Source organism: Crocodylus siamensis, chromosome 5 (genome assembly GCF_052110815.1).
Source record: "Crocodylus siamensis isolate JL-2025a chromosome 5, ASM5211081v1, whole genome shotgun sequence".
Lineage (NCBI taxonomy): Eukaryota > Metazoa > Chordata > Crocodylia > Crocodylidae > Crocodylus > Crocodylus siamensis.
Genome location: NC_143399.1, coordinates 135,237,576 through 135,359,471, shown reverse-complemented (window position 1 = coordinate 135,359,471; position 121,896 = coordinate 135,237,576). Strand labels below are relative to the sequence as shown.

The 121,896-nt window shown below is 43.1% G+C and overlaps 1 protein-coding gene across 1 annotated transcript; it reads left to right on the top strand.

The window, feature by feature from the left end:
- The first annotated feature begins 8,619 nt into the window (after window positions 1-8,619).
- On the top strand, window positions 8,620-104,911 carry LOC149864634 (collagen alpha-6(VI) chain-like). Its single transcript, XM_090049797.1, has 39 exons — window positions 8,620-8,699; window positions 24,094-24,179; window positions 26,866-27,453; window positions 30,320-30,916; window positions 32,551-33,171; window positions 37,171-37,722; window positions 38,687-39,244; window positions 39,694-40,287; window positions 42,962-43,537; window positions 48,354-48,703; window positions 52,925-53,003; window positions 56,405-56,550; window positions 56,643-56,735; window positions 61,629-61,682; window positions 63,845-63,916; window positions 64,837-64,863; window positions 68,297-68,341; window positions 68,442-68,495; window positions 68,770-68,832; window positions 70,690-70,755; window positions 72,099-72,152; window positions 73,121-73,156; window positions 81,863-81,925; window positions 82,653-82,715; window positions 83,509-83,571; window positions 83,941-84,003; window positions 84,763-84,813; window positions 87,767-87,802; window positions 87,940-88,002; window positions 88,366-88,428; window positions 89,684-89,719; window positions 90,792-90,828; window positions 92,856-92,867; window positions 92,964-93,457; window positions 98,989-99,079; window positions 99,731-100,396; window positions 100,684-100,777; window positions 101,356-101,624; window positions 104,385-104,911. The coding sequence occupies exons 1-39, from the start codon at window positions 8,620-8,622 to the stop codon at window positions 104,555-104,557; spliced, it is 7,728 nt and encodes a 2,575-aa protein (XP_089905923.1). The 3' UTR covers window positions 104,558-104,911.
- Window positions 104,912-121,896: the final 16,985 nt, after the last annotated feature.

The window sequence follows — 121,896 nt, the reverse complement described above, 5'->3', positions numbered from 1 at the left end:
TCAATGGAGTGGGCTGACTGCTGGGAAAGGTTAGACCTATTCCTATAGAATTTTATACCAACACTAAATGATTCTCTCATTGGGCACAACCTTGACAGAGAAGCATAGGCCAAGCTGAACAGATTGAGACCTGGATATGACTGCTTCAAAACAACACTTTACAAGATGAACATTTTGGACAGCCTCCTGTGTGAATTCAGTGTCCGTTAAATAGCTCAGCACTTGACTGAAAGCTGCAGTCTCTACAAATGCCTAGACAGGGCAGATGGAATCCGCACATTGAGTGATAATACCAGTCAGTGGCTCATAGATTTCAAAGTTGATTTCTGATGCCATACAAAAGAGAAGGAGAGCTAAGAGCAACCTTCTGCAAGTACCATCAGCGTGCTGAGTGTACTTGGCAAAAGCATGTGGATCATTCCCAGTAGTAGCCCCTCGTCTCTGGAACTCTGTCCCCATTGTTGGTCACCAAATCCCGGAGTGCTGCAAGCCCTTTTTACATGGGCAGACATTTAGCAAGCAGGGTTAAGTAGCGATATTTTCTGAGGAACTTATGTGATCTAAGTGTAGGTCTCATTTAGTATTTCATGTGCTTTGATAAGTTATTTTGTTTCTGCTCCCCCTCCCCCTCCCCCTCCCCCTCCCCCTGGGGTAAGCCCTGAGCCTTTTTTGGGGAAGGGCAACCTATTAATCTAATGAATGAATGAATAAATAAAAACCTCTCAATGCTTGGTATGCACCACCTGGAAACAGAAGCTGTAATGGAGTAGATTTGCCAATTAAATAATTATATGAGTGAATTCAAAATAATTTGAACACCAGTAAGAATCTTCCCGAAATTAACTATCATATCATATTTGATATGCTAAATGTAGTAATGAATACTTCCACATATTACAATAAGTAAATAGAGTACCTGAATGAAAACAATAAGAACATCAAAATAAACATATGTGCATACATAACATGTCCCCAATTTATCTGGGTTAGAAAATCCATTCACATCATTCATTGCGTGTACAGTATAATAGCCCTTACTAAATCCATATTACAAATCACTGTTACCCCTTTTAATATTTTCTGCAACTGTTTATTAACCATAGATCTTGCACCTTGCCTGAATATATGTACTGACTTTTACGGGTCAGACCATAGGTTCATCCTGCCCAGTAACATGTCACACAGTGGCAGATACTAGATGCTGAAAGAGAGAGTGAACAGGGTATAACTAGGATTTTTTCCATTGTTTCTCTCTGTAACAGAGAGCCAGAGGGTCTTGTTACTTTAAGAGTAAAGGAGCAGCAGGGAGAGCCCTGGGGGTAGAGGGGGTGCTGCCCATTATGAGCAGCCAGGGAATGAGTACCTGGGGATTTACCTATTGCCAGCCATTATTACAGCAGAGGCCAGAAGCAGTAAGTTTCCCCAGAGGTTAACCTAGCAAGCTAAATCAGGAAACACCTGTAGCAGCTCAGGGAGTCACATGACCAAATGGGGGTGTGGCTTCTAGTCATATAAACCCAGGACTTGAGCCAGGGGAGACAGTTTGGTTTTGGGAGTTGCTGAAGAAAGAGCTGCAGGGTAAGAGTGGTACAAAGGAGCTCCTGGCTAGTACCTGGACTATTCTGGGGAGTAATGCAAGGAGAGTGCTGCTGACTTGTGGGTGGCTAGGACTCAGTGGAGGGGGAGCTGAGTGATGAAGCCAAGGAGCTGGGATTTGGGCTTAGGGCTAGTTGTGGGGTTGTATAGCTTTTTGAATTAATTTCCCACTGGTTGTTTGTGTGGGACTAGAAAGTGATAGTTTGGAGGTCCCATTAATGCCTGAGGGGCATGTGACTGCCTTGAGCCTTACCAGGGGTCAGGCTTAAAATATAGACAGGGGCCTGGGAGCCGAGCATTGCCTGGTTAAGGGTGGAGATAACCCAGGGGAGGGCAGAGCCTGGGGCTAGAGGGTCTGGAGCCTGCGAAGGGCAGGGAGTTGAATAGCTGGCCCATTAGCCTCACACAGGCCCTCATGTTGTATCAAGCTGTGTTTCTAGGAGGCAGGGGGCAAATGGAGTGAGTAAGCACAAGGATGCTATAGTGGCAGTGGTAGCCTTGGAAGCTAAGTCTTACTTTCATTTCTCCCTGTCCACCCCTTTGTGGTCTACAGTGGCCAGCATACTGCTGTGACCTCCTCCTGGGCTCTCGGTGAGCTCCCTATACTTGTGGTGACCTAGCAAGCCAAAGAAGCCAGCAAAATTTGGAATTCACACTCGTTCCACCTTTGAATTGTCCTGATATGTCTACTATTGTCACACCTATGGTAGGCAGCTCATTCTAAATCACTCTTTAGCAGGATACATGCTAATGATTCTCTTGCTCCAAGACTCCTTAAGATCAATGTGTACTAAGCTAACTGTGGGTTGTGTTGGTCTTGATTTTTTTTTTTTTCCCCCCCCTCATTTTTGTAGTTAATGTCACAAAGGGTTAAATGCCTATCAGTATCTCCCTCAGTGTATAGTTTTGAATAGTTTTTTCCAGGTGACACCTTGATTTTAATACTTAGTGCATGAACTGCTTTTCAGCTACTGAATATTCCTCCAAGAACAAAATTCACACCTGTCAGTTCTCTTGGGCAAATTTGGCTCTGATTAGAAGATGCCTCCATGAATGAGATGTTTGTGCTTATTCTACTTACCTTCTAAATACATCAGTGAAGAGATGTGATGCTTGAATAAGCATAGTTAGCATTATTAACCTTTAGGGTGCTAGAAGTTTTCTACTTTTGTACAGGCAGTCCTCCAATTTGTGACAGAATTGGTTCCTGAAAATTGCATCTTAAGTTGAAATGTTGTCAAAACATTGTAACTTTGTTTCCTCTGGGGGGGGGGGGGAGATGTTTATAAATGAGGGACTGGTTCCTGAACCAAGGCCCAATACCCTGTTTTTTACCAAAAAATAACCCAGAATTTTTTACTCAATTAATTACAGATGAGTAATATAGCTACATTAACATATTCATATTGTAAACAGCAATCACATTGACTTGGAAGGACTTCTTTGAGGTAACCTTGCTGGACTTTTTGAAAAGCTCTTAACTGGCTGCTTCTTGGTCTTGGCTGCAGGTTTTTCTGGAGTCTTGGCTGCTTTCTTAAAGAAAGTGTCCAAGGAAGTTTCCCCAGGTGAGATGAGTGACACAGTAACTTTTTTGCTGGCATGGCATCACATCAGATCAAGCATTGTGAAGTCAAAACTGGCATTAAAGTTGAAACGGGGTCAACTTAGAAGCATTGTAAGTTGAGGACTGCCTGTAGTCTGTGAACACGCCATATAGCTATTATGGCTGTTCTGGGGGGACAGATAACCTTTTTCAATACCTTATGAATGGCTTTAGTTTCCTAATATACTATGATTACTTACTGAATTCCTGTGCATTCCTCTCTATAAATAAATACTAGAGGCCTGATGCTTGATGGCACCATTACAGTTCAAGCTGATTCCAAAGCCTTAGTGACAGATAGTAAAGGGGGGCAGAAAAGAAAAGCAGAAACAACATACTACATCTTGCTACTTAAAGGTATACAGTATCTTTGCAGCAAACCAAGCAACTTGCTTCAGCCATGTGGAAGAACAGAAGTTCTGCACTTGAAGTTTGTTGTAAACCAAGTAGTGTGCAAGCAAGGTGACTGGCTTCTCCAGTTCTGTCCCAGACACCTATCTCACCTGGCTTGGAAAAAGTTAGGGACTTGCCATAGTTACCACCTCATAGCCTTGATCCATATGCTTCTTAGGGAGGTGTGTATTCCTTCATTAACTGTTGATCTTTGCAAGTTCCACAATTAATCCCCAAACCTTAAAAGGCATACCCTTCTTTAGCAGGTACAGCAGGAAAAAAATTGAATACAAAGCCTAAGATGTTATGGAGAGATTGACCCATCAGAATGTCATGGATATGACCGTGAATTGTGTCTGACTGGAGGGCCTGATGGCAATGTGGTGGGGCTACTCCTGGTGGGGTAGCTCCTATAAAATACCACCATGTTGCAGCCTCCAGAATAAAGTGGGTATAGGGCACCTCAAAACCCTAACCCCCACTGCCTTGCAGCTATTCCTTAGCTGGAGAATGTGCTTCTGTCAGTATAGTGCCCCTTCGCCTGTCTCTCTGAGGCATTAGGCAGGCAGCAGCAGTTTTTATCTGTTGTTCTTTAGCAGAAGCTACAACCATTGAGGCACTGAACACTTGGATTCTTTCTCCATGGTTTAAAGAGGGGATGGTAGGTCTTGGGCAGCCTCCACTCCTTCATATTCCTGCCTAGGCATCGCACCAAGACTTTTGACACATATGGTTGCAGGACTCTGTACAAGCAGATTAATCAGGCACCTAACTAGACTTCTTTTGCATATGCCACAATCCAAAGGATCCCTGGTTGCCCATCTATCACTTTAAAATGATAAAATACGTGGCCTCCTCCTGCTCTACTTGGCCTTCGTGAGACCACAGCTGGAGTACTGTGTCCAGTTCTGGATGCCACATTTCAGGAAGGGTGTGGAGAAGCTCGAGAGAGTCCAAAGGAGGGTCACGCACATGATTAGGGGCCTAGAGACCAGGTCATACAAGAGCTAAGGGACTTGCGACTGTTTAGCCTGAAGAACAGAAGACTCAGAGGGGACTTGGTGGCAGCCTATAAGTATATCAGTGGAGTACATTTGGGTATGGGGGAGCAACTATTTACTAAGGCCCCCTAGGGGAGGACTAGAAATAATGGGTACAAGTTGACTGAAGATTGCTTCAGACTAGACATAAGAAAAAACTTCTTTACAAGTTGTGTACCAAGGGGTTGGAACAGACTCCCCCTAGAGGCGGTACAATCACCACTCTGGCAATCTTTAAAAAACATCTTGACACCCATTTTGCTGGGGTCATCTGAGTTTTAGTTAAACCACCCCTGCTGCCATTTTTCAGTGCATGGACACTGATACATGAGATGGAGTCTGCTGGAGCATGGTAATTACTATGCCCCACCAGACTCGATTAGTCAAGTCTGTTCTGATGGGCTATAACTATAGTCAGAGCAGCCTTGCTGCTCGTATATAGGTGTCCAAAGATAAAACAGTTCTATTGAGCATTGAACTTGTAGCCCATGTGCTGTTCTCTACCAGCTGGTCTAATCAGATGGCTGGTTGTGATTAGAGAGATTCTAGTTATACTTATTGTGCCATTTCTTTAAGATTAATAGCACTGCATGCAGCAATCCAGGGACAAAGTGGAGCCAGGTGGTGTTGGGACCCAGAAGGCCCAGCCACTTAAACCTGCAACAAGAGAATAGACACTTTTGATCAGCTCTAGTTTTAAGGTGGTGGACCACATTGAATTAAACAGGATTTTTGGCAGATAATTATGAAATTCATAGAAAATTTCTATATATGGACAAGAGGGAAATGTGTTTCCTGACTCCCTAATGACAGTGTTGGCATTAGGGATGACAAGAAATGGATCATCTGAAGAGGATACGTGGCAGGATCTGGCTAGAAAAGGAGGAAGCTTCTAATCTCATCTCCCATTTTGCTGGTCTCGCCACATACAGCCAGAGCCTCCCACCCTGTTGAGAAGACCTGATGAAAAGTGATCTCTGGAACATCTGGCTCAGAACACATTCATCACTTCTAGGCAATTAAGTAAGTTGTTATCTGTCCTCTGCTTGTTTTTCCCAATTCCTGTATGCCTGATTTAGCGTATATTCATTTATCAGAAAACTGTGCTTTCCTTATCTCCAGCAGGATAGCACTTTCTCAGCAAGACCTATTTTAATGCTTTAATAATGATGATGCTCCTGTGAAAATAACGAAAGCAATTTTTCAAGCATCATCTGTCCATGCAGATAAGGAGACTTCTCATGATCAAAGTTGTCCTTATCTACATGAGGAGCTGATGCTTAGAAAATCACTTTCATTAGCTTTGTCTGTGAATTGTTATCTTTAGCATTAAAATGCATCACTGAAAATGAGGGGAGGAGGGAATAGCAAGGAGGAGCCTTCTACTGGTTTTCTTACTTTTAAGCAAGATAGTTGCAGTACAGAAATCCATACTTTTTAATTTGCTTTAGGAGGAGGAAAGAAAAGAGAACTGATGTAAAAGACTGGAGATGTGGACTGAAGCTTTTCACTTATACTCTAGGGCTGGCATTCTTCCAAAGTACTTCCTAAGAATGAAGGTGATACGGGAAAGCTAAAGAGACCAAACTGAAGTCCTTCACTAGGTAGGTGAAAGCTATTTTATCATATTTGTTAAGCACAAGCATGAACATACTCTGCATATACAAATTAGAGGCAGGAAATATTCACAGTAATTGCAGGGAAATGTCAGGGAGTTGTTGACTGACTGGTTCTGTGCCTGCAGCTTGGCTCTAAGCTGTAGAGAAAGTAGTAGTAACTCCATAAACTTGACTTTATGTAATGGTGTGGAAAAAAAAAAAGGACAAGATTACAATAAGACTTGATTGTGTGTTGGTTTCTGGCAGTAAATATATTTCCTTTTTCATACGCATAAAACGATGCAGCAGGTGGAAGTAAAGTTAGTTAATTCCTCAATAAAAAGTGCAATAAATGATAACAGTAAGGATTCCTTGATGTGATGCATTTAGATACAATTTTACAGAATTCAGAAATGCTACTGATCTCTTTCTTTGTCTGAGATTTATTCTGTATATAGGAAAGTGTCTGGCAGCAGTGAAGAATATTAAAGGGAGAAAAGTCAGTTGTAGAGCATGCACTGTTATGCCGCTTTTTAAGTTTTTTATCATTTGACTAGTGCAATCAAACCTAAAATAGTTCCTAAATGAAGCACCTAAATGTGGGAGAAAACAAATGTATTTCACCATAGCTTCTTATGGACCTTGTTAAATACACATCAAAGGATTAATTTGAAAGAGGACTTGTGAAAGGACCTGGTGAAATTCATTTAGGATTCATTTTTGGGTTGATTCCAAACGATAAGCTGTTTTTTGCTTTTTACTTCAACCTGAACTAATTTTTTTTCACTTAATCACCGAATATAAACTCAAATATTCACATGTCTCTTCTTTGAATTGTATACATTTCTACAAAGAGGTCCAGGAGTATTCATGTCTTCCTCATATTGTTTCTAATGTACAAAACAGGTTATTTCCCATGCATTATAAACAAGGATGTAGTATATTAGCAGGGCTCAAATTATACTTTCACTTTTGGGGGATCTGAAAAAAAACTGGGCTGCCTGTCGCAATACCCTAATGAAATCAGACAAACCTCCCCCCCCAGTCTATGATTTTCAAATTTTACAAGACGGGCTCTTGTCTTTTATGAGAAGGCTGAGTCCACTAGAACTCCCCCATAATTTGAACCCTGTGTATTAGGCAATCTTGCATTCCAGTTGCAAGAGAATTTATATACATTTATCCTTTATATAAAACACTTCCCACAGTAAAAGTTATACTGTCTTATGCTGTTTATAAACCAACTTTTAAAAACTTCATGAGAAGGTCAGCTATAGACTTAGAGCCAGACAAACATTCCTGTGTGGTCCACAGTCTTTCATGTACACCAATAAATTACTGACTCTAGTTAGCTTTCTAATAAAGATGATTTAACATTGCTGGACAGATGCTTGTTTTCTAATAGTGCTCTTCTGAGCAGAAACAACCTTGGCCATGTTAACCAGGAAAATGAGCTAAAGCTCTACAGCAGCCGTTCCCAAACTAATGGGGTCGCAACATGACGGGCTGTGGGTTAGGAGTGAGGGGCTATGCTGAGGAAATGGGGCCATAATTGAGGTCATGCAGAGGAAAGTTTTCAGGAAGCTGTCCTACAGGGTCTATCTGAAGACAATAATTAGGGTATGTCTACACTGCAGTCTGTGCCAGTTTAATTGAGTTAGTTTTGGTAACAAGGTAAATTATACTAGGCTGGACTGTTTGTCGTACTTGAGCCAGCTGTAAATTGGTCTCCCTATGCTGCATGGCAGGTTACACTGGGTGCATCTACATGTGAAATTAGGATGAAACAAACTGGATGCAGTTTGTGCCAGAGTTTATTGGTCCCAGGTATAGTGGTTATATAAGCACCTGGGACTGCAGCGTATTGAGCAGGGCTGGTGTGGCTGCAGTTGGCAGGGGGCTTGTGGGGAGGGTGGTCAGTCTCCTAGCCTGGAGCTGTTCCTGCTCAGTGTGCTGCAGAAGGGCTGGGGCATGTTTTAGCATGGGGCTATCCAGCAGGCAGCCTCTGCATTATAGCACCCTCATGCCCCAGCCAGCTCTGGTCACTATCTACACCTGATTTGCAGCAGAGTAAGTAACTGCGGTAGGACACTACTTGTATTGGTCAGTATTATCCTACAGCAGAGTTAATTAGTTTACTTTGGTTTTGTTGACTTGACATGCACCAGATCAATACTTGGGATTCTGGTTACACTGTTAGACAGGATGGCGTGATGCACACTTGCACACGCTTCTGTGGCTGTGTGAGAGCACTGGGGGCATCTGGGGTAACTTGGTGCTTGGAGTTACTTGATGCTGAGGTGCCTTTGGGGTTACTTTGGGTCACTTGGGGTTGGGGTTACTCTGCTTCACTGGGGCTTGAGGTTAATTGAGGCTCCAGGCAGAGGCGATGGAGAAAGCTGGGGCTGCAGCAAGGAAAAGCAGCAGAGCTGAGACAGGAGAACCTGGCAGTGAAGCCAGTGGAGCAAGGTAACCTGGAATCCAGGTCAGGGAGGTTGCAGGTGTTGGGGGCCAGATTGGGGAACCAGCCAGGGGTTGGGAGGTTGCAGAGAGGCTGTGGGTGGAGCTGGGGAAGCCAGGAATGGCCAGGGAAGTCTGGGGCTGGGAAAAGTGGCAGGAGTGGGAGACTGGGCAGGGAGGCTGCAGGGAGTGCCTAGGGGGAGCTGCAGATGCTGGGGAGAGGTGGCTGGGGCTGGGAAAACTGGCAGGAGTGGGAGATGTGGCTGGGAGGAGCTGCAGATACTAGGAGGGAGGTGCGGGTGCTGGGGAGAGGCGGCCCCACCAGGAAAAAGTGGGAGATGGGGCTGGGAGGCTGCTCTCTGTGGGCACCACATGCATCAGGAGCGGGAGACAGGGCCAGGAGGCTGCAGGGAATGCCAAGGGGGAGCCGGGAGTTAGGAGGGAGAAGCAATGGAGGTGTTGGGGCAGACACAAAGCCAGGAACAGAGCAGAGTCACAGAGAAGGTTGGGACAGAAAGTGGAAGGTCAGGCCAGAGATGGGAAAGCTGGGGAATGGAGGGAGGTCTGGGAGGTACTGAGGAGGCAGAGGAGAGAAAGATGGGGTTTAGAGGAGAGCAGAGCCAGGGTTTTGTAAGTGGCAGAGAGGAAGCCAAGATAGTTTCATAGTAGCTAGAGTCGGAAGGGACCTAGGTAGATCATCTAGTCCGACCCCCTGCCTTGGCAGGAAAGAGCACCGGGGTCAGATGACCCCGGCAAGGTGCTCATCTAACTTCCTTTTAAAAATCCCCAGGCTAGGAGCCTGCACCACTTCCCCTGGAAGCCGGTTCCAGGCCCTAGCCGCCCTGACTGTGAAGTAGCGCCTCCTAATATCTAATCTAAACTTACCCTCCGCCAGCTTGTGACCGTTATTCCTGGTCACTCCTGGCAGCGCACGGGGGAACAGGGACTCCCCCAATACCTGCTGATCCCCCCTGACCAGTTTGTAGCAGGCCACAAGGTCCCCCCTTAACCTTCTCTTGTGGAGGCTAAACAGGTTCAGGTCCCGTAGCCTCTCCTCATAAGGCCTGCCCTGCTAACCCTTGATCATACGAGTGGCCCTCCTCTGAACTCTTTCCATATCGTCCACGTCCCTCTTAAAGTGTGGCGCCCAGAACTGGACGCAGTACTCCAGCTGCAGCCTGACCAGTGCCGCATAGAGGGGGAGGATCACCTCCCTGGACCTGCTCGAGATGCATCTGTGGATGCATGACAGGGTACGGTTGGCCTTCTTGACTGCCTCCCCACACTGCCGGCCCATGTTCATCGTGGAGTCAATGACGACTCCAAGATCCTTTTCCGTCTCCGTGCTGGCAAGAGGGGAGTTGGCCAACCTGTAAGTGTGGTGCCGGTTCTTCCTCCCCATGTGCAACACCTTGCACTTATCAGTGTTAAACCCCATCCTATTCTCATCCGCCCACCGTTGCAACCTGTCAAGGTCAGCTTGTAGCCTATTGCACCCTTCTAGTGCACCCACATCCCCCCACATCTTAGTGTCATCAGCAAACTTGAACAGGGTGCTTTCTACCCCCTCATCCAAGTCACTGATGAAGATGTTGAACAGTGCGGGCCCGAGGACCGAGCCCTGCGGAACCCCACTGCCCACGTCCTTCCAGGTCGAGAAGAACCCATCCACTACCACCCTCTGGGTGCGGCCCTCCAACCAGTTGGCGACCCATTTGACCGTGTGGGCATCGACACCACAGTCTCCCAGCTTTTTGATGAGGACAGGGTGAGAGACAGTGAGATGACACAGAGAGAGAGACCAAACGAAGGTCAGAGGCCTTTGCTTGGTGGGGAAAAAAGTGGGTGATATTTACCTATCCTGGGCCGTGAGCTGATCCTCGATGGCCAGTCAGGGTGTGCTCCAGCAAGGTGTTGTCCAGAGGGGGTTGCCGGCAGGGCCTCTGGGTAGAGAGGTGGGTGTGACGCAGTGCTGGTCCAGATGGAGGGGGTGTCCCAAAGAGATCGCACACTACCACCCCTTTTTTAGGGGAGGGCTACCTGCGTCTCCTATGGGAGTGACATGTCCAGGCAAGGACAGTTCTGCTTAGATACCTATGTGCAGATCCAGGTGTCCTCATTGTCTAGTAGGACACAATGGTGGGGTTGCTGGCTTCTGTAGGGTCTTTGTCTTCCAAATGTTGGGTTTCTGTTCTGTTCCTCAGGTGAGGTCCATGGTTCTTGGGTGAGTCAATGCAAGTCAATGATCCGGTCATTGAGTTGATCATTCAGTAGAGGCCTCCTACCATTGTACCTCAAGCACCCTCATTCATTCCGGAACCAGTTTACGTGAGACTGGTTAGACATGAGTCACAGTTACAACATAGGTTACACCCGGGGAGAGAACACGAGATGGAGGCTTGACAGACAAAATGGAAACTTGACATTACTTTACAGACATAGGCCTAAATTATATAAATTCAATATAAAACAGTAAAAATCAATACACATATAATAGGAACTATTTACAACATAAAAGAGGCTTGTTATAATAATAGTATACAAGAATGTAGCTTAGCTTACCTAGTACTACTTGTAATCACTTATAAGGGGTAGACAGGGCAGAGAGAAAGTCAGAAATGGTTGGGGAAGGGGAGGGAATACATTTTTAAGTCTATATAAAAGAAAAACCTGGGGGTTTGGCTACAGTTTAATAGCTCTGTAAGTGTAGACAGTTATGTTTTACTGAACAGCTAATTAGGCAACTGCAGTAAGTGGTCTCATACAGATGCCCTCACTGTGAACATACCTTAAGTCAGTGGTTCTCAACCAGGGTGCTGTGACACCCTGGGGTGCTTCCAGATCCTTTCAAGGGTGCCATGAATGTTAGTATTGTTAGGTATAGAAATATGATTCACAAGATAAACTCACAAATTTCAAACAGGAATCCATAGTGTTTAAAAACCTTTCTGACTTGCTGAGGTTTTTCTCAGTACTTTGCAACAGAAGAATTGCTCTATTTTTCTGAAGAATTGCTCTAATTTTTCTGTGGTCAAAAATCAAGCAAACATGAAGAGCTGACATTTTCCAAGGGGTGCCTGGAGTCTAGTGAGAGGTGCCTTGGGTTTAAAAAGATTGAGAATCACTGCCCTAAGTCAACCTTTTGGGACAGTTTGCGGGTTCTGTAGAAGGCAGGGATGTGTGCAGTGTTTATGTTGGAGCTACACTGGCTTTGTAATGTAAAGGTGGGAATAGTCCTGATCCCACCAGCCAGGACCATTGCAGTGAGAAGAACACTAGCAGCCTGTATTAAATGCACAGAACAAGGAGCTGTTTTCCCCAGAGTGCCCAGCAAGGCTCCTGCCTGTCAAAGATATGATGCATCTCAGCATTGTCACTCAAGCTATACACCACTCCTGCCCTAGCATAAATCATCCTAGTGCTTTTTATACATTTTTTATCCAATGCACTAGTTCTTAACTGTTGCACAAATAATTGTGCACTTGAAGAGCTGGGTTTCTGACAATACGTGGGACTTCTTACCTTGGCGTTGGCATAGCAAGCTCTTTCCGTGCCTGTGGCAGAGGTGGGAGCAGGATTATGCCAGACACTGGGTACAGGGGAGAGGGAAGGAGGGGAGGGGAGTCTTACTTGCTCCACTTGTTCACAGACCTCAGCTCTTGCTGTAGCACTGTGGATGTGGGCTGCTGCAGCTGAGACAGACTGACCACACTGACTGTAGCAGCCTTGGTACAAGCTCCCTAGGGGCTGATCTATTCTCTCCCCTTCCTTCTCAGATACACTACTGGGCATGTGATTGCACTTTCCATGGCAAAGACTCCCCAGAGGGGTACCATTACATTTACCTTGCTTCCCCCTGCCCCCAGTTACGCTTTGGAGTTGCACCTTGGAACACTTTGGTCTGCTGTAATTTGAAGCTTAGCAATAACAGAAGAAGCTGGATTGTTTCTTTCCTTTAGATAGATAATATGCACTTCACAGGATATAAACTCCAGTGCTTATCTTGCCAGAGTTCATTGCTTCCAGGTGCTGCTTCTACCTGGGACCAAAGCGTGTGGGGCTGGGTCGGAGCAGCCCTGGCTGGTAGGGAGCCCTGGGAGTCAGCCTACCAGCTCTGATCTGGCTCAACAGGCTGTGGAGGGGCTGGTTGGGGCTTGTATTTACAAGTACTACCCCACTTCAGAGTTAATTAGTTTACTTCAGCCTAATAGCCCTGCATGTGTAGATTGGGAGATGTTTACTGCAGAGCTAATTGGTCTGCTCAACAGTAAACCTCTTATATAGATGCACCCACAGTGTTTTAAATTTGTTCTGGTACTGAGCCAAGACAATACGTCCTCCAGGAACTCTTTTGCCCTTACTTTTTCCTTGTTGGAGAAAATCCAAGCAGGCTGTCGGGCAGCTCTGTTCCACTTGCCTTGCTTCCCCCACTCCCAGTTATGCCTTGGAACTGCACCTTGGAACAGTTTGGTTTGCCATGATTTGAAGCTTAGCAGAAGGAACTTAAATAATATGCTCTTCACAGTGTTTTAAATATGTTCCAGTATTGAGGCAAGCCAATTTTTCCTCCAGGAACTTTTCCCCTCTTGCTTTCTCTTTGTTTGGGAGAATCGAAGAAGGTTGTCAGACAGCTCTGTCCCCAGTGATCTGCTGGGTGGGGCTGACATGAATCCCATTTTAGAATTCAGCTATTCTGTTGGGATTATTTCCTGACTTCCAGCATCCCATTGGGATGCTGGCTGCTACTAAAGAAGAGCAATCTTTTACCTTTGAGAATGACTTGGCACTAAATGCTATTTAATCTGAAAAGGAAAAATTCTCAGGATACCCCTTCTCTCTGACATGATTTTTCCCTTCAAGTGAGCTGTTACCTGTCAGCTGTGTGTTCCTGGGGAACCCTGGCACAGTACCCAGCCTGTCTGACTCACAAAGGACTCTTTCCTCCCCACCCACCCCAACTTTTGAACCAGAACTGATCAGAAGAAAGACTTGCAAAAGACAATGAAGATGCAGTGAGAGATGCACCTAGACCCTTTCCTATAAGGGTGACAGGATTAAGACACATTTAAATCAGAGATGGGAAAGGGAGGCACCTTTCCCATCATTTAGCATTCAGAATGGAGAACGGAGATCCCAAGGCAGGGACCACACTGAACTCTGGGACCAGAGAAGCAGGGGAGCACTGCATGATGGGGGATCCCTGCTCCAAATGCTAATCGGCCAATATCTGCACACACCCCGCTCAGTGTTTATCAGACCAATTCTAGCAATGGCTCCTTTACTGGTACCCAACACACTGAATCTGTCTGTCTGCACTGTGAGCTCCCTCAGAGTAATGCCACCCATAGCCAGGAGTGATCAGTTCCTATTATCCAGCATATGAGCCATCATTTACCCATAAACAAAGCTAGTGTGCCATTGTTATTTCCCTACAAAACCCCCTACGCAAGCTTGTCCTGGTGTTTGCATCCAAAGGCTGCAACAGTTCCACTCGTTTTCTGCCTGGAATAGCTTCAATGCCTATGCTGGGGGCTCTGCCTCTCAACAAACACCTGGGAACTTGGAGTGGTGAGACACCAGCTTTCTCTATCCCCTTTTGTTTAAGCCCACTTTCTAAACCTCTGTCTTGGTTCAATCCCTCTCTCTCCTTCTCTCTTTCTTACTCCAGGCACAGCTTTCTAAACCTGACTCTTGCTAATCAAACTTCAGCAAGCTGACTTTCTAAACCTTAGAATTGGCTTAATCTCTCGCTCTTGCTCCCTTTAGGCACAGCTTTCTAAACCTGACTTTTGCTAATCAACCTTGAGCTAGAGTTCCCCAAATACCTCATTGAAACTGTGTAATATTGTAACTGTGTTTCCTTGTATGGCTATTATTACTAGTATCATCATAAATTTCATATACCTGGGAATAAAATAATTTTTATAGTCAAGCTGGTTGCTATACTCTCTCTGATCCTCATGTACTCTTCCTTCTTTTCTACTTCCTCACCTGTTCTGTAGCAACACTGTACATGCTGACTGACCTAGCTGGGTCAGACGTACTGTATTCCTCTGCTGAGGTTGGGGTGCATGTCTAGAAATGTAGAGTGACCTGGCCTGACTCGGATGTGCTCTGTTAACTTGTATGAGTTCGATTGATTTGGTAGCTGGAGGAACCCAGCCCCATTGAAACTCAAGCCTGCAAGGTAGCTCTGCTGGGGGTGAGGACTTTCAGAAGGGAGAGGTATAACTCTATATAGAAACACAAGTGACACAAGCAGCACATTGATAGAATTACAGTGACCCCAGAAATGTAAATCTAATAAATGTGTACCCCAAAGGGAGGGGCAAATCTGGTAACAGACCAGATGTCCCAGTGTGTTATATCCCTCTCCAAGAACAGCTTTTGGGACCATGAAATAACCTTTGTTTTTGTATGGTAGCATGCAAAATGTCTGCGCATTTATAAATATGCGGTGCATGTTCCAGATGTATTGCTTTCTGTGTTAGAATTTAATCTCTGTTTATTGCAGACAAATAGTGGAATGAAACAAGCATTCAATGCAATGAACAGAGATTAGAGTAAAAAGACAGATCAAGATAGATGCATGCAAACCTCCAAGCACTTGTTTGTTCATTTTCAGGGTGAAAGTATAAACATTTTTAGCACAATGAAAATTAATCATATCTGTTACTTTGGCAACTGTTCTGAGACAGTGTTCTTCACAGAAGGCACCCCCTCCCAACAGATTATTAAATTCCTCATAATACAAATCTCAGAAGTACACACACTTGGTACTAGTGTGAATTTTGATTTTTTTTCCCCAGACCATAATGGGAAATATTGCTAATGCTCTTTTAAAATGCTGACGGCTCATTATTGACTTGCTCAGCAGGTTAGCATATTCCTTGACTTGCCAAAGACTTTTGTGTAGGAACAAATGATTCAGGATGCTTGCTGTTCTTCCTCCATCAGAGGAGCTACCATGCAAGAGCACTGTCACAGAAACGAGGGGGGCAGTAACCCTAAATAAATCTTGTAATGGATACCATGAAAACATTTAGGTTTAAGTATACAGATAAAATTGTTTCAGTTTTTTGAAAATACTGGAATTTTCCTTTAAGGCTGACCCTCTCTAGGCTGTTGGTGCATCCCCACAATATAATGCCTGAAGCTCTGTCCCACATTTCAAGCTTATTTTCTTTTATTTTTTGGTTTTGTTTATAATAATGCATTCCCCATTAAAATACATCCATAGCTTCCCTTCATAGTTTCATAGTAGCTAGAGTCGGAAGGGACCTAGGTAGATCATCTAGTCCGACCCCCTGCCTTGGCAGGAAAGAGCACCGGGGTCAGATGACCCCGGCAAGGTGCTCATCTAACTTCCTTTTAAAAATCCCCAGGCTAGGAGCCTGCACCACTTCCCCTGGAAGCCGGTTCCAGGCCCTAGCCGCCCTGACTGTGAAGTAGCGCCTCCTAATATCTAATCTAAACTTACCCTCCGCCAGCTTGTGACCGTTATTCCTGGTCACTCCTGGCAGCGCACGGGGGAACAGGGACTCCCCCAATACCTGCTGATCCCCCCTGACCAGTTTGTAGCAGGCCACAAGGTCCCCCCTTAACCTTCTCTTGTGGAGGCTAAACAGGTTCAGGTCCCGTAGCCTCTCCTCATAAGGCCTGCCCTGCTGACCCCGATCATACGAGTGGCCCTCCTCTGAACTCTTTCCATATCGTCCACATCCCTCTTGAAGTGTGGCGCCCAGAACTGGACGCAGTACTCCAGTTGCGGCCTGACCAGTGCCGCATAGAGGGGGAGGATCACCTCCCTGGACCTGCTCGAGATGCATCTGTGGATGCATGACAGGGTACGGTTGGCCTTCTTGACTGCCTCCCCACACTGCCGGCCCATGTTCATCGTGGAGTCAATGACGACTCCAAGATCCTTTTCCGTCTCCGTGCTGGCAAGAGGGGAGTTGGCCAACCTGTAAGTGTGGTGCCGGTTCTTCCTCCCCATGTGCAACACCTTGCACTTATCAGTGTTAAACCCCATCCTATTCTCATCCGCCCACCGTTGCAACCTGTCAAGGTCAGCTTGTAGCCTATTGCACCCTTCTAGTGCACCCACATCCCCCCACATCTTAGTGTCATCAGCAAACTTGAACAGGGTGCTTTCTACCCCCTCATCCAAGTCACTGATGAAGATGTTGAACAGTGCGGGCCCAAGGACCGAGCCCTGCGGAACCCCACTGCCCACGTCCTTCCAGGTCGAGAAGAACCCATCCACTACCATCCTCTGGGTGCGGCCCTCCAACCAGTTGGTGACCCATTTGACTGTGTGGGCATCGACACCACAGTCTCCCAGCTTTTTGATGAGGACAGGGTGAGAGACAGTGTCGAAAGCCTTCCGGAAGTCCAGAAAGACTACATCCACAGCAACCCCTGCGTCTAATGATATGGTGACCTGATCGTAAAAGGCCACCAGGTTGGTCTGACAAGACCTGCCACTGATGAACCCATGTTGGTTGCCCCTGAGCATGCATTCCCCCGCAAGGCCCTCCTGGATGTGTGCCAGGATAATTTTTTCAAAGAGCTTACCCGGGATTGAGGTAAGACTAACTGGCCTGTAATTTCCCGGGTCCTCTTTTTTTCCCTTTTTGAAGATAGGGACCACATTGGCCCTCTTCCAGTCCTCCGGCACCTCACCAGAGCACCACGAGTGCTCATAGAGCCGCGCCAGGGGTCCCGCAATGACCTCAGCCAGTACCTGTAGAACCCTAGGGTGAAGATCGTCCGGACCAGCAGACTTGAACACGTCCAGCCTCTCCAGAAGTACCCTAACTAACTCCTCGCTAACCCCTGGCCCAGGCGTGTCTCTCCCGGGGCCCGAGGGGGGCCCAGCAGGGAGGTGGCTGAACTGGTCCCTACTTAGGAAGACGGAGGCAAAGAAATCGTTAAATATGTTAGCTTTGTCGTCAGGCGTGACGACTAAGTTGCCCATCGTGTCCTGCAGGGGCTCCACATTACCCGGGACCCTCTTTTTACCCCCTATGTATTTGAAGAAGGACTTCTTATTGTCCTTAATCCGGGAAGCTAGTCCTATCTCCATCTCTGCCTTGGCCTTCCTGACTGCCCCCCTACATCCTCGGGCGACTGTAACATAGTCCTTCTTGGTGATGACCCCATCCCTCCATTGGGTGTATGCCTCCCTTTTAGCAAGGAGACATTCCCGGATGCTCCTACCCTTAGTATTCATTTTCATTTTTGAGTTCTTTCTGGAGACAGGAGTGTCTCACTCTGCATCTGGAAAGAGGTGATAGATTTTTGGATGCTTTCTTTATATAAATAATCAAATTATTCCCGTAATTTAAAGAGGAAATAGGTCTTTTTCAGTTCATCTTCTCCCTGGCAATCATGGAGTCGTCTTTCCAACAGCCACTTGGTAATCACAATTTAAATAATATAAAGTAGTGCTTGAAACCACACATGGCTTATTTTGTCATAATAAAAAACTAATAGAGGTTAAAACCAAGCCAGCTGTAATGCAACACAATGGTGAGAACATACAGACTGGAAGATCAGATCTTTCCTTAAGGAATGCCCTACAGAGGTTCAGTGAAACCTGAATGTATAGCAGGTTATCACAGTCTAAGGTGCTAGGTGCTTTTGGAATCAGGAATGTATCAAAGTGCCTCTGAGGCTCTTGGCAGAATTGGTATGGAGCTGAAATAAAACTAGATTTGTGTGTGACTTTAAAAAACAAAACAACTTTTCTCAATAGTTCTCTATTAAAACCTTGCTAGCTCTTCGTCTGTATCTGGGAATTAAGGTCATGAGTCATGTTTTGTTTTAGAAATATGAAAAAGCCAATATGCATTGGATTAAAGTTTTATAGTAAATAGCTGCCCAAGGTTCTTGTGCTCTGCAGTGCCAGTCCTATGAGGCAACAGTTTGAATCCTTAGGGGAACGATTTTCATATTATCATTATCTGTTACCGGATTCTGCTCAGATTCCGCTTAGTTCCTTGTGAGAAGCATGCTGGTGGATGCCACGGAGTTTGGGAAATCTTCCAAATGCTGCAAGACAGAGGCCAGCTCATGGCTGCTGTTTGACAGCCTCTGTGTAACTTTACATCTGTTTCCTTGTCTGATGTTAATAACTACGGGCAATATTCTTGAATATGTTATTCTTCTGGGTTAAACTGTCAGAGGTATATGAAAGGAAAATTTGAGTTTTTCACAGCTTTACATGTATTTCTTGCAGTATCATATCAGAGATATAGAACCTTTAAGAGATAAGGAGGTCACATCCATAGGTCTGATAGAGTTGCTCTTGGTGTGGTATATAAGGTTGGAGAAAAGTCTGCTTTAACGTACCATTTTATTTTCCCATTCTATTGTCAACGAAGAGCTGATTCAGTCCCCTGCATGACACAGACCAGCTTGTAGAGCAACACACATTACTACCAATCTAGCAGTATCTTTGAGACCATTCTGGGTATCATGAGGTGGTAGAATATAAGTTTCTTTGGTCCTATCCTTTCCAGGCCAACACATCTCTTACGCAAGCTGTGTACCATACAGCAATTCTTCTCTATCTGGGGAACCCCCAGATGCCCAATAGGCCAGCAAGCAGAATAAGACGGACCAAATGTCTCCAAGGGTCTGGCCTGTACACAAGACCCTTGCCAGTACCTGGTTCTGGCTTCAATATTCCTATGACTCTGGAAAATTATTGTGGGGTTTCTCAGAACAGAAATAAAAGTCAATTGACTTGGAGTCGGTTACAAAGGATGTAACACATGGTGAAGGCTTTGTGGCAATATAAAAACCTGGCTGCTTTGCACATTCATTCCACCGACGTCAAACCTTGGTAGCTGCTGTAGATGGATAATCGGAGTAAACTGTTTATCTTTCTAAAGAAATGTAGCTGAATAAGTGTACTATAAATAGTGTTGACTTGTCAACTAGACTGTATTCATCACCATCATTGCAGTTCTGACTGTTATATGCTAAAAATTGTCTCTTCACCAGCTGGCCTACCAAATGAACACTTCATACTGACAGCAATATGTTCAATTATGGTGAAAACTTTATATATCGTTTCCTGCCTTTATCTGTGAGTCATGCCATACTTTCTACTCTGCTGGTCTCAATTCTCCAGATGGACATTCTTTTCTGTTTTGCTTTATACAGAACTGCTGTGCAATTTAAGCATCATGTGCAATGAAAATCTTTTTGAACACTTTTTTTGGTTACAATTTGTAAGTCCTTTGACTGAAAGTTTTGCTTGCTTGCTGGCCTGTTACGGATAATCTCATAGTTCATGCCCCAGCTCCTAGTCAAACATTTTTAGTCTTGATCTTCAAAGACATAATTCCATGTTAAACAGGTTTTATTGATACCTTATCATAAGGTACTCTGTATAATGGAAGCTCTTTACTGACAGTAAAAGCCTTGCCACTTGGGACACTTAGCATGTGCTTTATCTGAGATCATAGTAAGCATTATTATAATAAGTTAAAAATTAGAATGTGTTTTGAGTAGTCCCACTGTCATACTTGCTACAATCAAGATTCAGGCCACATATATCACACCAGTCTTGTTGTGGAGCTGGGAATGACGAACAGGAGATTTTTGGTCCCAGCCCAGGAGCCAATCTGAGACTTCAATGGAGTCCCGTAGCTGGGGTCAACAATCAGCTGATTTTTGGTCTTACCTCAGGTCCTACCAGAGCTGGTTCCAGTCTTGCATGCAGTTCTGTGGTTGGGACCCACAATCATCTGTTGATTGTATTATCTCCATGAAAAAGTCCCATGTTAACTCATATTGTATAACAGGATCTGGAGGTTCTGTTCACTCAAAGCTTTGCTATGATACTATATGCGAACAGTCATGTTTGAATACATGGGCACTGGCATTTTAAGAGCATTTCACACATGCAAAGTGTTCCATGCAACATGGCCCTAAGAAGCCTGATCTAACTTTAGTTCACCTAGGATGTGAACCATGGCGAATCCACACCTGATCTAACCCAAATGTGGGTACATATTCAGAGGAAAGCCCCGCTGCTTGCCCCAGTCTCAGGGCCTCGCTTTTTCTACCCCTGCTTTTCCCTCCCCCACCATGACCAGGTTATCTTTAGCCCTCTGACCTCCCCCAGATGCCAGAGAGAAAATTTTCCCCATGGGCCTACACCTTCCCTCCCCCCACCACAATGCCATAATTACATGTCTGACTCATTAACCTGAGGTCACTCAAATTCATCAAAGGGTTTTCCATCTTTTGGATACTCGTGTAAAGCCTGTGTAACTCCAAAGTTTCACTTTATTTGGGATAATTCCTAAAATTTACTTACGACAGGTGTATGGCTTGCCTTCTCATCCTACTTCAGTTGCAAGCTATTTAAAACGTTAATAGCTTTAGGTCCTATAATACTCAAGAAAATGGCTATTTCTTTTAGGTTGTCCTTCTCACTGAGACCAATGCTTGCTTGCAGATGGTAAAGGTTTCTTATGAATGAGATATTAAGCAGGACAAGAAGCAGAATAGGTTTACTAGTACCCAGACTTGCAACCTCATGTGTGGAGACTATGGGCAGAATTCTCTTTCACCAAGTGGTTGACCAAAGTGTAGCATGCAGTAAACTCTGAATTGCATGACAAAAGTGTAGAATTGATTCTGTTTTCATGTGTGCTCTCATGTGCACTTTCTTTCTTTGACCCAAACCAGATCTCCTTGGTTAGCTAATTGTTTAACTCTTAACTGCATATATTTCTTACTAACAACAAGACCATGGCACTTGGCTTTCCTTACTATCTTATGCTCCTGTCCTTCTGTATCCATTTGCCGTTCACCTACAAACCACTTCTCAACTACAAGCCACCTACACTTTCTTGCTGTGACCTTAATCCTGGAATTCTTTGTACCCAGAAAGGATGTTGGGATGTGGCAAGAAATTGAAGGTAATTTGGTGGTCCTAAGGTAGACAAAAAGTTAAGAATATTGGAGTTTATGGTATGATGATACAATTTTTAATAAGCAGTAAAGAGATGCATCTGTCAGAAAAGAAGGCACAGTACTCTGATTAATTGCTTGAGCATTCAGCTCAGCTCAGACTGTCTGCCCAGGTTTCTAGTCTAGCTAGTGTGCACTTGTACATGTTCAGTGGCGCAGCCATACATTAATGCAGAGGAAAATTATATCTCCAGGATGCTGGCAGACTATATATATATATTTGCTATTGTATTATAGTATCAATGAATTTTTTTTTCTTTAGGGTTTTGTACTTCAGTTTTTGTCTAATGCATGTGGTAGATATACTGACATTTTATGATTTGTCTTGACAAATATATGTTTGTAGTGGAAGGTTTATCTTTTAAAAAAATTCGGTTAAACCGCAATGTGAAAATAACAACAAAACGCTGCAAACAAGGTTCTTTGGGTGAATCTGATATCTTTTATTAGACCAACTTAAATAGTCGGGAAAACAATTATTAAGCAAGCTTTCGGGTTCAAAAACCCTTCATCAGGCTAAGGAATGTCAGCAGTTGGTGTGTGTTCTTCCTGGATGGAATGAAAAGTAAAGAAGCCAGAGCCTGGGCTGGTCTGCATACAAGACAGGTAGTCAGTGAAATGTAGATGGAGGAGTCAATGGGTGAGGGACAGGCAGGGGTGGGGGGAAGAGAGAAGGGGGATGAATAGTGAACACGGCTACAACCTACACCCCAATAAAATGCTGCTACCTCTTACCAAGGATTGCAGAAAAGGCTTGAGCCATATTCTGTCCTTCTACAGAAAACCCCTGGGGAGAGAGAGAGAGAGAGAGTTCAGAAACTTTCATGCTGTTCTTAGGGGAATTTCTTCCTTGCTACTCTGTTTGAGGTGGAAGGGCATGGTGGAGTGGAGAAGCTGGGACCATGGCACCCACCCTGAGGAGCTTAGGTATTAGTGGGAAACTCGTCTCCCATCTTTGCCTGTTCTTTTGCATTTTGCAGGGATGGTTGGTCTCCTTCCTCCTAAATCTCATTTCATTTTGAGGCATCTGCTATTGGGAAGCCTATATAAGCACATTAGCAGCCATGAGAAATTGGATTTAAACTAGTTGCAAAGCCAGGAGGGGATCAAAGCATGGGAGATTCCAGGTTCTTCACCTTTTACTATAGACACCCTCTTCCATGATATGCTGAATCCTCCCAGCCCCATAAGTCTGGTGGGAGGAAGAGCTTTGGCAGGCTTGGATGGAGCAGACAATCATGCTACAAAGGTCAAAGACTTATGAGAATGTGGAGGCCAGATGAGACCACTGTATCATATAGTTTTGTATAATACAGGCCATAGAATTAAGAGCCTCTGCACCTTATTTCACCTTCTTTTCTTGATGAAACCTGCCACTCTAACTCCCCTCTGCTCATATTACTCTAAAGAAAAACCCAGGCTTCTTATTTTGTGTTTACCAGGTATACTTTCTTCCATATTCCATCTGTGCTGTACTGCTCAGTTTTGGTCCAGGACAGACCTTAAGGGTAGAATTAGAGAACAGGCAGCTGGAACCAGTCAGCAAGGACAGAGGAAGATGCTGTTCTTCAGAGACTTCACAGAAAAATCAACATAAGAAATATTTCAGAACGATCTACTTTTGCAAGATTAGCCTTCTGGATAGTGGCTCAATATTTCTTTTTTGTTTCTTTAACTATTCATTTACTACACTGCATAAACTCTAAAGGTTTTTAAAAAACTATTTTTTTTTCCTGTTCCAAACTACTTATTTTCAGTGTCTTTGCTCAATATGTGGCTGTAATTTCTTTGTGAGAGATGGGTTATTTGCTAGTACTGCATTGCAAAATATTTCACTTACAGCATTTATGCATATACATCAAGGGAAAAGTCTGTGCCATTAGCAGTTGTTCGCTCCACTGGCATATCCCGCTTCTAAACTTGACCCTGTTTTATAATATCCATTTAAACCACAAGCCACCAAGTACAATTAACCAAATAAGGCAGCTAAATGCATTGATTACAAAGGAGATTTTAGAGTCTAAAGTGAAGGAGGAAAATCTGAAGTTAAATAACTGTTTGTAGCAATCAGAATTTAAACATGACAAAGAAAGAAGAATGGGGATACTCTGAGCCAGCACTGATTTGTACCTGAATTTTCTTCAACACAGAAATGTTTGAATTTGCCCATTCTTGTTCCAATTAGTTTATTATTATTGAATCAAATATTGATCAATCTGCATTTGAAAGTAGTTGTTTGTTTGGTGGGTAGGAGCTTTTTAAAGAGCAAGGCATGGGGAAAATAGACTGCAGAGCTTATGTCCTTAAATTCATTAAGAAGTTGTAAGCTGTCTTTTTCATGATTAAAAATTCCTTGAGGCATCTTGATATATTCTGTGTTTCTTATGGGTTTTTTTTTTTTCCCTAGGGAAGCTCTCAGAATGGATAACTGCAAACTACTTCTTATTCTTCTCTTTGCAGCTGCCTTCTGTTCCACTGATGCACAGACAACTGGTAATACATTATACATCTGTTCCTGTTTCCACTGAGGTCAATAATAAACCTTCCTCTGCCCTTCCTGGAAAATAGGATTTGGCTCTGCGCTGCTTATTAACTCAGTATCTGTGAAAGAGCTGGTGCCATTTAATTTTTTGGAGTACTACAGACGTGTGTGTGTGTGTGTGTATGTGAGATACAGTATGTTTATACACACACACACACACTTTATTTTTTTTATATTTCACTTATATATATATATATATAACATACCCTATTTACCCAAATGTAAGATGAGGCCTTTTCCCCATCAGCATGAGAGAAAAGCCCCTCATATTACATTTGTTTACAGGAAAACACATTAAATACAAACCACTGCCAGAAACAATACTGTACAGTCATGGAAACCATCTGTGAAGATAATTGAATGCAGCCCACACTGAACATGCGCATACAACACCTGGCCTATCTTGGGCAAACATACTGATGGAAACCCACCACACGGCTAGGTTAGTACAACCCATTTGAATAAGATATAAGGCACATTGCACTCAGTCCCCCTCAGCATTGATTCTTTTTCAACTCATAATGAACCACTACATCAAATATATGTTGACTTCCACTTCATTCCCACAGCTAAGCAGTGCTTTTCTTTCCTGTTTCTTCACCAGCCTTAGACATCTAGTGATGTTTGGCAGATACATATGTAAATGAGAGCTCTGTTGCCCACTCTCTCAGGCCATTGCATGGGACTGATGTAGCCCCACCCACTGGGGTGGAGCCAGACCAAGTGGCCATGCACCTCATCTGCATATATATTTTTGGAGGGTCCTAGGACTTGTGACAAGAACACCCGGCTCCAGTCTTGAGTGGGGAACTGGCACCTGCATCCTTTGTTGGGGAGCACACATACTGATCAGTGCTGGGCTGTGGGGTCCCTATGGCTTGAAATGCTGTTGACTCTGTTAGAGCCCAGCCCACTGAACTATATGACCTATCACAAGCCTTTTGGTTCTGGGCTAATATCATGCACAGTTTGTACTATGCATAAGTAGGTATAAAAATACTGCTCCAAAGTGTGTTTATGGAGTACTTGTGTGGAAACTTATAGCAGTTCACAATAAGTTAAAATGATCATTTCTGTGTAGATACCCATGGTAATTTCAATGACTGTTTTTTTTGTCTCTTGTGTTTCAAATTTAACAGGGCTTTCTGTATAAAGTGGAGGGGGTGGGCAGGTGTAGACAGCTAACTGCGTCAGACCAACAGCAGTTTCCTGTTCCCACTCTGCTTGAACCTCTGCAGCTTCTGCCCTGCTCCTCCCCTTTTCTCCCCTTACTGTCATGTGCAGCTCAGAGCCAGAGTAGGATTTGACAGCCCTCTTATAATTGAATTCTATACCTGGAAAATTATAAAAAAATTTATGCATTTTCCAGATATAGAAGCTAATTAGTAGGGGGTCATTATAAATTCAGGGTCACCTTGTATTTGAGTAAATACAGTAATATAATATATATGTTTTACCAAAAATGATGGTCCAATAGCTTTTGGTTTATTTATGGTGATGTTCATTGCTTTCAAAAACCAAGGAACAATTTTGCTTTGTACAAATTTGCAATTGCAGCAGTTGACAAAATATTTGGGGAATAAAACATTGCCAGCTTTACTTGTTGTTCTATTAAAAAGCAATGCTGTGCAAATCAAGTACAGGTTTCCCTCGCTGTATGCAGGTTCGGTATGTGCATGTTTGCTCTTATGCAACGACCCTTTTTATACCAAAAATTCATTATATGCGAGGTAAATTCACTCTTATGTGACGGGTGTGTTGGAAGCCCACAGTTAGCTGCTTTGTGTGGTGCATTGTGGGAGTGATGCACACTAAAATATAGTTCCCTGTGTGGATCTGTGCTTCTCGCTCGTTGTCTATGATATGTATTTTTGTCGTTGCCATCCCCGTTATGGTAACATTCACCACCGCCCTGTGCTTGTGTTTACTGTCTACTGTTGGTGAGTACCAAAATTGTCTTGTAAAAGTAGTAGAAGTGGGTCTGGGTGTCAGTATGGTCAAAGTCTTGGAAAGTATCCCTATTTGTTACATTGTAAAGTGGGTTCCCTTTATGCAAATTCAAGTTATGTGCCTTTTGCAGGAATGCATATACAGCATCAAGTGAGGGAAACCTGTACTGTTTTTTGGTTTTTTTTTTATAAATGCAAGACTCTCAAATTAATCTACCCTTAGGTATGTTACAGCACTCCCAACACTTTGCTTTTTGTTTTTGGTCTTTAGCCCTGTGTGATGGTCTTGTATATGGAAAGAACATCTTCAACAACTGGTAGGAGGGTTATGCAACCATTTGGGTTTCATAAAAACCTTTGGACCCAATACATTTGTATTCATGGATGAAGTATTGACAACTATAAAATGTGGCCAGACCAAGATTTTCAACTGTCTTCCTTATTCCTTTTGTTGTCTAGCTTTTAACATGCACTCTCTTCCCACAGCATATTCCTATAAGTTTCTGTTTATAGTATAAAAACATCCAGAAGAGTGTTCTGGCATGGTTGCATCAAAACTAATCAGCTTGATAACCATTTAAATTGTTTGTAGGAAGGAAAGTCAAATTTTCCTTGCGTATGAAAATAGCTATGAAATCACTGAAAAGCAACTTAACTATTCTAACCTTTTATCACTTTTCTTGTGTAGCTTGCAAAAAAGCCACCTTGGCGGATATTGTATTTTTAGTGGAAACTTCATCAAGAATTGGCCAGGAAAACTTTCAGAAGATGAAGGACTTCCTCTACACTTTGGTTTCAAGCCTTGATGTTGGTAACGATCAGGTCAGAGTTGGATTGGCACAGTACAGCCATGAGCCATACAAAGTGTTCTTGCTGAATCAATATTCTTTGAAAAGTGATATTTTAGAACAGATAAAGAATTTGCCTAATAGAAGTGGAGGAACGTACACAGGAACAGCTCTGGATTTCATTAGGACAGAATATTTCACTAGAGCTGCTGGTAGCAGAGCTGAGGAAAATGTTCCTCAGGTGGTCATACTGGTTTCTGTTGGGGAATCTAATGATGAGGTCAGAACACAAGCCAAGGAGCTGAAAGTCAGAGGCATCTCTTTGTATGTGATTGGAATAAATGGCCAGGATCCTACTGAGCTTAAGAAAATTTCCAGCAAGCCTTTCAAGAAGTTTCTGTTTCATGCTGATAGTTTTGATGGACTTCAAGATCTCTCCACTAGCCTTTTGCAAACAATGTGCTTTGCAATTGAAAGCGAGATTCAAGGTAAGTAAATTATCTTTCCAGTGGTAGCATTTCAGAAATTTTTCTGATGTACTTATGCAAGTAAAAGGTGAAAAATATATCCTGATTTTATTTTAATCAGACTTGCACCAATTTTACTGTATGTTACTTTTCTGAAACCAGATGAGTTAATGTTCATTTAGGTGCCCATTCCAAAAAGCATTTCTTTAGCTTGTATTATTTCCATTATAGTAGACACGCATTAACTGTATGTTTTAAAGTCAATTTCAGCCTTAAGTGCTTTCTATAAGTTGTATTTTAGAATACTATAAGTGTAATCAAATTCAAAACCACTGTAAAATATAGGAAATTTCATCAAACTGGAGCTGGCTGAAAATTTTCTAGCAACATGTTCTTGTCAGTAAATGGTCTCACTGAAAACTTTTTCTCTTTGGTCAAATAAAGATTTTTGAGGAAAATCTTGTACTTTTCCAGATGGTTAGGCACTGCCCTTTGGCTCTGCCACAGACTTCCTGTATGACCTTGAAGAAGATATTTAGTGTCTCAGGTTCCTGGCAAGTGTTGTATGTACGGCACAATTTACATGTTAATTGTAACATGCCACACACTCAACCAAATTATCATGTAATAAAATGGCAAACCAGCCACAGAGATGTTGCACATTCAATGTAGGATGACTTTGTGGCTGGTTTGTATTATGCTTTAACTTGAATGTGTAGCATATTAAAGCCTTGCCATGCAGCTTTATTAGGAGTTCTGCAGAATGTGACTGTGGCAACCTTGATCAAACTATGGACCACAAAACATCACTGTCCCCTATACTAATTTGACGGTGATATTGCAGAGATGCATTCCTTTTCCACAAGAGTATTAAACTGGTTAACTAACTCTTAAAATGGACTTACAATTGTTGCTCCAAGTCAGCCATATGAAAGAAGAGCCATGCAACCATATGGTGGGGCTTTAAAAGTGTCAGTGCATGGGAGTCTGGGATTGAGATTCTGAGCTTCCCATGCATTGGGACCTTTGAAGATGCACTGTTCAGCTCCACATTTGGGATTGGGTGTGGCACTGGTGCACAGTGAAATCTGAGAAATTTTATCCCAGATGCTAAAAATCTTGAATATTTGGCATAGCAGGATGTGTGATTGTCGGGATCCAGGCTACAATTCCTATGGTCTGATTTCCAGGTTTAAACTAATGTTTAAACTGTCTGCCAGAGGCCTCAGTGCCTCAGTTCTTCACATGTTCAGAGGGCATGATGGCTGCTTCCCTAACTAACTGGACTGTTGTGAAGATGAACATATTGGAGACTGAAGTGCTTAGGTAAGCATCTTAGGGGAATAATGCCATTAAATGGAAAAAAGTTCTCATAAGTAGGGCCTGGTTTAAATTGTGGGCATAGCTTGTGTTGCAGTGGCTCCTTTAATCTTGGAATTCCCCCCCATGTATCCGCTCTCTCTTGCCACTGATTGGCAGATGGGCCCTGCTGCTTGCTTCTGGTGGCTGGGAGATGAAAACCACAGTTTTATACATACCACAATTTTTGCCTCCAGCTGCTTGCTACTGACGGGACAGGAGGCAAAAACAGCATCAGATTTAAAACCACAGTTTTCACCTCCCAGCCATCAGGAGTGAATGACAGGGCCCCTCTGCCAATCAGTGGGGGAGCAGGGCACATGTGGGGGAACTCCAGGTTAAAGAAGCTACCATGCTGCTAGGTGGGCTTGTGATTTAAACCAGGCCCTATTCATAAGACACGCACGTTAAATGGACATACAGGCTTTGATTTAACAGAAGCTCAGTGGAAGGAAGCTCTAGAACATGCAGAGCAGTGGGCTTTCCCTGCTTAAGGTGACCCAGGAGATCCTCAGGCAAACCTCCAAAAATGGGTAACCCTGACTTTCCCTGCTTACAGAAAGCTACTCTAAGATTCCCCAGAGTGCACCTCTGTAAGTGGGGCTATCCAGGCAGGTGTGGCAAGGGATTGAGGGCCTGGTCCTGTGGAGGAATTCCTGGATACATAGGATTGAGCTCCTCAAGCTTCCAGATAGATGTCTGCCTTAATAAAGCAGCAGAATCTATTACTACCTTTTGTCCCACCACCAATTTAGCCTTTGGTATGGTGTGACAAAGGGTAGGGACATCTATTTTCTTAGTCTTTGTGCCACCATAAAGACTTTTATGGCAGTACAAATGTAACATCAGGCAACATCTATTTCTACCCTCAAATGTAAAGATCATCCAAAAATGTGATTATTATTTTTTTTCCCCCCCCACTAGCACCAATTCACAAAGCTTTTCCCTATTTCCTAAGAGTTTCTGGGAACAGCAGTCATACCATATTGGCCTTAGTTTAGCACTAATTTTATTCTGCAGAATTCTCAGTTTAACATAGTCTAGAACAGCAGTGCTCAACCTTTTAGTCCCGCAAGGTAAATGAGTGTTGCGGGGCTGGTCTTTGAGCCAGGTCCAGTCCATGGATCCAATCTGGCACATGCAGCCAGGACTCAATTCGGCATGTGGGGAGCCAACCCAGCCTGGCTCCATCCATCTGATCTCCTGTCCAGCATGCAGTCCTGCCTGCCAGATGAGACCCCAGCTCTGGGGCCAGATAAAGCTCATGGCCTGGCTCTGCACACACAGCGATGTCATCTGGCCTACGGGTGTTGGAAATTTGGCAACCTTTCCACAAAATTTCAGGACCTGCGGGGAGCTCCATGGGCCAGATGACATGGCTCTGCTGGCCAGAGATTGAGTATCACTGGTCCAGACGAACAAAGAGTTTACAGGTTCAGTTCAGTTTACAGTCCAAAGCTAGATTTGATTCCAGGTTGATTTAACATCTCTCCCTATAACACATTTATTACCTTTTTCCTTTCTGCAGCCTTTACAAAGCACTATGGAGATGTTGTTTTCCTTGTTGATTCTTCTGTGCACATGGGATCTTCCACCTTTGAGCAAGTAAAACAGTTCACTTATCACGTTGTTGAGCAGCTAGACGTTGGGATGGATAAATTCAGGATTGGCCTGGCCCAATATGGCACAGAAAGCCAGGCAGAGTTTTTTCTGAACACCTATGAAAACAAGGAAGATGTGCTTAACCATATCCAGAAGTATGTTGCTGTCATGGGGGGTCCTTTACAGACAGGAAGTGCCCTGAAGTTTCTGCATGAAGGTTTTTTCACAGAAGATGCTGGAAGCCGGTTTAGCCAAGGCATTCCTCAGTTTGCGGTGGTTATCACATCTGCTAAATCAGAAGATGAAGTGCTGGAAAGTGCCCTGAAGCTGAAAGAGATGGGAGTGAAGGTCATCTCAATTGGTGTCCTAAATTCTAACAGGCAAGAAATGGGGGTGATTGCCACCTCCCCTTGGGTTTACCAGGTAGATGAAGGTGACAGCATTAGTCAGCTGCATCAGGACATTATTAACATTTTGGAACCACCAGTTCAGCAACACCATGAGATTATGAAGATGCCAGAAGGTACAGTATGTCACAAGAGTGATAGCATCAGCTTGAACCAGGTCATACATGGGAAAGCTCTATAGTTTATCCATAATGGGGGTAGAATGTAGATGGCTGAATTTAGGGCTTGTGAAAGGCTCTGGAGTGACAGCATGTATATCCATACAGCAGTGTGGATGTGATATCAGTATACTTAAAGTTGCTACATTGGTTTTATGAAATGAAATTCTGCCCTCACTTGAACTGTTGAGTTCCCGTTATTGGTTCAGTGAAATTGCTTGTTGTAAGACAAAATTTTTGTGCAAATATTTTCTATTTAGTGTGAATTACTTTTGTTTCTAGAAAGCTGCTCTAGCAGGGGTTTTCAATGTTTTTAAACAAGTGTACCCTTTCTGTCTCAAAGTTTCAGCTCATGTACTCCTTTATGTTTTTTGTTTTTAAGGGGCTGGGGGGGTGCAGATCGAGGCCCCCGTGGTGAGAGTGGGAGTAGGGCTGAGATGGGTAGGTGCTGCAGAGCCCCTAGCAGTTTGTCCAGGAGGTGTGGGGAGGGGGTGGCTCCCGCCACTGCATGCACCCCGGGAGGGCATGGTGGAGGGATGTGCCCCCAGATCTGTGTGCAGGGTGGGGGGATGTGCCAATGAATACCAGATCCCAATCTGTATGCAGGCTGGGGCCAGGGCTGTGCCGGGCTCTTCCCAGCTGGGGGTAGGCTGGGCTATGCTTGGGGTGGGAAGCAATGGCTATGGGAGGGGAGGTACGGGAGGGGCTGCAGCCATTCCAGAATTTGCCGTAGCCCCCCAGCCCCTCTCCCAGCACCACTGCTGCCTGCCTCATGTGCAGCCTGGCCTAACACCCCCACCAGGAACAGCCTGGCACTGCTCTGGCCCCAGTCCCAGCCTGCAGTGGCAGCCTGCCCTTGCCCCTGGATCTGCATGCAGGGCATGCACCCCTGGGAGGGCATGGGGGGGCATGTGTAATGACATGAGTCCTGCACCCTGGCCTAGCTGGGCAGCCCCTGCTACTGCTCCAGCCCCACTCCCTCCCCCACTGCTGGGGCCTCAGTCTGCCCCCCCCCCTCCGCCCTGCATGTCCCTTTCTTCACAACAGACTTATCAGCGGAACCTAGATGCTTTCCATGCTGTCGGGCTGTGCTCCTGGATGTCTGTGGGCTGTGCTGCGGCTATGCATGCACACAGCATTTATCAGCTACATTATTGGCCACATCAGTTCTGTGTATCCCCTATAACCTTTTTAAGTACCCCTAGGGGTACATGTACCCCTGGTTGACTGCCACTGTGCTATGGAAATAGTTGGGACTTGACTCCAAAGAAGAATTTTGGTAATGCCCTGGAGCATTTGGATTTACTGTGTTGGTTTCAATCTGATGCCCAATCTGAATACTTCCTCCAGTTTTGCCCTGGGAAGCTATTTAAGATCTGTCAGATGATTTGGGCATGTTATAAAGTTAGGTCTGGACTATGAGAATGAGATGTAACCTTGAATTGGGATCTGGTATTCTATGCCAAATCCATGTAACACACTGCTTAAGCTATTTCTTTAAATAAGTTATCCAGTTGTATCTGTTAAGGATTCTACATTGTGACCTAAAACAATCTAGTTATCTTGTTCTTCTTTGCTTGTTTTACTTCCAGTGTGTGCCACCATATCCATAGCAGATATTGTGTTCCTTGTGGATGAATCTAGCAGCATTGGACTGAGGAATTTTAAGCTGATAAGAGACTTTCTGTTCACTATTATCAATGTACTGCATATCAGCCCCAATAATGTAAGAGTTGGTTTGGTGCTATACAGTGATGAGCCAAGGCTGGAATTCTCTCTGGACACATTTGAGAACAAACTGGAGATCTTGCACTACTTGCAGAAGTTGCCCTATCGTGGTGGGAAAACGTACACTGGTGCTGCACTAGATTTCCTGAGGAAGGATGTTTTTACTCGAAAAGCAGGTAGCAGGAAAAAACACGGAGTGCAGCAGATAGCTGTAGTTATCACTGGTGGCCAATCCTTGGATGATTTCACCAAGCCGGCTACTAAACTACGACGCAGTGGAGTTGATATCTATGTCGTGGGTACCCAGAATGTTTCTGAGAGTAGTCAGCTGAACAAAATTGCATCTCACCCCCCAAGGAAACATGTTGCCAACCTGGAATCTTTTCTGCAGTTATCAAACATTGGGAGGAAAATAAAGAAACGGATTTGTAGTGACATGGTACAAAGTTTTGCCATCCCGGTTCAAACACGAATGATGAAAGAAGGTAAGAAACATACATGAGAGTCTGGCCCAGAATTTTGCTCAGGCACATCAGTGGAAATTCAGTAGCTGTACTGGATTTTATTGCTTAATTCTGACAAGTTATCTAACATGACAGTATCAGGATTCAATATTTGTACGTGGAAACTGATACTGAGCAGGTTTGGTATAGCAAGTTCGTGTGTGGTGTCATGGACCCCAAATTATGAATGGTACTTAAAGGAATTAGTTAAATGAATTGAGACACTGTCAGTTCACAGAAGCGTGTCATACTGGGATTTCCTCTTCCCCCTGCTTCTTTCAGAATCTTCCAATTAAAAGGTTGTGGTAGACTTCATTTTTCCCATAAACACCACAAATAATTTTTCTGCCTACATTTGCTTTCCTTGCTTTCTTACTTTATTACTTTCTACTTGTATTGTTATACAGCTGAACCCAGTGATTCTCAACATCCTCAGGGGTGTCATAATGTGGCCACCACCCCCGATGCTATTGCGGTGGCCAGAGAAAAGTGCCCACATGCCTGGTGTGCAGTCAGGCAGGGAAAGGCTACGGCACGTGGGCATTCTCCAGCCTCACTGGAGTTGTCTGAAATTTAAAGTAGGTGGGCAGGGCTGTTGGAAACCACTGAGATAAGCCTGAGGAATTACAACAGTGGTTCTCAACTGGGGATACTGGCAAATTCACACAAGTTGAGGATAGGTGCCTTAAATCTAAAAAGATTGAGAGTCCAGTGGCTTAACTAAAGTTATGAATGTCACATACACCAGATTTTTTAAAGTAAACAAACTCTTGGAGCCATGCAGTATAGTTTTCAAAGATTTAGATAAATACTATTGTATTTATTAATAGAAAAGTGTGCAGCAGTGATATACTGGCTATACCATGGTGGCTAAATTTAGCCATTTTGAAGTGGAAAGATTCAGAATGACAGTTGTAGATATAAATCATACTGTATTAAGCAAAGGCACAGGTATGGATATAGAAGTTAAATCACTTGGTGGTCTTGGGTCCAACCATCTGTGGCCTTTGGGCAGTAAGCTTTCATATGTAACAGAGAAGAAAAATCTTCTACACAACTTCCTTTTGAATGATACAAATTTTAGGTTTCTTCTAGTGATTGAAAAAATGCAATTTCATATTAGAAGTATTAGGATCAGCCACATGTTGTTTTGGGACAAGTTTAAAGTTTTCAGATGACTGATTTTTACACACAAACAGGCTATGTTGATGTGTTCAATGAAATGTATTTACATTGTCCTTGTTTTCAGTAACTTGAAATTCAGACACGGAAGAACTCAGTTTATCTACAAAGCAAGAATAACCAAAGCATCTATGAGTGGTTGTCCTGGTATATTGTGAGGGAGGAACTATGACTTAGTTATCTGCTTTCCAATGGTTTCTTTTAACCCTTTTGTCAAAGCATATTTCAATTTTCCAGTTCTTTAGCTACATAAGATGTCCTTTTTTCCTGGTATTCCTGACATATTTTTGCATGAAAAGATCCATTTTTTTTTTTTAAATCCCTTCATTAGGTGCACAGCTAGTTTTCCACAGGAATTGTTCTGACATTCTCACTCCTCTGCTTGTTATTACTTTGAAAGCTATTCAATTTTTGCACTACCAGGAGTGACTTCATTTGCTGTAAATGTCCCAGTCATTGCCATCCATGAAGACGAGCTCTTTCAGCGTCAGTTTAATGGCTATGTTTGTCCTTTTCACCTGTCCTGAGGTGGTTAGGAAGGTGTCACAGGGTGGGGACCCAGGAGCAGCTGTGATCTCTCCTGGCGCCCCCTGCTGTGCCAAGTGGGTGTCCATGCACCCTTGTTATCTCGCCCGCCACAACTTTGATAGTGAAAGTATTGTAAGGGAGGCTGCCTTTTACCCCCTTGAGCATGCTATCCCTTGGCGTACTCCTGCCGGTACCCTGTCTACCGCTGATTCCGTGTACTCCTGTCGCAGGGCTACGCGTAACATAAACCCGAAGCCCTCTGGCTCATTGTTATTTCCACCCCTGCCAGGGCTCCTCTGCCTGGTATTCTCACCCATGAACTGCTCAGGTCCTCAGGCCTCCCACCTCTGCCTACTCCCGGCAGAGCTGTCTCCTTCGTGGCTGCCAGAAGGGAACTGCCCCTTGGCCTTAGCCTAGGCTGTTTATAAAGGCCGGGCCCTGCCCCCTTCCAGTCAGCTGACCTCTGGTGTTGTCCTGGCAACCCACACCTGTCCTTCTTTAGGAGCAGGGCACTTCACTGCCCTGTGACAGAAGGAAACAGATGTTTTGTGTTCTTTGGGATAATGGACAATTTTGTAAACCTTCCCTATAAAATGGATTCCTTTGTCTAGTTCCAAGTTTGCAAGTAAAACCCAGCTGGGCTGGGCTACAGGCCAGACTGGGCCTCAGCAGTGCCAGTCTGCAGGACAATTTATCAGGCCACCATGTTCAGTGTGTGCTCTGTGCTGGTCCTCTGGGCCACATGCAGCATGTGCCAGCTCTGCTCCAGCACTCATGTTGCATGCAGTGTACTGTGCGTGGCCCTGTGGGCTGGCATGAGGTGTGTGTGTGCAGCTCATGGCACCCTACTGGGCCAACCCTGTGTGCTGGCTCTGGTGCCAGTTAGGATTGGGTTCCAGGCTGTGCGCACAAGAGCCAGTGTGCCAGGACACCCTGTGCTGACTCCTTGGGTTGTGAGCAGTGCCTGTGGCATCCAGTCCAACCCATATGTTGCATGCAGTATATGCCCTGGAGTGGGGCAGGGGTGTGCTGCACATAGTGTGCAGGCCGGACCAGCTGGCATGTGCTGCATGTAGTACAGGCCCGCAGCTCTGGGTGCATCACTACGTGTAGTGTCCTGCCGGACAAGGCCTGAACTCTGGCTCTGGTGTGGCCTGTTCAGACTAGCCCGTGAGCCAGTAGACAGGGCCAGTCCAGTACAGGCACTACATACAGCATGTGTCCCAGATCAATCCCCTGGGCCCCATATAGTGCTTACAGTACTGGGCCCAGCCTGCGCACCAGGCTGGCTCTGTGAGCCACACACGGTGCATGGGGTTGGTCAGAGACCCGCAGGCTGGATCATATTGCTCTGTAGGCCAAATCTGGCTCATGGACCATATGCTTGACAGTCCTGACTTAAAGAATGCTAAGTCCCCTCTGCCCTCATTTACATTTTTGAGCTCTTCAGTTTAGTTTTTGCTACTAATTTGTTAATTTCCTGTTTGTTTTTAAAAAATAAATAAAACTAGGTCTGTAACTAAGTTTTTTTTTTATCCTTCCCTTTAATATGAACAGAATCAGCTCCTCATTATTTGATCCAAGGTTATTTTCCCTGGCCACCTCTTCTATGATGTCATTACTTAACAAAACCAAGTCTGAAATAGTAATACCTCATTTTTTCTGTGAGCATTTGGTGAAGAAATTACTTCTCTTGTATTAAAAAAAAATAACCGGGTCACATCAGGAGATTTATTCTCCAGTCTATATTTGGGAAGTTAGTCTCTCATAGTAACATGCTTTTCAGGAGTGTTTTATTTCTCTGATAATATTAGAGAGTTTTCTATCCATATCCATAACACGGTCCTATAGAATCTTTCTTACAATCCTTTCCCAAAGTGACTGACCCAAACAGTTTATGTATACTACCCTTTTTCCTCTTTTTATCTTTTATTTTCACCCTTACCTTTATTTCCTGAACAGAGTATAACTTAGAATGCTATGTTCCATTCATGATTGCTATTCCATCACATGTGTTATACCAGTGCTTCTAGTGCATCCATTTTGCTCACTAACCTCCTTTTTAAATTATGGTACAAATCTTTCATTTGTCTCACTGATCTCATCTAATTCCCCCAAATTTCCAAGATTTTTATGCGTCTTTGGATTAGAAAACAAAGTAATTTCTTCAAAACTCAGTATTATGATTAGCATGATTTTTTTTTGATGGCATATTATTAAGACTATTCTGGAACTGCGTATTTTGAAAGTTCCCCTTTTCTTGTTAATTAGGTTGTGTTGAGATTGAGGAAGCTGATATTTATTTCTTGATTGATGGCTCTGGCAGCGTAATGCCCAACGATTTCCAGGACATGAAAGCATTCATGAATGAGATGATTGACGTTTTCCAGGTCGGTGCAGACAGAGTTCGCTTTGGTGTGGTTCAATATGAAAACATTCCCAGGACACAATTTGAGATTGGCCAATATAACACAGTGGTGCAGTTAAAGGCAGCAGTGAGAGCTATTCAACAGATGGGAGGTGGCACCAAAACTGGAAATGCATTAAAGTATATGAAAAATCTTTTTGCAAAGGCTACCAGGACCAATGTTCCCCAGATTCTGATAGTCATTACAGATGGTAAGTCCCAAGATGCAGTAACAAGCCCAGCAGAAGAGCTGAGACAAGAAGGAATTATTATATATGCTATTGGTATCAAGCAGGCTGTCCAAGAGGAGCTGAAGGACATAGCAAGATCAGACGATCGAGTGTTCTTTGTGAATGATTTTGATTCCCTAAAGCGCATCAAGCATGACATTGTGCATGACATCTGCTCATCAAAGGGTAAGAGGTTTTCCTTAATTGCTCTAACCCATTCAAGGAAGTTTGCTTTTGGATGTGCTCAGTAGAGTTGTGGTTATACTGAAGATATATTTGCTATATAAATGCATAAATAACTTCATGCTTCTGTGTCTTCTCAAGCTTTCCCAGATAAAGTCCAGGCTATCCTTATTTTGCTGGAAGGGGACAAATTCACACATCTTGCAGGCGAAAACAAAACCAAATTTCAGGCATTAAAATTTGGGAACATGGCTCTGTGTGCATGTATGCGCACCTATTTCTTCTTGGCTTCTTTTTTAGGGGTACCTAAGATTTGTTATTTATTCTATAAATATGGAACAAAGTGACAACTGCTGCTGTATATTGTCCATAGTCTGGCACTACTTTATTTGAGATCCTAAATGCGTGAGCATTATGGTACATGTAGTAGATTGATCTTCTAGGAGGGCTAGATTAAGACTGGGTTTTGTCCTAAACTTACCTATTCAGGTTCAAAGTGCTCCTTTCGGCCACATGTTGGCCTTGTCTACAGATGTTCTGAATCAAAAGCAGTATGTAAGCCTGTGCCTCTCCACAGCTCTGGCACCCATGGGCCTGCTCATGGTTCCCACAGCCTTTCAGCTCTGTGCTAAGAACTCTTTCTCCTAGCACTGCCTGGGCCAGACTGTCCAACGTGGCTCCAGAGTCGAGCTGAAATGTTCCTGACCAGATGGGTGGCCCATCTGCTCAATAAGCAGTCTGAAGTCTACAACGGCATTGAGCTGCAGCCCTTCCCCTATGCCTGGGGTTCTGTCCCTGTTTGCCTATTGCCTGGCTGGCTCCTAAGTTGTTAGAGGCAGCCCTTCTCTGGGCTTTCTTCTGACTTCTGTTAATGTAAACAACTTACAATTCAGGGCCAATAATCCTGCTTTTTATTTTCAATGTAAACTGTTTGCAAATGTCTGTTCCATGTTCTTTTACTTCCCAGCCTGTGAGAATGTAAAAGCCGACATTATTTTCCTGGTTGATGGCTCGGAGAGTATCCACCCTGTTGATTTTCAGAAGATGAAGGATTTTATGCAGTTGATTGTGAACAGGTCTGATATTGGTACTGATAAAGTTCGGATTGGGTTGCTGCAGTTCAGCTCAGAGGCAAAAGAAGAGTTCCAGCTGAACAGATACAGCACCAAGACTGGTCTACGGAGAGCTATTTCAGAAATCAGGCAGCTAAAATCAGGAACACTGACTGGGAAAGCCCTTGCTTTTGCCTCATCTTACTTTGACAAAACCAAAGGGGGAAGACCTGAAATAAAACAGTATCTAATAGTGATCACAGATGGGGAGGCCCAAGATTCTGTGGGTGAGCCTGCTAAAATGATTAGAGACAAAGGCATTATTATCTATGCCATCGGCGTACTCCAGGCCAATGAGACCCAGCTTGTAGAGATTTCTGGCACACCAGGAAAAGTGCTCTTTGAGGACAACTTTGATTCCCTCATCTTTTTGGAAAAACAGATTCTTCCTGAAATTTGCAAGCCAGAGGATTGTAAGTGCTAGTAATGACTTCTTGAATTCCCTCTTTCTTCTTGATCTTGCCATTTTTTGCTCTTAATTCCTCATAAAATTTGATTTCTCCCTCCCCCCCCATATTCTTCCTGAAAAACGTCATCATTTCTTCATTTTCCAAAATAAGCAACAATAGGAAAATGAAATGCACTAGCAGAAAATAAATTCATTCTTTTCACAGAACATAATTCTGTGCTTTTCCTCAGGGTTGTAATTTTTTTTTTCTTCTTTGGGGTGTGAATATTTTCTCTTTTGGAGGAAAAAAATACCCATAGCCCTCCTTTAATGATATTTGAGTTTTTTTAATAGTCATCCACACTTTCTGGTTTCAGCTAGCATGTGGTATCAATGAGATGGAGCAGGGAGGGAGCTAGTAAGAGAGGCTCAATCTTAATATTATTGCTTTGTTTCCTGTTTTGTTCATCACAGTATGCAAAAGGACAGAAGTTGCAGACATCATATTTGTAATACATGGATCATCAAGCATTACAGACTTGCAGTTCAAGAGTGTGCAGCGACTCATGATGGCTTTGGTAAATGACTCAGTGGTTGGAAAAAACAATGTTCAGTTTGGGGCTGTGGTCTATAGCGTTATTTCTAAGGAGCATTTCTCACTGAATGAGTACTCCACTAAACTGGATGTCAGAGAAGCAATATTTAACTTGAGACCCTTACCAGAACAAGGACTTCAGATCTTTACAGCAAGGGCTTTGAACTTTACCAGGGAAAGATTTGGTGTGGCTTATGGTGGTCGTGCATCATCTCATGGTGTCTCTCAAATCCTTGTGCTTATTACTGATCGGCCAACAGCACCTTCAGATAGCTACAATCTTGCGGCAGTGGCAAAATCTTTGAAGCTGGATGGCATCAACATCTTTGTTGTTGGAGTGGACCGAGCAAGTCGAACTGAACTCGAACAGATTGTAGGAGAACAGGAGAGGGTATTATTTGCACCAACCTACAGTGATTTGGAAAATTTACATGGAAACCTTGCTCATAAGATATGTGAGAAATCAAGGCCAGGTAACTGAGCACTTCAAACTGAGGGGTTTTTTTTGGTTGGTTTTGTTTTTTTGGTGCACTTGATCTAGAGACTACGTATGTTGTACTGTTGGACAGGCTATTACAGGTCCAGCTGCTTTCCCTCCTGCCCTTGTCTTTGGAGTAGGGACGGAGAGCAGAAGACTGTTAGATGATGGGATTCCTAAAGACCCCTGTAACACTAGATATAGTACATGTAGCATTACAAAATTAGGAAGGTCTGAAAGAGCTATTTTGAGGCACTTTCTCTGTTTTGGTAGCGCTAAAAAACAGCTTGAACAGCTGTACTGTTTCTTTTCATATCAGAGTGTATTTAGTGCTACCATATTAACTGGCGCACAAATACCATATTTACTTGCATACCACACCCCTCCTGCCTAAAATCAGCCTTCCAAAATGGGGGTGCTCTTGTCCTAACTAGGGAAACTGATTTTTCTTTGCTGGCGTACAAGCAGGGAAGAAAGGAAAGAGATGCTATGCTAAAATGGCTGCCACTTCTCCCAGGGGCAGCAAGCAGCAGAGGTGGAGTTCAGTATTAATCTTCTCACAGCTATTGGTGAAGCCAGTAGATTTTGTCTGAAGAACCACCAAGCTGACTGAGGGTAAATTAGCTGCATCTGTAGTATCTTGATGAGGTTTGTGGTAGGGAAGCAACATTATTATTTACCAGAACTTGCATAAATAACTACTTACAGTAAATACTTATCCATGTTACTACTGCTCTTGTAAGGGTCTAGAGCCTAGTCTTGTTGCTTTCATGTCACACTATCAAGTTCATAGGAGCATACAAGTATTTTTAGGTCAGCTGTAAATTTCCATTTTGAATTACCAAGCCCACTGAATAGAAGGTACCGGTGATTAAATGCCAGGCATCTGAGTTAGCTTCTGAAGTAAAAAAGCGCAGGCAAGAGATTGCCCAAACTACCAGCAGACTAACAGACTTCCAGCTCCCAGCCTGCTGGTCCAGTCAGGCAGTTCAGCATATGTCTCTTCCACTGCAAGTGATTTCTCTGACTATTACCCTTCAGTGTGTGATGGAGATGGTAGTTTAAGTAATTCTACCCATTGATTGTCTGACCTTTACTTGTGGTTTGGTGATAATTGAAAATTAGCTTTCTTCAGCTGAGAGGCTGATTTTGGATGCAAGCTCTGCATAGCTACCTCATTTCCTCTGTACTGGTAAGTCACAGGTATTGTGTATAATGGATCCAGAAAGTGGATTCTCCCAGATGTTTTTATTGTTCTAAAGGGTGATATTTATTTCTGTGTTTTAGGGCTAAGTACAGACAGTCAAAAAGCCCCAGGCTGAATTGATTCAGTCTTTGCAGGTTTCTCTAAACTGCATGGATTGAACTGATGATAAAGTGAATTGATGTCCACTCCTGAAACTGGAAAGGCAGCCAGACCTCTGCAGTGGCCTCTACCAGTAGCTGGGGGGCCTACTGGCCACTGCCAAAGGCACCTGAATGCAGCACATAGGGCCCAGCACATGCTTCCCAACCCCTTACTATGCTTCCCTAAGGGGGAACGATCCCTCCAGCATGAATACCTCAGTCTCAGTGGGGATCCCCCAAATCCTGCCCCTGGTGCAGAGAGGGGATTCCCCCCTCTCACCCCTCAATATGGTCCTTCAGGGCTTGGCCCCATGCCCACAGGTGGGAGCAGGGAATTGTCCTTCCAGCCTGGAGGTGGCTGGATCCCCCAGCCTCAGAGGAGGTCCCTTGAACCCTGACCCTGGTGCAGAGAGGGGACTTCCCCCTCCCACTTTTCAATATGGTCCCGCAGGGCTTGGTCCCATGCCAGGCTGCCAGGTACAGGCAGAAGCTTTACTGCGTCAGCTCTGTAAAAGCAGGGAGGTGGGGCTAAGGGATCCCAGCTGGCTCTCTAGGCTGCCAGGGGTGGGAGCTTTCTCCTCTCAGTGCCTTGCAGGCCCCAGCTTGGGTGGGGGGGGATGTTTCCTGCCCCACCCCAGCCCCTCAGATGCAAGGGCAGCTGGCAGTGGGTGGGGATAGGGCAATTTCAGTCCACCTTGAGGGTCTGTGGAGGGGGAGGGGAGGGTGATTAAACCCTACAGAAGATGTTTTCCTTCCCCTTGTGCTGTGCATACCCAGGCTAGGGGGGCCTGGGGTCTGTTCCCCTGCCTCCCAACCCTCAGGGCTGACAGGCACAGACAGGGTAGGGAGTAAAAGCTTTACTGCCTCAGCTCTGTGAAAGCAGGGGGGCAGGGCCAGCCCTGCTGCACTGGAGCAGACAGCACAGCCCAGAGCTGCAAAGCATCCTGGGATGCAGGGGGACTGTGACTTAACTTGAATCTGGGACAGGCGGTCCATAAAATGGTTTGATGTAATTCAGTTCAGTCTGATTTTACATCCATCCAGGATGTATCTTAAACTGGTTTCAGCCATTTTGAAAGCAGTTTATGTGCACTGAACATCTGTTCTGTTACAAGTTTCAACCAGTTTCTGATCTTAAACTTAAACTGGTTTATGTGCAACTTCTGTCTCTAGCCTAAGTGGGACCAATGTAATGAATTAACTTGGAGTTGGTGCCTCTGCCTGGAAGTAAATTTCAGTCAAAGACAGCAGGTTTTAAAAAGATTTAAGTGAATGAAACGTAGAGTGTATATGAATATATAACTAAGTACATTTCCCCCCAGTTTGTGAAAATCAAGCAGCAGATCTTGTGTTCTTGATTGATGGGTCAGAAAGCATATCTTCAAAAAACTTTTCTACCATGAAGTCCTTCATGAAGGAAATAGTGAGCCATTTTCACATTGCTGAGAACAAAGCACGGGTTGGAGTTGTCCAATATAGTGAAGATCCTCAGAAAGAATTTTATCTCAATGAATTTTACTCGGAGACTGCCATAAAAGAACAGATTGATAGCATTCGCCAGTTTAAATCATCCACCTTCACTGGCAAAGGACTGAGGTTTGTCAAGAGGCTTTTTGAGCCTGCCAACGGTGGCCGTAAAAATGAAAATATTCCACAGACCCTCATCGTGATTACTGATGGATATTCTAGCGATGCAGTGAGTGAAGCAGCGTTGGCTCTTAGCAATGATGGAATATACATCTTTGCGGTCGGCATTGGGATTCTAAGACCAACTGAACTGCTTCAGATTGCTGGTAACACACAAAGGGTGTTTTTGGTGGAAAATTTTGCCCATCTGGAACGCATAGAAAGGACGATTGTCAAGGAGGTCTGTGACACTAGTGATCGTCCGAGCCAGGGTAAGTCATGGTAATCTCTTTATTGATTGTATCTGTCTATAGATTCCTCATATGTTCTGTACATTTGTGATTAACCGTTGGGGATAAGTATGTTTCTGACGATAACGTATAATTTAGCAGGACATCAGAAAAAAATTGCCTGACTTTGGAATGGCCTATAGCAGCATATCACTGAATCTGGCCCTATAACTTTAGTGGAACCATGAGTAGCAGTAGCTGGCCAACATAAGAAGCAAAGCTCCCACTTTGATACAGGAGCCATTAATAACTTGAACTTGAACTTCCCTTCCCAAAGCTGAGGCAGTCTCTATACACTGTGGAATTTCCCCAAAGAAGGACAAGAGTTGGGAAGATTACAAACCTATAGTGTGTTCCGACCTTGACAAAGCAGAAGAAATTTGAAGAGAGTATCACTGATTTGACCAGTGCTTTCAAAGGTTATGCAGGATACCACCCAACCCCCCCCACCCATGCAGATACACTGGCCAAGGCCCTACGTGATGTGGGAAGCACAAGGACTGCAGCTCCTGATTTTTATACTCTTGTGGCTGCTGTAGCAATGGTTGTGTAGCAGCTGTGAAAGTGCTCCATAGCTTGTGGGGAGAGGCCTCACTTGGGGTGGATGGGTGAGCAGGGCAGCAGAATAACAGCCTCAGGGGAACTTGTGCTGCCTCCACCACAGCAGCCTGTGTCTGTGCTGCCATGGAGCTTGCGCTGAAGTGGCAGCAACCCATGCCACCACAACTGCAGCAGCCCCTGTTCAAGGAAATAAGTGCTTGCTCCCAACTTGCCTTTGCTACCCAGGGCACGAAAAGTTTAAGCTGGGTCTTTTTGCTTCCAGGGGAGGGCTGGGGAAAGAGAGTGAGGGAAGAGATACAAGTTACATATGAGATATAGAAGAGGATAACCCCACCATGTTTAAGACTTTTATGAATGTAAGTTGCCATAGAGAACAGAGAGGATATTATTTTGTGCATTACCTAGCAGGGCAAACATATAAATACTGTAGTGGTCATACTTTCCATAAAATTGAGGGCCTGGTCTTTGCAACAATGCTGTGCTTTCTCTTCCCTTGGGAAGACATCATAGCTGCCCCCTGACAACTATGTTGCTTCCTGTATACTAGGCTGGTTTGTTTAAAGCTTTTTTTCCCACTTTGGAGCCATGAGTGAACAGATCATTAGGACTAATCCCGAAGTGCTCGCTTGTGAAACATGATGCTATCTTCAGGTACAGGCAAGTCCTGCTCTTTCATAGAAAGCCTATGGGTTTCACAAGGTCCTGAACACAACATTTGTAGGTGTTTAACAAGAGGCTACAATGTAAGAAGACTGAGCAGGATTCTCGCTGCCTAGTAATAAAACCTGTTCTCTACATGAGCTCTGTGGGCCTTGCTCCAAGATGGCTGTACATGGGTGAAGGTAATGGAGAGGGAGGCTTGGGGGGGTGGGGTGGTCTATAGATCCTAATTGTAACAGATCCCCCATAACAAGGAGGAATGTGGAAGGGGTTTTCCCAGCTTTCAGGAACAATTGCATTAAATGCTATTGACAGAGAGGCCAGGATTTGTCCCTTAATGAATATGTCCCTGAAAAAAAAATCAAGCCAACCCACTTAAACACTGTTTTCTAGGGCTAGGATTTTCAGAGTGGTCTAATTTCAGTGGGGTTTTGGCGCACAGTTTCAGTAGGCTTGAAACTCACATCATAGCTATGTAACAAGTCAGTGCTGCAATAAAAGCCACCCATACCAATAACAGCTGAGTCGGAGATTACTAGAGAAAAGTAAATGTCACAGAACAGAAAGATGTCTGGCACAGCAGCTCCTCCTGGTGTGCATTCATTAGACAGCAAGGGACTTCTTAGTAGGAGGCACCACATAATAAACTCCTTATAAAATGCCAGTTTTCTTGGTGGCAGGGAATATCTGTTTTGATCTCTGTTCTGTAAAGACCCCAGTGAAATGGCCCCAGAGTTTTGCTCAGTAGTAGCCTTAGCAAGTTAATTTCTTGTGATCTATCGTGTTCTATATTACTTGAGCTTTTTTTCCAATTATTTTTCGTACAGTCAAATTGATTAAAACCTCACATTTTCATTCTTTTGAAAACATTTATGTAAAAGCACTGAATTCTTCTGGGAAAATACTGGGATGTGCAGATAAGAAGGCACTTGCCAAGGGGAGTGAGGGGAAAGCAATTGTCTAGAGGTATAGATGGAAAATTTAGAGGGGAAAAAAAAGGGCAAAGCCAACATTTTACATACAAAAGAGTACCTGCATGTTCAAACAGCTGATTAGCACTTTTACATGTGCATATTTTCAGAACATGGGTAATGATTTTTTTTTTTTAAATTTGATTCCTGGTGTCTGCAGGCGAGTCTGTAGATTAGTCCATAGGTGAATATAGCTCTCAGTGCATTAAGCGGTTTTTTTGTATACCAATGAAATAGGTATGTGTGATATATAGAAGCAAATGGATAGCATTATTTTATATGCATGATTACATTTTACATATTTATACTGTATATTGAAATAAATTTACTAAAATGGAGGATTGTGAGAGAGGGTTAAACCCATGTTATGAGTGGAAAAAGCAGTGACTGTTACGGTTTTGGCCTTAATCTTTTGGTGCCTCAGTTCCTCATGTGTAAAATGGAGCAAATAGACTTACCTCAAACCTCTGGGAGCTTTGAAAATTCATTCATTCATATTTGTAAAGCACTATGGGAAAATGATGCATGACCCACAGATACACGCATATGGACATTAATTGCAGAGAGAAAATAACGCTTGAGGTCACAGACTAAATGGTGATCCGAAGAACTATTAAATAGGTACCTATTCTGTGCAATGAATGAGGCAGGGGTTATGGGGAAATAGTAGTATGTGATCATTCTTTTAAATGGAATTTTTGATGTAGCATATAGTATATCTGTACTTGTATCTTTCTTCCTTTTTCATGAAAGGACAGAAGAGAAGAAACAGTCATTCCATTCTGTCTGAGTAAATATAAGTGCATATAGACATAACCATGGAGTCCAATTCCAATATTTTTAGAATATCCAATTCAATATTTTCAGCTATTGGGAAATCATATGGCTTACCAGGTTTTCCTTTTCCAGTTCTCTGTTTTTCTATATATAGGATCTGGTCTAATAGCATTAAGGGCACCACATTTTGCTATGCTTTGTGCACATATAAAAGCTTTAATGAATAGTTACTTATACAGAGTAGTGTAGCAAGGGGGACAACTTTGGAAGGGCACATGAATATTAGCAGCTGCATTGCTGGCCCAGCCACCACTGGCAGCAGCACAGCCAGACATTGCCCTGTACACCCTGGCTACCTAGGGTGCTCAAGCACTTGGTTACGCTTCTGCACATATACACTAGGGGTGTGCAAAAGAGGCCCTATTCGATTTGGATTTGGATTCGGCTCAGATTGGGGACAGTGATTTGATTCGTTGTTCCGGATCAGTGTCCCTGATTCTATTTGGCCAAATCCAAACATGAAGGTTTGATGTTGATTCAAAGAATCAGCGATTTCAGCCATAGACACAGCTTTAAATGTTTTTTGAGGTAGCAGGCATGGCTTGTGAACGCTGCGATGCTGGGGTGCATGGAGCATCCAACAGGAGTGTATGGGGCACCCCTGCATGCTTGGTGGTGAACCCAGAAGTGGACCGGAAATAGTTCCAATCCACTTTTGGGTCCACTGGGGAGCATGTGGGGGAGCCCCTCTGTCTGCCTGGCTCGGCAATTGGCTAGGGAGGAACCCTGGGTGCCCTCCCAGACCCAAGAGGCACCAGTCACCGAGCCAAGCTGGGGCGTGGGGAGGCCCCCTTGTGTGCTCCTCGGTGGACCCAGAAATGGACTGGAAGTGCTTCTGGTCCCCTTCCAGATCTGCTGCCAAATGTGCGGGGGGGGGGGGTCCTGTGGGATGCTCCATGTGCCCACCATTACAGCGTTCATAAGCTGCCTGGTGCCTTGAGGTATGTAGAGAAACATTTAAAGCTGTGTCTCTCTCTGAATAGGTGAATCTCTTCCGAATCTCTCCAAATCTATTCAGAGGGGTCCAATTCAATTCAGAGAGATTTAAAGGGTCTCCTGATTGTATTCGGATTTGGAGATTTGGCCATCAAATTGGGCTGAATCTCCTTCGAATCGAATCAGGGACCAAAGCTGTGCACAGCCCTAATACACACCTTTCTCTCTGTATGTAAGGCACACGCACTCTGCTAAAATACACACACATGCATATACAATGTAGCATTGCTCACAGTAGGAGGGGTTTTATTGCTTTAACTATGCCACTAGGGGGTTTGCATATTATTCCTGTCCTACTATATTTCCTTTCCCTCTTCCTCTGTCACCTTGCATTTGATTCTTCTGCTTCAATGCATAATGTGATTCTGTCAATGAGCACAGACAATAACAGTGCATAGGAGCTGATGGCACAACTCACGGCTATAAGCAAACTGCTCACTGATTTGAGTTCTAGACTTTAATTCCTTGTGGCTGAACTGTAGGGTGCGCTATTTGTTAGTTAAAGGCCCAACATGCGTAGTGATGATGATGAATTCATTTTTGATGACAGTGTGTGTGGTGTTTATGTACAGTAACAAGGGCCAGATCCCTAGCTGATGAAATCAAGTGAAGCCGTGCACTGGCGCTCTGATTGTAATGTAGGATATCTTTTCATTTAAAATGCCAGATTTGATATCTAGCAAATTGAATTTGTTCTTGGTTTTTAGAAGCAAGATCACAAAATATTATTTGGATACAATAATCATCACTTACTTTTGTGCCTCCCCTCTCAGATTGCAATATAGATGTTTCAGTGGGAATTGATGTTTCAGGACCTGTGGGACCTACACCTGCACTGCACTTGAAAAAGCAACTGCAAACTGATCTGCCCAGATTTCTGCAACAGGCAGAGTCCTTGACCAATGTCTGCTGCACTTCTGAGTCTCAGCTCAATGTCAGGTTCAAGTACCAAGTGTTTGGGCCAACTGGCCTACCCCTATTTGACTCTAATTTTGAAAAGTATAATGAAGAGATAATCGAAAAGTTCTTAGCTGCACAGATCACTGTGGACACATACTTGAATGCACGCTTCTTACAGTTACTTTGGGAGGACTCCTTTGAAGTGGCCTCAGCTAATGTGAAGGTAAACAGAAGTGTGTGTATACTTGAGTAATGACTAAATTATATTATTCAGAATACGCTGGGTTTAGTGCTATGTGGATTCTGCAGCAGAAGAAAAGATTCACAACTGGTCATTCAAATAAAGCCTTGGATTTATTTTCACAGTATTCAGATGTCTTTAAAAGGTGAACAAAAAATCTCTTCTACACCTGATTGAGTGCCCCTGGAAGAAGAATGTATTGATAAATATGTAGGCAAATCCATGTGCTCACAAGTGTTCACACTGGATATATTTATCTTGGAATTTATTTATAGGTTCAGGATCATAAATAATACTTTTTCATAGATGACTAGTCACGCAGCCTGAATAATGATGGCTCAGAGCAGGTATTTTTGCAAGTAATTAGTTTATGGAAATATATTTGCACATGGTCACTGTGAATAACTCACAGTTTGAAATGAGACAAAGGGAAAGCAAAGATGTAATGGTTTGAGTCGATCCATGCAGAAGTGGATAGATTCTTTGCATTGACTGGAATGGAAATTATTTCATGTTGTAATGTTTCTGAATTGCACTGTTTGAAGAGAGCACTTACACATGTGCAATTACATAAGATACTTTTTACACATTAAATCCCAGAGCAGGAAGGGCACTTTGGTCCTCATAAAATATCAAATATATGTTCCATGTGTGTGTTGCTTAATTTCTTGTAAATTATTGCAAGTCTGGAATATATTTTAGCTTAATTTTGAGTGCTTGCTAAAAGATCTCTTCTCACGGCTGTACATGAACAGCAAATGCAAACTTGCCTGCTTGCAGAGAACAATATCAGTCCTATTTTCAACAACATCTCAGCAATTCCTCATCAACACAGATGTAGGAGGAGCACATTCCCAACCTTATTCTTTTTTCCTTTCTTCTCAGAAATGTTTAACTTATGGTTCTTCTCTGGAAGAGATGATGTACAAATGGGTTTAAGATGAAGTGGAATTTTTCTCCACTGTAATTCTTTTCTAGCTCTAGCCCGTGCATCATGAAAAACCTTAGGTTCCTTAAGGCTTCTTATTGCAGTTTGATTTCTAAAACAAATTTGCTCAATTTCCAGGTAAATTCTCTCCCCAGCTGCCAAGACTTTTAACTCCTTGTAGAAGTTAAACTGGGGTTTTTTTCCTGTTCGTACACCTTCAGAAATCAGAAATAAGGATTCTACAAGTACAGTGCACACCTGCCTGACTACCTTAGCCCCATTCCTTCTAGGAACTGGGAGGGTGATCACCACATGCCCACTTAATCCATGGGTGTGCTGCTGAGATGGTCAGAAGGATGCCAGCTACTGCCCTTTACGCTGGTGCTTGTGGGCAAGACGTAAACAGGCCTGAGATCACAAATGCCTTTCTTGTAGATCACTGAACAGCAACATGTTTGTTCTATAGCATTCATCAGCTGGATATGATTTATTCTTGTTTATCACTTTTTCTAATTTACATGGGCAGGACCTGTCAAACTTAGTCAAACAAGACCCAGCTTTATTCTAATGAGACTCTTGCTTAATATCTCTGTAAACATTTGAAGAAACACAACAAGTGATAACTATGTGTAGAATGGAAAGTATTGAGCTGAAGAGTCCTACTGTACTCTTCCTAATGCTTTGTGATAAATTTGCACTCTAACAGCATATGATCATTGCATCTGATCTCTCTCTGAACAGCTAGGAAGCCTACTCCAATTTGTCGGGGGAGGGCACTTGTAATGGAGTTTTTGTCTACCATTCCCTGTCCCTAACTCTGCCCTGCATGTCCCCTGCTGGGGACCTGGGGTGGTTGGTCCAGGAGCTGGGCCCAGCTGCTTCCGTCATCCATGCACCAGTAGAGAGTTCCTTTCTGCAAACGGAATTCTCTGCAGTTCAGAGATGGTTGAATCCATCTGCTATCTGCTGCCTGAACAGTGTAAAGTGGGCCAAAGGAGACCAGACAACCTAGCCCAGGGCTAATGGCTTATTAGTTAGACAGTTTTCAGTTCTGCAATGCAGAGACGTGTCACATTGCACCAGCATAATTTGCATTTATTTGTATGCTAATGTAAATTGCTCTAGAAGCCAGAGCAAACTGGTGACAGGCTTATCTAGAGGAGCAGACTGTGGCCTGTTAACCACAGTGCTTCACTTCTGGGTGGTTGGGGAGCAGGAAATAGCTTGACCTAACTACTACCAGGGGACAATCAGTTGAAACCGACTCGACCACATATATACTGGTCTAACTTATATTGTTGTGTAGTATTCTTCATGGGAAAAATACCGTTGTGTATTTGTTTTCATGGGAAACTGAAGAAAAGTAACTTACACTACTATAGGGCTGCATGTTGTCTCTGTTCCTTTTTTACACCAGTATAAAGTCAGATCGCATTAGTGGAAAAGTGGGTGTCCACATAACTGGATTCTCATTACCAAAAGAAAAGAAACAATTTCTGTTCTCCATTCCTCTTCATTTACATTTGGAGACCTCTGCTGCCTTCAGTGAAGTTTCTTCTAAGCAAGAATAACAACAGAAATGTCCCTGTGCCTAGAAAATAGATAAGTACATGAAATCTGCAGTTGGCTGTAGCAATGATAGTTACAGTCAGGGCTGTCCCTGGGGCAGGAATCAGGGTGACTACCCTGGGCCCCACGCTCTGGGGACCCGTGGTCAGTGCTGCATAGGCCCCACTGGCCACCACACCACCAGCTCTGCTACCCCCTCCCCTTCTGGTCTACTGGCTCCAGCTGCTCACCATCCCCCTCCTGTGCCCCACATGGGCTGATATGCCCCAGGCCCCCACACCCCTAAGGACGGCTCTGGTGGCAGTCTGTGAGCCAGGTTCTTTCAAATGAAACTGCTGTCAAAGAACAGATGATTTCTGGCCTAGTAACCACAAGTCTTTTTTTAAAATGACCCTTAAAGTCTGAGTACAGTCAAAAAGCCAGAGGCTGAATTGATTCAATATTTATAGGTCAGTCTAAACTGTCTAGGTTGAAGTGAGAAGCAAGTGAACAAAAATTTGCTTGCAATTTGGAAATGTGGCCACATGCCTGCAGTGGCTGAGGCCATAACCTGGGAGGTGCTGGAGCATGCCTTCCATCCTGCTGGCCACTGCCAAAGGGAAGGGAGAGAAGCCCTCCAAGGCTTCCCCCCCGCCCCCCCATCCCTGGTCAAGCTGAGAGGAGTGGGACATGGCCAGGCCATGCCTGGCCCACTAAATGATTGGGGGGGAGGGGGAAGTAATCGCAGCTCTGTCTTGCACTGATCCCAGCTGGGGTCTGCCTGTGTTGGGGGCAGGGAAAGAGGAACAGCCCCTGCAATGCTTTTCCCTCGCTCCCTGCTTGAGCAGGGGGTGGTGCATGGCCAAGTCCCAACCTGGGCTGACACGCTGAAGTGGAGGGGGAGAGGGGGGCTTAAATACCTCTCCTTGGCCCTCACTGAACCCTAGCCAGGGTCTGCCTCATGGGCAGCCTCCAACAGGCTTTTACCTATTCCCTGCTTAAGCAGAGAGCAGGGGTTGTGGCCAGGTCCCGGCCTAGTCTGATGCACTGAGGGGTGAGGTAGGGGGGTTTAAACCTCCCCCACCTGGAGAGGATGCTAATCGGGCCAGGGAGGAGGTTTAAACTTCCCTCACCCTATCTCTTCCCCAGCCTCATTGTGTCAGCTTGGGCTGGGGCCTGGCCATGCCCCTGTTCTCTGCTTGAGTGGGTAGTGTGGAAAAGCCTGTCAGCAGCTACTTCCTTCCTACCCACCTTGCTATGCAATGCCCCCTGCTAAGCTGGGGTTCAGACCCAGGTTCCCCCCCCCCCCCTTCTTAGCCAGCTGGAGCAATGATAGTGCTCCAGCTAGGGAGCAGAGGGGTGGGGTCAACCCTGCTCTGCTGAAGCAGACAGCACAGCCCAGGGATGCAAAGCATCCTGGGATGCTGGGGGACTGTGAGTTAATTCAAACCAGGGAGGGGTCCGGGATAGAAGTTCCATAAACTGGTTTGACCTAAATCAGATAAGTCTGATACTACATCCAACCAGGTTTATCTTAAACTGGTTTTGGCCATTTTGAAAGTTGTTTAAGTGTACTAAACTTCTGTTGTGTTAGAGATCTGAACTGGTTTATGTGTAACTGCTGTCCCTAGTCACAAACAGCTTTTATTATTAAATTGCAATCTTTAACTAAACTATAGCTATAATATTTTCTTAGTCCTTTGGTAAGTTAATGTTTTCTTTTACAGGTTCTTTTAGTGTTTACAGATGGGCTGGATGATCCTGTAGAAGTACTCAGAATAGCAGCAGATTCCCTTCTCCTCAAAGGTATGGTATGCCACAGACAGTGCAGTACTGTATGCTACAAAGGTGGGACAAATTTCTTTCCTTCTACAGATGTGTGTATGCAGACTGATCTGCATAGTTCTGGCATTGCTAAAGAATTATTGGCATGAGCAATGTATTTCTCCCCAGCTACAGGGTGTCCACTCACCTAATGATTCCTATTCCTTCCACCAGTGTGATCATAAAGGAATTTCCACCACTATCTGTATTCTCAATGCAGTCATCTGTGGGCCTTGTTACATGTTAAACTTTGAGCTACTCAAATGTTGATCAGCATTAGTGCTAGCTCCAGTTTGGAGCAGTCACACCTTGGCTAGGGACAGACATTTAAAAAGCTTGAGTCTGAATTGATTAAATCTTTGCAGGTTAGTCTAACCTTGCTAGGTTAAATCAGTTTTGTAACTGGACAGATGTCCCAGAAATGCAGGCACCTGCCTGTGGTGGCTCAGGCTGGAAGCCAGGAGGCGCTAGAGCAGCCCTCCCTCCTGTTCTGTGTGGACAAACAGTCTACCTTCTAAACTCTACTGCCTGGGGGGCATTTCCGGCACCTTCTAGAGCATGGAGCTGAGGGGGGCATGGCGAGGCTCTGGCAGGATGCTGTGATTAGCCCAGCAGGGAATTTATAACAGTGTTTCTCTCTCAATTAAGAAAACAACAGAGGGACATTACCAGCTACTTGTTATTCTACCTGTTGATTCAGCACAGACCCTAGCCATCATGTGGTCTGCTAAATAATACACAGACACCTCCTCAGCAAGGCAGAGGGGAGTGGGGAGTTCCTGCTTAGCAGGGAGTGGTGATGGGGTGGGGAGTGGGGGGAGCTGCAGCCAGGGAGCAGGGGCCCAGCCCTGCTGTGGAGCAGAGCCCTGTGCAGCCCAGAGAGCATGCCAGGATGCTGGGAGAGTCTGGTTTAAACCAGCCATGGGTCTGGGACAGATATTGCATAAACCAGGTTGACCCAAATCCGGTAAGGCTGATACTACATTCCACTAGGTTTATCTCAAACTGGTTTCAGCCATTCTCAAACTGGTTTATGTGCACTGAACGTTTATTCTGTTACAGGTTTAAACCAGTTTCTGATCACTTAAACCAGTTTGTGTAATGTCTGTCCCTAGCCCTTAAGGCTAAAAAGGTAGTCACACCTTAAGACTTCTCTGGCTGTTCCCCACCTGCACAGCTGTGACTTACCACTAGCGGGCTGGTGAGTAGTAGGGGACAGACTACACCTGCAAGTTGCCACTATGGGGCTGGTGAGCCACAGCAGGCTAGAAATCCCTGCTCTGAGGGTGTGAGAGAGATGGGTTGGTGGGACAGGCACATGAAGCTGGGAGGTGGAGAGTTAATGGGATGGGGGTGGGTAATGAAATAGGAGGAGGAAAGCACATGAAAGTTAAGTCAGCAGGTGAAATGAAGGTGGTCAGCCAGTGACTAATAATATAAAAAGTAAAAACAAAAAAAAAAGAAGGAAAGAATTTAAAAAGAAATAAAGAGAGAGTCAGTTAAAGAAGGTCTTGTGTTTTAATAAATTGGGATTGGGGTGTTGGAGGGTGCTTGTCATGCTTCCAAGGGTAGCTGGGAGATGGGACTGGTGAGAGAAGGCACTTTTGGGGGAGCTACTGTCCCTGCCCCAGAAAGGAAGCCCTAACTCATGGGGCCCTGATCTGGCACCCTCCCTTGTTCCCCCCATACCTGCTAGACCCCACGCCTGGAGCCATCCATGCCCTGTGACCTGGTATGTGGCCTCCAGGCTGTTTGCACATGGTTGCACTCACACCTGGTAGTGGTAAGGTGGTACCTCTGGGGGTGGGTGGGTGAGTTGGCCTGGTGCCAGAAATGCCCCCCTGGGCAGTAGAGTTTAGAAGGTAGACTGTTTGTCCACACAGAACAGGAGGGTGAGGGTGGGGACACCATGTCCTGGGATGCTGGAGGACTGCAACTGGGCTAGCTCATCTGTGGGGAGTAGCTACACATTAATGGAACACAAGCTGGGGAACACGGATCAGAGATAAATCTGCACTGGAGTGACGTAACTTTAAGACACCTAAAATATGTTTTAAAACTAGTTTCAGGCATTAATGCATTGACAGTGCAAGGGTTAAGAGCTCTAAGACCTGTCTAAATTTAATGTGTAAAAATGCCCTATCTTTCTTAAACCAGAAGAGCATGACCTATTTTCAGCTGTTTTTTCTGTGATTCTGTTGGGCTGGGAGGTGTCGTCATTTTGCTTGCCTCCTTGTCCCACATTCCTGCAGCCTTCCATGAAAAGAAGCCTGCTAGAACAGACCATTTAGTCAGAATATGCTGGGTTACAAAATTCTTTCTACTGAAGTGCAGCCTGTAGATGGAGAGTGAGGAAAAGACGATACCCTCCAGAGTGGACAACTTGAAAGAGAAGTTTCATGGAGAACAATATGAGAGAGAATAGATAAGGTGTAAAAAAGGCCTTTTTTTTGTAACTCACCCCTGTTCCTCCCAACTGGTTTTCTGCGCTCAGCCTTGTTTGTTTAGCTACTGTACTTTACTAATGCCCATCCCAGAAATATCATACAGATGATGCATACTAAAGTAGGGTGATCTGGCCTGGCTTCTGGAAATGAATAATTAAAATGCTTGCTGTCAAGTGATACGATTCTCTGTGCTAGAACAAATTTGCTCTTTCCTATTTTATTAGCACAAAGTCATCCCTTAAGTAATTCTATGGACTGCAATAGACTTATACCAGGAATGAATTTAGCCTACAAGTTTGTATTCACTTTGTCTATATTGTATTATTCTGTTGTCAAAAAGATGAAGTACTCTTAAATTAGGAAAAAAAATAACCCTCTCTCTATGCAATTGTGTTGAATTGATAGTTTTTATGGGCAGAGCCATAATAGCTATCTTCACTATTCTGGAGAAGCCTTCCATTAGCATGCAACAGGGGGTTCATTGGTGCATATACATGTGCTCATTGGTGTTCTAATTGGAACACGTTGGAGCAGACTTGATTAATTGAGTTGGCTCCACATTCTAATTAGAATGCTCCAGTGTCGCTGCAGCATCATATGTATTAAGCCTCTGCGTGTTTTAAAATGGCCACAGGGCACTTAATCTAAACCTTGTCTAATGAGGGTTAGATAAAGTGTCCTGTGGCCAATTTTAAACATGTGGGCGTTTAATGCATATGATGGTGAGGGGAATAAGGAAAAAAAGAAAGAGAATCATTGGGGCAAGTTCATCCCTAAGGTACAGCTGCTGACTTCAGAAGATGAAAGTGACCAACCACTTAGGGATAAGAACATGAAATCTATCAAGTGACACCTCAGTAAATGATTTGCAGTCAATGTAGTTAATCTGTTAAGACAAACAACATGTTATGTTTTAACATCTATTGTTTTTATAAGGTCTTGATGCACTTCTAATGGTTGGCTTGGACAACATGCCAAATCTGAGCAACCTACAGGAAATAGAATTTGGCAGAGGACTTGGCAACAAGCACCCCCTGAGCATTAGATTTTCAGAACATCCAGGACTCTTGCAAAGAGAACTCGTAAGTTTGTTTGTGAAATAAACAATGAAGAAAATCCATTGTGTTTTTACAGTCTGTTAGATTAACTATAATATTGCTAATTGCTTTTGCAGGAAAATGTTGCCGAAAGAAAGTGCTGTCATGTTGCTTGTAAATGTTATGGAGAAATTGGTTTTCCTGGTATCTATGGAAATCCTGGAAAGAAGGTAAGTGTACTTAAGTGTACATTGGTAAGAGAGGCTTTGGTTTGTGAGACTTTTTAATAGTAGTTCAACAGCTGCTTACATGGAATATTTGTGGATCTTGCCATTGCAAGAAGAAACAAAAGCTCAATCATTTTTCTCCCTTATCTTAGTATAATTGTTATGGAAAAATATTGACCAATAAAGTTCACAGTAAAACAGGAAGCATTTCAGACCTCTAATGCTAGTGGTCGCTGAGCAGTCTCCTTAGATCAATTCAGCAATATATTCCTAGGATGGGTTTGGAAAAAAGCAACCTGTCTTAACCAAGATCTGTACGGGGAATTGCTAATGGCAGGTTTTACTACTGTTGTGTTAAGTGTGAACATTCGTGCTCTTCCTTCAAGATACTTCCACCATCTTGTCACTTGTGTTGCACGTGGGTCTTGATAAACCGATCCCAAATCTGCATTCCTACCCAAAGCTGTCACACATGGCAGCACAATCTTCCAGAAGAGCTTTCCTTTAACAGCTGCCCAAGGATTTTTTGCCTTTTCATTTTTTTTAAAAGAAAACATCTGTTTTCCTCATGCTGCTGGATCACATTTGTCCCTAGTGCAAATGCTTTTGGGAGCCTTGCCAGTTTGGCTTTTCTTCTGTGGAGCATGCCATACATCTCAGGCAAATGCTGTTGCCAAAAAAAAAAAAAAAAAAGCAGCCATTTTATTGTATTTATTTACTATGCAACTTAATAATAATAGTTAGAACTTGTGTAGCACCATACATCTGAAGCACATGCTATTCATTCACAAGTATTGTGTGGTAACCCTCACATCATTGCTGTTGTAATGAATTTCCAGGTAGATAAACTGAGGTACAGAGAGACCAGGTCTCAGATTTTTCATCCCTGAACTGCTTTTTTGATTGCTCATATGACTGTGAGCATTGATTTTTACAGTTTAGGGCTTATCTTTATTAAATCTATGGCAAGTTTTGGCCAGACGGAGCTAAACATACCCTATGCAGGATTTACCTATCCAGGTCAGTGGATATGCTTCAGTGCCAGACGTTTGCCAGTGAAGCTACTGCAGGATTGTCTCCCATTTCCGCTCTCAAGTCTACAGGAGACTGAGCGCTCACGTATGGGTGGTTTTGGCAGGTGTGCCACAAATTGGTTCTGCACCCTCTCTGAGCACTCTGATTTCCTACTTAGCATAGCGTTTCTTGTGTGAGAAATTAAAAATGACAGCCACTGCAAGTTTCCCAAATATTGCAGTTACCACCACTTCTTTTGTCTGATTGTCCCATGAACTAAAAGAGCTCACTACTGGGATTTTTCCTGATATTCAGGCTAAAATGTTTCTCTACTTATGTCACTCCATTGTCTTGTTATAGCCTTCTACCATCCTAAATAATTTTTCTGTCTTTGGTGTTTATTTTCTTCAAATCTCTTTTCACTGTTGTATTTCCCTGTTGGTCACCTCTAATGCAAGGTATTCTCTTCTAATATTTCTTTGTAAAATAGTTTGTTTCCTTGACCATATTATTTTTGTTCTTTTATAACCCCTTACTTTTTATCAGTATTTTAGCTTTGTCTTGGCATCACACCAGAATATTAAAGATACAGTTACATCAGGGCTGAACATAGAGGCCAAGTACAGACAGTCAAAAAGCCCAAGGCTGAATTGATTCAGTCTGTTCAGGTTAGTCTAAGCTGCAGAGATTAAACTGAGAAGCAAATGAACATTCACTTTTTATTCAGGAAATGCAGCCACATGCTTGTAGTAGCTCAGGTCAGAGGCGGGGGGCACTAAAGCACATCTGCTAGCCACAGCCAAAGGGAAGGGACTGAAGTTCCAAGGCTTTTCCCCCCCTCCCTGATTTGAGCAGAGGGGGCATGGCCAGACCCCAGCCTGGGGCTATCGGGCTGGAGGTTTAAATCCCCTCCCTGGTCCATATGGGACCCAGGGGTGACATGTGTGCCCCCTGTCAGGCTGTGCTCCCTGTTTAGCCAGCAGGCAGGAGCACCAGTTTCCCTCCCCCCCCGGGAGCACTGGGTGGGGAGCGGGGCAGCCAGCCAAAGTGGCCGCGCCATTTTTGGAAGTGGCCACAGGGGGTCTGGAAGTGGTGCGGCTGCTTTTATGGTAAGTGAGATCAGCTGCTGGGGGACCCTCCCCCCCCTCCTGGTCAGTGACATTAGCTATTGGAGGACCCCCCCCCCCCGCCCCAGTTGCTGACTGGTGCCCCCCCCTCCGACTCAAGAGGCACCAGACACCCATGATACAACCCCAGCCTGGGTCTGCCTGGGTGGGGGGGCAGTGCCTGCCAGGCTTCTGGCCACCCCCCACATGAAGCAAGAGGAAGGCAGCTCTTGCCAGGCAAAGGAGGTGGGGAGGGGAAAGGTAGTGGTACTGAATTCATAAAAGCTTGAACAAGAATAGTACTTTCTCTAAAGTGAGCACATATTGAACACGGTAATTTGCAACCTCAAGCACACAACAATGAACAACCTATTATCTTTGCCTAAGCTAAGAAACAGCCCAGTAAACCACAGTGAGAGCGCGCACAGCTTAGTCTAACTTAATGGAATGTAACACACCAAAAAGACAAGAGAAAGACTTGCATAAGACTTATGTAATCCTGAGGGCAGAGTGACTCCTTACAGCCAGCTATTCAGAAAGTCCTTCTTGGGGAATCATCAGGTGCTGGAGTGGAGATCCCAAGGTTTCATCTTTACTTGGGTTTTTACAGGTGCACTTGCACCCACTTCTCCCCTTTGGGTGCCTTGATATTAGTATGCTTGTCACCTATAGCACCTTTGGCAGGACTCTCATGCATTCAGTGTCTTTTGTGTTTATTTAGGTAGTCCAATCCCCCACCTTTCACAGGTTGTTCTCTATAATGTAAATGTAGTTCTCTGCTTTCTTTGGTCACACCAGCCCAAGCAGTTTGGGACTGTCTCCTGTTCCCTTAGCTCCATCTCTAGCACATACATATGATGATTATGCCAGGTCTTTGTCAACATCTCCCACCTCTGTCTGGTCCTGCAGACAGCAGGGGACCAGTCCCTCCAGCCCCAGTTCCCCAGCCTCTTCCCCATGGCCTGGGGGAGCTAAGGGGAATTATGTCCCTTTCCCCTCCCCATATCAACTGCTTGCCTCAGTCTCTCTGTCAAAGGTGGGAAGGGGTGGAATTTGCTGGTCTCCTGCCGGCCCCCTGCCAAGCAGACCCCGGCTCAGGTCTCGTCCTAGTGAGAAAGGGGGCTTGAACCTCACTCTCTCTCCTTTGCCTAAGTGTGGCTGCCCGTGGCTCCCATCCCTTCCACTTCCGTAGGGAAAAGTCTGGCAGGGGCTTCCTCCTTTCCCTCCCTTACCCTGGTGGACCTGGCTGTGAGTCCCCAGCAAGGTTTCTCACCTCCACTCCCTTGTCAGACATCCCTCACTGCTCCAGCTAGAGAGCAGAGGGACAGGGCCAACTCTAGTCTCTGGATTAGACAGCACAGCTCAGCCCAGGGCTGCAAACCGTCCTGGGATGCTGGGGGACTGTGATTTTAACTTGAACCAGGAAGGGTTCTGGGACAGAAGTTTCATAAATGGGTTTGACCTAAATCGGTTAAATCTGATCCTACATTCAACCAGGTTTATCTTAAACCAATTTCAGCTATTTTGAAATGGTTTATGTGAACTGAACTGTTCTGTTACAGGTAATGTATATAATGTTTAAACCAGTTTCTGATCACTTAAACTGGTTTGTGTGCAACTTCTGGGCATTTATACATATACCTTTTCATCCTGTGACATGCTGGAGATCCAGTGACATATGAGCTGATGCATACTATGCTGTATCACGTGCAGTTGTATAAATGGCAAAATGTGTGTCAGCGCATAGAAAAGGGTAGTGTTGTGCGTTTGAACTAAAACACCTTTGAGGGGTTTTAGTTTGAAAGTGTGCCACTGCCATTTTCTCAGCACTGACGAGCATTTCACCACTTACACAACTGCATGAGCTACAGTGCTACCACCCGGCACTGGTGTGAACATATGTACAAATGCCCTCTGTCTCTAGCCAGAAAGGATGTTAACACCATGTCCTTGTCACATGATGCCTCATTATATGCAGCCCAGAACTGTGTAAGCCAGGGGTTGTCAACTGGGGTATACATACTCCTGGGGGTACTTGGGAAGGTTGCAGCGGGTATGCAGGGATGGAGCACCACCACCTACCAGGAGCAGGGCTGGGTGGGCGTGAGGGCAGTGGCACTCCTCTGTAGGCTGCACAGGCCAAGGGAGCTAGCACATGGCAGTCGCTGCTGCCACTCCATGTCTGGGTACACCCCCCCTCCCCCAGCTGCTGGGGATATACCTATTAAAAGAAGTTGAAAACCCCTGGTGTGAGCTATTTGCTGCTTCTGTATTGTATTGAACAATGTTTCATTTATAGTCTATTGCCACTTTTACATCTATTTCTGCATATCTGCTTTTCAGGTTTTAAATTAACCCCAAATACAAGTAATCAATGAGTAACGCTTTGAAATCATTTTGTTTAATGCCTTAAGACTTTATATCATTTGTGAATTTTGTTAGATGTCTTGTTTGCTATTCCAGTTCATCAATAAAAATGTTAATTAAGACCAAACCAACCATTCATCTCTGATAATCAGCAGGATGCCTCCCCAAATCAATTTAAGCACTATTCTAAGTAATACTTTACAGGCAGGACTGTCAGCGCTGGTTGTGTAATTTCCAGTTACTGCTTCCTCCCCACAGTACCTTCCCCCCCCCCCCCCAACTCTGGTTTGAAAGGTGTTATTGGCAAAAAATGATGCAGCAACTTTATTGAAGTCAAATGCAAATGAGCTCCCTGTGGATGAACAGTAAATCTGAAGGAGGTTCTTTTGTTTTCTTCACTTCCATTTAGGGAATTGCAGGTTTCAGGGGATCCCCTGGACATCCTGGTGACGAAGGTGGAATTGTAAGTAAATGCTGTTCCTTCATCTTAAGGAGATATTAAATAAACAACTATCTCTTCACCTGTCCATGTGTGGTACTCTACAGTGCACCTAGACAGAGTGTGGCTGAAGATGCATGGCCTCAGGTCTCTCATGTAGCTGAACTATGTAGTGTGAGGGAGGGAGGGAACTTGAACCATTATGTGGGCTATTACCTGGCCTGCTGCAGGGTCTGTCTGACCTTTATTACAGTCCCCCTAGTACAGCCTTCTAGTCCTTTCTAGTGGGTATGGAGGACCAGGACTTTATGATCACTCCACAAACTCTACTCGGGAACTACAGGGTGGGAGAGCCATCAGCAAAATTCCTGTTTCATTGTCAGCCCAGTTTTATAACTGGTGAAAGCTAAGGGCTTCTTTAATTTACACCCTTGGTGTATACTCTCTAAGGGCTGGATCATACTGCAGCATTTGGTCCAGAATAGTTATAACCAACTCACCTACACATTGCTTAGGCCTGACTCGAGCCAAGACTCCATGTGACCAAAAGCAACGGAAGTAGGACTGATGAAAAAATTGTCTTCCGCATCAGATCCCCAGTGCAAAGGGCATGTACGACTGCATTTCTCATACAATGTAGGGACTTCTCTTTCCTAGCACTGCATAGGTGACATTATGACCCCCTGGACAGTATTTGTTCCTTTCCCTCTTATTTACAGTTAAAAGATCATGCATGTCCCTTCTTAGAGTCGGCTCAAAAGTCTGACTCTCTAGTTCATATGTATGCCATTAATTCTGGCAGTCCCTGTTACAAATGGAGATGTCAGCCAAGATGATAGCCACCATACAAGCCATCCCAAAAGCAGCAGGGAATAAGAGGGAAAGCTGAGGCCATTGCAGGGAACATATTCCATCACCTCAAGGTCCCTTGAGTACCAGGCTGCACCAGAAATCTAAGGATGTGGACACGACATGTTTACTTTGGGATAAATTGTCCTTACTCTGAAGTAAGAGTTGAGCAAAAACATGATGTGCAAGCTTACACCAGTGCGAGTCATACTGCTCTGGGATAAAGTGACTTCACAGAAAATGAGGTGCAATTCTATGTCAGTATAAGTTACCCTGCTGTAGCAGTCATATGTCCTTTTCCTTGGTCAAGTACATCTAACATTTTACTCAATGCAAACTGGCTCATCTGTCACCTAATGCCCTGGAACCTCTGAAAGCAGCTAGCTTTGGAGAGTTAGTCTTTTGTCTGCTACTTACTACAGAGTGAAATCTGAGATGAATTACTTCATGGTAATCGTGTTGTGGGCTCGCACGTGGTGGTAAGCCTAATCAAGTTCTCTATATTCACCTCAGGAATCAAGCGAACATGGCTGGAATTTTGATGTTCTCATTGCGTGACAATAGCACGTGCAGGAATTAAATTTTCAGTCTGCCTATGTCTAAGCTTCAGAAATTATATATCATTGCTTGTAAACAGATGGTGAATGTCTGCAAGCTTGATTGGATATTTGCACTACTTTGGAAATATACTGCAAAATGATTTTCCTGATATCACAGGGAGGCTGTTTTAGAGGTGGGGACAGAACTGTGATCTGAGTTATAGTTCTTACAGACAAGGCCAGCTTCCCAAAGTTTTCTAGGTTGTCTTCTGTTTTTTTTTCAGAGATGAAATGTTACTACACATCTGACTCTTCAACTGTTGGTTTATACATCAACTCTAGAGTCTAGAGACTTGTAACATATAAATATAATCCTTTGGTGACAGGCTGTCTATATGAAAGGAAAGAAATATTCAGTGCAAGTTTAAAAAATAAAGCAGCAAAGAATCCCAAACCCTAGACTATCAAATATTGAAATGTTAGACTCAGAAATGTTTATCTGGTGACAAAGCATAATGTTTTATAAGTGCATAAAACCTGGATACAGAGTAAAATGTTAACAAGCAGATACTTGGAATGAAATTCAAAATGTTGTAGGATTCGATCCAAATCCAGTGAAGGCAAGATGAAGATTCCCATTGATTTTCAATGGACATTTAGTCAAGTTTCTCGTGCAGAAAATGGTGATGTTTAAAGAACTCCAACTTGCTTTAATTGTAGGTTTACAAATATCAAGTAACATAGTTTGGTTTCTTTTAAATAATGTAGGAATTTTAACAGTACCTTTTTGCTTCTTAGGGAGAAAGAGGTCCTAGGGGTATCAACGGAACTCTAGGAGACAAAGGATGCCCAGGTGTTAGAGGTCTGAAGGCAAGTGTGTTACTTGAAAGCATTCCTTCTTTTATTTTTATTTTGTTTTGTTTTTTTCCATATACCAAATCAGCCCCTACATAAATTTCTTTTGCTTTCTAAGCATATTGGGACAGCTGCATTTAGTTCTTAGAATATGAAGGTGGCCCTACAAAGCACTGCGCAACTATCTAGTCTTGGCTGGTTACTGCTAGCACAAGAGCACTACTACAGTGGCTGAAGAGTCATGTGACTGGCTGATCTTTCAGTGAACCTTCAGGTCATTGAAGCTGTAACAGGAACTGAAGTGTCAGCTGCATTTTGAAGGCATCAGTTTTTCCATGAGGTTCCAAGGAGCTTCCTGGTTTATTCCACACACATTGATTGTATTTTGCACCTGCCTGTTGTGACAGCAACAAGATTTTCCTGATGGTTGGTCAGCTCCTGGGAGCACATCATTTACTCTGTGGTGCAGTTAGAATTGATATGTTTTTCCAATAGAGAGAAATAAATTTGGATTCTACAGCAAACAGATCCAAATTTAGTAAACTGTGCCAATTTTTGCTTATAAGGCTGAGGTGATAAGAGTTAAAGAACCTTTTATTACTGTTATGAGTGATACATTTTAACATTTAGATTTGATTTTATTGTGTCAGTTGGGGATCTAGGTACAACAATATTATAGATTCATGTCTTGATTTACTACTATATTTATATTAACAATGTTTTATGTTGGTGGGGTCTATTTTTGGTATAATATTTGTACTCCGGTTACTTTGTTTAAACTTATTTATATCATAGTCGTATGTGTGTGTTGTCGTTTTTGGGAGCATGGCATTTAGCTCAGTATCCTTAATGAATTGAATGGAATGGAATTGAATTGAGTTGAGCTGGTGTAGTTCAACTATAATGTGTGTGTTGTGTGTTTTTTTTCATTTCAGGGAGCAAGAGGCTATCGAGGAAGCCAGGTACCTCTTCTTTAAATAGAATCAATTTTTACTAGTAAAACATCTTTCCCTTACACACATGATCGTGTTGTATTTGCTTTATGGATATATGAAAACTTGCCAGAGACCAAAGGCAAAGGTATCAGAAACAAAGTAAAATTGGCAAAATCTTGTGGCTAGTCATTGTAACTTAACAAACCTGCATTTGGATGTGAACTCCCATACACTTGTTAAGAGCCGATGAATATGTTGATTATCTGAATGCCATTTTTCCACAACTGCAATAGTCTCAAATTTGACCTAATACGGCCAGCATAGAAGTCAGTATTTATCAGTATTTTGATATGCCAGAGTTGTTTCCTACTCCACAGAAGTGTAACTAGTGGGTTTTGATTCCTGGGAAAAACCTTGCAGGGGGGAATGAGGGTTGCTGGGCTCTGGAAAGAACCTGTGCTGGGAGGGTGGGCAGGACAGGGAGAGAGTCACTGTTACCTGTCCTGGGGACTCGGTCCCCAGCTGCTCCTATGCAGAACAGTATGCTTGACCTCAGCTATTGGTGCTGCTGCTAGGTTTGGGCCCGAGCAGTGGCACACAGCCCTGCACCCAGCTGCTGCTCTGACTGTGGTGTGGGGCTGTTCCTAATTCTGTAGCATCGTGGACTATCTAGGGAGCTGCCACTTTGGTGCCTCCTGTAAGTGGGTGCTTGGGGCTGGTGCCTCATTCATGCAGTCAAGTTACACTACTGCTATGCCAAGAATCAAAGCATGGCTACTGAGAGCACAGCCAGAGCTAATGGACCTTCTGCTAGCTCTGGTAAGCACATTCTAACGGGGTGGGAGTGTGAAGTGGGAATGCCAAAGCTTAAGGACAATTCCTTTCAGATTCCTTCTGGGCTGGGCAACATAGTTGGCTGCAGTAACTTGAATACCAGCATGGAGTAAGAAAAGCTGCTGGAAAAAAATCATTTTGAAAACTGATTACTATAAATGTTAACATTTATTTTTATGGAATAAAATTAATTTGCAAGTTTTTTTTTCACTAGTCAAACAGTCTTAACAGTTGGGTAAATGCTTACAATGAGAAATGCTGCCTTTTAACTGGTGTTCACACTTTGATTTTGTTGCTCTGCTATTTCAAGCCTTCTGACTACCTCTTTCTCAAAGAAGTACTACTATTAGTTATGAACAAGTCCTGGAAGAGAGTAACCACTATTAGCTTGTTTTCAGAGATGCCAGCAAAGTCAGCCTAGGGAATAAGTATGGTTAAGGAATTGCTAATACTGGACAGTAGTTTTCACTAGCAAACATGACCTTGAATCATAGAAAGTTAGGGTTGGGAGGGACTACAAGAGGTCATCTAGTCCAACCCCCTGCTTAAAGCAGGACCACCCCAATTATATCTTCTTACTTGAGGCTTTGCCTAGCTGTGTCTTAAAGTTCTCCAAGGATGGAGATTTGCCAGAGAGCTTGTGGAGTGTGACCCAATGCTTTATTACCCACCTAGTGAGAGTTTCCTAATATCTAACCTAAAGTTCCCGTGCTGCAACTTGAGACCATTGTACCTGTTCTGACACCACTGAGAACAGTCCAGCTCCATCCTCTTTGGAACCTCCCTTCAGGTAGTGAAAGGCTGCTATTAAATCCCCCTCAGTCTTCTTTTCTGTAGACTAAATAATCTGAGTTTTCTCAGGCTCTCCTCACAAGTCACGTGCCTCAGCCACCTAATCTTTTTCATTGCCTCTGCTAGACTTGGGTCTCCTATTTGTCCACTCTTTCTGTACTGGGGGGGCAAACCCGAACATAGTCTCCAGATGTGGCTTCACCACTGTTGAATGGAGGGGAAGAATCTCAACAAAACCAGTTCCATGATTCTTAATTAACTTTTTAATCTTAATTGCTCTTGTTTAATTACCATAATGAAATTTCATTTGGAGAATTTATATTTTTCATCGTTAGTGCTGTTATCTAGGATGTACTTTTCCAGCTTAGCCATAACAGATGCTTCAGTAAGCCAGCTGTGTCCACTAAAGTTATTTTAAAACATTGAAAACTGAAACTTACTTTTCACTCTTCCCCCCTCCCCCCAAAGGATTCAACGCCTGTAACCTTTGTATGGTTGAGACAGAACTTTGGGATCTTGCAGCCCTTTTAAGATAGTTATTTAGAAAACAGCTGTACTTACTATGAAGTTTGGCTCAGGTTTGCCAAAGTAGGAGGAAAAAATAATAACAAAAAAGCAAGAACAAAATAATGATCACTCATTGGATGATTACTAAATGTTTTCTAGAATATTTATGCAGGAAACAATAATTTAAGAGCTAATAAACCTGGGATTACCTTATCAAGATTTGGAACAAATTTCTTTTTTTCCTACAGTATTTATGGAGCCCTTTCTAATTGTGATTATGTGCCTTGTGATTCTGTAATGCATTCAAATTACTGCCAAAGCTAAGTTAAAATTGATAGCTCTTAAATGTTTGAGGCTCTAAATAAATGTCATAGCTGTAATTCTTCAGGATGATTATATTCCCAAGCCTAATTTTTCTTCCTCACAGTAGGTTCACATTATAGGCTATTGTTATTACTATTTTACAGGAAATAGGCTTCAACTGACCGCTGCTCTTTGCTCTAATTTTAAGTGAAGTATGACTGTTTAAAAACAGTAGACAAAGAGCAAAGCAGTAATGCATGGGAAATTATGTGAGTATGAATGTCTTAGTTTTACTATTGCTATCTAAAGAATTTCAGTTCTGGAAGCAGTGGGGACAGCTTTCACATTCTGGAATCTCTTTCCTACCCAGCCAGAAGGGTTGTTGGATTCTCACTAGAACTGACTTCTCAGTGCATTTAATTCCTGCTACCCTTAAAAAAGAGTAGTCAAACCCAGGATGTCTCTGCACTAATTAAACAGCCCCCATCTTAGCTTTAAGAATGTTTTGATGAACTGCAGTTAAAGACATTCACCTTTGCAATTAAAATATAGTCCCAAAGTGTCAAAATCAGTGCTGATTTACAGTTTTATTTAAATGGTGCCTTAATCTGTCCCAAATGTTACAATATTCTTCTGTAGCTATTTTGCCCTTATTATCAGCTTTGAAATAGGGCAAACATATTACAAAATGGCTTAAAAAGAGCTTATTACACTATACAAACTTTCACCAAAAGTATAAGAATTTTTGTACGTTGGATCAAATGCTAGTGCTTGTGTACAGGAAGTGGTCTGGCTTTTGAGGATGTAGCAATTGGTAAAGAGACATAAAAAACGAAACAAAACAGCGCAAAACAGAGTTCATATTCTGTCAGAAGAATTCTAATGCGTATTCTTTTAAAATTCTCTTTATTCTTTTAAAATTTCCCAAATCCATAAAAGGCTCTGTCTTCCATTTAGAAAGACTTGGTCCTGGCTGAAAAGAGCTCACTGAAGCTAACATAAAGATTGCTGTTTATACCAACAGGGTGAGAGAGGTATTGATGGCATTGATGGCATCGATGGAGAGGAGGTAAACTTTAGTCATACTTACAGCATTCAAGTACTGAAGCTTATCTGAAAGAATAAACATTACATTTTTTTTTCTTTTTCTCGTTTGTTTGTGGATCTAGGGAGAACAAGGGTCTCCTGGACTGTCTGGAGAAAAGGGCAGCGCAGGGAGACGGGTAAACTGTGTTCAGTAGTAGTTAGTATTCAGGACTGATGAAAGCCATTGTCATCTTTCCAAAATTTAGTGCCATCTCTGTAATCTCTGAGATTTATTAATAGCTGTATGCTCTCTACTTATGAAATACATAACTTGTATCTGTGCAATGTCAATTACTTAAATAGAACTCTGGTACTTTATTGCAGGGAAGACCTGATCCTCTGAATTGAACTGTGCTATGGCTACTTTTGGTTTCTGCATCCTAATTGTTTGTGCCTCCTTCCTGATTTAAGGGTGGAAAAGGCTCCAGAGGAGAATCAGGGGAACGTGGAGAGCCTGGCCTAAGAGGAGACCACGTAAGTAAAACCTGTACCATCTCCCTTACATTTTGCTAGACTGAAAGACTCTCATTGATGTGAATAGCACGTTGTGTCCGGATTTGTCATGTGGTGTTCAGATTGTGTAATAGCCAGGGGCTTGGTGCCTGATATCTGTGGATGTTCAAAGATGCAAACAGATCTTGATACATTGACAGTGGCCAGGAGTACAGGCCCAGGGCCCCTTACTGATCCTTTTGCTTCTTTTTCCATGGCAACACAGATCTATCTGAATCATTTTGTCATGCAGCCCCTACTGATGGTTGAACTGAAACTCTCCCCTTTAAAAGGCTTTAAAAGAAACTCATGGACTGATTTCTAGAATAATGTAGTACTGTAGAGTTAGCTGGTTTTTTGGCTCCTCTTCCTGTTGCTGCTCCTCCCATTTACAGGCTCCTGCAGTCTCTGGGTAGCAGTCGTTGCTCTCCCCAGCACTATGGCTTTGGGTGTTTTCAGGTGCATTTTGTAGCCTTCCACTCCAGGCAACCGCAAGTTTCATGTGGCTCTGACTAGTATATAGTGTTCCTACAAGACTAATGTAAGTGTTAAGTCTTAGGTTCCCAGCTTAATCAGTGGGGATGCATCTCCACCTGCATTCCAAGACAACCTTTGCTCAGTCTTTCCTCATTTAGGAGGCTGTCCAAGCACCTCTTAGCACTTAACCTTTGCTTATACCACACACTGAGCTTCCAGTCTGTCAGCAGTTTCTAGCGTGTTGTGTCTCTTTGCCTTCTGTCCTGGTCCCTGGTCCTGGCTTCCAAACTTGGGTTTTTGACTTTGGATTGTCTTCTGGTTTGCTCCTACTGTTGGTTTGCCTCTCAGCCTTCTAATGTTGGCTCAGCTTGTCACTGGTTTCCAGTTTTTGGCTAAACACACTTAGCTTGAGACCTTGGCATCTAACCTTGGCCTCTTATTATAGGTGCTGACTTTTTGGTGGGCTTTGAGCCCCATGCATGCCCAGACGAGGCAGTGAATTACTTCAACCCAGCTTGCCCTCCACCTGTAAAGATTGGGTGCTTTTGGTGCTTTTATCTAACAGCTGATTTAATCAGCTTTAGCTAAAAGTACTTAGATCCCCACAGAAGCAGCTGATCTTTACAAACGCTGCAGAGCTGGGGTAAAGTAATGTGATGCTACTTTCAGTAAAGCACTTTTTTTTTTCTATGTCTGCAAGCAGCCATAGAGATCTAACATGTAAAGACAAAACAGCCATGGCTTGTGGGAACTGAGCCCCTGCTAATTTTTTTGGTGGGTGCTGGAGTCCCAGAGCACCCATGGAGTTGGCGCCTATGTCTCTTATCTTAGACTAGACTTTTGCTCCTTACCCTTGACCTTTTAACTACTCTAGAAGATTGTGATGACAGGAATACTGTGTCAGGAGTCCTAAAAACTCTGGGTGAAGTCAGTAAGAGTTTGGTCACATCACAGGGGCCAGAATTTCACTCCATTAGTTTAACTGCATTTTCTTCAGATCTGGTGATCCTTAACAAAATCCATTTTAGTATAACATTTTGCTCAAAATCATTCACCAGATACACTGGTATCCTGAGTAACTACATAACCAAAGAGTGAGAATGACCATGTAATCACAGACTTGAATTCACTGCCTATAAAGATATTTTCTTTCCATTGCTTTGCAAAAAACCTCTTTGTTTTTGTCTGTGGAATTGCAGATGTAAGAAGGCTTTTTGCCAACATTATATACTAAAGCAGTTCTTTAAAAATTGTTTTTATCAATTAAAAACATATTATATTGTTTTGTAATCCTGCTTGTTTTAGCTGGAATAGCAAAGGGAAAGTAATGGAAAATACTAAACTTCTGTTTGACTTTTCTAGGGGGATTCTGGAACTGACAATTTTATTCGTGGCCATAAGGGTGAAAAAGGAAAACCTGGGCAGCAGGTAAATGGACAGCTTTGAACTATTAAAGGCCACTATTGGCCTGCAGAAGAAGGAACTTGTGCATGCTACTGGGGGTTGAAGTCTCTTGTTTCTTTTGTTTTATAACTTCTGCTTGTAGCACCAGGTTCTGAGGCCCTTTTTATCACTGGCCATTCTCAGAAACCAATGAGAGAAGGGATCCTTGCAATGTTGGTCACATTGTGCCAAGACTGTAGCAACATTTGAACAAAAGGAAGATATGGTACAGTTTGTTTCCTCTTTTTACTACAGGAGACTTCTTAGTATAAATTGACACCACAAAATTAATTTCTTCTAGACTTACAACCATAGAATACTGGGGATTTCTTCAGCTACACTGCTGGACAAACATCTTGGGTGCTTTGAACGTCTATGCATTAGAATCCATCTAGTCCAACGCACTGCTAGAGGCAGGTTCATTCCTGTTCATCCCTGTCTGAACTATTTTAGACCCTGCCTCAAAATATGACACAATTTCTTCAGAACAGGATTAAGTCCCTTCTGATCTGTAGTTAAGAACTTGAATGTCTCCTTACCTACATTCTCAGGTTAAACTAAATTTGCTGGAAACTCTTTAGAACATGAACCTGAAACTTCCTTTATCTGAATGGGTGCCCTGACTTCTATGGCACCTTTAAGTGATGCTGTTGTTTGAATAGAAGGCCAAAGGAGCCCAGCCCATATTGCAATGGCTCTTGATAGCCAAAAAGTAAGGGAAGGTTTACTAAAGAGTTCTTGGATATTGAAATTATAAGACATAGTGGGGCTAGCATAATGTTATGATATCTGGTCACAGATTGAGAACTTCTAGTTCACTTTTGAGCATATACACATCCTTGGAGTAATCCAAAGCCCACTGAAGTCAATGGAAGAATTTTCATTGGACTTTATTGGGTCATGTCCAAGACCTAAAAAATGGCCATTTTTACATAATCATGGTTCAGGGAAGACCTGTATTTTAATAGTGTCTGGCAACAACGGTCTCTGCTTTCTATCTTTTTCCCAGAATCCTTTACATCTATTTCTCAGAAAAATGGAGGAAAAAACTTTTCAAAGTTACTGTCATAACATGTCATAACTGGTAGGACCTCAAAATAATCATGTTCCCTCTGGTTACATACTCTTAATTATAAATATTTTGTATAACACAAGGGTCAAACACCTATGTGGTACAACTGGTTACAGTGATATTGCTTAGAAAAAGAGATGTTCTAGGAAAAGGATCAAAAGACGGCTGTAAAAACAAAATGTACAATTACTCATGTCTTGAGTTACAGGAAAGGACTGTGATATTTAGATTAGCTCATTTTCTTTTTGTTTTACAGGGAGAACCAGGAACAGATGGAGCACAAGGAGGGCTGGGACCAAAGGGCTCTGATGTAAGATTATTACTAGAGTGTGGGGGTAGTTGATCTATAGTTCAGGATACAACAATGTTTCCATTGCTAAACCTAATTTTATTTATGTGAAGCTGACAAGTTTATTTAGTTCACTTGAGATTGAGAAGTGTGCAAAGATTGAAGGCAAGCTTGCTGCATAGGAATGTAGGGCTGGAAGGGGCTTCTCAAGGTCATCTAGTACAGCGCCCTACTCAAGGCAGGATCACCCTGACTAAATTATCCCAGCCAAGTGTCGGTCCAACCTGTTCTTAAATTTTTAAGGATGGAGATTCCACAGTTTCTTGAGGTAGCCTGTTTGAGTGCTTGACCACCCTCATAGTCAGAAAATTCCTCCTAATAGTCTACCTAAATTGCTGGCAGCTTGAGGTAGTTCTGTCTTGTACAGTCATGGAGAAAAGCCCATCTCCATCCTTGCTTTTCAGGTATTTGAAGATTGTCATTAAATGCCCTCTCAGTTTTCTTTTCTCTAAACTAAATAAACCGTAGTTCTTTAAGCCTTTCCTCCATATGACTACATTGCTGTAGTTGTCCAGAAAATCAAGGTGTTGGGCTCCTAAGACTCATTGGCTGTTGACTTGCATCTCCTAATCCAGACAGATGAAGCCCCAAATGGTTTCCAGTGACATTTAGTATGGTCTCCGGTGATATCCACTATCTAAAGTGACAAGAGTAGAGCTGTCCTTTGCGTAACCTTAGCAGTGAGAACATTGTCCTGCTGAAGATGGTTCAAGCATCTTCATGTCACATTTCCTATCATCTGAATGACTGTGTTTTGTTAACTTTAATACTTTTGTAATTTTATTAATGTGAATTCTCAAACTTGACTTCACCTTAATCTAGTTTTTGTCTGAAGGTAGGTATTTTTGTTGTTTGACCTAGGGCTGTTCTTTTTTTTCATGGCTAGGTCTATAGTTTTGGTTGTAATTTGTCTTGCCTTTCATTTGTAGGGTGAAAGAGGTCGAAGAGGTGCTCAAGGCTTACAGGTCAGTGACCATTACCAGTACATGCTATTTGCACTTTATTTTTATACCATTACATCTCAAGCCTGACCTTCTGCCAACAGGCCTGGATAAATCATTTGCACCAATATGATTTATGTAGATTTTGTGTGTGAATGGAAACTACTGGAATACGAAGTGAACAGACATGCATCTGCTTTGAGGGAGCTGCTCGCAGTAGGCACTATAACAACACCTTGCCACTAGGTGGTGGAGAAGCTACAGACAGCCTGTTTTCCTGGAAAAAAATATTTCTGTTTCCATCCAGAGAGCCAATATCTTAACTGGTACCACTTACCCTTGGATAGTTTTATTCCTGATTATCTCCCTAGGTATTTCTGCACTGGATTTATTTAAAGTTACCTTTTAAGTAAGTTATGTAGAAATTTATACAATCCGTCTGCTCCTTTTTAACACTAGTGTAAAGTCTGGTTAGACTGATGTAAATGTGCCAGGGCCCTGAGAAGGGAAATATCAGTGCGAATAGATCCTCACCACTTGCATTTTATAAGTCTGTTTCAAATCTAGTCAGCTTTTGGGTCCCAGAAAACACCTGGCCAGAAGCCCTCTTGAAGTGGACACTAGAAGTATAAAGGACACTCGTAATTTTCACTAATATAAAAGTCAGCTTCCAGCGATTTTTGCTGGTTCATAGGTGACATATTGGGGGGAAGGGGTATGTGCCACCTCAGACTTCTGTGGTGGTTCATGGAGTATGTCTGGGGGTCTACAAAAGGTAGCTGTGCTGCTGCTGCTCCAGTTTCCCCTGTTGGCAGAGGCTGGGTGAGCGACAGCAGTAGGCATTCCAGCATCAGCAGGCAGAGCCTGTTGCAGCTCCTCCTATGGCGAGCAGCTGTTGGAGCACCAGCAGCAGAGCATGGCTGGGTAGCAGCAGCTCATCTTGTCCCCTGTTGCTCCCCCAGGTGGGATCCAGCAGTGCTGCAGGAGAAAGAGAGAGATTTGGAGGGGTCTGTGCTTCTATTTCCCAGTTTTACCAGAATTGTGTCTCTTCTCCCTTTCTCCCCCTTCACCATGCATGGTTACAATCTCTTATGTTTGGTTTATGTAAACCAGAATAAACTGACATAAACTAAGATTGGAAAAAAAAAAAAAAAGCATCTGGGCTTCATTCTTGGAGCACAAGGCTGAAGCATCTCAGATTTTTCTTCCTAAGCTATATAAGCACACACATCTAAGTAACATGATTCCATTACATGGAGGTATAAGCAAGGAATCATCTTTTTAACCTCCAAATCCTTAAGAAAGCTCTGTTATCACATGACGATAACAGAAGACAGGGTTTGGTTACATTTCGCATACTGTCTGACAGCCTCACATAAATTTATGTTTAGGTAAGCTCAGGTTTTAGGAATGAATTCTGCATGGGAAGTTTCAGTTAGAATGGATGAACAGCTTCTAGTTCATATTGCAAATTTAGCGAATGGCTTGTTACACCCAAGTCACAGGGCTTTAAGAAATGTGGCTATAGAAAGCCTCAGAACTTACTCTGAGGCTTCTGAAAACTTTTCAAGCATTCTAAAAATAAATTATTTGGGAATGGCAGGGGCTAATAACTGAGCAGAAAGAAGGCTTGCTGATAGGGATTTGCTATTTTAAGCCTCCTTGGCTAGGGATTGATATTCAAAATGCATGAGCCTGAATTGATTCCATCTTTGCAGGTTAGTCTAACCTGGGTAGGCTGAACCACTTTGTAACCACATAGACATCCCCTCTGAACTGAAAAAATGCAGGCACATGCCTGCAGTAGCTCAGGCTAGTAGCCAGGAGGTGCTAGAGCAGCCCTACTTTCCCTTTCATAGTGCTGAGGGGGGAGGGGGCATGACTAGGCCTGGGCAGGATGCTTTGATCTCCTCCCCACTCCTGAGCAGCCTAGCAGGGAATGTTTATCACCCTTAACTCTGCTTGTCAACCCATTAAGAAAACAAAGCCTCTTTCCATTAGTTCAAGCTCTTCTTAAATATCTTTTCCAAAGAAGGACATTACCAGCCACCTGTTGATTAGCTCTAAAAAGCTTGTCTGCCTTCATTGTCTCCCAGAGCATGGACTGTACCCAGCATGTGGTCTAACTAATGCTGAGAGGTATAAGGCAGAGGGGTGGGGAGAATAATCCATGCTTAGCAGGGAGAAGCCAGGCGGATGCCTGCAGTCTCTGCTGGACCTCCAGCAAGGGAGCAGAGGGGAGTGGGGAATTCCTGCTTAGCAGGGAGTGCTGGGTGGGTGGGGAGCAGCCTTCAATCTCTGCTGGAGCTGCAGCTAGGAAGCAGAGGGGAGGGGCCAGTCCTGCTGTGGAGCAGAGAGCCCCACCCAGCCCAGAGAGCATGCTGGGATGCTGGGGGAGTCTGGCTTATCTTAAACCAGCAAGGGGTCCAGGCCAGAGATTGCATAAACTGGTTTGAGCCAAATCAGTTGAGTCTGATACTACATTCAACCAGGTTTATCTCAAACTGGTTTCAGCCATTTTCAAGCTGGTTATGTGCACATCTGTTCTGTTACAGGTTTAAACCAGTTTCTGATTACTTAAACCAGTTTGTGTGTAATATCTGTCCTTATCCCTTAAATCCAGTGCAAAACACTAATAGAGCACTGTAAGCAGCCCAACTACAGTAGGCAAAGTAAACATTGAGATGGGTATCATTTCTAGCTTTGTAATTCTGTCTAGCATAGAAAACAAAACTAGATCTGCTTCCACTCGAGGGAGCTGCTTGTGGAACATATGCAGATAACAGAAGGGATTGCAGCTGGCCCAGGAAAAGAAATTTCAGGGGCTGTAACACTGATGGTCCCTTGTTTGCCAATATTAGATGGGCAGCTGAGATGGGTCAGTTTTAAATAAAGCTGTCTCAGAAAAAGAGCATGAGCTGACTTCATGTTAGAATCACAAAATCCATTCAAAGCTATTAAAAGATTAGCCTTCTCTGTACCTTAGAGAAGACTGAATCCTAGGACATATTGGAAAATTAATTCCCAAACTGTTGAATGTGGGTCTCCAAGGCAAGACTATGCATCCAGAACGTTGTTGCAGGACTCCATATGTGGGAATATGTTGACTGCATGTCAGAACGTGCTACTGACTGGAAGCACCAGGAATGAATTGCAGCTTGGAAGAAATAATCTCATTGCTGTTGATAGCTGCTCAGTCTGGTTATATCCAGACCTACCCCTTGGCAAGCAAACAAACACTTTGAAGATGGATGTAATTGGTGAGAACATCTCTGCTTCTCTATCAATATTTCGGGTGATGCATTTGGCAAAGAATTGTTTGTCTAAACAGTGTAGTTATATAAAACCTAAAAGCAGATCCAAGAAAGATATAGCAGAAGTAATGTTAATTTCCAGATGTTATTTTTAACAGTAGGCATATGTTCCCTCCTCAGATAAAGGGCATGCATCTATCATTATATTTACAAACTATGTACCTATATACTCTGCTTGTAGGCTATTTTGCTTTCAACTATGTAGGTTATTTGTTTTTCAGGGTAAGGACTGTGTATTATTCTATATGGTGCCTACCACAGGAAGACTTTGTTCCTAGTTGACCTGAAGGTGCTACTTTTACATCCATAGTACACTACTATGGTGCTACTTTTACATCCGCTAGGATGTGATGTGTCCATGGCAATATCCATACTTGAACAAAATGTGTTAAAAAAGGAAATGGAGGGGCCGTGATGAGACTGCCTTTTATATCAACTCTTTTTTCAGCCACCCTGTCTTTGATTGCAACATTCCTAGTCACTCTTTGTCCTTTTAACATATCCTCCACTAATTGCTGCCTCATTCTGAGCTGTAGTGAGGTAACGTGGGTTTGTGACCTCGCTGCCTATCTGACTACAATGCAGTGTCTAGTGGGAAGTGACTGCTCCAGTTTAATGGACAGCAATCCCCCACACGGTTTTACTCACATCCCTACTTTTTCTCTCATGGGTACAGAGAGAAAAATCTAAAAACCTTTCCCTCAGGAGCTCTGTGGAAACCCCTTGACCTCCACTTCATTCCAAGCTGTCACCTTTGCTCACTATGTAAGGTCTACAAGACAGCTGAGATCCCTAAAGGATTGGTCAGTAGTTTAGAATAAGCAGGATGCAGCTTGCTTTGGCTTCTCTTTCCCTTCAGAATTCCCCTTCTCCTGGGTAGACTGGGGAATGTCATAGGAGCTGGTTTGTGGTCACTGTACACCAGTTGAGAACTCCCCTACATCAGCAATTTAGACCCACCTCCATTTCTAGTACCGTCAAAATTGAACTTGACTGTCTGGGTCTTTGTGTACCTCTTTCATTTCCATGGTTTACTTGTTCATTACAACCAATTTTCTGATTTTTGGTGCCTCTCTACTCTTCTTTTAACTTTCTATACTCTTTAAGCATATAGGCCTCTCTCATTGTTGTCACTTGTCTTTGGTGTTGCTCCTGTCATTGCTACTTCTGGGATTTATTTTATTTCTTGTTTTCCCTTTGCATATCCACCCAAGCTTCTCTTACTTCGTCTTTGAAACTAACTAAAAATCCACTGAAGGTCAGTGGTAGTCTTTTCAATTCACTTCAGTGGACTTTGAGTCAGGTTTCAGTTTTTAAATGACTAGGCTTAAGCCAGGCCACAGGAATTACTACATGTGGTCATTAGATAAGCTTTTACTCAGTTGGTACCAAAGAGACAAGACTGTAAAGTAATTTCCTCTTCAAAAAAGTTTGGATTTTAAACTGTATCTTGAGGAGATTTTTACCACACCTTCAACTCTCCTATGAAATGTGCATTTTCATTTCTACCTAGGAGAACTTTTACAATTTTTTCTCCTATGCCTGAAGAAGAGTGGTTGTGCCTGGAAGTTTGCAAATAAAGAGAGTTTTTTTTTTTTTGCAGAAATTTAGTTGGTCTAATAAAAGATATCACCTCTACCATGAGTTCTCATTCTTTTTGTCTCTAGACCAATATGGCTACAACCGGGGTATCTGACAAACTATCTTGTGCATTTTTAATGGATATATTTCAGTAAATGATTTGAAAGAATCTGAATATTTTAGAGTTGTCCTCTGCTTTTGCTACTTCAAGTGCATTTTTTTAAATGTTATGAAAGACCATATTTTTAAAAATTTAAATACTAATCAGTACTGCTGCCTTTCAGTTTCCTTTTTTAAATTGCTGCTTTCTGGTTTAAAAAACCCCTTTCTTAGAAAGTTCCATCTTTTTGTGGTGGCTTTTTTGTTGGTCACTGATGGAATTACAAAAGACTCTTCATATTTTTCTCTAAGGTGTCAGCCAAAAAGTAGTAATTAGATGATTTCTGTAGTTAACCAGACAAGGGCACCTGTACACACGATAGGTTTTAATTCTCATTTAATTAAATAGGTTTATAAAAATTAAACTTGTTTATTTTGGAGTGTCGCATCTGTGTTTACACGCGTTAGGTTTTCAAACGAATTAAGTCTTGAAGCATTGCATCTGTGTTTACACGCACTAGATTTTCAAATGAATTAAGGCAGGTGCCTGGACGGTGCTGCAGGAGAATGGGAACAGTCCAGCACTGGCCCCCCTAGCCTGGGGCCCCCACCCACCCTATACCCATGTCCTATCACACAGCTGTGGAAGCAGGGAGCCAGCAAACCACACAAGGAAAAAAACCCAGAAATGAAAGCAATTTAAAAACGAAAGTAATTTGAAGGGGTGAACTACAAAAAAAAGTTGCAGTACCATCTGGCAGACAAAGAGGCTCATTACATGTCTTTGAGTGCTTATGTATTTGCACACAACGCTTTAATTCCCAGTGAGCCAAATTAAACTACATCTGAGGAGTTTTAGTTTAATGCACAAGAAAGACTTTTAAAGTATTGGGAAATCCCACTTGTGCAAACAGAGATGCAATTGCAGTGCATAAAAGGGCAAAAATGCTGTGTATGTGAGCCCTTAAACATTATGGATCTGAGAATATGGGCATGGTTGCCCATCTGACTATACTATCCATTATGGAGACACTAAAGACCATTAAGGTTCAGAAATTTTTATACAGGAAAACATTTAATTTTCTTTATAAAATGGTAGACTGCAGAATGGAGAAGTTGTCTTTTACCTCATAGGCAATGTGTAGCAGGATCACAGGTTAGGGCATGTGTCCCCCTGAGATTTGGTTGCTGCCACTGGTGTCTGCAGATGGTCGCTGCTTGCCACCCACCTCCACCTTTCACCACCAACAGTGATGTCCACCTGCAGGCAGTCCCCACTTAGCCCAGCCTTGCTGCCAACGTCACCTTGGCTGCCTGTGGGCAGTCCCCGCTTGCTGCTGCCATGCCCCTGCGGCTGACACTGCCACCTGTGGGCGGTCGCCATGCCCCTCTGCCTCAGGAGGCATGAGTCATTCATGTTCCATCCCCTTGCTAATCTAATGCTTCCTAATTGCATGACTTTCCCTTTTCAGAGATACAGGGAAGGAAATGGTGCCCACAGCAACCAAGAACTTTCTACACACTTTCAGTTAATTACTTCTTACTTACAGCTCTATCTTCTAAGGTTCTCTCCAGGAGTCAGTGCCCATACTCAGAGTTCTGCCTGGCTAAATAGTCTGTTCAGTGGAGAAACATAAAGGGGTGATGGTGAGGATGAAAGCCTTTCTACCCCACCAAAGCACAGAGCAATGATGGAGGTGCTCCTTGACGACTACTACTGCAGCTTCAGGGCAGTGTAATTTTGCAATGCTTCATTTGCATTCCTCTGCACTGGGAAAGTTTCTGAGGAGCTCTGTGTAGTCATAGCTGCACTACTGTGGTGTCTTCTGATACTACCTGTGTGCTGCATACTTGTATTGGGGCACAGATCTACAGCATACATGTTATAAAGCCTCTGTTCAAGTCTCGCCACATTCTGTATGCACCTGCACGGCAAACAACTGCATGAGTTCTGTTGCATTATATTCTTTCAGTGGCAGCTGTATGAAATGTGTGGTGTCAAATTTCTCTTAGATGCGGTAGCCAGGTGACTAAAGCCTCCTTTATAAAGACACATGTCAATGTTTTGTGCTAATCCTGCTGGCTTATATCCCTTGGTATATCACAAAGCACTCAGGGCCAGTAATAAAATCAGCTGACTTTAGACTGCAAACAATAGAGTAAGACTGACCTCACTAATATCCATACAACTCTGCTACTTGCAGTAGCTTATGGAAAGTACTAAAATGACAACTAGAGCTAAATGTGTATGGGGGAGGGAAAAAAATGCTTCACAATCACACCAGAACATACCACTTCACCATTTTCTCCAGATAATTTTTTTTGTAGCTTCATGGCAAATTGTGGTCTACATTTTATGAAAAAAAGGATCTTTTCAAAAGAATTCTGTTTATGATGACTTTTTGGTTAAAAACAAATATAAAGGGAGCCATACTAAAATATCATAGACATTGTTAACCAATGGGCAGATCAAACAATTATTTTAATACCTAACAAAGTGTGTTGCAAATGTGAACACAACTAATTCTGTGTAAATTGCAAAGAAAAAGTGGTAAGGAATAAAAAATGAGATGTAAAAGAAAAGCAGGAGAACTAGTAAGGGGAGAAGAATGGGTTATCTCTAGGCCTAATCCAGAGTCCACTGAAGTCAGTGGAAAGACTCCCACCGGTTTCAGTGGGCTTTGGAATAGGTTTATAGATGCTAGGGTCGGAAGGGACCTCTACAGATCATTGAGCCTGACTCCCCTGCCTGGGCAGGAAAGGGTGCTGGGGTCAGATGACCCTAGCCAGATGCCTATCCAGCCTTCTCTTAAAGACCCCAAGGTAGGGGAGAGCACCACCTCCCTTGGAAACCCATTCCAGATTTTGGCCACCCTTACCGTGACCATGGACCAGTGTGCCTCAGATAAGATCCCAAATGCTCTGATCCAAATTCTTGTTTGTTTAAATATGTAGGTGACAATATTGTCTAAATGACAATTTCATATGAGGGTGCTTCTGTTAAGACATTGTCTGCTTTTCTATAGCTAGCATTGTAACAGATGTCAAGTGTTGCAGTGCTGTTATTTGGCTACCACTGGACTCATCAAATCCATGTAATGTCTTTATTCCATTTGATATCTTTCCCAGTCCTTTCGTGCAGGCAGAGTTTCTTATAGTTGGACAGTAAAATTATTTTGAATCCAACTCTCCCTAAGAGAGGTTTCTCCAGAATCACCAATTTCCAGAGAATCCCGGACATCATCCACAACTCCAACGTGTTCTGAAACATCTTAGTGCTAAACCGGACCTTTTATCAGTCCAACAGAGAAGGAAAGTAAAAAGATATTTCTTCAGGGTATCAGCTGAATTGACTGTTTTGAAGATGGCCACTTTGTGTGTTTTTTAGCTGGTGATCTTAAAACTGGACAACTTAATTTGCCCATTTGACATGTAGTTTTTTTCTAGTGATGAGAATGAAAACTGTAACATTTACTTGCATGCAGGAAAACTTACAGGGGTATGGGATAGACTGCAGATAGCCATGCATAGTGGTTGGAAGTGGACAGAATACCCAAAACACTTCCCACTCCTGTTTGCTTTTACGCTCTAAGCACCTTGCAATGGCCAAGTTCAAGGGCTGTTCTGTACTAGTGGTTTGAAATTAATTTGTGATTCTGTATAAGAAATATAGTCAGCCTTTCTCACTCCTCTGTGGGTTTTTTTTTCCCCTTCTCCCTTTCCTTCTTCCTTCTAGGGTATACAAGGAGATTCAGGGGAAGAAGGTAGCCCAGGCATCTTTGGACCACAAGGCCCACAGGTAGCAAAAAGAAAGGCTGAGTTACTTGGCTTATTGCTTTTTGTGAAAACATGCTATTATTTTTACTGTTCTTTTTTTCTCTTGAAAATTGTTTTGCTTATTTCAAATTTTCTGAACAAAAATTCCACTTGGATATATCTCCTATGTGGCCCCACTAAATTCAATAGGCTACACTCCTCTTGGAGTTCATATACATGCAGCTTGAAACCAGCAGAGGTGAGTGAAAAGTTTTCAACCAGCACTAGGAACAATAATTTATCTTGTAAGTTTTCGTTACTTTTCCTTTTTACAGAAAATTGTTAAGCAGACTTTCTCAGAATGTCTTTATTCAAATGTTCATCATCAGTGCACAGAATTAAAAAGTGTTAAAAATTGTCAAATGCTTGTATGCTAATAAGTATTTCCTAGTATGCTTTCAAGTGCTGTTTGCAAAGAATGAGAACAATATTATATTTCTCAGGAAAAATGAGAGCGGTCTGAATTGTGTTGATCCTTGATGGGTTTTTTTCTTGGTTTTTTTTCCCATGGTGCATATTTGAATAAATACTTACAGCTTGATTCTGCAAGGTGCTCCATACAACCTAGTCCTGAATGCATACGTTCAATGGGTCTGTTTGCATAGAGAGGCTTGCAGGCCAGGTGCTTTCATTTAGGCAGCTGTGGGTCTACTTTGCTGTGCAAATTAGCAACATTACACTTTTTTTAAAATGCCCTTTTCTTTTAACAGGGCTCAAGAGGTCCAGGAGGGATCAGCGGACTTCAAGGAACACAAGGCATACCAGGCTGTCATGTTAGTTTTAAATAATACCCCCTTATTCTGCACCATATGTCTGTCTTCATCTCCTTTTAAATTTATTTTGAACTTTGATAAATAAGATCTCTAAGAAGAAATGGAGGATTATTTTTAGTCTAATCCTGAAGTAATCAATGGCCAAATGAGAAAGTTAGTCATTGTAAACTTTGGTAATATTGGGTTGGTTAGTGAAGTGGGTGTTGATTAGTAACTCCAGAGAGAAAAGAAACTACTCTGCAGACCTCTTCTATGGTAGCAATGAGAAATTGTACTAACCCTATTGCTTGAAAAATCTGATTCGTGGCTGGTGAATGTTTTTATCTGGGCTTGGCTACAGGGGAGTGCCCAGAAGATTCAAGGTTGGGATATATTTGAACCATAGATACCATTGAGAAATTCTTGTCTTACTTTTTCACTAGAAATGGAAAGGCTGCCTATAATTGTAATCAGAATCTGGTCCAACCTTTCAAGATTTAGGCCTGTGTTTCAAGGAGACTCAGGCTTTCAGACCTAGTTTTTTTCTGTACGTTCATCTTCTCTGATGCTTTTACAATTTGAGAATACTGGACATTGTGAAGTGTTTAGACAAAAAAAGGAGAAAATAATTTGCATGGTTCGTTGAGAGAACTTACTGTGGTTCCTAAAGACTTTAAGTGTGACCACTAGATGGACCAACTGCAAAGGATAAGCCTAGAACAATTTTAAGCTCTAGTGAACATTAACCAGTAGATTTCTTTTTTTAAAAAACAAAACCAAAAAAAAAAAATTTAATTTGTGTTTCTGATTTCAGGGTAATCCAGGACCCCCTGGGGAATCTGGTTCTATTGGGAATCCAGGACCTAGAGGACAAAAGGTGCCAGATTACAATAATATTTTCATTCCTGCCCACTTGTCTTTCAAGGATTGTACAAGCATAAAATAACCCTGGCAACACCCCTTGGAATAGTATGTGCTGCAGATGGGTAAATTAAGGCATTGAGAAGTTAAATGGCTTCTTCAAGGCCTGCTGGATTTGGCTTCAAGTGCACATGGCCTTGGCTTGATCTGTGCTTTCCAGTTCCTCTTCTTGAAAGACCCCACAAAAAATGTAACTTATTCTATTACGTTGTGTAAAACTCGTAAGTACAGCTTCTACCCTAATGACCTGGTTCTCTTCATTCAAAGCAAAATGTTGACTGGTAGGTAAAACTTAACAACATCTTTAATATTTTAATTGTAATAGGGTGAACCTGGAGCTCCTGGAGAGAAGGGCTTATTGGGACCCCCTGGATCAAGGGGCCTACCTGTGAGTCTTGTTACTTCAGTTGTGGAGCTGTGTGTACAACTGCTGACAGATAGGTGTTAGCCTTCATATCTATGACTAATTATTTGGCTGCAAAGGTGGTGCTTGCATTTATACTGTCCATCAGTTATAGGAGTGAAATACTTGGTTCTTGCATTCAAGCTGCAATCTCACAACTGTGTTAATCTCAGTTAGAGTTCAGTAAAATGAATGTGTAAAATTCTGCCCTCAGACCCCTGAGAAAAGTGAAAAGATGTAAGTGAGAGGCAGTGTAAATGGAAGAAGAGGATCTGGTGCTTGGCCATTATATCTCTTCATAGCTTTTACCACTGCTGCTACAATGTGTTGGGGAGACTGCAAACTACACAGTTGCCCTTCCAGTCGAGGACAAAAAAGGGTCAATGCACTGTAGGTCAGTGCAGCATTGAATTCACAGCTAGTACTGTATTGTCTCGCATATAATGCACATTTTTTTCAAAAAACAGCTGCTGAAAATTGAAGCATTAAATGTGAGAAATATGGTAAAGCTGTTTCTGTCCCTTACTGGGCAAAAGTGAAAGTAAAGTCTGTGATCCACAGGGAGCAGAACAGTGAGCAGGCACGGCTAGCTGCTGCTATCCAGTTACTGTTTATAAGGAAAGATCTTTTTTTCTTCCTTCTGCCTTTCTAAAACAAGGTGTCTCTTATTCTTGGGTATGTTATATGTGAGAAGATAGTATTACGTTAGAAAATAACAAGTCATGTCTTATTTAACCTGTGCAGGGCCTAGATGGCAATGATGGCTATGGCTTTCCAGGGGAAAAAGGAACAAAGGTGAGCTCAAAAACTAAGTTTTTCAGCATAATGCCAGTCAGATAGTGTCGCTTCTGTTACGGTGACAGTTGGATATGTTTTTACTAACAAAGGAAAGTGATAACCCCTTCAGTGTCCATCCACATTAATCCATCTCTCTCCAACTCCATTTCATGTGTACCTCTGAATCAGGCCACTTGAATTTAGATCTGCAGGTGTGGTTTTTGCTTCCGGCTCTGTCACTTGAGTCCCTGGAACTTCACTTTGGTGCAGGTGCACTTGACAGACTCTGTCGTTAGAAGCCAGATAGAAACCTATACTCTAGCCCCAGAGTAAGTGATGGCAGATCTCTGTCATGGTAAGAGGAGAATTCTTGGGAGGGAACTGTGGCTCTGAGGTTTCAGATCCAAGACTCTTCCGCACTTAGAGAGGGGAATACAGGAAGATCTGTTAATCTGGCTGGAGTACTGGAAGAACAGTAGGCATGTGAGCCATTGCTCAGGTGAGCCTGGGTGTAACAGAGTGGGAGCACTGTGGAAACTTACATCCTCACACTCTCTTGATCAGCGAGGGACCCTTCAGCCATAAGTTAGTATTTATTTCCAAATAACAGATGATCATTAATTTAAATAATGAATGGACCAGGTTCTCATCTGATTGAAATCAGTGATTGAATTCATTGATTTGGATGCTCAGTGAAGACCAATGACCTGCATTAGTGTGGGAGCTGACTTCCTACCTGTGAACTTTCACCCTTTGTGCTTACTTTGAAACCGAGGGAAAGGACCTGAGCAAAAATAATTTGTCCCAGTCATTGCCTATAATTTTGTTACAAAAGGTCTGTAACAAATTACAGTCAACACTTGGGGAAAAATGCAGTCACTTCACAGTTTTGTAGTGATAATTTAAAGAAAATGAAAATGCAGTAACATTTCCTTCTATCCTTCTGAATATTTATGACTGTGCAAAGTCCTGTATGAAGAAAACATTTGTGCAAAGGTTTCTGGACACCTTCCACTAAACACCGGATATTAAAATTAATAAAATCTGTGAACAATATGACATTCTAACATTTGTTCAAAAATAATTCCAAGGGTCTTTCTTTGCAACAGAAGTATTATTCTGTAGTTAAGAAATGAGTGTCAGCTGAGAGAGAGCACTTTCCAAGGGATGCTTAGAGTCTAATGAGGGGTGCCTTGCACCTTAAAAGCCACTATCCTAGTCCAAAGGCTAAATCCCATTTCATCTTATGTACCAAAACGACACGCATGCAGTGGTGTAGCTAGATTTTGGCCCGTGCACACAGTTTATGCTCCTATTTTGCTTTATGATGAAACAGAATCGTCCTATATGTGTATCTTCTGGAAATTCTATGGCTGTGAAACAGGAGGATCCTTCCAACTACTAACTCAGTAGCCTAGTGGTTAAAGCACTTGTCTAAGGAGCAAGAAATCTGCTTTTTAGGCAGATGGGGGTTTAACCTGTATCTTCTACTCCTCTGCGAAGTGCTGTGACCACCAAACCACAAGCTAGACATTGACTTCTGTATCTCTTCTCTTGAAGCTGGCCCACTAGACAGTCAAATGAGGCAGGTGTGTCAGACTAGAAGGAAGAGAACAAGTCAGGGGAAGTTGTGGCTCAATAGATAGATGATGTCATGGAAGGAGGGAACCCTTGGTTCTAGCCGGAACCCCTTATTCTATTATGCCACAGACTCTCCAGTACCGTTTATCTATTTCAGCCAATGAACATCAAATGAAAAGTGCAGTAGGCCAGCTTCAAGAGAAGATCTGGAGAGAGGTCTGGCCCAGCCCTTGGTTTGGTGGTTAGAGCACTTTGCCGGGAAGCAGGATGCACAGGTGCAATATGATATACCTTTGATATCATAGGTACCTTTGCAATATGGTATAGCACTTCATCTCCATATGCAGCCACTAAACCCATGCACCATGTGAGGTGGAGGAAGCCATTGCTTGATCCACTCTTTGCCTATCCCCTCCTGCTTTGGACAGTTCCTAGTCTTTCAGTTAGCTTGGACTATTTTCCTTCATGTTTAAGTGGGCTATGCCAGGGTATGGGGATCCTTATTCTCCTTCATTTCCTCACCACTGTTCGAGGGTGAGGCAGAACTTATTCCAAAGAGAAATGAGATTCTCCTACAAAAAAACCAACCTTGGCTACAGTCTTCTACCGGGATTGCTATAATTGCATAGGCTCACAAGCCAAATTTCACTATGTTAAACCCAATATCATAGTAAAACAAACCCTAGCATGCAAATGACATAAATTGTAATATGTTAATATCCATGTTTACATGGATCTACTGGGCAACCCCATTTTGATGGCTGTGTGATCATGATGTCCAGATTCATAGAAGTTAGTTTCCCAAAATGGGGCCATCTCACATAGTGAATGAATTCTGCTAGTGACTTTAATGTCAGAAAGGAACATCTTCAGTTGGAATTGACAGTCATGAAATCTGTTATATTTTACCTCCATCCAAGCAGTACAGACAAGGTTGTAAAATAACGGCCTTCCTTCAAAAAGCATTAATGAAAAAAGAGAATGCTTCTTATCTGACCCTTAAACTCTGAATGCCAAACTGAGAAGTGAGAGGCTGACAACAGTAAGAATCAACTGCTAGAAAGTGAAGTTAAACCTGAGATTGTGGTCCTGTGATTGCTAAAAAATGAATTCCACTGTTTCACAAGGAAAAGTAACATTTCAACAATTAAGGTAAGATAAGTAAAGCTGTTAAACGTAGTTATATTGGTATAGTTTTAAACTGGCAAGCTAAAACAGTGCCATTTGGGAACTGCATAGGTTTAAGCAATAGATGCTTAAATATAAAAAAGGCTGAAATGCTGCAAGCATTTTAACTTGTTTTAATTAAAAGAAAAGAGTTTTGCTGAATAACAGGTGGTTAGCAGATTTTAATTTCTTATTAACCGTTGTCGTCTTTCGTTAATACCAGGGATTTACTGGATTCCCAGGATTGCCTGGTCCACAGGTACAATAAAATATATCATTTTTGCTGCTTGTTATTGTTGCTCTGCATGCTGTTTTGTTTGTGTGGGTTGGTTGGGTTAGGGCTATTCTTTTGTTTATTTCCTTAGCTCTGAGGTTCTGATTTAAATTGTTTTATAGGGAGAAGAAGGTAATCCAGGCAGTCCAGGAAATAAGGGGTCCAAAGGAGTTAGAGGAAGAAGGGTGAGGATTATTTATCTGTACTCTTTATTTAGGAAAATTTTCCTCATTGAAAATTGCTAGTTTGAGCATCTCCTGCTCAAAAGGAGACTGAAAATTGATGCTGTATCTACTTTTATATGTGCCTTACCTTAGGAAGAAGCCTTGTTGTGAAAGGTACAAGAGGTATCAATGCCATTTGTTGTTAGTACTCTGTTGTATCTTGTTACAGTATTCCATCTGTATTCAAAAGGTGGGAAACCACCAGGTCCTCAACTGGATGTCAGTGGAGCTATGCAGATTTTTAATGCCTGAGGTTCTGCCCCCATGTCTTTCCTCCTAAAGACTAAATCAACATGAAAACTTGACCCAAGTTTCCCTTTTTAGGGCAATGCCGGCATTCAAGGGCCAATGGGAAATCCAGGGGAACGAGGCCCACCAGGATCAATGGTAATGTATTTAAACTCATGGAAAAGTCAGTAATATGTTTATGACTTGGGAGTAATGGCACACATGCTAATGCTTCTTAAAATAGAATGTATTTCACTGGCCAGGAGGCATGGGGAGATCTATTGTCTTCAGTAATATACGGGGAAAAACTATTGAAGCAAATGGCATTTCCTGAGTTTAACTGAGGACAACATTCCATTCTCTGTTATATTCCAGAGAGGATAAAAAGCTATTTTAAAAACATCTGATACATTTAAAGCTCAAAACAGGTTGTTTTATTGTAAATGATATAGGCTTTTTAATATGAAAAATAACCTTTTGAAGTTAAATATGAAATTATGACCTGTTAAGGCATAAAATTAACATAAAATCTTTTTGTTTATGCAAATGTGCTGCATTCATGAGCATTCCTCATATTTCAGCGACTTAAAAGATGACTATTTAATAATATCTGTAGTTGGGGGCAAAAGGTAATTGATGTCTTTAAGAGACACTTATCTTGCTTAGGCATTTCTGAAAATCCCAGAAGGCTCCTATCTGCACTGTTGCATATGTTTCTTTATGGTAGTAACTAAAAAGTAACAATGCAAATCAAGATTAAAATAAGTTATTAAAATTAAGTTTTCCTTCTTCCTGATTTTTTAAGTCATGAGTGACATTTAAATAACTAAAATTATTTGAATTGCCAATTTCAATCTGTCATGTTTTCTTTTTATAGGCAGAATTCTCCACAAGGATCCTGCCTTAATGTTTTACAACTATAGCATATTCCAGCTGCTGGTTTGCTATTATTGTTGTGTTTTCTTTGCTAAGAGTTATTTTTAGGCATGGGTTCATTTGCACGTAACCCATTTCTGGTCCTTCTTTCATCAGTACTTAATGGAACAGTGCAGACATCTACCCTTTGAAGTTTATCCTGGACTATAATGAGTTCAACATTCATGGTCTAACATGGAGACAAGAAAATGTAGGAAGCAAGCCTTAAGAGTAACATTGATGGAAATAACTTTGGAGAAAGTTGGTCAAAGTATCAGTCTGCAGCTTTATTAGGAGCTAGTCTATAGAATAATTCCATGCTGGGAAATATTCTGGGTACTTGTGTGAATTCATGAATGGCTGTCAAGAAAACACCACATGCATGCACCGTCGTAGAAATGTCTGAATATTCTAAGAACATCCTCCCGTAGTTACAGATATGCTATACTCTTAGCGTGAAGGTCTAATCTTTTCTATACCTTTATTTCATTTGTTCCAGGGCACTAGAGGACCAATGGGCATTGCAGCCATGGCAGTATGTAGCCTTCTCATTTCTCTTTAGGGCATGATGCATGTAGTTAATGGTGTTTAGTTTTTTTTTTCTTTTTCCAGTTTAGAAATTTTGACAGTATAGAGTTTGCTATTAATTCCTAAAGAAAGGTTTCCTTTAATTGTTTAAAGAAGAGTGGTTCTCTGTGTAAAGTAAATAACCAAGGGATAGACACATACATCATGAATGCGGATTGATGCACAGCAAGTTTTCCTTATTTAACTGGAATGTGTTTACAGAGGCACCCTGGAGACTTAGGACTAGATCTTATATAGGACTGCACTAGAGGGTAAAAGAAGCCTTTGCTGACCCCAGCCTTTTCCAAAGAAATTAGTGAGGTAGGATCTCTCAGATCCAAGTGGGATGTGGTCTACCAGGTAAAGACAGGTCCAACCCCTGCCATTAAAAAGTCGTGACAGTAATGAACAGTAGTAGGGTAGGGTGAGCTTGGTGCCAGTTCTTAACATTTTTCCCCCTGCTATTTAGCACTTGGTAGGCCACTCTCCACATCTGACTTTTGGTGCACAACAGCATCTTTAGTTATGCCTTTGGTCATGAATACGTGCTATTTACAGAAGGCACCTGTTGCTCCTTTTCAAAAGTAAAGCAATGTGCTCATCACCAGAGGTTGCTCTTCCATGCCATAGAAGCCTTCTTTGGCTGACAGAATTCCTGTAGAATCCTTCACTCATCATGCAGCATTGGATAGGCTAAATTTTCTCCTTTTAGATTTTAACATTTGGATCATTAAGCAAGATGAACATTTCAGAAAGTATTCATGTAAAACATCTGAGAGAGGTTAAGTGGCTAATTAAACAAGTATAGGGAACTTCAGCTTCTGTTATTGGTTAAGATCCTAATATTGGGCACAGCAGTCTAAAGCCTGAGTAACTACAGCATTTTTCTCTGGATTTGTACTGCTGTAAATAATAATGGGAGGACTTGAGACCTGAACTACCTAGCTTTCATTGAAGTCAAAGGAAAGATTTCCATTGCTTTTCCCGTGGGACCTGAATAAGGCTCTTGCCCCTAATTCTTTTTTGCTTTCCTTCTACAGCCTTGTGAACTTGTCAATTTTACACGAGAAAATTGCCGTAAGTAATTATAGAACCAAAGAAAAATTGGGTTGAAAGGGACCTCCGGAGGTCATTTAGTCTAACCCCATGCTCAGAGCAGGTAATGGGTACCTTATTTCTTTTCCCTGATGGGTTGTCTCACTTACAGCTGCTTTTTAAACATACAGGACAACAATTGCTCAGGAGATGGGTCTGTAACTTCTAATAATCATTGTAGCCAGATGACATAAATTTGGTGCAAACTGGTAGTGACTGAAAGTTGTCACCTCTGGCTGTTTGGCAACTTACGTGAAGCTAAGTTTAAGCTCTTGGTTCACTTCATTGGTATCCAAGGCAGGAAAATATTCGGGCTGTGTGAAATTTCGCCAGCCATTTCGTTTCGACACTGTTTCAACCAATTTTGAGGTTGAAACAGCAAAATCAAAACAAAACAAAGCAAAGGTCCTTGAAGCAGCCTCTAAACAAAGCGAGGCTGGTCGAAATATTTCAAAAGTCAAAACATTTTGACCATAGGCTGGGGAAGAAAAGTCAGTCCAGCTGGGCTGACTTCCCATCCCCAGTGCAAGATCCAGTAGGGAGTGGTAAAGCAGCCCAGTTGGGCTGCTTCCCTATCCCCTGTGCTAGATCGCGTCCTCTGTGGGAGGCAGCCCAGTTGGGCTGCTTCTCCACCCCCACGCTAGGGGCAGCAGGCAGCCCAGCTGGGCTGCCTCCTGCCCCTGGCGTGATCCAGCACTGGGGATGGGAAGTCAGCCCAGCTAGTCTGACTTCCCATCCCCAGCAAAAGTTGAGACAACGTCGAAACAGCCTTTCTGTTTGAATGGAACAGAACAGCTGTTTCAACTGTAAATGAAATTCAAGGCAAAACAACACTGTTTCATCCAACTGTCAAAGCTCAAGGCGAAACATAATGGTGCCATTTCGCACAGCCCTAGAAAATATGTTCACAGCGCCAATAGGCTCCTTTGTTGGTATTAATAGATGCCAAGTATGGAATGGGCTGTAGATGCCAAACTATTTTTTCCTCCTTAGAAATAGGCCTTTCAGGTTATGGGCAGGGTATGCTAATAGGTGGAGAGATTTCAGGGAATTTTATATGCTGCCCCATGGCTAAATAGAACATTTTCAATTTCCTGTTCAACTGCCCTCAAAAGTATCAAAGGCATGTTAACAATATAAATAGTTAAGATACGGGATTGGTATGGACTTCAGGCCATCTGTTTCACATTTGACAACGTTTTCATACAAATTCTTCAAGGGGTAAGTAAAACTCTAGAAATTTGTCATTTTAAAATGGGGAAAAATATATAAAATTTGCACGTCTCCCAACTTATAAGCCCCAAATATTTGTTTTTTAAGGAAAAACAAGCTTACCAATCCTCCTTTCTTAAAAAGACAGTAGATTATCACCCTGCTAACTACAGGATCCTTGTGGGGCTGAAATTTTGAACACAAGGTTTGTAGGCTTGAAAACATGATTTCAGGTTTCCCCAATGTACTTCTCATTAAAGTTTCCCATCTTCATGTACGTCTAGTGTTTGTTTGGGATAAATTTTGGTCCCCAGCTTGCTGCCCAAGTAGCTCAAGCTTTGTACTGGGAGAGAGGGAGGAAGCAAGAAGGAGAGGAAGAAGTCTGCCCATTGTGTAAGGGAGGGGAGAAAGTATTTTCCTATAACTAGCCTCTGAACCATTTGACCATTTTGGTGGGCGGGGAGGGTGAGACTTCATCCTAGCCTAGCTTGCTACTCCTTTGCTCATCTTTCTGTTGTATAAGAAAGCACAAATAGCCTTCATGTGCCTGGGTTCTTCCATCCAGTGTGGCTTTATTAAATTCCACCCAATAAAACTGTATCATTTGGGCTGCAGCAGAATTTTTGCTCTGGGAAGGGGAAGGCATGATTATAACAATATCCTCTTTAGAAGTTTCACTGAATTTTGGGTCAGGCTCTTTATCTCAAGTGTGGAACATGTTACTGTAAGTTTAAATGCAACATAATCAAGGCAACTGTAAAAGAAAATACTTTTCTCTCTCTCTCTCTTCATTCTAGCTTGCTCATCAGGTAAATAACTCTATGTACTACTACTTTATTAGACTGTACAAATTACAATGATAATGGTTGTGTGGGAAACTTCTCACATACTGCCTTTGTTTCTAGATAAAAACAAATGTCCAGTGTATCCAACTGAAGTGGTGTTTGCCTTTGATATGTCTGAAGATGTGACCCAAGTAGCATTTGCAAAGGTGAAGGATGTTGTGATGTCATTGCTAAAGAAGATTAGGATCAGTGAAAGTAACTGCCCAACTGGTGCTCGTGTTTCCGTCGTTTCATACAATACCAACACGCAGTATCTCATCAGATTCTCCGAATTCCGGAACCATAAGTTATTGCTAGAAGCAGTACAGAGCATTCCGTTGGAGAGGTCCTCAGGCAGACGCAACATTGGCACGGCCATGAGGTTTGTTGCAAGGAATGTGTTCAAGCGGATTCGTCAGGGAGTTCTCACAAGGAGAGTCGCCATATTTTTTGCCAATGGCCCCTCACAGGATGCTGCTTCCATCAACACGGCCGTACTGGAGTTCAGTGCCCTGGATATTGTTCCTGTGGTTATTGCCTTCAATGAGGTGCCCAATGTCAGACGTGCCTTTTCAGTAAGTGGATTGCCAGTGCAAATTGGAAATATCAGTAAGAAGTGATTATTCATTTCTGATTAATAGGTGCTAATGCCTGAGTAAGCTGAAGCTTTCAAACTAGTGACTTTTAAAAGGATAGTTTAGATCATAACTCTGTTTAGGGAGTGGATATTTTAATCCCTGTTTTCTTAAATGAATCCTGTTTTATGATTTGATTACAATGAATGCCAATGAATTGACTAATTTTCTGTCAGTTAATTACTTGCCACTTACATCTTTGGCACAAATTGTGATATTAATCTAGATCACACCATGTTAATTTCACTTGCTATTCTGCGGAATGTTCTGTTTTCAAGCTGTTGGCAGGCAAGGTTTTTTGTATAGAGGTGTGATTATCTTTTATTAGACCAACTGAGTAGTTGGAAAAAAGTTCTTTTGCAAGTTTTTGGGCACAAGCACCCTTCTTCAGGCATTGGGAGACTGCTGTTGTTATGAGATCTCTAAGATTAGGCAAGAAGCTAAAAGTGTGAGAGGAGGTCAGTGAAAATGTAAATAGGTGGAAGTTTGGTAGAGAAGGGAGGGGAGGGGATAGAAAGAGGGAGAAGTAATGACTGAAGGAATGCAAAAGGTAAGTGTAGGAGACTCTGTGCTATAGTATTGAGTTCTCCAAGGTAGAAAAGAGGCAGTCTGTGAAAAATAAATAGGTGAAAATTAGGAGACAATGGGTAGAGAAGAATGGGAGGGGAGGAAGTTGGAATAAAAATGTGTAAATGGTAAATTCAAGTCAGGTACCTGGTGAATCAGTGTCAGGCAGGTTGTAATGTGTCCTAAATCCAATGTCTATATTAAGCCCATGATTTTTTTTGTGTCCAGTAGATTTATGAAGTGAAGTTCATAGGCTCATCTACAGAAGGTGTTATGTAAGTTTCCTTTAAGGATTAGAACTGAGAGATCAGAGGGGGAGTGATTGGCTTGTGAGAAATGGGCACCCATAGGTAATTAGATATTTTTGTCCTTGATAGATTTTTGGCGTGTGTTCAACTGGTACACAGCTGTTGTTTGGTTTCTCCTACATATTTTCCATCAGGACGTTTAGTGCACTGTACAAGATATATTACATTTCTGGAGGTGCCAGGTGTAGGATCCCAGAATCATTGTGGGGTATAGTTATTGTGGGACTGGTGGAGAGTTGTTGGCAGGCATTTCTTGCCCTGGTATGGTCTGGATCCATCTGGTGTAGTTTCGGCCATAGGGAGTTTGCTTATGGTGATGAGGTTACTGAGGTTTAGTGCTTGTTTAAAGGCTAGGATGGGTGGTTCTGGAGAGAGCTCTTTAAGAATTGAGTCTTCTAGTCTTTTAGTATGGGTTGCAATTGTTTGAGGATTTTCTGTGTAGGTTCCAGGGAGGGATAGTATGTCATAACTAAAGGTGTGCGATTTTATGGGGATTTAATTTTTGCACTACAGCAAATCTTTGTTTCATATCTGGGTGGCTCTTTCAAAAGTATGATCTATTTCTCAGAAGGAATGTCTTTGTTGGGTGAAAGCCTTTTTTAAATTTGAGGTGGCAATCATGGGTACTCTTGGTGCAAATTTGGTGGTATCAGAGGGCTTGGCTATCAATTACAGCTGTTTTGGTGTGTTTTGGGTAATTGCTGGTGTAGATATGTATGTTGATCCATGTGTTCCTTGTATATTGTGGTTTGTATTTTACCATTTTGGATATTGATCATGGTGTCCAAAAAGGAAATGTTGGTATTTGAGTATTCAAGAGAGAGTCTGATGAAGGGGTGATGATTGTTGAATTTTTGATGGAAATCAATCAGAGACTGTGGGGTTTTGGTCCGCATGATGAAAATGTCATCTATATATCTTAGGTATAGCTTAATCTCTTGGCTGCTTTGCAAAACAAAGGGGAGCAGAAAGCAGCTGATTATTTTGGGGTATATGCAGATGTTATATTTAGATTGACCTGACTAGGGTTAGGTTGATCTAAATCAGAAGTGTGCAATTATTTTGGGTGGAGGGCAACTTAAAAAGTTTGGCGAGCTGTTGGGGGCTGCATAGGTAGCCCCATCCTTTGACAGTTGCCTCACCCCCTGGTTGCCATATTGCGACCAGAAGTCCTGCCCCTGAATCCCTGAACTTTGCTGCTGGAAGTCCCTCCCCTTGCTGTCCCCCCATATTCCTTTGCCATCTTAGAACCAGAGGAAAACCAAATCATACACTAGAAGTCAAATACCTACTATAATATATTTTAATTTTATTACAAAAATATTTGTCATGACTTGTGATTGTGTACTGTATATAGATAATCCCTTGCTTCCCCTTAGAATCCAGCAAGGGGCTTCTCTGCTGCATGTGTGGAGCTGCAGGCATGTGTGGTGCAGAGCCCCTGTGATAGAGGTGGTCATCACCCCCACCACTCTTCCCTACCTGCTGCCCCAAGCAAGCAGGCTCTAGCTGCAGCAGGAGTCCTGCCCAGAAGCTGCTGGCTAGGCAGAGCCCTTCCACCCAAGAGGGTGGGAGCAAGGACCAATACACTATATTGGGGGCTTGTACATTTGGGCAACTTGCTTCCACCTTCATGGGCGGAAGGAATGGGCAATTTTGGGGGGTGCCATGGGCCAGATGAAAGTGCCTGGTGGGCCAGTTCTGGCTTGCAGGCTGTATTTTGCCCACTGCTGATCTAAATGCTGATCTGTGCGGATGTTGGAGGGAGGGGGGTTAGGCCAATCAGGGAATAGGTTAGCCCAATCAATTGAATGTCTGCATACATTTGGAAGGTGGCTCCATGGCTGGGACAGCCCAACCATTTGCCTGAGCCTTCATGCTGTGCTCTTCCTACCTCCATCCCCACCCTGAAAAGGCTATTCCCTTCCACTTCTGAATGGACCTCCTCCTACCCCATGGGCCTATCAACACCCCATGCAGACCTGTTGGCCCCCCAGTCCTGGCAACCCTCCAGACTTGCTAACTATCCCAATCCTGCCAACCCCTCCCTATAACCCTGAGTTACTTGCATCAGGTTGCCAGCGTGTGTCCCAGCACAGATGAACATCTGCACATGCCACTTCTGATCTATAATCTTGTGTCTTAAATCAAGCTGCATAATCATAGACTGGGTATGGAAAAATTTATACTCATCCTTGTCACTAAAGTAAGTGGATTGTTACTCTGATTTCATCTAACAAGCACATATGACAATTAAGGTTCATTTTTACAGAAGGCAATTTTCAGCAAACAGGCAGGTTTTAAAAAGAAGTGGACTAAAATTTCTGTTAAAACTGGTGAAACCGTACTGCCAGAGAGAAGAATTGTACCCCTCATTTTTCACTAGGATTTTTTTTCAATAATAATGATATAAGATGCAAACAGGCTATAATGCAGTTTATGTTCAGATTCCTATTGTAGACTCTCAAATCACTCTGGCTTTTTGTTATAAAGAGCTGAAAAGTAAAAGATTACCAAAATACTTGCCACCCAAATTCCCAGCACTTGTAACAGCCCCTGGGTCACATGCTGCGGCTTATGGGTTAAGTTTGAGACCCCTGTTCTAGCACAAGTAGCTTGAGTATCTTGTGTATCTTAAGCCTGTGAATACAGTTAATAATAAAACGGCAGCATATCATATCATAAACATGTTTGACATGTTCACATTACATTTTAAGAGACTGTCCCTGTTTGTTTCCTTTGATCAACTGTAGTCCTTTCGCATTTTGTGCCAAAACAAAATGAAATCCATAGTACTAATAGGCATGTGTCTAGCTTCCACATGACTGCTCATGTTAGCAAAAAATAAAGCACATGTTTACAATTTATGTGGTTTATACTTTCTATTACAGATGCTTTGCAAAGTCAAAGAACATAAGGGGATGTAATCCAAACACAATTTGCCTCATGTAGCATCTAATATTTACTTTAACATATTGCACTGTTTAAGCCTTATTCTTTATTCCAGTGTTTGCCAGTCCAACAAATGGCAAAAACGCTACAAAAACTAAATTCAATTCAAACAACATGGATTATTAGGGAAAAGCAAAACTTGGGGCAGAGGCAGCTTAACACCAGCAGAAACATGATAAAGGACAGAACCACCAGCAGCATTACACTTTCACAGAATAGTCACTGCATCTGATATCACAATAATTGTCCTCAAAGGAAACCAACACAATATGGAACATACGGGGCTAAGAGCAGAAATTCATAACTTTACTCAACACCAACACCATGTACTTAACACAGACTCATTATAACTTATCCATTCCTTCTGCTTTGTTCTAGAAGTATTAACAGTTCTTTTCCCTTTTGAGTGACCTTACTCATTTACATAACTGGGTTTAACTGTAACAGGTGTTGAGAGAGTTACCCTGCCTTCTGCATAACAACTGTTCCATACTTGGTCGTTAACTACTTCTGATCAGGCAGAAGGCAGACCAGAATAGTGCCTTACCGACTATCTACTTCTGATTAACTATTCTCTGCTCCACAGATTTACTGCTTGCCTCTCACTTTAATTGACTGCTTTCACTAACATCATACTGTTTAAAAAACAAACAAACCCTTTGTTGCTATGAAGGCCCAAATGGAAGGTTATGTCCCATCTTCAGGTAAGCCTATGTAGCATGAAAATAACAAGGGCCCCTGCTACGACTTCATCCTGACTTACAAGTACAACTTGGCCCCTTTCTCAGATGTTTCTTTACAAGGTGAGACATACCCTAGAAAGTAGTATTTGGAGGCAAAGCAGAACTCTGGATTCCCAAATAGATGCTGCTTTGAACCTCTCTCTAAAAGTAGTAGCTGCCTGCATTAAGTAAAGCAGTGTCTTTATGCATCAGGTTTTCCTATTTAATTGCAATCTGATGGCATTATTTGTGTTTCAATGGCATCTGTCAGTCTAATATGACATATACAAACAGAATAAGAAGTTAGTCCTTACCTTAAACAGTTTGCAATTTAAATAGACAGGAAAGACTAAAGAAATGAGAGAGGAAGTTGTAGCATCTCTGGCTGGCAGGCAGGGAATGTCTCAGCACAGCTAATTAGTACTTGCCTCTGCCTTGGCTAATGGGCTGTTCCTCTTCTGGCTCCTGAGCTGCACAATACTGTATTCTGCTGATTTTGGCATACCCTTAGCGACTTGTCCAAAGTGACATTGAATGGCTCTGGTAGAACCAGGATAAGATACCTAATCTCTTCAGTCTCAGTGCAACAACTTCCCTACAAAACTTTCCTCTCACTGTAGGATCACTTTACCCTTTAAGAGAAATTGATTGTTGTAGGTGGTAGGATTTTTTTACTCTCTTTTCCATTCCCCATGCTCCGTCTTCTCTGTACATTAAGTGTTCTAATTAAGACCTGTGAAACTCACAGATTATCAAAATGGCACCCAAAAATTTTTGCAATTTACCTGTACACTAATATGATATAAGCAAAACCCATGAGTTATGGATAGACTGCAGCAGATAAATCATATTAACAACTAGGAAAACAGGGTTTTTTGTGCATTTCTAGTTTAGACTATTGCATGTTTTCTTTTAAATACAGATTGATGACACTGGAAGATTTCAGCTGTTTGTTTGGGAAAATCAACAAAACGAACACTTGGAGAGAATTGAGTATTGCACGCTTTGCTATGGTAAGGCTATTTACAAAAAATCATTGTTTGCTGTCTTAGCGTACTTAATTTTACAGCAACAAACCTTCTAACTCTTAGCGTAACAATTTTCTAGCCAAGATGAATGGTAAGAATTAGTTTCTCAAAAATAAGACTGCTATTTAATTGTCTCCTGCCTGGTTGATGCAAGATGAATAAAGTGTCCCATTGCACATATAACAGAAGTTACTCTAAATAGTATTCTGGTTCTGGGAAATAAGGTTCATTTACTGAAACTTCCACGTATCAGTGGTAGGAGAGGTTTTTCACAGAAATGCATTTAGGAATGCTGGGCAATAATTGGAGAGAAAAAATGGAGCTTGTTCCAATAGTCTTTCTTTCCAAGAAAACTGAACAAAACAAAGAACACACAAGAGCTCTTCAGCTGCAGGGTAATGTTTTCAGGACCCGCCCCCCCCCCTTTTTTTTTTTCAGCCAACTCTATAATTTTCATGGAATATCAGGACATCATTTAGAGAGTCTGTTCATGTTACTTAGCAGATTAATAAGATTTCTAATTGTCAAACTTATTTATAAGATAAACTTTAAATAAAAACCAAAATGGCTCAATTAAGGTTTGATTGGCTCTTTTTACACTGCAGAATAGTTTATCTGCTTATGTTTTCTCCCTAGATAAATGTAAACCAGATATAAACTGTGAGGTTCCTTCCCCCCCTCCTGTCATGGTGAACATGGACATCGCTTATATCATGGACAGTTCTTGCAACATTGCCAGTGAAGAATTTGAGACAGCGAAAGACTTTGTGAGCACTATGATAGATCACTTCATTATCGCCCCACAGCCTTCTCTAGCAGGAGCTAGAGTAGCTCTGGTACAGCAGGCTCCAAGAGACTTTACACCCAGCAGTGGTAGACAGCCAGTGAACCAAGAGTTTGATCTAGTCACGTACAGCAGTAAAAACTTGATGAAGAAGTATATCCAAGAATCTGTTCACCAACTGGAAGGGCCATCTGCCATTGGTCATGCCTTACAGTGGACAGTTGAAAACATATTTTTCAAAGCTCCCAGCCCAAGACAATACAGGGTCATATTTACCATAGTTGGAAGTAAGACGAGTGCCTGGGACAGACAGAAACTGAAAAAGGCTGCACTGGAAGCCAAATGCCAAGGATTCATCATGTTCACCCTAGCACTTGGAAACAAAGTTGGTGACAGTGAGCTAATTGATCTCTCAAGTTCCCCAACAGACCAGCACTTATTGCAGATGGGCAGGGTTTTGAATCTTGAAATGGCATATGCTGAGAAATTTACTTGGGCCTTCCTAAATCTACTGAAACGTAAGTAGCACACGATCCCGTTTACTTCCGATATACATACACAAAGATGAACCTAGAGTTCTCTGTTATTGTATAACAGCTATCACTTGTAAATTTTATAGGTGATTTTTAAAGCTATTTTATTGCCTTGCTCTGTCCTGCTTCTTGGTGTTGATCTAGCTGTATTATGCTTCTTTACTGGAAGACGCTTGCTTTTAGTCAACAATAATTTCATGCTTTCCTTTAAATTTATCAGTATTTGAGACTTCAGAAATCTCAGGCTTAGCTCCCTGCCCTTTTCCTCACAGGTGAAATGAACAGTTACCCTACTCCAGAACTACAAGAAGAGTGTGAAAGGCTAGATCGAGGAGATGCACAAGAACAAGTAGCTAATTTTGAAAGGTATAACCATTTCTACTCAACTAAGAGATGCATAGCATCTGACAAAGTAGGTTGTTGCCTACAAAAACTCACGATGCCTCTCTCACCCAATTAGCCCCTGAGGTTCCCTACATTCTTTTTCAGTAGTGTATGAAATGCCACTGTATTTATACATCTGTTCTTCTAATAAAGGACTTGCTTTCTTTGGGTGCCTATACATGTGCAGCGAGGCTGGACCAACATGCTGTAATTACAGCATGTCTCAAGTCTGTTGAAGCATGGTAATTACTGCACTCCAGCAGACTCCAGCATCATATGCATCAGTGTCCCTGTGCTGAAAAATGGCAGCAGGGATTACAGTGACCCTGCTGTCATTTTTCAACATGGGGACACTGATGCATGTAACGCTCTGGGCACTTTAGAGGAGCTCTCTAAATGCCTGTGAAATCCCTGGTTAAATTCTCATTACTGTTGACAGAAACACACTTCTAACCTGAAGATCTTCACTAAATAATTTGATGAACGAATGTTGTGCATGTTTTTCATGTGCTCCCTAGTGCTAACATGTAGTGTGTGGCTTTTTCCCCTCCTCTCTGAAGCATACCTTTCCCTCAATTTGATGAACTGGACTATGGCAGGAGTTTGGAAGAAAGAGAGCCAATGGAAACCACATTATTGGGAGAAATTACAGAGACCACTCAGGAACCTGAAAATGTTACACAAAAAGAATATGATTATGAGGGTGGTGAGTATTTCACAGAGGGCCATAATGAAGAAGGCAAGAGGAAGGAATATGAAGGAGACCAAGAAAACAATGAAGAAAACTTAGAAGAGACAGAAGGAACAGGAACTGCTCTCACTAACCACGGTATGTATGGAGTTTAGGGCTTGATCCAAAACCCTGGAACTAAGTGGAAAGCCTCTTGTTAACTTGTTTTGTGGAAAGCCTCTTGTTAATAAGTTTTAGATGAGACTCATGGTACTTACTCAGTGCTAAGTAATTTTGGTCATTTGTAGACATGTTTTCTAAATGTTATGCATTCCTAGTTTTTCATGGTAAGAGTTGTATATGTGCAACTAAAGCCAGAACTGGGGTTGTTTAGTGCAGTAATGTTTTGGTAGGTATGTAAATCTGTAATAAAACAGAAACAAGTAGATGGCTCTTGGTTGCTAGAATTAAACTCAATTTTCAAAGCGTTCTAAACTATTAACGTTGTCAGCAAGTTGCAGCATTTTAACTCATTACTTGGGTTTCTCTTGTGAAAGACTGATCTCTCCTGGGACAAGAGTGCTTAGCATGGGGGTGGGGAGAGCAAATACACACATATTTCTACTGGAGTCTATCTTTGTACAGAACTAGGCATCCAACAGGTAGTTTCCAGCCAGGCAGCTGTTCTTCAGACCTTATGAATGCTCACCTTCCCCTGCCTCCCAGCTGTGTGCTATTTGCTGCAGATTGTGATGCAATAAACTTAGAAGCTGAAGAATTGGTTGCTAGATGCATTTTTATCCTAAAAAAGTCCTTGAGAGAGATCACAAACCCTAGCCCCTGATGCCTTTTGGCTACTCCTTGGTTGGAGAAGGGCTAAGGGACACTACCCTGACAGAAATGTGCCCTCACTGAAGCATTAGGCAGTCAGCAGCAGTTTTAATCTGTTGCTCTCTGGCAAAAGCTACAACCATCAAGGCACTGAACATCTGGTAGGTCTTGTGCAGCCTATACTCCTCCATTCTTTCGCATATACCTTGAAGGTTTTGGTGTGATGGTTGCAAGACCATCACAAGCAGATGGTCATAAGTGGATTTGTAAGGCACCTGACCTAGACCTCTTACATGTACACCATGATCCAGAGGATCAATGCTTGCCTAAATCTTGTGTTCACTATTCCTTTTTTCCTTAGTCTACAAGTGGGTATAGTTTTTGTCAGCAAAGGGAAAACACAAAATGAAGCAGCATGTATGGGTTTCTGATTTGACTGGCTGCTCCATTGCAAATAAAATACTGTCTACAAGCTGCAGCCTAGGACTGTTAGGTTATTTTCATTAAGTGTTTGAACAATGATAGCAGCTTCTCAGACCAATGATGTAATCTAGTATTTCTAAAACTTGATTTGTTCCTCTAGTATCTTTTAAAAAAAAAAAAAAAAATTCCACCAATTTTGTTCACAACAATTCCACATAACACTGCCTGGCATCTTCTGCTATCAGTGGGTGTAGAGTGCACTGATTTGTGAGTGAGGAAGGATACATGTAGAATATAAAATTAAGCAATCCTTCTGTGTTATGTTATATTTTCCTGTTTTTCCTTTTCGTGACACTGGCCATGTCCAGACAAGTAGGGACATGTGCTCGCAGTGGCACAAATAGTAGCAGCACAAATTTGAGCTGCTACTTTGTGTTGCATCGCATGTCCCTGCACATGCTCTTTGTTGCAGAACACATTTTCCAGCTGTGGGTAAACTGCCCATGCCCAGCTCTTCTCGGCTCCTGGTTGGGTTCCATGTGCTGCAAGGGAAGCTGGTTGGGGCACAGGGTGCCTCATTCTACAGATAGCCAGCAGGCAGCCCCTGTGTTGAGGCACCCTGTGTCTCAGCCTGTTGGGGAGTAGCATGTAGAGACACACTGTCTCCATGTGCTGTGGAGCCCCTGAGTTTAGGCACACTGTGCCCCAGCCAGCTGCTTCCTCATCTCCCCAGCCAGCCAGTCCATGGTTGACTGGGGCACCGTATGCCTCAGTGCGGGGGCTCTGCAGCATGCAGAGACAGGGGAGCAGGAAGCCCTGGGCTGGCTGCTCTTCTGTCTCCACATGCCTCAGTGTGGCACTGGGCTTCCTCCTCTGTGTCCTGGGGTGCTTTCTTCCCCATATCTGTGTTTGTCCTGGTGCACACTATTTTTGTGTGCTTTGTGCTGCTTTTTTCTGGGGGGGTTTTGCCCCTGTGCGGCAAATTAGCAGCATTGCACAGTTTAACATGCAATGTGTGCAGTTTGTGGCACCACAAACCGTACTTGCTTGCCTGCGTGGACAAGGCCACCGAGTTTCATTTTGTGTCATGTTCTGATATTATACTCATATAAAAGCTTGAGGTCAGTCTACTGATGTACACCAATAAAATTCATTTGATTGAAGTGAGGTCAGAATTTGGTTGTGAGCTAGAGGGTTCATTTTTGTTCTGACCAACCTATAAACCTGTTCATCTTTTCATCCTATTACTTGTTGATTAGAGGTTTTTGTGAATCTCATACCTGTTTTCTTTTGGTAAGCATACCCCTTAGTATAGTTTATTTGCAAAACACCACGCATTCACTAAGACATGTCATAGACTGCATGAATAGGAACAGTTTTTAAACATTTAAGGTAAAGTCCATCCTAACATGATCTGCCTGCCTACTGTAGGTTTTATAGTACATTAGGACCCTAAAACTCCTATATCCTTAATTCCTGCCATGTTGTTTACACCACAGTGGGTAGGTGGGAGTGGACTCATGCCACCTTCTTTAATAAAGCCCAAGGAAGCTCACTACTATTAGAATCTGCCCATTTAAACGGAACATAATTGTTCCCTGATGTACCAGCATTCATGAATTTCTGTCATGACTTTTAATTCCAGCCCTTATTTGCCTTTTCTAGATGCTTGTGTGGTGGCTCAGAAAACTGGAGAATGTCAGGATTATGTTCTGAAGTGGTACTATGACAAAGAGCAGAAAACATGTGGACAGTTCTGGTATGGTGGCTGTGGAGGCAACAAAAACAGATTTGAAACCCAAGAGGACTGTGAAGCACTGTGCGTAAAATCTTCCTAGAGTGGGAAGGGTCAAACTTCTCCACTTCTTTACCTGTGCTATAAAAGAGGTACAGTAAAAATATTAAAACTTTGATATTGTTTGAAAACACCAAAATGTGCACTTTTTGATGCACTAAAGAAAACAATACCTCAGGCACTTGTATAAAATGACATTGGATGCAAGATGCTAGTGTTATGGCATTTTGGTTCATTTTTGTATGCATTTATCCTACTTACAGAAGGGACCAAAATCATTTTAGCTTTAAAGATATAAAGGTGCTGTAGGTCACTTTGTTCCTGTCTGTATCTCTGACCAAGTTTTCTGCTGTATCTTTACTCACTCAAAACAAACAAAAAAGCAAAACGTGAATAAAGTAATTCTTTCTGAAATATTAAAGTGTGTGCCATCACTTCCTCAAATTGATTTCAGTAGATGTATGGTTTGCTCCTAAACTAGTGTAAATCAGCCTATCTCCATTTTTGTTTCAGAGAAGCGTCAATGTGTACTGCATATCTCTTGCTGTCAATGATGATGGCATTGGGATAGTGGAGCAGTAAACAAGGGACTGAGGGGACAAATTCATGACAAGCAGTTTCTTCCATATAACTCACATTTCTACATGCCTTGTAAATCAGTCCATTGCTCTTGTCATTTCTTTTTCTTTACATACTTTTTAATTTCAGTGTGTATGCCCACAATGCATCACACCTACATTTGGGACCCCTGCAGTGAAATACCCAGGCTGTATCCAGGTGAGCATGGCTGTGCAGTATGTGGCACTGCAGACACATCTGTGACACCACACATTTGAGCATTCTCCATGCGTCTGCATTGCAACACAGGGTGGTTTTTGACTCCAGGAGATCCTGTATGGAAAAAAGGCGGAGCTGCACACATGGCAGCGGCACACACTTCCCAAAACTGGAATCTGGCTGGCTGGAGCCACACTCTGGTTGCTGGCAAGCTCCCAGGTGCAGGAGCACCCTGGCTGCAGCTTCCCCATCCCCCAGGGTCCCAGGTAAGGCTGCTAGGGCCGGCACAATTTTGGGCCCCAGCCTTCCTACCCCACCTGGAATAACCTGCTGTGTGTCAGACCATGTGTAGCAGAGACAAGTAGCAGCAGCGCACAGTGTGCCACTGCTTCTTGTCCCTGGGGAAACAAATGTTGTGCTCATGTGCATGTGGCCAACTGATATGTTCAGTTTTGCCAGGCACCACTTAGCATCACCCAGAGTTATTTCCTAGAACAGCCATACTTCCTCTTGCTGAGTGCTGCCCCACTGTACAGCAGCTTCTTGGGTATTCACACCTCTGTACCATGTGTCAAGTGAAAAGCAACTTGTCCACTGCAGAACTTCAGCATTTTTCACACTATTAACATCAGTTAACCTGAATGAAGATATGTAAAAATCTTTGATGCAGTTACTAGCTTTTGGATGTACCTTTGGTATGCTTTCCAGATCTCATACGCATCAGAGTTATCAGTGTCATTGACCTTCAACTTAGTAAGTCATTTGATCTTTACAGTGTAGACCTTCAACTTGGTAAGTCATTTGATCTTTATACACCAGGAATTCCTGGATGGTTTTTTTGGAGGGGATTATTTTTAGTGATTTTTAGACACGGCTTGCAATGTAGAGAGATTTGGGTAATTTTGAGTTGGAATACCTTCTACTACCACACTGGAGGAGATTGGTGTGCGTTGTCAAGGTAGTTACCCTTGTGTAAGTGGGATCAGAATGAAATCCTCGTTGTAAGATTTAGTCTGCGTTTTGCTATTGAGCATAACTGAATTTAAAGTCTAAACAGATCAAACCTCAGACCAAGAAAGTGCTCATCTGCAGAACTGGAATCGACTTTGTGGAAGCAAACAACAAGCTTGGATGTCTTATAAAAAAAAAAAAAAAAAATCCAAACATATGGAAACCACAGAATTCCTTTTTTTCCTTTGACTCCAAAAATTCCTTTTCCCCCCCCCGCTTTTGGCTTCAAAAATTAAGCACATATGTTAACAACCTATATTCTTCTCCTTTAATTTAGTGCCTGTAATGGGGCTTCTGCCCCATTACTGTGAGGAGGAAGGAATCCAAGGCACATTGGCCAACCCCAGCCTCTTAAATAGATCAGTAAGAGCAGAGGACCACCTAAATAAAATGGCCCCCTACCCCAGGTACAGGCAGTGATTGGGAGGCTTGGGGCAGAAATAGAGGGTCAGATGACCCAAGGAGAGACTCGTAAGCCTAGGGTCTGCTGCAGAAGGGGCAGCTTGGCTGTAAGAGCCACAAAAGGCTGAGCTCCAGGGAGGAACTAGCCTGGGCTGCCTATGGAGGAAGGACTCTGCACCACAGAAGGGCAGAAGATATCCTGTACCCGGAGCAGCCAGAGCTAAGTATCTTGAATTTTTGAGTGGTGCTATTATGGGATTCCTTGTGTTTTGTGAACTTTGTTTTGGTAGCAGACACTTGTATTTTGATTGGTGCTTATACTGGAGGACCAGATGTGGTTGTAAGTTGAGGTTTAGAGGCCACTGTGGGGTAAGCCCCAGTTTAAAGCATTTTTAGGGCCTGAAGTCCCGTAGCGTTATCTGTGGGCAGGAGCCCAAATACATTTTGGAAGGAGGACTGGTAGTGCACCAGAGGCCTGAGTATCTGGCAGAAGAGACTGAGGGGGCAAAAACTCTGTGTCTGCCAGGGTTAGCCTTGAAGCCAAGTAGCCCAGAGTCCACAGATGGCTGGGCTGGTCTAAGCTGGAGCCAGGCACCTAGGGTCCTGGCACAGTGGACTCTGGCCAGCGGTACTCAGCCAGATCAAGTGAGCTGAGGCCAGGAAGAGCCTTAGCTCGGACAAGTCTGTACCCCAGATCCCACATCTACCTCCTCCAGGTAGCTTCCCTATGAAATTATACCACCAAAACATGGCAGATGAGATGACACCTGGGAGGCAGATGGGTTAGGGAGGCAGGAATCGGGTGACAAGTCAGGCCAGGGGACCTTGTGGCTCTAGCGCTGAACTAGTTACATTGCCTGTGAAGTGTACCAAATTGGAAGATGTGCGAATGAAGTACTCTAGTCAAACAGACATATTACAGGCAATGCCAGGGCAAATATCACTACTCACTGCCTCACATCTTTGCTAGAAATCTGTTTCAAAGTTAAAAGGCAAGTTCAATCAGCTTCTGTTGCACAGAATAGGAACTAGTTTAAAACTAGATTGGATACGCTTTCATGAATTGTAATCTGTAGGTGTGTGCATTTCCTGCTGTTCTGCAGTCTGACCCTAATCCCATCTTGCTGGTGAAGGAAAGAGGGCCTCGGAGTAACGGTAGTAATTCTACTATCTTCCTCTCCTGTGTCTGGGTGAGAGAGGAACCAGAAAAATCAAGGATTTTTCATTCTGCAAAGCATGTGTTGAATAATTTGCCAGAGAATATTGTGTGCGGCTCTTCAGGTCTGCAATCCTGTGACCAGTTTTAATGAGTGACAACCAATAATTGCTGATCTTGTCAAATTCCATCTACTGGACACTCCCGAGACATCTAAAAGGAAATCCAAACAGAGTTCAACAGAGCTTTTAGCTTGCTGAGACTAGGCTGAGCTTACTCATTCTTTTGGGGGCTCCAGGGGCAAATCTGTTTGTCTTAGTAATTGTTCTTGCTAGTTGGAACCCACAGTCTTCCTCCAAGCCATACAACAGCTCTTGCTTGTTCTTCCAGAATCCCACCAATTCATGACTAGTCTGTTTGTACTTTATCTCATCAGACACGCAGGATTTCTTACCACACTCTTAAAGAGAGAGTCTAGAAGAACAGATCACTTGGGCATGCTTTCTGAATGATCAGTGGCTCTCATTGATTCAATGGTTCACAACCTCTCTAGACTCAGCATCCCTCCATAATTTTTTTTTAAAATTTAGTGGCACCCCATTTAAAAAAAAAAACTAATTTATTTATTACAGTGCATAAAAGTATTTCTGGAAACAACAAAATGGAAAAAACATGCACCAAACAATATTATGATTAATGAGACACTTGAGCCTGGCAGTTCTTATAAATATCTGGAATACGTGACCAAATTAAAGAAAGACACGTACTCATTTTCTCTTCCATTATTTGTTTCAGTTGAAGGAGAAAGTCTCAACTTGCATAAATATAACCTTAAAAATCAGCAAATGTTTACATCTGATAAGGGATGCTCTTTGGTTAGCTAAACCCAGAAGTTACCCAAACGTCACATTTCAGGTTTTATTTCATTTTCCTTTTTTTTGAAGGGTTTGATCATTTAGGGCAAGGTCTTCTGAAAACAGAATCCCCTAATTCTTAAAAGTTTCACTAACCATGTTTCTCATCCCATCGTATCTCATCCCATTTGCAACATCTCAATCCAGGAAATATTGTCAAATTGTCTGTTCTAGCAATTTTGAGTGTTCAGATATCAGTGACGGCACTTATCTGACGCAGCTATGACGGCATATTGCTAGCTCTCCTATATTAACTCATGGCTTTCTGATTTGAAGATTATCTAGCACAGGGGTCAACAACACATGGCCTGCAAAGCTGCAAGATTTGGCCTATGGAGCCAGATGGTTTTGCCTTGGCCTGTCATGCCAGGCTGTAGGTAGCCTGGCTTCTGATTTCTCCTGACCCTAAGGTGACCCCCAGTCCTGGCTATCTGGGAAACTGAGTCAGAGATACAGAGGGTCAGGCAGAGTGTGAGGTCAGGAGGCTAGCTGGGTCAGGCTAGACCCAGGTTGGGAATCCAGAGCATCAGGCAGAGCACAAGGTCAGGTAGCCAGAGAATCCATCGGTCAGTAGCAGCACAAGTCAAGGTTGCACCTTGTTGCCCAGACTTCCCATTCCTGGCCAGGAGTTTATATGGGAAGGGGTAAGAAGTCAGCTGACCTTGGCTGGCCACTATGGTGGCAGGGATTGAGTGTGTGCCTGGGTCCAGATGTGTGGATCTGGCCACTTGTGTCTGCCCTGGTGTTACGCTGGGGAGATGGCAGACCAGGGTGAGCCATCATGCCATGCAGGACCTGACACTGCCTGTGCCCATGCGGGAGCTGGGCATTAAGGAGCAATGCAGCAGCCAACTGCTTGGCTTTAGTGCAGCTTCCCACTGGCTGGAATCTTTGCTTGTGCAGCTGCTCAGTTTGGCAGGCGTGGGGGCATTGAGACAAAGTAGAAACTTAGTTTCCAGGTATGTCTTTCCAGTAGCTAGCATCTGGGCTGCATTCAGGAGACAGGGAGCTGGGAAATGTGGTGGTGATGCCAGCTGCCTTTCCCTAGTGTGGGCACAGGCAAAACCCCCTCACTGCTAAAGCCACTAGGCCCATGCTAGACTGGAGCTGGGTTGTTCCATGGCTTGAAAAGGTTGCCACTACCTGATCTAAGAGGATGTAGGATTTATCAGAAGAGGTTAAAATGCTTTATTTGGACCTTGCATGCCAGGATTTGCCTTATTCAAATGCAGAAATGTTTCAGCAAGATCCTGCAGTTTAGAGCAGCAACTACCTTCTCATTGTTTAATAAATCACAGAAGTTTGGCCAGTGCTTGAGTGCATTAAAAAAAAAGTTAACATTTCCTCTTTCAGCTCAGGGCAGAGCTTTGCCACTCTAAACACCTTACATCTGTGCATGCATGCAAAATGAGCCTGGTATGTTCAGATTCAGTAGTCTTACACAACCACTGAAGTGTCATCTTTTTTCAGCTTAAGCAGTTTTTAATTCCCAGTAAATCCCTTTTTCCAAGAAGAGCTTCCTTATGAGGGAACATGTAAGATGTAATGACATCTGGGGTTTGTTTCTTCACAGTTGAAACAAATCTTTGTACAATGCAACCATAGGGGGACCAAAGCTTGTGCAAACGTCTACAGCTGGAATCCATTGTGTCACAAACATCCTGTCCTCTTGTGGGCTTGCTGAATCCTTTGTGACAGAAGAATTGATCTTTTTTTTCCCTTGGCAACAAAAGAAATGGAAGCTAAGAGCTAGTATTTTCTACTAGCTGTCAAACTTGAACCCAGGGCCTTGCCCTCACCAACATAGTTGTCTTCTCCAGATTGCTATCCTACTGCTGTTTGCAGAGGCTGGAATGGGCCTGCCTGAACTTTCTAACAGTGCCCAAGACTCCCCACGCCCCCTGATACCCAGCTGGCGGGCTTCTATCACCTGATCCAAATTGTCTGGGCAACAGGGCTTTTCTTGACTTAAGACTGCAGCCCTAGTAACTGCTTGCTTTCTGACCTCCTGGTTTGTCAACTTGGTTTGCTTGTGGATTTTGCTCTTTTTGATCTCTTGCTTCAGTGTGGCTTGTTTGTACTTTCCCTGGGCTCGGGGACTGCAGTGGCAGGGGTGTGGCCAGCCCTGGCAGCGTCCTCAAGTGAATCGGCATGGCAGGGAGCTTAATTCCTCCCTCCCTGTCCCGCTAGCACAGACCTGAGCCAAGGTCTGCCTGGTGCTCCTTATTGGTTTGTACCAAAATACATCAGACTTGATCCCTAACTGATGCTCATGTCTGCCCTGGCTTGGCTGCCCATGTCTTGACCCGGATGCTTGTCTGTTGATTCACCCACCTGAAGAGTGAAGGTAGTAGCCATTTTAACAATCTTCCTCTTTTTTTCTTTTTTCTTTTTTTAATATCCTCTGGCATGTCATGTGTACATCTCTTGATGGTATTGTTGGGAAGTGGAATCCATCAGTTTCCTTTTAGCTTGGCTTCCAATCATAACTATTTTTATATGCTAGAAGCAGCAATGTCTTGACTCGCATGGGCACTTTCATTTGTTTAGCAGTCAATTCTCCTGCTGTAACTAATCTCTTGTACTTTGTCAGAATTCTGCCTTTCTCACAAGTCTGAAGAATTTCTTGAGAACTCAGTAGTCTTTTAATGTATTCTAAGCTCTTAATATCTAAACTCTTGAGCTTCATAGAGAAATGGCATTTCAACTAACCTGGGGCAATAACCTAATCAGGTACCTTTCCATGGCAGATGCTGCATTCTGTTTTCTCCCCCACCTGGCTAGATAGCTTTTGTTGTGTCATCTTGGTGTACTTCCTTTCTGTCTGGTTTTAAAACTACTGCTTCAACATGTGCTTGCTTCAGTATATTGCAGACATATACTGACACAGTTCATGCTATCTTTTTTTCATAACGTTAACTAGAATTCATGAGATGGTACACTAAATTATCACTAATACAAAAAATGTTTTGGTACGCTAATACAAGAATCTACACTTTCAACAAATGTATTAACGATGTGTTACAAAAATAAGCCAGTCCTTATCAAAAGAGATGGTACTGCATGGACTAATACCAAAGGGGCCTGAGGACACTTTCAGTATATGTTAAAATCAGTATATGGACAGTAAGAAACTTCTGGGCATTTAAGGGGTTGGCTTTCACTGAAAGACAGTGTCTGGAATATGAGTTGTATAAACCAAAATACTACATGGATGGGACAAGAAACAGATCAAGAAAGAGGCAGCAGAAAAGAAATGGAGGAAAAAAAAGGATAGGTAACTATTGTTTTACTGAACCAATAGAGTGGACTAATGGGACTTCCAAAGATGTTATAGGTTTGTTTTTTTGGGGGGGGGCATTTGAACTTGAGAGATTTTTTAGAGGGAGGTTAAATGATACTTATGGGGTTCCTTACAAAGAAAAAAGCTCTTTTTATGGGGGTTGGCAGGAAATAGATGTATGTTGGTTAAGGTATTTTAGCCTATTGGTTTATCATTTGTTGTTGTTTGGAGTAGGGTTTATGACGAGCCATGGCAAAGGTAGCAATGTCGCAATCGCCTACATACTGGAGTTGGACGTTTCAAGGAATTAATGACGAACTGGGGCTTTACCATTGGTTCAACTACCTGTGACTGCAACACAGAGCCTCAGACTATGCAAAATGTCTGCAATGCCCGCTGCTCTAAGGCACGTGTGCAATGACAGATCTTGTAAAGTATAATAAATGAGCACAAGCATGTGCGATTAAAAGGTCAAATGTGTTGTAGAGTAGCGAGAAGAAAATTTATTATATAATTGGTTTTATGTGAAGTTCTGGTAAATAAATGATGCTTTAATATGTGAATTTTTGTAAATGCAGAGTGATAAATGTGTTCTTAATAAAATAAAAATAAATGTTTCCATCATCATATTTGCTTGATTTGGGCCATATGTTTTATAATCACGCTCAGACCTGTAAATCATCCATTTCACAATTGGTTTCCCCTGCTGAGCGCAGGCTGGTTTTGGCACCAGTTTAATGATAGATAAGGCATTTAGTGAGATTTCCTTTTACGTAATTGTAAGATGAGGGTTTTTTTTTTCCCCTTGCACCAACTAGAGGAAAAAACCTTGTCTTGTACTCAAATAAATACAGTAGTCTGACTAGAGACCCTTCCATCCTCCCCCGAAGATAAGGGATTTCCTACTAAAGTCACAATGATTCAAATAGCTTGACTGTACAATATTCAGTCCTTGATTAATGTTAAGTTAAACGTTATTTATCTTTCAATTCATCAACACTGGAAGTTGTACTGGTATTATTACCATGCCAAAGATTCTCCTAGGTTCTTCTGACCTCCTCATTTCAGAATTGGAAAACATCTTTAGCTATCAGTCACAGGATAAAAGAGCATGAATTCACAACACTGTTTGTTTCATTTGGGTTTTTTTTGTTTGGGGTTTTGTTTTGTGTTTTGCATGACTGCAATAATGTGAAAAGAATGTTAAGATTACACTGTCACACAATAAAATTTTGATGCCCCAAATATTACGGCTGTCTACAGAATACTAGTTTGTTTTCGTTACGCATATGTAGCAAGAGACAACCTTAAGTTATATAGTTATATATTTTTTTTTCCATGGGATGCACTGTAGTCCTTGAATGAGCATCTCCTAAACATATTTATTAATATATTATCCTCATTGTTAAAATGTATCCCTACTTATTTACTTAACTGTTCAAAATTAATAATTCTCTCATGAGAATCTCTATACTGTTCAGCACTCAAATATTAAGAGTGCTTTGCAAAGCTTAATTTACTTTTACTTCACTCTTGTAAGGGGATGTTTATATTCCCTTTTTACAGAATGGAAATTGAGGTACAAAGAGACTGAGATCTAAAGTGTGTTCTCACCTTTCAGTTTAAGACAGCCAGGGCTGTTTTTTCCCCCTTTGGCATTAGGTAGCATTTTATGCTCAAATTATAATTCCTACTAGCTTCAGCTACGCTTTTGAGTGCTCAGTATTTCTGTGGTATTGAAGTGATGCTGTAGCCATGATAATTAAGGAAATATGTGGAAGGCAAGGATTTTTTTTTTCTTTTTATTGGATCAATTGTGTAGTTGAGATGGCATTAGACCAAACTTTTTGGCACAAACTGCCATTTTCAGTCTTGGAAAAGAAGCAGACAATTTGAGTTAAATAACAGATTGGACAATGCACTGCCCCACTGTCCCTGCCTCCATTCTACAGGTCACCCTAAACAGTCTGCCAGTAACTTCTACAGGATGGAACTAGGCCATCTTGGTGGCAGTGGTCTGGTTGCATGGGCTGAAGGATAAATATGTGTATGGCATCTGTATATTGCTGGCACTTGAAGCCAGCCATCTGGCCAGTTAACCTAATAGCTTCATGGAGATGTTGTCCTGAATAGTCCTTCTTTGGTCCACCTATGCCTCACCCTATAGCAAGGTAAATTCCAGGGCAAAAATTGCTGGGGAGAAGAACTGCCTGCCCTCTGGCCTCTTTAAGAGATGTCTGAACTAGTGTGGCCTGTGGAAGGCTGCACTGGTTTCCTGGGAACTTGAAATAACAGCAACAAAGATTGAGTAAATCTAGGGACTCTCCCTCAAGAGCAAATGAGAGAGGAATGTTTGGGGCATGGTCAGCCAGAATTCCTCCATGTTGCACATTAATGGAGAGTGACGCCCACCCTGCCATCTATGTGCTCCTTCTCTCAGTGCCTCGACAAGGTGAGCAGTGCTGGCCACTGTGGAATCTGGTGGCAGGATTAATTCTGTTTTTCTGTTGATTCGTGTTCTTCTGTTAAAGAAAAAGAGAAGGAAGAAAATCTAAGAAGTCCCAGGATCTATGGTCCTATGAGCCAAAAGTCCCTTTCAAGTAAAATCTAAGAGTTCAATACTCAGGTAAATAAATCAGTGTAGACCCCTCTTGAAATTAGTGGAAAGATTCCCACAACCTTTGTGGGAACTGGAGCAGGTACCAGGTGAATACTTCTCATTTTATGGAAATCATTGGGAGTGTTTCCCAGACTTGGCCTCAAAACCAGTCTGATACAGTGGGCCCAGGCTTGAAGGTCTAGCTAGAGTAAAGGGGTGGAGGCCAAGGAGGCTGAAGCCCCAACAGGAGAACATCATAACTGTAACACCTGTGAGGCCTGGGGTGCAGTATAGGGAAGGATTTGGAGCCATGCAATTAGCCCAGTTGATCAGAGAGGCCCAGTGAAGAGCCTGAGGACCAATGGGGTACTGGAGAACCTAGCAGGGGTTCAGTTGAACTGGGGCTATGTGAAGGCCTGTAGACAGACTCTTTGTTATTACTATATTTCCATCAAGGCATGGCAGATGAGAAGGAAAGGCACCCTAGGGGCAGCATGGTCACAGACCCACCAGGGGGCATCATGGCCACCCCTGGGACCCTTATGTGCTGCACCACCACACAAGCGCACAGTTCCCAGGGCCAGGCAGCAGCTGGCACAGGCCCCAGGGGGTCAGGCCAGGGTCTGGAGGCCAAACAGGGACTGCTGAAAAGCCATCCCTGCCATGTGGTTGTAGGGCGTCCCAGCCATGTTGCTGTGCCTCAGGCCACAGACTGACCCCCTGCTGGTCTGGAGGACTAGGAGCAAATCTGCTCCTAGTCAGTGTCTACCTGTGTGCTATGGCACAGTACCTAATGTGCAGTTAATCTACAACCTGTATTTACAGCTAGTAGAAAACTGCATTAGCTTATTTTCCTGCACAGTAGCCGCTGCACATGGTTACATAGTGATGCTTTACTGTGCAGTAGATTAGGCACAGGGGCCAAAGGCAGGCTGCACTGGGTCCTGCCATGGCTGGGCCCTTTCTATAACTGAAAGTTTTGCCCTGGCGCACAGGGACTGTGCAGAACTGAGCTGGGTCCTGCTGGCCCTGGGGCTGCTCATGCCACCTGGCAGCCAGGCGGCACGAGCAGCCCCAAGGCTGGCAGGACCTGGCTTGGCTCCATGTGGTCCCCGTGCACTGGGCTAGGGAACACGAGCTGCCTGGGGCCAGCAGGATGCAGCTCGGCTCTGCACAGTCCCCACATGCTGGGCTGGGCTCAGGAGCATGAGCTATGCGGTCCCTACACACTGGGACAGGTCCTGCAGCTATAGGAAGGGCCCGGCTGTGGTAGGACCCGGCGTGACACGTGGGAACAGCATGCTGCGCCGGCTCCTGTCAGCTTCGGCTGGGCGCCAGGGCTGGCTCCTGCCTCTTCCCCCTGTGCCTGTGGCGGGGGGGGGGGAGGTGAGGACAAGGCCCAGTCCCATGTGGTTCGCTAGTCTGGCCTTGCACCAGAGTGGGTCACAGAGCTCCAGGAGGCACGGCTCCTGTGTGCACCTCCTGAAGCCCTGTGACCCGCTCTGGTGCAAACCCAGATTAGTGAGCCTCAGGGATCTGGGCCCAGCCTGGCTGGGCTGAAGAAGGGTCCCAGGACCTGGCTGGGCCTGGCATGTGGTCCCCCATGCTGCACTGGATCCTGTCACCATGGGCCCAGCCTGGCTGGGCTGTAGAAGGGCCCCAGGACCTGGCTGGGCCTGGCATGTGGTCCCCGCATGGCACACTTGGTCCTGATAGCCCAGTTGGGTGGCAAGAGCATCCCCAGGGCCAGCAGAACCAGGCTGGGCTCAGTGCATGGTCTCCCTGCTGCTGCTGTTAAAGGTTAGTTATGGGCCCTGGGTAGTGGGGCTGGGACCCTGTGGGGGATAGGGGCTGTGGCCCTCCAGGGGGAGCTGGGACCTTGGGCAGGGGGGGCATTCTATGTGCTGGGGTGCCTGTACCCTGAGCAGCCCCCACACAAGGTCCCCCACACCTGCAGTGCCTCCAGCAATTGCCCCACTCCTACCCACAGACCAACCCACATCCCTCCACAGCCACCCACCTGCCTTCCCCCACACCCTCTATCACCCCCTTTCTACAAACACCACATCCCCCCCATCACACACCCATCACGTATGAAGAAAACCAAAAGCACACATCAACACATATAGGTATTTAGAATTTATTTTTTCATGATGATAGAGACACTGGTAGGCTTCCAAATTGCTTTAACATTGTAAATATACCAATAAAGCATTACCCAACTTATCACTATCTCTCTCTAAGTATGTGTGTGTGTAAAAAGTGTTTTTTTGTTTTAAATGTGGAAGACCATGGATTTTGGGGTATTTAAAAAAATAGTTTTGGGATGCTGTTGCAGCAGTCCAGCTGGCAAAAGGGGTTGTGTTCCCAGGTGTCAATTGGCTGGGCCCCAGAAGCTCCAGAGAGTGAGTAGCCCCGAACTGCTTGCCAGGGCAGCTTTTTGTATGGATGGGGCCAGGACAGACAGCTTTTTCTACTGCTGGGAACAGCACAGGTGCTGGCAGGGTTATTTTGCCCCAAGTGGCACAATTTGCTCCACACCAAAGGGCATGTTCGAGCACATGCGCTGAGGCAAAAGGCCCCATCTCAAATTTGAGCTGCTGCAAGTGCACATGCTTGCATGTGTGGATGTGCCCAGAGTCCTTGCCAATGGACCACCTGATCACACTGCCAGTTCAAACCTATACTGAAAATGGTTAGAAACAAAGGAAAATATTAACCTAGAGAAGAGGGAACAACACAAGTACTGCTGCTAAAAGCCACTTGGAGAAAAATCCTATTAGGGATTGCTGCAGCCTTAGGTCCAGAATTTATAGGTACAGAACTGAGTGAATGCCTATTTGAAAAAGATACAAGAAACCCATAGGAGTTAGGAATAGATGAAGCCAAATACCATTTTCAAAACTACTGGTATTGGCAGTGGAATCATCAGCATTTAAGTATAGCTTGGCTCATGCTGTTACGAAGGACCGGGGGTGCAGAAGGACAAGAGAGAACAGAAAGCAAAAGTGGCAAAAAACATGCATCTTTTAGAGGCTTCCAAACCATCAGTTTTATTTTAATTTCTCTTGTGGGAGGGCTTTTTAGAGTCCCTTTAAAAAGGCTGTCAGTCTCCCTCAGGTACTTCAGAGGGCTATAATTTTTTACAGCAGGTAGTTTACCCTGTGTCTGGTAAGTGTCATGCCTTCTCATAGAATCACGGAAGTAGGGTTGGAAGGGACCTTGTAGATCTTCAAGCCCGACCCCCAGCCTGGGTGGGAGAAAAAGACTGGACTCAAATGAGTCCAGCCAGGTAGTCATCAAGCCTCTTCTTAAAGACCCCCAGGGCAGGAGCCAGCACCACTTCCCTAGGAAGTTGGTTCCAGCTCCTAGCCGCCCTGACTGTGAAGTAGTTCTTGCGGATGTCTAATCTTAATCTACTCTCTAATAATTTATGTCCATTGTTCCTTGTCATGCCAGGGGGCGCTAGGGGAAACTGTCTCCCCCAAACCCTTCTGGTCCCCCCTAGTGAGTTTATAGACAGTCACCAGGTCCCCCCTCAGCCTTCTCTTGTGAAGGCTGAACAGGTTTAGGTCCCGCAGTCTTTCAATGTAGGGTCTGCCCTGTAGTCCCCAGATCATGCGGGTGGCCCTCCTCTGGACCTTTTCAATGTTGTCCACATCCCTCCTGAAATGGGGTGCACAGAACATTGTGTATATGAAGAGGAACTTTAGATTTTATCCTTGTGACACATTTTAAATTTATATATATTATTTTATTCTTGTGACACGTTTTAAATTTATATATATAAATATTTATATATATAATGTATTGCTCTGAAAAACCTTTGATTAGAGTTTTCTGTATGTTTGCTCTGATTTTTCTTTTTAAAAATGTTATTGCACTTGTTTTTTATTTTTCTGTCTGTCTGTAATAATCTGTGTTGCACAATAATAATATCACATATGCAGGTATAATAGCATAAATCCATTAATGTGTAATAGTGAACTCACACGTAGATGCGTATATATTATAAATTAGGGATGTCGAAAAGTGCTGGTTTGGAAAGGAAGGCATTATATCCTTTGATATATGAGCATGATTGCACACAAAATATACCTTTATTATACATAGTTTCAATATTTTAAAAAATAAAGTTATTTAACATAGGAAATAGAAAATATCTGTTGTCACTTTTTATTATAACCCTCTTCTTTAGTATATCTGCCAATTTCATAAGGCCTGGTCATAATGAATATTAATTTACGCTTATCTCAATCTCATGTAAGAAATAAGTGAGTTTTAGCTTGATGACTGCAAGAAAGTGGGATTATTTGTTATCTCACTTGCAGAAAGATCTGATAGGCTGTCGTATGTTTCAGTAATGTGTTTTATTTCTCACAATTCATGAAGTGCCATTATGTAATAAATGGGAGAGGGGAACAGGGGTGGGAAGCATGTTGTTAACTGGCTTAGATCTCCCTAAAGTAGTGGAAAATATTTAGTCTGATATAGGAACAATCTGAAAAACATAATTTACTAGGGAAATTCAGGAATACAAATACCATGTGTTCATGTCATCCTGACTCTATCTTTTGAACACATTTAATATGTACTGTTTCTATCGCATTGCTAGATAATAGGAAGGTGCAAGGAATCACCCTTTGTAGCAATGATAACTGAAGGTTTCTTATAAACTTTATTCTACTCTCATCTGTCCATGTATAATGTGCAACATATTTTTGCATTTTCAGTCTCGAGGAAATGCAAACCATGAAAAAGAAAAGTTTGTAAAACATTTTTCCCATGGAGGCATGATCTTATGGCCTCCCATAATGGACATACAAACCAAATGTAAAGTTCAAAATGCCTATGTGCAAAGGATCAACTAAATGACCTCTGAGGTATATGGTAGCGCTCTGAGAGAGCAAAAGGTGAGAGAGAGGCTCAGAATACAGGAACCTGTGTACATGTATGTAGCTTTCTAAACTGATTCTTACTACATCTTTCAAATGATCCTGAGGAAGAAAGTTTAGTTTAAGATACTGTTTTTAGGTTTAAAAAAAAAAAACCCACAAAATATTCTTTCTTTAATAAGGCCTAGATTGTTCCTTTAGATGCAGCCCAGAAGCATGATAACCCCAATGGCACAGCTCTTGCCTGGCTTACTCCAATTTGCTGCAAGCATGAATGACTGGTGCCTCCTGAGACTGGTGGGGCACCATGGTGGTGAGCGGCAACCACCTGTAGCCAGTGCCAGCGGTGTTGGCAGCAAGGGCGGAGGAGTGGGGGGGGGGGTGGTAAGCGGGGACTGCCTGCAGCTGCCGCTGGCTGCATCAACAGCGGGGGCAGGTGCAGGCAGCAACACCCCACAGAAACTGGCAGTGGCTTTGGTGGTGGCCAGTCTCGGAGTAGGGGGAGGCACGTGCCCCCTTGGTGCCCCCTCTGTGTGTCTCGTACGGCTGCAAGGGTGATCTGCTACAACTGTGGGAAGTTGGATCTGCCACCTCCAGTTTCTGGATCCTGGAAGGGACACCAGGGTCTTCTCAGCTTTTCAACCATTTGTTTGTTCCTGAGAGAAACATCTTGCATATGCCCAGGGCACCAGGGCTCTCCCTGGCTTTCAGGTAAAAAAAAGGGTAGGAAGCCTTAGCGTATAAACAGACACCATGCTTGTGTCGCCATACAATTTTATACGGTGGCACAAAGGCCAAGCAAAAAGACACCCATACCACTTGTTGCACCACAAATGCCCCAAATTTGTGGCTGTAACATAGGTGGTATCAATTTGTTCCACTGTCTTGCAGTGGATGTCTGTTTGTTTCAAGGCACGAGCGCATGGGCAGCCCAGAGCTGCTTGCTGTCACCAGCTACTCCGGGTAGGCACTCCTGGGGCTTCAGGGGCCCAATCCCTAGTGCCTTAGGAATTCCCGTTCCCAGGGTGGTCAGGATCGGGCCCCAGGAGCACCTGTCTGGACTCCTGGGAGTCCCTGGGTATGCATATCTACAAATGGGGAACCCCAGGTTTCCCTTCTAGGAGAGGAGTACCTGTGGATTCCCCAGGCACTCCTCTGCTAGTGCAGAAATGCAGAATTCCCCTGGTTTCTGAGTGATACCCCAAGTATTGTTCACCCCTCAGGAGTGGCAGGAGCCTGACCCAGCAGGAAACTTGGCCATGTCTGTTTTGGCCAGTTAAATGAATTGGCTGGGTTGGGACACATGCTGGCAAACTGATGCACTTCATTTGACAATATCTATTTACATCTTTAGTATGACTGTGGAAAGGGGAGTGTGGGAATGCTTACTCCTGCCATGTGGCCCTGCATGGGACCAAATTTGCCCCAAGTAATTTGTTGCATCTGAGAGCAGAACTTGACTCAGAATATTGAATATCAAAACTAATTAATAAGATAGATGGCCTGATAATATTTGGTTTTAAGCAGATATTTCCACTAATCTCTGTGTGGGATTCTTCTTAATTACAGATAGAACACTATGGTCTACTGAATGGTAAACTTCAACACGAATAACATCAAACACAATATAAACTCATTCTTTCAGACATTACCTCAGACTTCACCATTTGGGAAATATACCAAGAATATTTCCACTGCAAAATAATCTGTCTATGGCAAATTTTCATCTCAATTACATTGATATATATCTAGAATATCTTTGCCGAGAGTCATTGGAACATCGCTGGATTTTTGCCTTGTATGTATTCAATTTTCTTTTTCTTTCTAGACGAAAGTAGTAGCATAACTAAGGGTGGAAAAGCAGAACTGGGTACTTGCACATCCTGCTGCTGCTGTTAGAGCAATATCTGGGGCAGACAATGCTGCACTGGGCCAGGGACTGTGTTTTAGTTTCCAGTGAGTGCATCTACACATGTAATTAGTGCAAAGCAATAAACTCCTGGGAACACCTTTTGAATGTGTTCCTGAGACTGCTGCATGTTGAGCTGGATCAGAGCAGCCCTAGCTGGCTAGATGCCTGGGGATGGGGGTCAGCCTACAAGCCTGGGGCTGCTTCCCCCAGTTCAATGTGCTGTGGAGAGGCTGGCTAGGGCATGAAGGTACTCCAGTGCAGTGCTAGCCGGCAGGCAATTCCCTCACTGAAGCATCCTTGTGCCCCATCCAGCCCAAGGTAGCATCTACATGTGTGATCTGGTGGAGTTAAACTCTGCAGCAGGTATTCCAGGTACTGTCCTGCTGCAGTTAGTTAAGTTTTCTCTAGCTTAACAGGGGCACACTTGTTGACA

Coding starts and splice junctions, on each gene's coding strand:
- LOC149864634 (XM_090049797.1), top strand. CDS start 8,620: ATGGAGAAAGCTGGGGCTGCAGCAAGGAAAAGCAGCAGAGCTGAGACA. Junction 72,153..73,120: donor TGGGACCAAAGGGCTCTGAT/GTAAGATTATTA, acceptor TTTCATTTGTAG/GGTGAAAGAGGTCGAAGAGG. Junction 101,625..104,384: donor AACTGCTCTCACTAACCACG/GTATGTATGGAG, acceptor TGCCTTTTCTAG/ATGCTTGTGTGGTGGCTCAG.